At 47.4% G+C, this 141,834-nt stretch overlaps 4 protein-coding genes across 7 annotated transcripts in view; 1 reads left to right on the plus strand and 3 right to left on the minus strand.

Annotated features, from left to right (window-relative positions):
- The first annotated feature begins 19,432 nt into the window (after positions 1 to 19,432).
- RFC2 (replication factor C subunit 2) lies at positions 19,433 to 40,923 on the plus strand. Its single transcript, XM_068523860.1, has 11 exons — positions 19,433 to 19,570; positions 22,269 to 22,338; positions 24,493 to 24,534; positions 24,845 to 24,951; positions 28,532 to 28,633; positions 29,707 to 29,807; positions 36,432 to 36,589; positions 36,844 to 36,909; positions 37,679 to 37,759; positions 39,014 to 39,127; positions 40,500 to 40,923. Exons 1-11 carry the CDS (start codon positions 19,464 to 19,466, stop codon positions 40,608 to 40,610), a joined length of 1,059 nt encoding a protein of 352 aa, XP_068379961.1. The 5' UTR covers positions 19,433 to 19,463; the 3' UTR covers positions 40,611 to 40,923.
- Positions 40,924 to 42,227: 1,304 nt separating this feature from the next.
- LAT2 (linker for activation of T cells family member 2) lies at positions 42,228 to 58,184 on the minus strand. Of its 2 annotated transcripts, XM_068523799.1 has the most exons (13): positions 58,121 to 58,184; positions 53,314 to 53,439; positions 52,812 to 52,851; positions 48,838 to 48,881; positions 48,594 to 48,654; positions 48,329 to 48,366; positions 48,009 to 48,044; positions 47,898 to 47,928; positions 47,324 to 47,379; positions 46,183 to 46,245; positions 45,823 to 45,894; positions 45,245 to 45,365; positions 42,228 to 43,015 (listed from the first exon to the last, which is right to left on the minus strand). In XM_068523799.1, the coding sequence occupies exons 2-12, from the start codon at positions 53,408 to 53,410 to the stop codon at positions 45,262 to 45,264; spliced, it is 642 nt and encodes a 213-aa protein (XP_068379900.1). In that variant the 5' UTR covers positions 53,411 to 53,439; positions 58,121 to 58,184; the 3' UTR covers positions 42,228 to 43,015; positions 45,245 to 45,261. The 2 variants fall into 2 exon arrangements, 1 of the variants encoding a protein (XP_068379900.1); XR_011070239.1 differs by lacking the exon at positions 47,898 to 47,928.
- A 5,881-nt stretch (positions 58,185 to 64,065) lies between these two features.
- EIF4H (eukaryotic translation initiation factor 4H) lies at positions 64,066 to 90,388 on the minus strand. 3 transcript variants are annotated; one of them, XM_068565351.1, is made up of 7 exons: positions 90,229 to 90,380; positions 73,247 to 73,434; positions 71,100 to 71,164; positions 70,918 to 71,014; positions 70,541 to 70,600; positions 66,078 to 66,215; positions 64,066 to 65,989 (listed from the first exon to the last, which is right to left on the minus strand). In XM_068565351.1, the coding sequence occupies exons 1-7, from the start codon at positions 90,285 to 90,287 to the stop codon at positions 65,850 to 65,852; spliced, it is 747 nt and encodes a 248-aa protein (XP_068421452.1). In that variant the 5' UTR covers positions 90,288 to 90,380; the 3' UTR covers positions 64,066 to 65,849. The 3 variants fall into 3 exon arrangements, with proteins under 3 accessions (XP_068421452.1, XP_068421453.1, XP_068421454.1); XM_068565352.1 differs by lacking the exon at positions 70,541 to 70,600 and having other exon boundaries at positions 90,229 to 90,378; XM_068565353.1 differs by lacking the exons at positions 64,066 to 65,989; positions 66,078 to 66,215 and adding an exon at positions 66,598 to 66,704 and having other exon boundaries at positions 90,229 to 90,388.
- A 36,397-nt stretch (positions 90,389 to 126,785) lies between these two features.
- LIMK1 (LIM domain kinase 1) overlaps positions 126,786 to 141,834 on the minus strand; it is a 24,475-nt gene continuing 9,426 nt past the window's right edge. The window contains exons 5-16 of the mRNA XM_068524418.1: positions 140,583 to 140,789; positions 136,045 to 136,150; positions 135,795 to 135,961; positions 134,511 to 134,694; positions 133,573 to 133,659; positions 133,110 to 133,241; positions 131,756 to 131,815; positions 131,316 to 131,381; positions 130,781 to 130,937; positions 128,361 to 128,416; positions 127,982 to 128,139; positions 126,786 to 127,904 (exon numbers count right to left, since the gene is read on the minus strand). Of these exons, the coding sequence (XP_068380519.1) occupies positions 127,742 to 127,904; positions 127,982 to 128,139; positions 128,361 to 128,416; positions 130,781 to 130,937; positions 131,316 to 131,381; positions 131,756 to 131,815; positions 133,110 to 133,241; positions 133,573 to 133,659; positions 134,511 to 134,694; positions 135,795 to 135,961; positions 136,045 to 136,150; positions 140,583 to 140,789 (1,543 nt within the window). The 3' untranslated portion in view covers positions 126,786 to 127,741. The remainder of the gene's footprint in view (positions 127,905 to 127,981; positions 128,140 to 128,360; positions 128,417 to 130,780; positions 130,938 to 131,315; positions 131,382 to 131,755; positions 131,816 to 133,109; positions 133,242 to 133,572; positions 133,660 to 134,510; positions 134,695 to 135,794; positions 135,962 to 136,044; positions 136,151 to 140,582; positions 140,790 to 141,834) is intronic.

Below are 141,834 nucleotides of genomic sequence, written 5' to 3' on the forward strand. Positions count from 1 at the left end.
TTTTCTTAGACCAACCCACACACCCTTCCATCCTCCCCACCCTACCTTCTGGCACCCTCTGAGCTCTGGTGTCATTCCACCCCCAGTGTCTGTGAGCCAGATGTTTGGGGAGAAGCTAGGAGGTCATTTGTCCAACCCCTGTTGCTTTTCAGCAGGAAAGATAAAGTGCATTAGACAAAGCATCATTAGGAAAGCCACCAGCAGACTCCTTACGCTACAGCTCACCCCTGCAGCTTCATCATTCTTAAACTGTTCCCTCATCCCACAGATGTGGTCCAGGTGTGCATAACATACAACAGTTAGAGCTCATATTCAAACTGCTAGTGTCCCAGCAACAAAACCCCTTTTACTGTTTTTAAATACTTTCACCACTTTTCTGCCCAGTGTGTGGCTACAAAATTGCTTTGAAAAGATGCAGACACACTTTCTCAGTATAAAGTAATAAGAGCTCTGATGAAGTTGTGGGCAGAGTGCTTTGGGCCACATCTAATTCTCAATGCATGGAGTCAAGGGCAGCTTCCTGGAGGAGGTGACAGCCCAGATGTGTCTGGAAGGATAAGTGTGGTGGGCAGGTAGAGGGGGCAGCTCAAAAGCAATGTTGGGAGGAAACTTGAAGAGCTCAGCCCGCAGAGCACCAGGGAACTGGGACTGAGGTGAGGGTGGAGGGGCAGCCTCAGTCTCCTTGTCTGCAAAATGGGAATGACAGGCTCCACCTCCACCTGCATGGACAGACAGACAGACAGGGTTCAAAGCCTAAGTGCTCTGATGGAGTCATGGTCAGGGTGCTTGGGGCCACGTCTACCTCTCAGTTGCGGGGCTAAGAAGACAGGGAATTTAGGGCAGTGGGGCCGCGTCTGTAAAGCATTGCCACGCCTGTCTTTTCCTGTTGGTTGGGCAAGAAGAGGCAGACGCAGCAATGTTGGCTCAGAGTGGGCAGCTCTGATCAAGATTTAGCAGGGAAGAGAGGAGGAGGGGACCAAAATGAGCATTTTCTGTCTTTGGCAGGAGGGAGGGTGTCTGTGAATGTCATCAGTGAGCTGGTTCCTCTCCTCCTCCAGCCTGGAGAGCTGAAAGCAGCTCCTGCACAAACCCTCCATGGGGCTCTGAGAAAGACACCTAACAGTTTCCTGCCTCAGTTTCTCCACCACACACCGCTGCTCTTTCTTCTCACGGCCGAGCTCCCCCAGCCCTCGCCACAAGGGCCCAGGGCTGGTGCCAGTGCAGCGAGGAGCCCCGGTCCTGCAGCCCCTCCGACGTGCTCCTTTTTCTCTCTGCAACTCCATCCTCCCAGCCAGCGCCCTGAGCTGACGTGTCCAGAGGCCCCACAGCAAGTCAGAGGGGCTGTCAGAAATCAAGAGGGTATCATTTACCAAAGCCTCCCCAGAGTTATCCACCAAAGGGCTCCATCTATCAAATCAGGGGGTGCCCACCTGCCCACACCCAGCCTGCAGCTGCAGTCTCCCCAAGTTTCTTGTCCACAAGGATCTCTGTCTGAGGTCCAGTGTGTTGCTCAAGGCCACCCCTCCCTACTCTTGTGCCTGCCAGCTCCCCACAGGTGAGGGTGCATTGGAGACAGTTCACCAGCTGGGGACAGATCACCCTCTAGCCCCTTTGCCCCGGGTTTTGGATCAGCACACTGACCCTGGTCTCCTCCCTGGAGCCTAGTGGAAACACCGAGATCAGAGTCACAGCAAGGCCCCTAGACCAGGGTAGGGGTGAGGGGTGGAGGTGGGGCTGTCTCTAGATCAGGGTGGGAGTAGGGTGGAGGGTCTCTAGATAAGCGTGGAGGTGGGGTGGGAGCGTCTCTAGATCAGGGTGCAGATGGGCGGGTGTAAAACAAGAGAAAAAATATATTGGTCTCTGTCACCCAGCCCCTGGCACAGAGCTCCTAAAATTCTTGCAATTTCCTAAGTGATAAGAGCACCAGGACCATCTTTTGTGCTGTTATTTGGTATTTGACCCCCGGGTCCTGACACAGGGCTCCTGAAACCCTTGGAGTTTCCTGGGTGACAAGAGCATCTTCTGTTCTAATGAGCCAGCTCTGGGTGGGCTCCTGGATGGGGGGGCTGGTCACCGGAAAGAACAAACCATGATTAAAGGCTTAGAACTTTCAGCCCCACCCCCGTAATCCTCCAAGAAGGGGAGAGCGGCTGGAAATGGAGTTAATGATCGACGGTGCCTACATGATGAAGCCTCCATAAAAATCCCCGAAGTATGGGGTTCAGGGAGCTTCTGGGTGGGCGAAAACATCCACATGCCAGAAGGGTGATGCACCCAGCTCCATGAGGACAGAAGATTCTGCACTTGGGACCCCTCTGGACCTCGGCTATATGTATCTCTTCAACTGGCGGTCCATCTTTATCCTTTATCATATCCTCTATTATATAATAAACCAGTAAACATAAGTGTTTCCCTGAGTTCTGTGAGTAAATGACTGAACCCAAGGAGGGGTCGTGGGAACGTCCAATTTACAGCCAGTTGATCAAAAGCACAGGTGACAACCTGGACTTGTGACTGGCATCTCGGGGGGGTGGTGGGGGACAGTCTCATGGGGCTCAGCCCTTAACTTATGGGCCAGATGTTTGGGGAGAAGCTAGGAGTGCTAACTCCAGGTAGAGAGCGTCAGAATTGAGTTAAATTGTAGGACCCCGGGGAATTCCCTGGTGGTCCAGTGGTTAGGATTCTGCACTTTCACTGACGAGGGCCCAGGTTCAATCCCTGGTCAGGGAACTAAGATCCTGCAAGCCACGCGGTGCGGAAAAAAAAAAAAAAAATTCGCAGGACCCCCAGCTGGTGTAGCAGAGAAAATTGCTGGGTGTGGGGATCCCACACATCTGGTGTCAGGAGTGCAGTGAAGTATCGGGTGGGAATAAAGGAGACACATAGGGGGTTTTTCCTACAGTGGGGAGGGTGTAAGTCAGGGTGGGGCTGGGGGGTGGTCTTTAGATCAGGGTGGGGCTGTAATCTTGCGCTCTGCTCCCAACTCCCTGTGTGATTTGGGGGCAGAGTTCTTTTTTTTTTTAAAATAAATTTATTTATTTATTTATTTTTGGCTGCGTTGGGTCTTTGTTGCTGTGAGCCAGTTTTCTCTAGTTGCGGCGAGCGGGGGCTACTCTTCATTGCGGTGCGCGGGCTTCTCATCGAGGTGGCTTCTCTTGTTGCCGAGCACAGGCTCTAAGCGCGCAGGCTTCAGTAGTTGTGGCACACGGGCTCAGCAGTTGTGGCGCGCGGGCTCTAGAGCGCAGGCTCAGTAGTTGTGCCACGTGGGCTTAGTTGCTCCACCGCATGTGGGATCTTCCCGGACCAGGGCTCGAACCCGTGTCCCCTGAATTGGCAGACGGATTCTCAGTCACTGCGCCACCAGGGAAGACCGGGGTCAGATTTCTGCCCCCACCATCCTGGTTCTTGGTTCATAAGATGGGAATATGGGTGGGGAGGTGGGTGGTAAATTGCTTTTGGTTTTGATCATAAAATATCATGCATATAAAGCACATCTGTAGGCATGGCTTAAAGACAATACAAAGAACAACTATGTTAGTAACCCCTGGCTTAAGAAAGTAACATTCCCTGGACCTTTGAACCCCCTACACCCACCTCTCCAGCCCATCCCCTCCCCAAAGGTACCTGCTTTCTTGAATTTGGATTTTCTCCCATTGCTTTTCTTTTCTTTTTATGTATATGCCCCTCAAATGATGCTGTGTTCGTTGTTTTTGTTTGATCATTTGTTTGTTTTGCTGCTTTCAGCCTATATGTAAAAAGAACCATGTTGTAGGTATTCATCTGCGAGATTTCCCTCATGCAGCTCAAAACAGTGTTTGGGATCCGTCCACATGGATGAGGGTGGCCACTGTCCCCCAACACACTCACCTGTTCCCCGGCTGACGGACCGTTAGGTTGTTTCCAGTTTGGGGTCTTGTTTAGTTTTATTCTGGTTTTGCTCATTTGTCCCTGTCTCATGGCATGTGCAGTCAGGAGGGAAATTTACAAATTCTTGGAGGACGTGCGCCCTCACATTCATATGATGATGTCGGATTGTCTTCCCAATTGGTTGTACCAATTTACAACCTCAGAGCAGAATATAAGTTTCTTTTGTCTGGTATCCATGATGACATTTTGTATTGTCAGACCTTTTAGTTTTTGCTGTCTTGTAGTTGTAAAAGAAAAAACGGGGCTTCCCTGGTGGCGCAGTGGTTGAGAATCTGCCTGCCAATGCAGGGGACACGGGTTCGAGCCCTGGTCTGGGAAGATCCCACATGCCGCGGAGCAGCTGGGCCCGTGAGCCACAATTACTGAGCCTGCGCGTCTGGAGCTTGTGCTCCGCAACAAGAGAGGCCGCGATAATGAGAGGCCCGCGCACCGTAATGAAGTGTGGCCCCCACTTGCCGCAACTAGAGAAAGCCCTCGCACAGAAACGAAGACCCAACACAGCCATAAATAAATAAATAAATAAACCCAAAGTTAAAAAAAAAAAAAAGTTGTGCCATTTAAAAAAAAAAAAAAAGGAAAAACAAAACCAAAAATAAACACAAACAAACAAAAGCTGATTACAAGTGGGGTTGGGCATCTCTCAAAAGTTGGTGGACTGTGTGAGTCTCCTTTTCTGTGAAATAGTTATCCATGCAAATGTCCATTTTCTATGGGGTGGTTTGTCATTTCTCGTAATGATTTGTAGGATTATTTACACTATTCCTTTATCAGTTGGAAGAATTGTCAAAACCTCTGGTAGTTTGTGGCTTTTCATTTAACTCTGTTTATCATGTCTGTGAATGGATGGAAGTTTTAAATATGAATGTAGTCAAATTTATCATCTTTTTTCTTCATGGTTTAAGTCTCTGGGGACCTTCTTTAAATCAGAGATTTTCAATTTACTTTTTAGCAACACGCCGCTTTGTTCTACAGAAGCCACATATGGATCCCAACACAGAATGCCCATCCCCTTCCAGGGCCAGCTCTTTCTTTAAAGAAAATTTCTTGGGCAAACTATCATACACCAAAGACCTAATTGCCACGGAGAGTAGTAATGTTACATTTACTCAATAGTTTGTTAACACTTTTCAATAGTTAACAAAATAAACGTGTAACGCTCAGTGTCTAAATAAATGAATCTTTATAACAACAACAATAACAAAACTCAGAAAGGTAAAGATGAAAGGAATCAATGACACCACTGCAAACGCTGCCCAAGGTAGCCCAGGGCATGCTAGCCACCTGGCCACCTACACGCCAAGGTCAGGCTCCAGGATGACTCTCTTTTTCTGCCATTTTTATTTTTTTCCAGATAAAATTAAGTTAATTCACTTTACAAAATTATTCTTTGCTGTGCAAAGTCATTTCAGAAAGTTGGTAAGTAAGGACATTCTTCTGGAGATCTTGAGATGCAAAAAGCCCAGAGCAGGCCTCCAAAAGATGAAGAGCTTCCAGGAAGCAGGAGGGCAGGGGCAGTAAACAAAGCCTCTCCACTCAGATGGGCTTCTCAGACGTGAACGGCTGCATGTCGGGGTGTGGGGGGCTGCGAAACTGATCCCCTCCTTGCTGGCGGGTAGTGCCACCTCAGCCTGGGACCTGGGCTCCAGCGCCCCTAGCAGGGAGGTGAGGGACCCTGGCAGCCCCACCTGGTCTTCCCTTCCACCTGGCCCCTGTTCCAGCTGTCTGTTAAAATCTAAGTATGGCCATTTGTCCTCCAGTTGGATGGTTCAGCCCCCGGTGGTACTGAGGCAGGTGGGCTGGGGTGGAGAGGGCATCGCCCTGGTGCTGGGCCCACTTTTTGGCCTGGAGGCCCTAACTCAAGGAGCCTGGAACTGGGAAAGAATCCATGGATCCTGTTTCCCCTCCCACGGCTGCAGCCCGTTCTCTGGTATATTCCTTCCTTCTCCTTCCTACCATCTAACCGGATTGAGGCCACAAACACCTGGGGCCTCTCATCCTTGCTCCCTCCTTTTTGCCTCAGAGAGGAGATCAGATGACACCTCGGACCCAGGTCCCGGGCACTTCCTGGGAAAGGGGATACAGAGGCGGTCCAAGGCGTCTAGACAGAGGCTGCGGGCAGAGGGGTAGGAGGGGTGTCCGGGGAGCAACAGCCTCTCTTCAGATCCCGGTCCTGCCACTGACGGTGTGACCCTGGATGACGACCTTCACTGCTCCGTGCCTCAGTTTGCCTCTCTGGGAGAGCAAAATAAGACAGCGTTTTCTCCAGGGCTCTGCACACAGCGCCTGGCTCTGGCACGGCTGCAGGTCCTCTGGAGGGGGTAGTAATTATGCTCTCAAGGAGCAGGGGTGCCAGGGATTTGTACCAGCGGCCCAGGAACCCCAGTGGGAGAGAATGACTCCAGTGCATTGCAAGGGCCCACCCAACTCCAGCCAGCCAGGCTCTCCACACGCCCCCGAGGCTGATTCATCCCCCCACCAGCCCTGGTGTCTGCCCCCCCCCCACCACCACTCGCTCCGCACCTCCCCACGGCACTGCCTCCCCATCAGCTGGAGGGCTTCCGGTGCTCCTGCCTTTCCTGCTTCTCTCCCGCGCCTGGTGCTTCAGCTCAGATGTGGCCACCCCCTCCCTGACTCCCACCCTCGTGGGAGGGCAGATCCGGCCCAGGGCTGTTTGCAGACTCGAGCCCCTCTCCTCTCCTCTGAGCCCAGGGTGAAGCGCGCACAGCCTGGCCTCCGGCAGGACTAATTCTAGTAGATTCCCAGATGGTCCATTTAAGCCAGGAATGCTTGACTTCCTGTTTTGTTTTCCGTCAGCAGTTCTAAAGCAGAACTTTCTTTCCCACAAGTAGTATTTCCTCAGGTTACTAACATTGTCACCCCACTTTGAAAACGGGGGAAATTTGGGGGACTTTTTATTTGGATCCGAATTAAAATTAAGGCCGTCCAAGGAAGCAGTGAAGGTTTAAAGCTCAGATCTGGACCTGTGACCTGGGTTCAAACTCCACCCCCGCCTTGAGGCACTTGCTGGCTGCCTGGCTTTGGGCTAATTGATCAGGGATTTGTTCAGTTCTCTCCTGTATAAAAATAGGAAGAAGGATTTCTCTGCTACAGACTTGTAGAGATTAAATTAAACGTTGCAGGAAATAGCTTCGAGCAAAGAGCCTGGCGTAGGAAAGACATTCCTTGTCCAAAGAAACAAAACTTCTCCCGGACCCACTCCCAACTCAGGTTTTATAGAGAAGTCGGAACCGAGAAAAAGACCACGTGAGAGGTAAAAATTCCCGACAAGAAAGGCTGGAGAAGAAATTTTTTTAAAGAGAAGGTATCTGAAAGGCAAGGGAGAAAAATTGCTGAGGCTCAAAGAAGCAAGTCCAGGCACCAACCTGAATCCGTCTCTCTAATTAAGGAAGAATTTTGCGTCATTTTCCAGGAATTTCCACATCTTTGGAAGGAGCAAAGAATGTGAAATATCCAATCAACCTATAAGATCTCTATTACTCATGAGGAAGTTTCTATGGGTATTAAAAATATATGTATATATACTGCATATTGCCAAGTGAAAGAGCCAGTCTGAAAAGCCTACATACTGTATGATTCCAACTATATGACATTCTGGAAAAGGCAAAACCACTGCGAAAGCAAAAATATTAGTGGTTGCCTGGGACTGGGAGGGAGAGGAAGGGAGGAGGATTGAATAGGTGGAGGACAGGTGATTTTTAGGTGCTGAAACTATTCTGTTAGATACTGTAATCGTGAATACATGCATGACATTATGCCTTTGTCAAAATCCATAAAACTGATGAACATAAAGAGTGAACCTTGGGAATTCCCTGGTGGGTTCAGTGTTAGGACTCCAGGCTTTCACTGCCGAGGGCCTGGGTTTGATCCCTGGTCAGGGAACTAAGATCCCACAAGCTGTGCAGTGTGGTCAAAAAAAAAAAAAAATCAAAAACCAAAAACCAAACAAACAAAATAGAGTGAACCTTAATGTAAACTATGAGCTTTACATAATAATAATGTATCAACGTTGGTTCACTAATTATAATTAATGCACCACATTAATGCAAGATGTTAATAATAGGGGAAGCTGTGTGCCAGGGAATAGGGTATAGGGGAACTTCTCTGTATTATCTACTTAACTTTCTGTAAATCTAAAACTGTTCTGAAGAATACTGTATTAATTTAAATTTTTTGTACTTGCCGGAAGTGTGATGCAGTGGAAAGAACATCGGACCAGGTGACAGGGAACCGCTGCAGATTATCACCGATTCGTTGAATGGCCCTGAGCAAGCTCCTTGCCCTCTGAGCCTGTTTCCTCATCTTTAAAATGAGGGCTTTGGGCTAGATTATCTCTAAACACCCCCCTCTGGCTATAACATGCTCAGACTTTAGCATTTCTGAAGGATAAATAAGCGAAAGTCCTGAGTTTCTCAGGGAACAGCCTTATGAAAAAAGTTCCAGGGATGTGCCCTGCAAGTAGTTTAGTTCCAGGAAGCCTCAGATAGTATAGAAACAGCCAAATCTCCCGCCCCGGGTCACCTTGACCGGCCAATTCAAATTTCCTCCAAATACCACGCGGGAGGCGACAGCAACCGAAACGCTAAACTGCCCCTGGTCCCTACCAGCTGGCGGGGGTTTCTTCCCTCCTTGGCTCGGCCTGGAAACTCATGTTTTATTCATGAAAATTGAGGCCCTGAGAGGCCTCGGCATAAACAGGATGTAAATATTTGCGGGTGCTTGTGGAGAGGTGGTATTTGATCGGGGACTGTCCAAAGTGGGGACCTCCTGGACAATGCTTACTTGGGACCCGCCCACCTCCGTCTCCTTTATAGGTTGGGAGTGGGGGGCATGTGCAGGCTCCACCCCCCGACCTGAGACCGGGTTTGGGACTCCAGTGCCCTCCAAGTGAGTCGGGATGCCGCTTAACCTTACGGTGCATCCCGTTCCCCTAATCCCTGGGTCCCTTCATCCCCTCTTCCTCGGTGTGAGACAGGATTGGCTTTCTGGCACTCGCAGAAGTGCCTGGCCTCCTCTCCAGCCCCTCACCTGCCCTTCCTGCAGCTGGGCATCCTTTGTCTCAGCTACTTAAGAGTGTCCCTAACACCCGCCCCCCACCTCCCCCGCCATTCCCCAAACTGTACCTTCTCAGGATGCTGTCCCTTTGTTTTTTCCAATTGCTCCACCTGGTGCGAACTCACCTCTGTGAGCTTCAGCTGGTCTCTAAGACACCCCCTCCAGATGTTTGCATCCTTTCCTGGAACCCAGGGCATCCCATCTCTTTGGCTCCCCCAGGAGAATAGCTCCCTCTCAACTCTCAGGTCCTGGCCTGGGTCCTGATGCTTCCCCTCTAAATCTGGGTTCAGAGTCCTCCCCCCCACATCCATGGCCTGGGATTTCCCTTATTGTAGCACCTGCAATGCTGAGCTAAAGCTCTTCCTCATCCGTATCCCACACTCTGATAGGGCCCAGACTCATTGTTCCTGGTTCACTAAATAAATACTTGCTGAATAAATGAATGGATGGATGGATGGATGGATGAAGAGAACTCAATTACCACCTATGTCTGTGGCCATCTCTTCTTTTTTTAAAAAAATAAATTTATTTATTTATTATTTTGGCTGCATTGGGTCTTTGTTGCTGCACGTGGCTTTCTCTATTTGTGGCGAGTGGGGACAACTCTTCGTTGCGGTGCGTGGGCTTCTCATTGCGGTGGCTTCTCTTGTTGCAGAGCTCGGGCTCTAGGCGTGCGGGCTTCAGTAGCTGTGGCTCGTGGGCTCTAGAGCGCAGGCTCAGTAGTTGTGACGCACGGGCTTAGTTGCTCCACGGCACATGAGGTCTTCCCGCAGCAGGGCTCGAACCTGTGTCCCCTGCATTGGCAGGCAGATTCTTAACCACTGTGCCACCAGAGAAGTGCTGTGGCCATCTCTTCTTGCTACCACCCTCAGATGGAACCCTTCACTCCCACGCATCTGCTCCATGGATGTCAGACCCTACTCTTTTAGGGCCTTACACACACTGTGCACCAGCCTTTCTTGCTGTGTCTCCTCACCGCCTCACCCTTCAGCCTGTGTACTACACATCTCTGCACCCAGGACACTTCCTGGAGCATAAGAAGTTATAGTCTTGGTGGAATCAGGGTACAGAGGACTTTCGCAGTTACACCCTGCACCCAATGGCCTCAGGTATGAAGAAAACATTTCCACCTGTGAGACACATCCTTCATGGAACTGACGTCCTCTGGGCTTCCCAAGGAATGTGGCATGCTTGTGTGAGCATGAGTGGGCATGCTGGGACTAAGCTTTGTTTAAAATGTTCATGATGCCTTCTTCAGATGAGACCCATGCTTGGCTATTTCTGGGATTAGGGGAAACATAAAATATACCCCCCAAATTGGAGCACCAGCCAGCTAGACTGGACCAACATGAAGCATTCGCAGTGGATGTGGTATTGAAATGGTGGACATGACCTCACATTGAGAAATAATGTCCTGGGGAGACTGTTACTGAAAGAAATGTGAAACTGCTTAGATGAGGTTTTTTGAATGCAGTTAATCAACCCCTAACTGATCCTGTGAGGACACACAGTTTTCTTCAGTATAAGCCTTCTTTTTTTTTTTCCTATTAAAAAAATTTTTTGGGGGGCCAGGTGGCTTCTGGGATCTTAGTTCCCTGACCAGGGATTGAACCCGAGCCCTAGGCATTGAAAGCACAGAGTCCTAACCACTGGATCACCAGGGAATTCCCAGGACTTCTTAAGTGGGTTTCCTGATCTGGCAGTCCAAATACCCCATGCCACAGAGTACCCAACAGGAAGCAAAAAAAAAAAAAAAAAATACCCCACAGATCAGCCTAAAGAGCCTGCCCTGGCTCTCACGTTCCTGCTGGGAGAATCTCCCCACCCCTACTCACACTGCTTCCCCCTCATTTATTGACGCCTTAGCAGAGGTTCAGCCCAGCTGCATGCCCAGGCCCCCAGACCTACTGCATCAGAAGCTCTGGGGTGGGTCCAGGCCTCTGCATTTGTGTAAAACTCTCTAGGTGATTCTCTGCAGCCAGGCTTGAGCAAAAACATGCTGTCTCATTAATCATCCTCATACGTTAAAATGTAGTAATTTTAACATTACTGATAGGGACAGAGTAGGTGATTAAATAGTTAATCCCACTAGGGGATTATAAGTAAAGAAAAAAGTATGGGTGACCCTGTAAGTTAATGATCACTCAAGAAAGCAGGTTTGCTTAACCACAAAACCAAGCAGGCTTGCTTAGCAGCAAAACCATGCGACAGAAGCATGAGACATGCCCCCAAACAATAAACGGTGGAATGAGACCCACATCCTGCCCAGTGAGCTCAGTAAGTTAATGATTCCTAGAACATGCTTCTCGGTGCCCAAGAAAAACAAAAATATACGGAAAAGGTGACGTTATACTGAAACCTGAGATGATTTACCATGTTTTAGTATATGTTACTGCCTTTTGGCTCTTTTCCATTGCACCATGACAGTCCCGGCTTGACCACGTAGGGACAAAATAACTCCCCCACCTGACGTGGAGGAGGAGCTGATGATGGAAGCTTGATGTCTACTGAAGAATGAGGGAGAAGGTGGTCTTCTCCCCCTCCCCACTTTTCCTTTGATTATAAAACTATAGCCCACTAAGTTCTCAAGGTGCCACTCCCTTGCCCACCCGCTTGTATCTCTCACAAGTGTCTTATACTAATAAACTCTTTCCTTACTTGTCACTCTGCCTCTCGCTGAATTCTTTCTGCCCTGAGACAGAAGAACCTATGCTCTACTGAGTACTGAGACGCGTTCTGCCGGTTTCATTACTGGTGGAGAGATTCCTGAGAGCCTGCATTTCTAACCTGCTCCCAGCTGGTACCCATGCTGCTGGACCCTGGACCACACTTGACGTGGCAAGACTTTAGACAGAATAATTTTCATTTGAAATAAGATATTTCGGACACAAGTAGCTCACAGGTAACTCTTGTTGTAGAAGATTACAACGAAAAGAAGTCCATGAGAGAAAGAGTTCCTTCTCCGATTCACCAGCAGCCCCTCCACACCACTGCCCTCCCCAGAGGGAAACACAGCTAACATTGGTTGTTTCAGGCTGAGACACAGTTTCTTTTTAAATGCATTGGATTATGTTTTTCCTGTGAGTTTTTTTTTGGGGGGGCACATGGAGATCTTTCCATTTCAGCATACGTAAATGGCCTTCATTTTTAAGTGACTGTACAGCATGAATATACCATAATTTACCTACTCATTCAACTACAGATGGACATGTCTATCATTTTCTGTTTGTTTCCATTCTAAACTGTTGCAATGAGGGAATTCCCTGGCGGTCCAGTGGTTAGGACTCCACGCTCTCACTGCCAATGGCCCGGGTTCGATCCCTGGTCAGATAACTAAAATCCCATAAGCTGCTCAGTGCGGCCCCAAAAAACAAAACAAACCAAACAAAAAACCGCTGCAATGAATATCCTAGTGCGTATATCTTTGCGAATATGCGTATTTCCTTCAGACAAGTTTCTAGAAGCAAATTCTGGGTCCAAAAAATGTATAGTTCTAAAGCATCAGGACTTCCCTCGTGGCACAGTGGTTAAGAATCAGCCTACCAATGTAGGGGACATGGGTTGGATCCCTGGTCTGGGAAGATCCCACATGCCGTGGAGCCACTAAGCCCGTGCGCCACAACTACTGAGCCTGCACTCTAGAGCCCTAGAGCCACAACTACTGAGCCCGTGTGCCACAACTACTGAAGCCCACGTGCCTAGAGCCCGTGCTCTGCAGCAAGAGAAGCCACTGCAATGAGAAGCCCACGCACCGCAACGAAGAGTAGCCCCCGCTCGCCGCAACTAGAGAAAGCCCGCGCGCAGCAACGAAGACCCAACGCAGCCAAAAAAATAATAATAATAATAAAAATAGAAATAAAAAACAAAGCATCCCTAGAAACTGACACATTGCTCTCCAAAAGGGCCTTATAATTTGTACAGAACAGAAAAATGGACAAACAGACAAGTCACAGAAGAGGAAATGTCAAAGGTCAACACACATATTAAAAGGAGCTTATCAAGGAAATGAAAACTAGGGCGTTTTCTCCCAGTCCAGTGGTTAGGACTCCACGCTTCCACTGCAGGGGGCTGGGGGCACGGGTTGGATCCCTGGTGGGGGTACCCTGCATGCCTAGCGGCATGGCCAAAAAAAAAAGAAAACAAAATGAAAATTAAAACAGCAATTATACATACACATATGTTATCATTTACAGATAATATGTATATTACATGTACTATACGTGTGTGTGTGTGTGTGTGTGTGTGTGTGTATGTATATATATATATATATATATACATACACACACACACCAGATTGGCAAAAAAACAGAAGTACTCTCTCTCATCTCTCATTTGCATAATGTTAAAATGTAGTAATTTTAACATTATTGGTGGAGGGCTAGCCGGGACATAACTGAACGAACTTCATGTTCTGGTCCCCCATCCACTAGCGGATTGCGAGGTAGCCACACGGAGGCCAGGGCAGACAGACTGACTGAGAACAGGAAGGAGGGAGAGCTTGGATGAATAAACAAACAGAACAAAATGAGAAGTAAAAAATCCAAAGAGACTAACGATCCGGGCTGTCAAGTGTGAGGACAAGTGGTACAGCACACCCCGCAGCCTTGGGGTCAGCCCCCCATCACAGCACACAAGTCACGCAGCCTCTGTAGTGAAAACCCTAAGGCACCAGGAAACATTCATCCGCTTTTATTTTAAGGAGGCAAGGAAGTGTGTAAAGCAGTTTTCAAAATTTCCCGATTGTTAAAATGTAACGAAACAGTTAAAATGAAAAATTTACATACAGAGGGCACTGAACTGGAACCGCATTTTTGTAGACTAGCTGGTTCTCTGGGAGGGTTTTTAAAGGACTGTTACTCGGGATCTGCCTAAAGCAGGGTGGGCTCTCTGAAATCCCCAGTCCCACCCCCTCTAAAATGCCACCTTGTGAGGAAAAATGAAGGTCTTTTAAAAGGTGCATCTTAGGGTCCTGTGTAGGCATCTTCCCCCTGCCCCTCAAAACGGAGGTGTCTGGGGGCCTAGGACCCAAGATTTTCCGCTGAGAGGTGTAGACGTTTAAAAATCAGGCGTCCTCTGGACACTCTTGCTCAGGAGCACCGATTTAAACCTGAGCTGTGCTTCCTTTGAAGGCTGAGCTCACAGGTCATCTCCCCGTGGGGCCTGGGCCACTCCGGCCGCAAGTGCTCTCCAGGTGCGAGGACCTTCCGATCATGAACTTCTCGTTGGGCTTATTTTTGCATCTCCCACTGTGGTCAGAACAGTGCTCCCAGAACAGAGCTCACACAGGGCCGGTCTTCTGTGGACTGACCATGTGAGACTCACATCCTGGCTCAATAGCTAGGACTGTCCTGGAAAAATGGGCCACCTTCTCTGGGACGCCTGTGGAGAGAGCCGGCTGGAGGTCACTCCGTGACCTCGTTATCCGGAATGACAGGAGCAGGTCGCAAATTCAGAGACACCAGATTCAGGGAGAGACTCCAGGAGAGACAGAGACAGGCATGGAGGGAGGGCCTTTCAGGTGGCCAGTGCACCTCCTCTGCGGGCAGATTGACCTTAACCCCAGGCCATCAAGGCCCCCAGGATGCCACGATGTCCTCAGAGAGGCAGACTGAATCTCAGTGACCCTTGCTTCTCTCATCTGTACTAACAATAGTACTCAAGCATTGATTAGCACTTAACAAAAATTACCTCCTGGTACTGCGGTAGGAACTATGCTGGTACACGCTGCAGGATACAGTGACAACACCCAGGGGAAATGGGGGTTTTCTGGGGCCCTGAGACAACTTCTGCGCACTGAAATTTTATTTGCAAAGTTACTTAAGTTTTTTTTTTTTTAATTTTTGGCTGCGTTGGGTCTTCGTTGCTGTGAGCGGGCTTTCTCTAGTTGCGGAGAGTGGGGGCTACTCTTCATTGCAGTGTGTGGGCTTCTCATTGCTGTGGCTTGTCTTTGTTGCAGAGCACAGGCTCTAGGCGTGCAGGCTTCAGTAGTTGTGGCACACGGGCTCAGTAGTTGTGGCACACGGGCTTAGTAACTCCGCAGCATGTGGGATCTTCCCGGATCAGGAATAGAACCCGTGTCCCCTGCATTGGCAGGCAGATTCTTAACCACTGCGCCACCAGGGAAGCCCAAGGCAAAATTTTAACATCTGTCTTGGTGGTGAGTACATGAATGTGGATATTATTTTCAGTCTATTTGAAATGTTTTACAATTTAAAATTTAGAAATTGGGACTTCCCTGGCGGCCCAGTGGTTAAGACTCCACACTTCCACTGCAGGGGGTGCGGGTTCGATCCCTGGTCAGGGAACTAAGATCCTGCAAGCCGCTCAGTGCGGCCAAAAATAAAAAAGTATCATCATTAGAAATTAAAAGATCACAAAAAAACACAAACAATTCTGCACGCATTTCCTCCACATGCACGCTTGCCTCCCTCCAGACCACCCGAGGCATGGTAACCAGAGAGATCGAAACATAAACTGGGTCGTGCGGCTTTTACCCAGCCTCCCCCAGGGGCTCCCTGCTCTTGTCCTGCATGCTCTGGCCCCTGCAGGCCTCACCTCTCTCCAACCCCAACACCCGCTCATCCCAGATCCATCTGTCCGTCACTCATCCCTTCAGGACAAATGGAGCACCTACGTTGGGCCAGCACTACAGGCAATGGGGAGAAATGATGACCAGGACAGACAGAGTTCCTGTTCTTAACAAGCTGTCATTCTAGGAGGGGAAACAAACAATAAACAAGGCAATAAACCCAGATAATCGTGGGTAAGTGCAATAAAGAAATAAACAGAGTGAGAGGGAAGACAGTCATGGTAGAGAAGGAGGGGGTTAGGAGGTGCCTGCCAGGCAAAGCCAACAGAGATTCAGGGTTCAGATCTCAGGTTAAATGCCTCCTCCCCAGCAAAGCCCTTCCTGACCTCCCAGGTGAGGTGGTACCCTATGGCTGATATCCTAACAACTAGTCAGTGCTTCTTCTAACACATCGTAATCACAGCTAAGTAAACGTATGATTGGCTGCCTGGTGTCCCTTTCCCTCTCTACAAGCTCCTTAGCTTGCCCTGTTCTGAACTTGCCCTGAACTGAAGCTTGCCCTGTTCATACGTCCAGTGTCCATAACAGCGGCTGTAGGCTCTCAATCAATATTGTTAGACAGAAATCAAGAGTCAGGCTAAATGGTTTCCAGCTTCCAAATCCCGCACATCTAATCAGAGCAATTCCCGAGGACAAATCCTTATACTGTAGATATGTTTAGGATATATGCTTTTTCACTACATAATGAGCGTTAGTTTTTTTTTTGTTTTTGTTTTTGTTTCTTTTTTTGAACGTTAGTTCTAATATAGAAAATGCTAATGAGAATGTTAGAAAAACTCTACCGGTGATGGAATACTGCGGTGTCTGAGGGCAAACAATTATTTCAGTGATAGTATCACCATTAGCTAACATTCATAAGGAAATCCACTGGAAAACAACAAATGAATTTTTAAAACTTCAGTGTAAACAAAGCAAACGGCATCAAGTAGGTTCAACATTCTGGGCCAGTGGAGGCTACGAGTGGGTGGAAAGCTGGAATATCTGGCAGTCCTGGTCCTGAGATGCCACCAGATTTCCAACCCCACATCCTGCAATGTCACGTGAGAAGTGAGCTGTACTTCAATGGTCAAAGTCAAGGTGTCATCTTAGCCAGGACTTGTTGCCTGTCCCATTTGATAAATTTGACTGAAAGCTTCTGGCTTTAGGTAAAGGATTTTGTTTTCAATTTTATTTCCTTTCGACATCTTTCCTCTTTTCTCTAATTGCCCTCTTGTGATAAGAGTCTGGGAGCTTAGCTTATATGTGAATTCAATTTCCTGGGATTTCACAGATTTGTCGGGAGAGAAGTGGAAGATTTGCTTGGACTCCTCTTGACCTTTTACAAGAGCCTGTGGTTTCCCCAACACTCCTTGGTCCCCCCATGTGGCTGTTGGGTGGCCCTAGGGGAGTGGCTGGAGCTTTTAAGATCTAAGCTGTCTGGGCCCAAGTCCAACAAATCACAGAAGGCTCAGACTAGAAAAAAGAAAAAAATGTCCTGATGGTGCAGTTCTGCCTCAAAGGTCATCTCCTTCTGATTCTCCTGGTATTCCAAGCACACCAATGAACCCGGGGTCCTGGGAGCACCAACAAGCACCCTCTAGAGTGGGGTTTTTGGAGAACCAGGAAAGGGGAAAGAATTATACACCATTTTCTGCATTTACTGAAAATGTTTAGTTTCTAAACCGTGTATGTGGTGGGACATGTGTGTGTGAGTGACAGCTGACTCTAAGGAAAATGTGAATATTACCACATGGGAACAATCCCAAGGGAAAACCACAAAGAGACATTTCAAAAAAAGTTTATATTTCAAGAAAATTTGTATTTTCTCCTCCAGAGAAATAAAGGGCCTGTGAATAGTGACTCTAAAAATATACAGGGTGGCTCTGTTAGTTTAAAGGGGAATGGAAGAGATATAGCCAACTTCAAGTATTTTTTCCCAAATCATATAAAAGGGGAGAAGAAAAACACTGAGTTAGTTTTGAACCTGGAGACTTAAATAATTACCAGCATTAAAACAAACTGCTTCAGAATCTGAGTCATTTGAGGTTCCTGCCCAATTGGCAATAACTTGAAAAGAATGAGGAAGCACATGTTTTCTTCCCAAACCCATAGAACACAATTGTAAATTGTGCCCACTGCCTTGAACTTGCTAGCCTGGCTGCATAACTGGAAGAAGCAATTGGCAGACATCAATTCCATGCCGCTTATATACAAGGGAAGAAAATAGGAATCGAGGGGCAGGTCCCATGTCCTCAAGGAGCTAAATAAACACTCAGGTTGGAAAGATGAAGCACAGAATTTACACACGAAAAATGAATAGAACAGCAATACTGTCTTCCCCAATAGATTTCCATAATGGGCTGGGTTTCTTGAGGGAAAGAAAATTGAAAAATAAGGATAAAAAGAGAAAACAATTACTTGCAGTATAAATTCTGGAGCGCATATTTATTTGAAAGACCAATCAACTGCCTAGAAGAGACGTCTTCTCCCTGTAATATATACATATTTTAACTGATGATGGAAGGAAAACATTCATGGGGCTTTAATCAGTTCTCTGATGAAAGCAACCCAGTTCCTCGCAGCTGACCCAAGCTGTTCTGGAAACATGGATCCTTACTGTTTATTAAAGATACTCATATTGAACACTTACAGAGCACCAGGCCTTGTGCTAAGCAACAGGGTAGAGATGAAGAGGTCCCAGTCCTTACCTTCAATTCAGACTTTTGTTTTTGTTTTTGCTTTTGGCAGCTTGCAAGATCTTAGTTCCCTGACCAGGGATTGAACCTGGGCCCTCGGCAGTGAAATCACAGAATCCTAACCATTAAAGTCAGATTTCATCCCGAAATTATGATGCAATACGGTTAAGTGCAATAAAACAGAATTTTATATGAACTGTTTTGGCAACATGGTGGGTTGGCTCCACCACTTACAACCCAAATGACACTGGACAAATGAGCCATTCTCAAGCCTGTTTCTTCATCTGTAAAACGAGGATAATGTGAGTATCCACCTCGGGTCTAGTGCATAGCAGAGTACAGTAAATATAGTCACCATTCGTTATTTTTATTAGTTGTTATTATGATGTTAATTAGGCAATGGGAAGAAAGATTAGTTCAACAGGCAGAAAACCAGCCCAAAAGAATACTCAAAGCACTTGTGAATATGCAGTATCTATTTTTCTGGAATGAAACTGAGTCACATTTTACAGAGGGGCAGTTCCTCCTCCTCTGCAAAATGAGAGTAATTCCCATTTTGTAGCATTATGAGAATTTCCTGAAAATAAACGTCAAGTTCCAGGGTGCAGGAGCCCACCCAATGGGAGCTAGTGTTCAGCATGGGGACATTCTGAGCAATCGGGAAAAGTGGGCAAGGGTAGGTCCCAGACGTCGGCTCCGGCCTTCCGCCGTCCAGGACCGCTGGACATCAGTCCCTGTCCGTGTCCGCCGTCGGGTCCTGCGTTTGGGCGGAATGTCCACAGGCTCCGGCTTCTCCCTGCACCGGGCAGGATGCTCCCACCCTGCCAGGCCTGCCCGGCGTGCGGCCCCACCTCCGTGCAGCGGTTCCCCACGGGCCGCACAGAGAGGGCCACCCCGACAAATCTCACAAAGACGAAAACCAACGAACGTCCCTTCTTGGGGAGACCAGCCTTCTCGGAAGGCGATGCGGTCCGGTCTCGCCCTCCCCTCACTACCCAGACCGGACACCAGGTCTCCCATAGCAACTGCGGTCAATAGCAACTAGCGCCCCCGCCAGGCCAGTGCCCTCTGCGCAGGCGCAGAAAGGGGCGGGCAGAAGGCTTCCGCTCGCTCCCAGAGTCCCTCGGAAACAAGGGGCGGTGCCTGCGTGATGGCGTCATGGGGTGAGGTCTCGGGCGGCGGGAAGAGGCGGCGGGAGAATGGAGGCGCTGGAGAGCGGCGGTGGCAGTGGCGAGTGCGGGGCCCAGGACCCTGACCCGGCCCCCAGCAAGGCCCCCGGCAGCGCCGGCCAGTACGAGCTGCCGTGGTGAGCATCCAGGCCATCAACGATGGGTTCTCCGGACATGTGGGTGGGCGAGTGGCGGGCCGTGTGTCCCGGGGTAACCCAGGGGCGGGAGCTCATTTGGGGGTCACCTGAGCGGAGCAGGAGGCCCCGGGGTGGTGTCCAGTAGATTATTATTTGAAGAAGGCAAGGGATGTGGGTCGCTAAGCCCACCTGGGGTGGAGAGGGACCAGTCTGTACTCTGGAAGCGGGGTCTTGGTCAGAACAATGCTAATTGTGATAATAGCCGCCCGCTGCGACCACCCACTGGGCACCAGGCGCTGTGCCAGCCGCGACTCTGATGGTCGCTCGGCGGGAAGTGTCGGACGCAGATTCGGAATCGGGATGGTGTGAAGGCACCCGCCTGTTTTCCGTGGCTTGCTCACTTTAAACATCAGCATCCTGGGCAGCTGGGAGGAAAGGTGACGTGGGAAGTCACCTGCCAACTGGCGCAGGTGTAGGGCAGGCTCTCCACTCGGTTCCCACTCCCTGTGCGCACCTCTCGGAACTCTCCACTGGGCGTGGGAATGGTTTCCTCCCTGTCCGCTGCGTATTCCCATCCCTCCAGCCCACCCCTCTTCTTGGCGAGAGCAGATACCTAAACGAAGGGCAGTATAGCTTACTGGAATATCTACGCTGCGCTATCCAGTCCCCCCGCCACTAGCCACATGAGTCTGGTGCTAGTGCGAATTGAGATGGGCTCGTAAGTGTACGATACACACCGTATTTCAAGGACTTAGTTTTAAAAAAACTCATTAGTAATTTTTATATTGATTACATGTTGAAAATGATAATGTTTTGAATATATTAGGTTCTCTAAATTATATTAGTAAAATAACTTCACCCATTTTCTTTTTACCTTTTTAAATGTGACTACGAGAAAGTTTAAGATTACATATGTGGTTTGCATTATAATTTTCACACACGACCCTGTTTTAGATGCTTAAGATACTTCAGTGTGCAAAACAAATTCTGTTGTCACAGAGCTTACATTTGATAGAGAAAGACAAAGTAAAAAATAAACAAGTAGACATATAATATATTTGATGGTGACAGCTTCTGTGGAGTAAATCGCTATGGTGGTTAGGGAAGGCCTCTGATGAGATGATATTTGAGTAAAGACCTGAATTCAGGGAGGAAGCCATGTGGCCATGGAGGCAGAGAGAGCTTTCAGTCAGGGAGCAGCTGTGAAGGTCCTGAAGGAGGAGTATGTTTGCCTTGTTCAAAGTCTAGCTGAGAGGGGCTTCGCTGGTGGCACAGTGGTTAAGAATCCGCCTGCCAATACAGGGGGCACGGGTTCAAGCCCTGGTCCGGCCAATACAGGGGACACGGGTTCAAGCCCTGGTCCGGGAAGATCCCACATGCCGCGGAGCAACTAAGCCCGTGCGCCATGACTACTGAGCCTGCGCTTTAGGGCTCGCGAGCCACAACTACTGAGGCCGCGTGCCACAACTACTGAAGCCCGCACGCCTAGAGCCCGCGCTCTGCAACAAGAGAAGCCACCGCAATGCGAAGCCCATGGACCACAACGAAGAGTAGCCCCCACTCGCCGCAACTAGAGACAGCCCGTGCACAGCAATGAAGACCCAATGCAGCCAAAAATAAATAAATAAAATAAATTTATTAAAACAGAAGAAAATCTAGCTGAGATTTCAGCTCCAAACATTCCCAGGTGGCGATTCCTCCCTCCTCTGGGCTTCCACAGCCCGTGGTTTTTATAAGCAGTTTAGCATTGTAGTGGGATTTGCCAAGCTGTATCTCCCCTCTAGTGGGAAAGCCCTTGAGAGCAAGAACTATGTTTTGCTCATGTCTGCACCTTCTACCTTCCTCCCGTTGAGTGTGCTAACTCCTTACACACCGCTTGGCACCCGGAGGGGGCTGAGTATGAAGAATAAATGAGGAGGAACAAGAATGCTCCATCTGCTGACCTTGGAGGAGAGCTGTCTTTTTGTTTTCTGCAGTATGTGGCAAAAAAGCTTTGCACGCAGCTCCTTCTGGTGCAAAACCAGTACCTGGAGGGAGTACAAGCTAAGAGTAAACCAGGGAGTATAATAAAGGGCAGAGGAAGTCCTGATGGTCAAATCATTGCAGATCTACTTCCACTTCTATTCTCAGAGCCAGAGAAAGTCACTTTCTTTCATAGCATAGCTTGCTTAGTAGAAGAAGTATTGGTCTGAAAAGGCCACTAGGCTGTCCAGTCCACACAGCCTAATAGGATCACAGGATAGGCCTGCGGTTTCTGTCTAGTCAGCCGTGCTGGGCACCTGGCACAAGTCTGCAGACACTGGCAGGTAAGGGATGAGAAGGGGGCCCAGTTGCATCCATGTCTGTCAGAGCAAATGATGTCAGTGCCGCGTGCGCTGGACCTCTGTTGTGATGGGCAGACTGTGTGGCCACACAGTGTCACATTTCTCCAGATGGCCTGCTCTGGCCCTTCTCCAGCACCAGCAGGTGTTTCTCTGCTGTGGCGGGTTTGAAGTCTTTGGTGCACAATTCTCATGCGCTTGACTTTTCAAATGGCACTCGGGCATCTCTTTAAATTTAAAACCTGCAACCATTTGATGTATTTTTATTGAATGTGTATCATCTTCTGACAAAGCTCCCAGAATTGCCTTTTAGTGCTTTCTTTTAGGTAGCGTGAAAATAGCCGTGTCAACATCTTTATGCATTTTCTTAAAAACAGGGTTGAAAAATACAGGCCAGTAAAGCTGAATGAGATTGTCGGGAATGAAGACACTGTGAGCAGACTGGAGGTGAGTTTTTAAAAGAGGATCTTGCATCTCATTATTGTGACTTTGATAAGCTCGAGGCATTTGGAGGAAGACAGCCAAGACAGCAAGCTGGGGGCTGGCCACAAATCCAGAAGAATTAAGGGAATGGGAGACATTCAGTTTGGAGAGGAATCTAGAAGACAGGGTGGGTAACTTCAGAAGTTTGAAGGACTGGCTCATTGGAGAGGGCTTATCAGACTTGTTTTGTATTCTTCAAGAGCAGAGGTGGCAAACTTTGTCTGTAAAAGCCGCTGAATAGATATTTTAGGCTTTGCAAACCATATAAAGTCTTTGTCAGATATTCTGTGTATTTTTTTTTGGCCGTGCCGCGTGTGCAGCTCCTGGGATCTTAGTTCCCCGACCAGGGATCGAACCCACGGCCCCTGCAGTGGAAGCGCAGTCTTAACCACTGGACCCCCAGGGGAAGTCCCTTTGTTTATTTTTTAAACAACCCTTTAAAAATGCGAAAACCATTCTTAGCTAGGGAGCTTATAAAAACGGGTCTCAGGGTGGACCACCCCCACTCCCCCCACCTTTCTCTCCATCATAATTGCTAAGCGCGGCCTAAAGTGACTAAGTGACAAGGCAGCAGACTTCAGGATGACACGACCCGGGAGCAAGCAGAAACATTCAGCAGTAGAGCAAGCTTTGAATTCCCAGCCCTAGAGGTCTTTAGGCAGAATCTAGAAGCCCAGCTATTTGAGACATGACAGAGGCGGTCTCTGCAGTAACTGGGGCTTAGACTTCAATAGCTACCAAGGTTATTTATTTATTTTACAGACTTATTCATTTGGCAAATATTTGAATATCTTCTCTGGGCTAGTTACGATGTGGTTTTAGGAACTGTTGATAAAATGGTGAACAGACTAGACCTGAGCCCAGCTCTGCGTGGGATTTACAGTTGAACCGGGGCAGCATTAAAGTCGGCAGGCCATGTGATAAGCACTCTGCCAGGGGACATACAGGGGCTGTGGGTGCATGTGGGTTAGTTCAGGGAAGAGTTAACCTGCTTACAGAGTCCTAATTCCCAAATGGAAGAAGTGACACCAAAGCTAAGTGAGCGGGAGTCAGCCAGACTTGGGGGGTTGGGGGTGGAGAGAGGGGAGGAAGCAGGAACAGCATGTGCAAAGGCCCGGAGGTGAGAGAGAACATGGCTTATTCTACGGGGGGTGGGAATGCCGTCTGAGTGGAATACAGAGTAGCGCTTTCCCGACATAAATGGCATACGAATCGCCTGGGGATGTTGTCAAAAATGCAGGTTCTGATCTGGTAGTTCTGGAGTGGGGTCAGAGAGTCTGCATTTCTGACACGCTCCCAGGAGTTGCCGATGCTGCTGGTCTGTGGAGCCCACCAAGTAACGAGGCTGTAGAGCACGTGTACTGGGGGGTGGGAGGGGTGAGCTGGTGAGGTGGGCAGGGCCTCGCGAGCCAGGCTTAAGGGTTTGGGTCATCCAAGAGTTCCAGTCAGGTAAAAGTGTTTTCAGAGATGTGTATTTTAGAAAACTGGTTATGTTACCGTATGGGAAATGGATTGGAGTGGGGCAAGATTAGAGGCAAGGAGACCAGCCAATGGCCTGTTGAAAGCAATGCAGGCAAGAGGTAATGGGCTAAGAAGAATCTAAAAAAGAGTAGATATATGTATATGTATAACTGATTCACTTTGCTGTACACCTGAAACTAACACAACATTGTAAATCAACTATACTCCAATAAAAATTTAAAAAAATAATAATAATAATTTTTAAAAAAGAGGTCATGGGCTAAGAAAGTGGCAGTGGGCTGAAGAGAAGGACGTGGTCTCCAGATAAAGGAGAAAGAGGGGCCCAGCCTTTGTCATTGAGGGGCTGCATGGGGTGAGGGAGAAGGCCAGTCAAGGATGACGGTGACCTCCAGGTTCCTGGTGTGGGCAGGAGGGTTGATGCCGTTGACAGTCCACGGAAGGGGAAACATGGGGGGGCCTCAGGTTTATAGGGGAAAGTGTTGAATTCAGTTTTGAATGTGTTGACCTGAGTGTTCCACGGGGCATCCACATGGAACAGTTTGTAGCCATGTTTGCTACACGGGCCTGTGTGGTTGGGGAGACCTGGCTCCTCAAGTTTGCAGATGAACCAGTTTTAACAAGCATTTCTTCCTTCAGGTCTTTGCAAGAGAAGGGAATGTGCCCAATATCATCATTGCTGTGAGTACTGGGTCCTGGCCCTGTCGGACGTCTTGGGGTCTGGTTTTCGGCCCCTCTTAAGCGCTTTCTCATGTACAGAGCTTCCTCCTCAGAGAAGCCCATGATCACCAGAGCCCATACCATTCCCACCTCCCACTGGTCAGGCCTGCGGGTTGGTTGCTGTATTGATCTGGTGTGTGCTATGGGTTGGGGTAGGGTTGGGAGGGTTCTAGGCGGGGGGTGAGCGCAAACAGTGGTGAGCAGTAAATCGGGAGTTCTCGTTACGTTCATTCTGTTGGCTTGAAGCACTTACTGGAGATCTCATTCCTAGGGCCCCCCAGGAACCGGCAAAACTACCAGCATCCTGTGTTTGGCACGAGCCCTGCTGGGTCCGGCCTTCAAGGATGCCGTTTTGGAGCTCAATGCCTCAAATGACAGGTACACCTGGGAGTTAGGCCTGAAGGGTGGCGAGTGTTTTACATTTTGAGCTGTCATAGAAACAACCTTTTTTCAGGTCTCTGTAGCACTTATAGAGCTTGTTTTGCTGTTTGTGTTTTCCTTTAATCTTTCCAATGAAAGAGAATGGGGATTGCTGGCTTGTTGATGTGGCATCATAAGCATTTGACTTATTGGTTTAGTTTTTTTTTTTTTTAATGGAGATTTTAAAAATTACTTTTAATTGTGCTGAAATACACATCGCATAAAATTTACCATCTTGGGACTTCCCTGGCGGCGCAGTGGCTAAGAATCCGCCTGCCAATGCAGGGGACACGGGTTCAAGCCCTGGTCCGGGAAGATCCCACATGCCGCGGAGCAACTAAGCCCGTGCGCCACAACTACTCAGCCTGTGCTCTAGAGCCCAGGAGCCACAACTACTGAGCCCACGTGCCACAACTACTGAAGCCCGCGCGCCTAGAGCCCGTGCTCTGCAACAAGAGAAGCCACCGCAATGAGAAGCCTGCCTGCCGCAACGAAGAGTAGTCCCCGTTCATTGCAACTAGAGAAAGCCTGCATGCAGTGATGAAGACCCAACACAGCCAAAAATAAATAAATTAAATAAATAAATTTATTTAAAAAAAAAAATTTACCACCTTAACCATCTTTAAGTGTACAGTTCAGTGGCGTTGGCTACATTCACATTATTGTGCAACAGATCTCCAGAAATGTTTTCTTCTTCCCAAACGGAAACTCTATACCCATTAAACAACAACTCCCCATTCCCCTCCCCCAGCCCCTGGAACCCACCATGTGACTTTCTGTCTCTATGAATTGACTATTCTAGGAACCGCACACAAGTAGAATCATACAGCATTTGTGCTTTTGTGACTGGCTTATTTCACGCATATTTCAGGTTCCTCCATGTTGTAGCACGTGTCAGAATGTCCTTCCTTTTTCAGGCTGAGTGATATATACCACTATGTTTTGTTTATCCATTCAGCTGACAAGGGACACTTGCGCTGCTTTCATCTTTTGAATATTATGAACTGTGAATAATACTGCTATGAGCAGGGGTGCACACATATCTATTCGAGACCCCGCTTTCAATTCTTTCAGATATAGACTCAGAAATGGAATCACTGGATTATTTGGTAATTCTATGTTTCAATTTTTGAGGGACCACCGTACTGTTTTCCATAGTGGCTGCACCATTTTACATTCCCATCGACAGCACACAAGGGCTCCCTTTTCTTCACATCCTCACCAACTCTTGTTATTTTCTGTTGTTGTTAGTAACCATCCTAATGGAGGTGGGCTGCTGGTTTACTTTTTTTTTTTTAATTTATTTTTGGCTGCGTTGGGTCTTCGTTGCTACACGCCGGCTTTCTCTAGTCACATCGAGCGGAGGCTACTCTTCGTTGCGGTGCGTGGGCTTCTCACTGCGGTGGCTTCTCTTGTTGCAGAGCATGGGCTCTAGAGCGCAGGCTCAGTAGTTGTGGCGCACGGGCTTAGTTGCTCCGCGGCACATGGCATCTTCCCGGACCAGGGATCGAACCTGTGTCCCCTGCATTGGCAGGCGGATTCTTAACCACTGAGCCACGAGGGAAGTCCCTACTAATTTTATTATTTTTTTTAACATTAAATTTACCATCTTAACCTTTTTGTTTTTATTAATTAATTAGTTTATTTATTTATTTTCGGCCGCACAGCGCGGCTTGTGGGATCTTAGTGCCCCAACCAGGGATTGAACCCCCGCCCACGGCAGTGAGAGAGCCGAGTCCTAACCACTGGACTGCCAGGGAACTCCCCCAGTTTACTTTTTAGACATGGGATAGTAGAGGATTATGAAATGAGGACCTGTTGAACAAAATGTCTGCAAAGTCTGCCTTTGGTTATTCCCTGAGGACGTGGTTCTCTACTCTGCAGCGTTTTCCTGGTTTTGATGATGTACACAGACCTGAAACGGGCTCTGTCCTGTGAATGCAACTAACAGCTAGCTCCTCGGCTGCCATGAACACGCCTGCAGTCGAGCCGTTTTGTAAATGCCGATTCCAGATAGCAGATACCAACAGAAAACTTTGAAAACTTTGGTGGCTCTTAATTTTGTTGAAGAGAGAATGGCCCATAATCGCAAATATTTTCAATTTTAGATTTATTAGAGGGATCCATACAATGGCTTTTTTTGGTTCCTTTATCATCTGTTTCCTTCCAGGAACCTTATTATACACACCTACCTTCAGCTTTTGATCACTTACAAACTGTACCCTGTAAATGTGGGTGTTCGAATATCATCAAAGATGAACGAATACTGTCACATGTTCTTTTTTTTTTTTAATACAGTTATTTATTTATTTATTGGCTGTGTTGGGTCTTCGTTGCTGCTCTCAGGCTTTCTCTAGTTGCGGCGAGCGGGGGCTACTCTTCATTGTGGCACTCGGGCTTCTCATTGCAGTGGCTTCTCTTATGGAGCATGGGCTCTAGGCTCACAGGCTTCAGTAGTTGTGGCACGCAGGCTCAGTAGTTGTGGCTTGAGGGCTTAGTTGCTTCATGACATGTGGGATCTTCCCAGACCAGAGCTCGAACCTGTGTCCCCTGCATTGGCAGGCAGATTCTTAACCATTGTGCCACCAGGGAAGTTCTGTCACCTGTTCTTTTAGCAAAACAGGATGGTCCAAGTTCTTGTCCCAAGACATTGGGGAGCTAAGTTCTTCCTGTTGAGTGACTAACTGGGTGAAAATATGTTTAGTTTTTGTCCTTAGAAATATGTTCACGCCTTGATTCTTAAGTTTGAGAAAATTCATGGAGGATTTTGGCATCTGAAGACTTGTAGTCTGAAATTTTGTTTATGTGATCAATTTCACCATCATCATCAGAGTCTAGAATCCTGCTGTCTCTCTGCTTCATTTTCTGACTTGTCTAATAATGATGAAACATCTTCCGCTGTCATTTCTTTTCTCTGACATTATGGGTAGAAAATGAAAAATTTTGAATTTTCGGCTGTGGTCAGTGAAAGCTTTCAGATAGTGTATCTGAACTACTTTTGTATCTTCCAGAAAGATAATGTAGTACCTCACGAAACAATAAAAAACTGAAGGATGAGGCAGTAGTAACAGTTTTTCCGAATATTGCATCGATCTTCTAAGCATTTCCATCATTCTTTCATTTTATTATTTTAGTCTTTTTTAGCATAGTTGGGAATAATTGATGAGTAATGATGAAATAAGTACTAGGATGATGAAGTAGCAAACATTTTAAGATATAGGAAGTGTAAGATTACTGAGACCCCCAAAATGTATCTTAGATTATAAAGAGTCCAATGGACCTGTATGATAATTGCAAGATAAAATGAGTTTCATTCTGTTTTTAAAAAGTAAGTAAATGTTTTACTTTGTTCTTCTGAAGACCTCCAAGAAGGAATAAAAGTAATGAATGACAATCCTTATAAATAGTTAGATTGCCCAAAAAGATACTGAAAAGCTAAAGTTGGGTCCATGATGGTGTCCTGAGGGTTAAAAGTCCCCGTGAAGGTGAGTGAGTTGGTCTCAGAAGGTGACAATAATATTGTGGCTCATTGTTTCAGGGGCATTGACGTTGTGAGGAACAAAATCAAAATGTTTGCCCAACAGAAAGTCACCCTTCCCAAAGGGCGACACAAGATCATCATCCTGGATGAAGCAGACAGGTAGAGTGCTTTGCCAAGAATTTTTTACCTTGATCTCTAAGTCTTTTATCTGGCTGTATTAAATCAGGAGGAAAAGCTCTCACCTTTGCACTTCTGTGACAGATTTGCTTATTACATCTTGAAGAGAAATTTAATAGAGGCCTGAGCCTTAAACCTGATCTTAATTAAGTAACTTACAAACATTTGTCTAAGACAGTTAATGTGTTTGTTCCAGCATCACTTACATGCATAATTTAAATGATTTTTTTAAATTGTGGTGAAATATATCTAACAGAAAATTTACCATTTCAACCATTTTAATGTGTACCATTCAGCGGCATTTAGTACATTCACAATGTTGTGCAATCATTATCAGTATAAATGAAAAAATGTTAAGTGCCGTTTAGAAAAATAACAGTAATTCATGTTCTTTGAAGAAATTTTTAAAGATATGGGTAATTTCTTGCTTTATTTTATCTCCTGTTTTTCTACACTGTGCATTTTTACATAGTTGAGATGATAATTATAATTTTTGTATCCTGGTTTTGCCTTTTAACGTGAAGAGCAGAGTTCCATGTTATTATAATCTTGTTGTGAACATAGGTTTTAATTGCTGTATTCTGTTGCATTCTGTTCCATAGTGGGGATACACCTTAACCATTTTACTGTAACATTATTTACAGCAGTAATAGCCGCTAACATTTATCCAGCACGTATCTGTAAGCATTTGCATTATGCCAGGTGCTCTGCTACACACTTTACGTGTTATTGTTTTATTTAATTGTCATAACAACCCTCTGAGGTGGGCAGTAGCATTATCTCATTATAGGCGATGACACTGAGGCTCAGATAATTTGCCTAAAGGTCCCACAGGAGTGGATGAAGGAGCTTTGAGGTGAGCCCAGGCAGCCTGCCTGCAGGGCCTCTGCTCTGTCCGTGTGCAGCCTGTCTGCCTGAGACCCACACGGGGTCCCGGAGAGAGACTGAGCATGCCCAATCAGGAGTGTAGGCTTCCCAGGGTCCGTAGGAGGGGATTTGTGTCCCGTGGACCTTGGGTCCCAGCTGCAAACCGCCCCTTGTGTTTTTCTTCTCAGCATGACTGATGGAGCCCAGCAAGCCTTGAGGAGAACCATGGAAATCTACTCCAAAACGACCCGCTTCGCTCTTGCTTGTAATGCTTCGGATAAAATCATAGGTGAGGGTCGGCTCTGCATGGCTCGGGGTCCACGTGCCGTTCACGTTGGCTCTTTAGCCGCAGAAGAGAAGGGGCTTTTTGATCGCCTGCCGTGGCCTGAGCACTGTATAATCCGCTTTCTCATTTAATCTTATATAATTCTATGCGGAGGTATTATTAGCTCCACCTTAGATATGAAAAAAACATGGAGCTCAGAGAGGTTGAATAGTTTGCCCAAAGTCTCACAGCAAGCCGAAGAGCTGGGATTGGAACCCCAGGTCTGTCTGACTCTTGCATCACAGGCACACGTGATGTTTTGGTATCCTGTGCGCAGTGTCACGGTCATGGCCCCTGTGCAGACGTGCTCTTGCGCTTTCTGTGTGTCCGGAGCACTTGGCACACAGTGTGTCTGCACGCTGGGTTTTGTCATTACCAGGAGCTGCCTCCCCTGTGAAAGCTCACACGCTCATCTTCCTGACCTGGCGTTGGTCCTTCCAGCCCCCTCCCTCCCTCCCTCCTTCCTTCCCTCCCAGCAGTCTGTCCTCTTCCTCACCGCTTTGAGCCCTCCCGCCTCAGTGTCTCAACTTCCTGCCGGTTTCATGTCCTTCCCATTCTGATACAGACTGCGAGCACAGTCCAGCTTTTTTTCACTCTCTCTCTGACCATTTCTCACAGCTCTCTTGTCCCTCTGTCCTTGCCTCACATCCGCCCTGCTAACCCCCAGCCTGTGTAAGCTCAGCTGTCTGGCTCCTCCTTCTCCACCCAGACAAGTGTGGTACCAACCATGATGCCCCCCACAGAGTCATTGTCTCCAGCCCCAGTGGGCTCGTGTCCCTTGACCTTCCCCAGGTCATGAATCTGTTCCACAAACATCTACTCTGTTCTTAGTAGGTGTCAGGCACCGGGCTAGTGCAGAGCAGACAGAGTTTAACAAGAAACGTTCTCTACCTTCAAGACACCCACGGTGCAGTGGAGGAAACTGTGCTAAAAGGTCTTGATTTATGGCCGTGTATGTTGCTTGTCTCCTTACCAGTGGTAGGACCGGTCTGGGAGGGCAGGAGCCGTGTTATACTTAAAGAACTGCCCCCACCCCCCAGTGCATTTTTTTTTTAATTTAAATTTTTATTATAAATTTTACTGTAAAAGTGAAATGAACAATATCCTAGAAGTCAAAATGCTACCTACAGTTAATGGCAAGAGTAGGGAAACTACAGAGTCCAGGTTTTACCAAATAATGTTCAACTTTCCAGATCAGCAGCTTAACTGGAAACAACATGAACTTTGTAAGCAAACAGATTTCACATCAAATCCCTGCTCCCCTAACTAACAACTGAGTCAAACAAGGTAGCCGTGCTATCTTTTTTTTTTTTAAACATCTTTATTGGAGTATATAATTGCTTTACAATGTTGTGTTAGTTTCTGCTGTATAAGAGAGTGAATTGGCTATATGTATACATATATCCTCATATCCCCTCCCTCTTGCATCTCCCTCCCACCCTCTCTATCGCACCCCTCTAGGTGGTCACAAAGCACCGAGCTGATCTCCCTGTGCTATGCAGCTGCTTCCCACTAGCTGTCTATTTTACATTTGGTAGTGTATATATGTCAATGCTACTCTCTCACTTTGTCCCAGCTTCCCCTTCCCCTTCCCCACGTCCTCAAGTCCATTCTCTACGTCTGCGTCTTTATTCCTGTCCTGCCCCTAGGTTCATCAGAACCATTTTTTTTTTAGATTCCATATATATGTGTTAGCATACAGTATTTGTTTTTCTCTTTCTGACTTACTTCACTCTCTATGACAGACCCTAGGTCCATCCATCTCACTCCAAATAACTCAATTTCGTTTCTTTTTATGGTTGAGTAATATTCCATTGTATATATGTGCCACATCTTTATCCATTCATCTGTCAGTGGACACTTAGGTTGCTTCCATGTCCTGGCTATTGTAAATAGTGCTGCAGTGAACATTGCGGTACATGACTCTTTTTGAATTATGGTTTTCTCAGGGTATATGCCCAGTAGTGGGATTTCTGGGTCATATGGTCGTTCTATTTTTAGTTTTTTAAGGAACCTCCATACTGTTCTCCATAGTGGCTGTATCAATTTACATTCCCACCAACAGTGCAAGAGGATTCCCTTTTCTCCACACCCTCTCCGCGTTTATTGTTTGTAGATTTTTTGATGATGGCCATTCTGACCGGTGTGAGGTGATACCTCATTGTAGTTTTGATTTGCATTTCTCTAATGATTAGTGATGTTGAGCATCCTTTCATGTGTTTGTTGGCAATCTGTATATCTTCTTTGGAGAAATGTCTGTTTAGGTCTTCTGCCCCTTTTTGGATTGGGTTGTTTGTTTTTTTGATATTGAGCTGCATGAGCTGCTTGTATATTTTGGAGATTAATCCTTTGTCAGTTGCTTCGTTTGCAAATATTTTCTCCCAGTCTGAGGGTTGTCTTTTCATCTTGTTTGTGGTTTCCTTTGCTGTGCAAAAGCTTTTAAGTTTCATTAGGTCCCATTTGTTTAATTTTGTTTTTATTTTCATTTCTCTAGGAGGTGGGTCAAAAAGGATCTTGCTGTGATTTATGCCATAAAGTGTTCTGCCTATGTTTTCCTCTATGAGTTTTATAGTGTCTGGCCTCACGTTTAGGTCTTTAATCCATTTTGAGTTTATTTTTGTGTATGGTGTTAGGGAGTGTTCTAATTTCATTCTTTTACATGTCGCTGTCCAGTTTTCCCAGTGCCACTTATTGAAGAGGCTGTCTTTTCTCCATTGTATATTCTTGCCTCCTTTATCAAAGATAAGGTGACCATATGTGCATGGGTTTATCTCTGGGCTTTCTATCCTGTTCCATTGCTCTATATTTCTTTTTTTGTGACAGTACCATACTGTCTTGATTACTGTGGCTTTGTAGAATAGTCTGAAGTCCGGGAGCCTGATTCCTCCAGCTCCATTTTTCTTTCTCAAGGTTGCTTTGGCTATTTGAGGTCTTTTGTGTTTCCATACAAATTGTGAAATTTTTTGTTCTAGTTCTGTGAAAAATGCCATTGGTAGTTTGATAGGGATTGCATTGAATCTGTAGATTGCTTTGGGTAGTATAGTCATTTTCAGAATGTTGATTCTTCCAATCCAAGAACATGGTATATCTTTCCATCTGTTTGTATTATCATTTATTTCTTTCATCAGTGTCTTATAGTTTTCTGCATACAGGTCTTTTGTCTCCTTAGGTAGGTTCATTCCTAGGTATTTTATTCTTTTTGTTGCAGTGGTAAATGGGAGTGTCCTTAATTTCTCTTTCTGATTTTTCATCATTAGTGTGTAGGAATGCAAGAGATTTCTGTTCATTGATTTTGTATCCTGCTACTTTACCAAATTCATTGAGTAGCTCTAGTAGTTTTCTGGTAGCATCTTTAGGATCCTCTATGCATAGTATTATGTCATCTGCAAACAGTGACAGTTTTACTTCTTCTTTTCCAATTTGGATTCCTTTTATTTCTTTTTCTTCTCTGATTGCTGTGGCTAAAACTGCCAAAACTATGTAGAATGATAGTGGTGAGAGTGGGCAACCTTGTCTTGTTCCTGATCTTAGAGGAAATGGTTTCAGTTTTTCACCATTGAGAATGACGTTGGCTGTGGGTTTGTCATATATGGCCTTTATTATGTTGAGGTAGGTTCCCTCTATGCCTACTTTCTGGAGAGTTTTGATCATAAATCGGTGTTGAGTTTTGTCAGAAGCTTTTTCTTCATCTATTGAGATTATCATATGGTTTTTCAATTTGTTAGTATGGTGTATCACATTGATTGATTTGCATATATTGAAGAATCCTTGCATTCCTGAGATAAACCCCACTTGATCATGGTGTGTGATCCTTTTAATGTGCTGTTGGATTCTGTTTGCTCGTATTTTGTTGAGGATTTTTGCATCTATGGTCATCAGTGATATTGGCCCGTAGTTTTCTTTCTTTGTGACATCTTTGTCTGGTTTTGGTATCAGGGTGATGGTGGCCTCGTAGAATGAGTTTGGGAGTGTTCCTCCCTCTGCTGTATCTTGGAAGAGTTTGAGAAGGATGGGTGTTAGTTCTTCTCTAAGTGTTTGATAGAATTCGCCTGTGAAGCCGTCCCCCCAGTGCATTTTGCACAGGGCTCTGCGTGGATGAGTCTGTGTAGAGATTAGAAACTGCAGTTATTGGTGGAGAAAGGTCTGGCCCTCGCTTTTCATGAAATTAATTTTTCTGGTATATATAGATAGCATTCTGATTATTTTTTAATTTCTAAAGGGATATAAGAACCATGTAAACCAAATCTCTAAAGAAACGTATTGCTTAGCTTTAGAGGAAATGGTTCATGATCAAATCACTGCAGAGATGATTTTTGAAACTGTCAGTAACAACCTCACCTTAGCTCCTGGAGTTATACCAGTTAAGGGAGAGCCCTGCTTTCTTGGAGGAAGGCTATGCCTGCTTTATTCTGACGTGTATCTGAATTCGCAGCTTTTGGTACTTCTCCAAAGAGAAAAATCTATGAAAAATCTATGAGTTTGCATATTAATTGCTTTTAGATAAGAATTCCATTGTGGTTTTTCTGTTTTGTTTTGTTTGTTTGTTTGTCTGTTTTACTTTTTGGCCGCGCCAGGCCGCGTGGCACGTGGGATCCTAGTTCCCCGACCAGGAATCGAACCCACGCCCCCCTCTTTGGAAGTGCAGAGTCCTAACCACTGGACCACCAGGGAAGTCCCAAGGACTCCCGTTTCTAATTGGTCTTTCTCTTGTCTGTGCTGATAAGCCAAATATGTAAATAAGGTTCTGTCATGAATCTTCCAGATTTCAGATAAATTGAAATGAACTCTTAGGAAAGCTGTTCTTTGCAACGTCTCATCCATTGGACAGATGTCGAGCACAGTATTTTATGTGCACAGCATCTCCTCTGCCCAAGGCACAGTGGAGGCTACACCTGTATGAGGCTCTGTCCCTGCCCATCAGGGGCTCACGCAAGGCGGGGGGTGCGTCCCAAAGCCAGCAAGCCCTGAGCCATCTCAGGTCCTCCCTTGTCTGCTCACCACCGCAGCCAGCCCCTCACCAGAATCAGATCCAGGGTCATCCCACCTCCCCAGTGTCTTGAGCCCCTACCCCTCCTTCCCTCACTCTAGGTCTGGCCTCAGTTTCTCCCCTTCACTGGTGCAGTGTCCCTGCAGCTTCTCTGCACCTGAGTCACCAGCTGGCTGCCGGGGTCTTCTCGGCACAGGTCTGACCCTGCCACTCCCCCACTGAACCCTTCAGTGGTCCCTCATTGCCCACACAGCCACGCCCACCCCCATCCTAGCACACAGGAGCCCATTACCTGCAGCCTCATCTCCTTCTCCCCTGTGTGATGCGGCCGCACAGTGCCTCGCGGTTCCCCAAAGCCCCTGTGCCCTTTCATCACTCTTGCCTTTGAATGTGCTGTTCCTTTTGCCTTTCCGGCCTGGAAAGCTCGTCCCTAAAGGCCCAGCTCAGAACTCACCTCCACCGAGCTGATCGCTCTCTGGCTGGGCTCCTGGAGCCGTTCCTACGAACCTCTTCCATGGCCGCGTCCCAGGGTGTGGGAACTTCCCTGTTGATGTTCACTCCTCTATCCCGGCAAACCTGAGCTCTGAGGGGCCAGGGCCTGGTCGTGGTATTCGTCCGCTGCATCCCCGGGGGAGGTAACTGGTTTCCTTAATGCAAGTAAACTAACAGGAACATGTTCCTTGAAAGTGTATGTGAGAGCAAAGGAGGGGCGGTCACTTCAGTCTGGGGTGGTCTGGGCCGGCTCCACGATGAGGAGGGTGGGAGAAGAGCTTTTTCAATGACAGTTGTGATTTAAGTGGGAAGAAGCTGGGAAAGGACATCCTTGGTGGGAAGAGCTGCCAGGAGAGCACAGGTCGATTCTTCCATGGGAGGCACGCGGGCTTAGGAGAGGAGAGACGGGTGAGGTTTGCGGAAGATTTTATGTAGGAGGGTCAGAGGTGGTCTGTACTGTGACCTTGGTGGGCAGTTGAAGGGTTTGCCTGGGCAGGCAGAGGTGACGGATCAAAACATTTTGAGGAAGGCCAGTGGGGCAGCAGAGCAGGATGGATCAGCGAGAGACCCACTCGGGGCTTGGAGGTCATGGAGATGCTATTGCCGTAGTCTGAACTGAAGGTCAGGGATCGCCTCCAGAATTCGGCATTCATCCATCTGGTGGTTCTCATGTGCATCAGAATCGCCCGTGGAAGCTTAAAGAAGCCACGCAGGTGCCCTGTTCTCGCCCCAGACTGGCTGGGTCGTGACCTGCCCAGAAGGGCCCAGACTTACCTCATACATGGAGGTTCAAGAGCCCACCTGGGCCAGCACTCACTCTCCTGTGGGCTGTGGCACGTGGATGTCTCTATCCTGGAGGATCTTTTCCCCTTCTGGAAGCCCTGGCCAGCCAACGTCAGCCTGGGCAGTCCTAGCTGAGGCCACTATTGGTTGATATTTTGAAATTGAGCCCTGTTTGCCAAGTCCCTCTTGAGCACCGCGGGGCAGGGGTTGTGGTGCCAGCATGGCCGGGCCACGTGGATCGTGTGGCTGCTTCCGAGTAACTGAAGGACCAACGGGGTCACGCCGTGCTTTGCTGGGGAGCCCGACTCTCTTCCTGTCTCGTCCAGAGCCCATTCAGTCCCGGTGTGCAGTCCTCCGCTACACCAAGCTGACCGACGGCCAGATTCTTGCCAGGCTGCTGAACGTCATCGAGAAGGAGAAGGTGCAGTCCACGGACGATGGCCTGGAAGCCATCCTCTTCACCGCCCAGGGTGACATGAGGCAGGTGCGTGCGCCGCCGCTTGGGCGCTGGCCTCCCGGGCTTGCTGCATGCACCCCTCGTCTGGGGGGGGGCGGGTGGCGACTGCTGCCTGGCGATGAGCGTAGCCAGACTGGGGAACGTTGACCCGATACACTGGTGGGGCCTCGGGCCAGTGGGGAGCAGGCCTGCAAGTAGGGGGGTAAGCTCGGCTCCCAAGAGGGGACATGGGGCGGGCGGAGACTGAAAGTCACCCTGGCCTTGTTTCCGTTCCTCGGCAGGCACTGAACAACTTGCAGTCCACTTTCTCGGGATTCGGCTTCATCAACAGTGAGAATGTGTTCAAGGTAAAAGCTGGCGTGGGCATCACCGTCGACGGAGCGGAGCGTCGTTTACCTGCCGGGGCCAGCAGAGGAGGGCGGGTGGGCGGTGTTGGGAGAAGGGGCACAGCCTCGCCCCCGGGGAGCAGGGAGGGGAGCACGTCCTGCTCCCCCCGCCACCGCGGAGAGCAGGAGGGGCTGGGCTGCGGCACGGTGTGGGTGGCGGACGCGCCCCGCTGCTGCGGCAGGCCCGGGGCTTCCACGTGCGTCCCGTTTGGTCCTCACACATCCCTGCACGCAGATGTTCTCATCATTCTGGGGCTGAGGAAACAGGCCCGAGATCACGCTGAGGCTGGGGGCCGTGTCCAGGGCAAGCCCGTTCCTATTCCAGGTGGGAGATGGGCCCCAAAGACCTCCCAGTTCTTAAGTGGGTTCAGAGAGTCCACTGGGCAGGTGATCTTACCAGTGGTGCAAGACAGGTGACTCGTGGCTTTGAAGCTGCCCCTTGAGCGTACATTCCTTCTTGGCTCTTGTGAATTCATCTTGTGTGAGAAATCTGTAATGATGATGTCAGAGGCTTTTCCTCACCGCACTAGGTCGACACCGAAGTCCATTTGGTGACGACTCTGGTGGTGGGGGAGGCGTTCCCGAACCTGGTTCTGTTTGCTGGAGACTTCAATGTAAACAGCAAGGGGAGACGGTGGGTACCTAGGTTGCCCAGACGTGGGTCTGCCAGGGCTCCTCCTCGGATGGTCCCCCTCAGCCCCAGACCGGCCTCTCTTTTCTGTTTGGTCAGGTCTGTGACGAGCCGCACCCCTTGCTGGTGAAGGAAATGATCCAGCACTGTGTGAGCGCCAGTATCGACGAGGCCTACAAGGTGGGTCTCCTCCCCCTTTCCTGACTCGGGGGGAACCTCTCGCTTCTTGAGCCGGGCAGGGAGGGCGCTCCCTGTGCTGGGGACTTTGCGCCGCCTCATTCTTTTATTTTTTTTTATTGTTTTAAATTTAATTTTATTTTTTTAATCCACCTCATTCTTAACTGATGCTAGGAGTTGGGTACCCTCTACAGGTGAGAAAACTGGCTCAGAGGCTAAACTCATTGCTCTAAATCACACTGCTTAAAAGTAATAGACCTGGAATTCAAAGTCATGCCTTTCTACTCGAATTATATTCTCTGCAAGAGGAATGTGTCCTCCTAGGACATGAGGAAAGGACAGCCCAGTTCCTTGCTTTGTAGAGAAAAGCCATCTTTCTCTCTGTGGAGGGGAGCTGTTCCCCCTCTATCTTCCTGGAGAGCCTGGGAATGGGCATCCTGGGACCCAGGGCCTGGTCCTATGAGCAGATTCCAGTGGGCATCGTTGGGGTGTAGGTGACCCTCAAGTCCACATGGGGGGCACTGATGTGATCTGAGGCCATTGCTGTGATTGCAGCTGGTTTCCCTCCCCCTGCTGCCACCAAGCTAAGCTAGAAGCTGAGTGGGTTTAGGGCAGAGCTTGACCTCTCGTGAAACTGGCGTGCAAGGTGGGGAGACCCAGGCACGTGGCCTGAAGGGCGCTGTCAGATTTATGGACACGGGGCTTCCCCACCCGCTGCGTTTGCCCCGGGGAGCCAAGGACTCCAGACCCTGCAGTTGGGGTGGGGTGAGCGTTGGAAGTGGGGCCTGGGGTTGAGAAGGCAGGAGGCTGAGACCACAGCGGTCATCTCTGCCCCGGTCAGGATTTGTTCAGGCCTAATCGTGCCGGGGGTATGCATTAATAAGAGTGGCAGCTCAGAGAGCGTAGCAGACGCTCTGGGGTGCTTACTGGGACGATTAAAAAGGCTTTTTAAGAGCCTTGGATAAAGACGTTACAGGGTATGGTGGTAGACCGTCTTGCAGTATGGTTTAAAACATTTGCGATACTATCTCTCTGCCTGCTGGGAAGATCGATCACCCCACGTGACCTAAAGGGTGCGGCCCACCAGCAGGGCCGCTGCGTTGGGCCGATTCTCAGAAACACTCGTGCTGTCTCAGATGACCTGTCTGCTCCCAGCTGTGTGACGGGCCTGAGACTGGTGTGGGTTTGACCTCACTTCCCCCAGTATCCTTGTTGTTCACAGAGTTACACGGCCTCCGTGTGTTTTCTTTTGTCTAGATCCTCGCTCACCTGTGGCATCTTGGCTATTCCCCAGAAGACATCATTGGCAACATTTTTCGAGTGTGTAAAACCTTCCAAATGGCAGAATACTTGAAACTGGAGTTTATTAAGGTTAGTGAGAGTAGAGCAATGCTTCTCTCGTCAAGAATGTGGGCCACGCTGAGGTTCTGTTTTACTCACAGGCCAGGTGCCTGGAAGATGCTCTGTCAATGGCCGGTTGTCCTGGGGGCTGGGGGTTTGCTTAAGCCAGTCCTGCCAGGCAGTGACCTAGTGTTCCTTGGAATGACTCTCTTTATGAGAGAGGTATTTATTTGTTTGTTGTTTAAGTGAGATTAAGTGAGGTGTAATTTAAATAGAGTAAAATTCAGCCTCTTGGGTGCGTTCTGTTGACAAAAGCATTCAGTCTGGTGAACACCACTACAGTCAAGATATGAACAGCTCTGTAATCTCCCCAAATGTATGGGCCGCTCTGTAGTCAGCTCGTCCCCCTAGCACCTGGAAACCACTGATCTATTTTCTATTTGGGGGACAGAGTTTTCCAGAAGGTCATACAAGTGGAATCAAGCAGAACGTAACCTTTTAAGTCTGGCTGCTCTCACTTCACTTAATGCATTTTGGATTTGTTCACGTTGTTGCCTATGTCGGTGGGTCCTTCCTTTTCATTGCTGAGTCGTGTTCCCTTGTGTGGACGTCCCACTGTTGTTCACCAGTTGAAGGACATTTGAGTTTCCAGATTTTGGTGACAATAAATAGAACCGCTATAAACATTTGTGTACGTGAACTGGTGTGAACACGAGCCCCAGTTTTCATTTCTCTTGGGTAACTTCCCAGGAGTGAGATTCCTTGGTTGAATGGTAATCGAAGGGTTAACTTTATAGGAAACATCCAAACTTTTCCAAAGTGGCTATAGAATTTTGCCTTTGTATCAGCAATATGTGAGCATTCCAGACGATCCCCCTTCTGGTCAGCACTTGGAATGCTCAGTTGGTCTTTTTTAAGCCATTCTAATAGGTATATAGTAGTATCTCATTATGGCTTTAATTTGCATTTCCCAATAACTAATGATGTCGAGTACTTTTTCATGTGCTCATTTGACATCCATGATCTTCTTTGAGGAAGTGTCTAAGTCTACCCATTTTTAAATCGGGTTGTTTGTATTCTGATTACTGCGTTTTGAGAGTTCTTTATATATTCTGGTTGCAAGTCCTCTGTCAGATACGTGTGTTACAAATGTTTTCTCCCAGTCTGGCTTTTTTTTTTTTCTTTTTCTTTTTCATTTTCTTAGCAGTACCTGTCAAAGAAATATCAGCATCCTTTTAGGAAATAAATTGAACTTCTCAGAGTTCATTTTCCAGCTGGAGTTTGAGTTCACTGCATCAATTTTGAGCAAACCGTTCGCTTAGATGTTCAGATTTCAAAAACTAAACTTCCTCCCTCACTTATTAACCAGATTTAAATTTGATTTTTTTTTTTTTTTTTTCAGGAAATTGGATACACTCATATGAAAATAGCGGAAGGTGTGAACTCCCTTCTGCAGATGGCAGGGCTCCTGGCCAGGCTGTGTCAGAAGACAATGGCCCCGGTGGCCAGTTAGAGCAGAGAACTCATTCGCTGGGTTATGAGTCCTCGTCACTGAGAGGCAGGAGTCACAGCCTTCTGATTTGGAAAAAGTGCTGCCTTGGATGGCCCTGGAGTGCATCTTCCTGGCCGTCACCTTGCTTCCAGTACGTCTCCCCTGCTCCTGGAGCGTTTACCCTCAGCCTCAGACTCGTGGTGGGATGATAGCATGGAAAGGCCCCAGAGACCCTCCAGGGCCCAGCACCCGATCTGTGCACGTGTTGGCATTTTAGTAATAAAACCGTACAGCTTTGTCAGCAGAAAGGTGGCAGTGCAAGGCCGCAAGGAAAGCTGGCTTCCTGTCTCTGTGTATACGCCCCTAGCGTCCTACAGGTAGAAAGGTGATTTAGATAATAGACTGGACAGGCTAATCTCAATTTTTCTAGAAGCCTAGAGGACAATCCCACAGGGTGAGGCAGGGTTTGTTGTAATTTATCAGCTTCTCAGAACAGCCCGGGGCCCTGAGCCCTTCAGAAAGGACTTGGCAAGAATCACGGAGGAGGATGGTGCAGACAGGCATAGGGGACCCTCCCACCAGGTCGCCTTTTCTGTGCAAACGGGTGTACTCATTTACTTTAGACTTTCCCAGTGAATTTTGCATTAATTTGTAGAATTGCTTTTTCTTTTTTGGCAAGGTGTTGTTTTTTTCCATGTTTAAAAATTACGAAAAACATCAATTGTACATAAAACAGAGAATGATACAGTGACCTTCCACATACTCATCATCCATCTTAACAATTTTACCAACACGTGGCCAGTCTTGTTTCCTCTGTACCCTACCCCAGCACCAGCGTCCTACGCCACTCCCAGATTGTTCTGAAGCAAATCCCAGTCAGGGTTAGACACGTGTCCAGACCACGTTGTTGAACGGATACAGGAAAGGCTCCAAGGTCACTGGTTCTTTGCGGCTAGGGTTTTGATTAAGAGGGGGGAAAAGAAATTAAGGCCCTCAGAAACTGCAGGGTGAAGTTTTACAAAAATACTTTGGCATACCTTCTCAATCTTTTTTTTTTTTTTTTTTTCCTGGCGCACAGCTTTCGGGATCTTAGTTCCCCAACCAGGGATCTAACCCAGGCCCCTGCAGTGAACACGCCGAGTCCTAACCGCTGGACCACCAGGGGAATTCCCTACCTTCTCAATCTTATTTTTTGTCTGGAACCTTGGGATCCTTATGAGGCGAAGGGATGCTTGTGCCCGTCGTGCAAGTGAGACCCCAGCTTGCCACACTCAGCGACGGCGGGGCAGGACCCCCTCCCGCTGGAGCCTCACTGCAGCCCCACCACACCTGTGCCCAGGCCTAAGCTGTCCTGTCCACTTTGTGAGGCCAGGACTGCGGGGTGTGAAGGGACAGGTGGCCAACAGCTGTGTTCTAGATGTTTTTTTTCTTCTAATTTCCTAACTTGCAGCATTAACTTCGTCTCATAGAATCGTTGCAGCATCTGGAAAGAGGGTTGGACTCAGGGACCAAGTTCTTGTCCCCAGCCTTCTCTCTCTCTAGGCCTCAGGGTCCCTTTCTGTGAAACAAGAAGGCTGACTTTCATTGCCTTAGAAGGTTCTACGTGAAGCAGGGAAAGCAGACAGGAGAATCACTGCCCTTAAACTGGAACGGTTTATTGAGATGTTTCGGTTGGAGGAGGCATTTTGTTTCCCTGACTCTGGCTTCTCTGACTCAGAAGGTCCCTTGGGCCCCGTCCTTCCCATGAGATGGTCCTGTTTCTGCCCAATCAGCTGAGGCTCCAGGCCACTCCCACTCCGCCTGCCCCTTCCCCAGAACCGTGACGCACTCTGTCCACAGCAGACGCTCCTGCTGAAGGGTCACAAAGGTGGCCGTGGCCTCATCTCTGATTCAGTCAACGGAGGCCCAAAGAAAGGAGCGCCAGGGCTCTCCCTAACTCTGCTGAAGTTAAGTACATGTAATGCTTACAGGAGACAAGATAGACACAACCTCTACTCTGAAACGCAGAATATTAAATACGACTCCACCTATATAAATTAACTGTACAAGCTTATCCATCACACACAAAAATCCCAGCAACCAACATTAGTAAGCAATTTGGGATCAAAATCCAAAGCAAAAAAGGACACGAACACCCATGTAGTATGATGTTTTAAATGTGGTTAAGGGGCTGTGACTGCCCTGAGTCCTGGGCATCTGACCACAGCGGGAGCTGCCCTCGGCCCCAGGCTCCTGCCTTGCCCGTGGGAGCCGGTCAGAGGGCGGCTCCATGCATAACTGTCCTTTCCCGGGCTGGGTACCCCGTGGCCGGCTGGCTGGTGCTCAGGATGCATTGGTGCGCCTCCCAGGGGTAGCCGTAGGGGGTCTAGAAGTTGAGCAGCTCTGGAGAAGGGACCCTGGGGAGGCAGTGTATGGTTCCCTGGCTCCTTCAATGAAAAGGAAAAGTATTTGTTAAAGAGGAAAAGGTTTGCCTGGCCTGACGCTTTGTCCCCTCAGCCCCGGAGCAGCCGGCACGGGTCCGGGAGGATGGTCAGTGTCCAGTGAGCACAGAACCCGCCGTCAAGCAGCCTTAAGCATGTTTCTTATTCCAGGAGCGTCTGCGTTTTGTTTGAAATCCTGACTGCTCGGTTCTGGCCGAGGCCCGAGTTATTCTGACGTGCCTTGGGTGCAGGAACACCCTCTGCACAGCAGCTGGCGGCCTTCCCCCGCACGTGTCCTGGGACCAGTACCATTAAGCTGCGTCCTCTTCCTCTCCCCTGGAACCCAGAAGGGACCTGACGGGTACCGGGCCCTAACGCCACTCCGCCTTCCCCCTTGCCTGGCGGCCCTTCCGCCTGCTAGAATATAGGGATTGGGCCTCTGCAGTCTTGTCGGGCTGCTGTGGGCCCCAGCCTGTGGAGTTCAGTCCGTCCTGTGTGCGGGGTCCCGGGTGTAAATTCCAGCCAGCCGTAGCCGACCCAGACTCGAACCTCCCGTATCGTTTGTCAGCGTACAACATACTCTTAGTCTCTTTCGTCTGAAGAACCTGCACAACCTCTCCACTCCTGCCTCTCCCTGAATCCAGGCGCAGACCTCTAACTGCCCATTTCATACATCCTCCTGCACGGCATCTCCAACTTAACAGGCCCAGAAACAAACCGGCCTTGCCCACAAAACCCGCTCCGCCTGTAGCCTCCCTGATCTCAGTTGCTGGCAGCGATGCCCTCTCATTACTCAGGCAAAATCCTGCAGGCCTCCTCAAGTCCTCGCTGCACCGGGCAGCCGACACGCCGCGCATCAGTGAGCCCCATTGCTCCGCAAACACTCGCTGGATTCCTGCCTGAGCGCGCTGGTCTCCCCGCCTCCACCGCGTCCCCTGTATTCATGTCTCTACCGCCAGCGATCCTTTAGAAACCAGTCACTCTTCTGTTCCAGACCTTCCCCTGCCCCATCTCAGAAAAACCCAGGTGCTGGCCCTGCACGCCTCCAGCCGCTGCCCTCCGCCTCTGCCGACGCTCCCCCGTCACTCCGTCTGCCCACACACATCATCAGACGCAGATTCCTGCTGGGGGTCTTTGCCAGTCCCTCTGCCTGGGTGTCCTTCCTGTCTCCAGAGGGGCGACGAGGGGAGCTCGGAAAAGTTGCGCTGCCTCCCGGCTTAAATCATGGCACCGCCTCTCCCCGCCCCACGTTGCTCCCTGCCCCTTCCCACCCCTAACGTGCTAACGTGCTGCATTTCTCTCCTCTTCTCTTCCAGCTGGTTATCTGTTTTCTCTCTCCCACCAGAACGGAAGTTCTAAGCGGGCAGGGATTGTGTGTCTTCTGTTCATCCCTGTGTCCCCAGCCCCTAGGGCAGGACTCGCCCCTGGCAGGTGCCCTCTAGGTACTGGGTGAGTGAATGAACCACGGGCTCTGCCCGTTGGGCTTCAACTGCTGCCGCTGACCCTGCTGCTGGTTCTCAAATGCCCAGAGCGGCCGCCCACTGAGAGGGCTGCCCGTGTCCCCCAGATCGGGACTTTGGGCAGCCTTCTGGAGCCCTCGGGTCGACCTGCGCCCCGTGAGGCAGGGCCTGGGCTCCGACATCTGAGCGCTTGGGGGACCGTTCCCTCCTCCACTCACTCTAAGTGGGACCTCGGGCAGGTGGCTTGCCCGCTCTGAGCCTTGGGGGCGCCAAGAGATGGTGTGTGTGAGCGCTTGGCACCATCTCCTCCCGATCCCGCCCCGTCCCTGAGTCCAGCTGGTCCTGCTTTCCGTGCGGTGCCTTGTGTGTGTTGTCTAAGACACAGGTCCCAGTAGCTCCATGTTGCAAGCGAGGAAATGAGTCGAGGGAGGTTAAGTCTCTCGCCCAAGGTTGCAGAGGCCCACCCAGAGCCCCCCTCTCACCCCATGACTCACCAGCCTGCCCTGCCTGACACCCCCTGGGCCTGAGACTTGGTGTCCGCCGGGGATCTGTCACCTCCCCACACCAGCCACAGGAGTGGGGGCGGGGTGGGTAGGGACTGCCCGGGAGGCCCAGCACCCAGGGCGGCGTCCCAGCGCCCCGGGGAGCCACCCTGCTTCAGCATCCATGGGTGCTGCCCCACGGTCCCTGCTGTGGCTCCTCCAGCCCCAGCTCTCTGCTTCTCCCTTGCAGTGCAGCCCCTTAGGCCTGTGCGGCCCCCCACCCTGGACCGTACCTTCCTTCAGGGCTTCTCTAGGCTTTGGTGGCTGCCACGTCCCCGTTCACATAATCAGGCTCCCCGCTGTCCTCGTCTGGGCTTCCTACTGGGGAGGGAGGTGCTTCCCTCGGGACGGGCTCTGCGACCGCAGGCAGACGGTCAGAGGGTTCACACGCACATGCCCAGCCCTGTTCCCGCCACCACACAGCCCGCAGGAAAGGCTACACTGGATGGTGTGTCTGTCCCGTCCTCTCTGGGATTTGCCGGAGGTGTGTCCTGCCCGGGAGCAGGGCGAGTGCGAGGCCGTCCGTGCAGCTGGATGGGCAGCCGGCCAGGAGGACCCAACCTCAGGAGGCCATGGTGCTGCTGAGGGGGGTCCTGGCACAGCTCGAGCCTCTGCAGCCGCTGATGTGCCGGAAGCTTCGCTGTGGAATCAGCTGGACTGGCCGTAGGGGAGCCCACCCGGCCTTGCCCTCCCAGGCTAGATCCCCTAAGCTCCCCTCTCTCCCCCTCCCCTCGACTGTCTGTCCCAGGCCTGGCCCCTCTGAGCCCGCTGGAGGTGACCATTTGGGAGCACCGGGGCTCCGGCCACATACCCACGACTCTCCTGGACTCCCGCCACTGCCGGATGTATGCCGAGTTCTGGTAATCCTCAGACCCGTCGTCCCCTGCAGGGAGAACACCGGCAGAGGGGCTGGCAGAGGGGCAGCCAGCACGGCCAGTCCTTAGGCCAGAGAGGTGCCACGGCCACCCCTCCAGAGGGGCCGCCTGCGTCCTCGTGCTGGGCAGCCCCCTCGAGGGAGGGAGGGAGAGCCCAGGACCGATGGGGACTCCTCCCGGGACACAGGGTCTGATACTGGTGAACCGTGCAGCGGGGCCTTCAGAGCTCAGCGGGGCAGGCGGGGCTGGCCTAGGAGGCCTGCCTCCCTGCCCTGCTCCGGGGAGGGCAGCCTCACCTGATTCGGTTTTCTTTGGCTCACAGATGAGCACGTTCTCGTAGGAATTGGTGTCGTCATCGTCTGCCAGGGAGAGAGGAGAGGGCACAGGATGCTGCTGGGCCCTGCCCGACAGGCCTAGCCCTTCCTCTCTGCCTCTGTCTCATCAAGCCCCCAGCCCTCTGGGTCCCCCAGGGCCTCGAACATTCTCCCGGACAAGCTTCTTAATGGGCGCTAGCCTGGCTCCAGCAGCCTCCACCCTGGGCTCCTTCTCTGTCTTCCCCTGAATGCCCTGGGGAGGGGAGATTAGGGGGTGGGGCTGCAATCAGGCCCACGAGGGACAGTTGGAGAAGGGAGGCCCATCTCTGTGGGGCAAAGAGGGGCAGGGAGAGCCGCTGGGGGCCCAGGAGACAGGAACCCGCCTAACCCTTCAGGCAGTGGGGTGGGCCGAGGATCCTTTGTCCGGGGGCCTAGGCTGGTTGTGGCATATCAGAGCCTGGTACCCTGGCATTCCCCCCCACCCCCCAACGGGGAGGCTGAGCTCTAAACACCAGCCCACCCTGCGTCCATCTGTGTCGAAGAGGCTCTGAGAAGTGAGGGCTTCTCCCCAATTTAGAAACGCAGCGGGGAGAAAAGGACCCCCCCCTCACCCCAGCCCAGCCCGGGCAGAAGCCCAGCCCTGTGCGCCTCTCAGCAGGCACTGCCCACCCTCGGTTCTCAGTTTCTGTAGAGCAAAGGTGTTAGGAGCACCTTTGCTCTTAACAAAGGGTGCCAGCATCCTCGGAGCCTGCAGGGCTCAGCGTCTGTCAACAAGGCTGACCGGTCCAGGGCCTTCCTTCAAGGTCCCCTGTGTGCCCAGCCTTGAGAGGGGCCTGGATGACCAGGGGACCAGCCTGCCCCCTGCCCCTGCCCTCAGCTCCCCTTCTGGCTCCCCTACCCCTTCTTCCCACCCATCCCTTCCCTCCTCTGCAGCTTGGCTCCTGCCCACAGTGCCAGCCTCCCCCAGGTCCCCCCACCCAACCTCCTCCATCCATCTAAACCTAGGCCTAGCCTCCTCCGTTACATACTCCCTCCACCTCTGGCCCCGCCCCGGGGGTGTGACTTCCGAAGCTGCGCTCGCAGGCCACCTCCTCCCTCTCCCCTTCATCGCCTTTTGCCTCACCTTCCGGGGGCTTCTGGAACCGCCCACAATCGAAATAGTCTGTGGCGAAGGGGTGTCTGGCAAGAAAACAGACACAGCACCAACTGCTGGGCAGGCCCATGGTCGGGCCGGGAGCTTCGTGAGCGGGCAGCGAGGCCAGGGCTGCTCCGGCCGTCATTGCCCCTGGAGCCCGCGGGGGCCCTGCCAGGGTCTCCCCCGATCCTCCCACCCTGCTTCCCTGCACCCCTGAGCTGCCCTGGCTCCAGCCACCTCACCGTGTGGCCTTATGCAAGTTACCTCCTGCCCTGGGCCTCAGTTTGCCCAACTGTGAGACGAGGAGACGTCCTGGGGGCCCTTCCTCTCTGAGGGTCGGTGGAACTCGTCTCTGACCAGGTGGTGCAGGATGAGGGCCCCCCGACGGCCTCCCCCCACCCCCAAACAGAGCAGGGCTCCTGTCCTCAGTCCCCCCTCAAAGCTACGGTCATCTGAGGGAAACCCTGGGCCAGCGGGTTCCAGGGCAGGAGGCCTTTCTCACATAAGGAGGCTGTGGGCAGGGGGGCGAGGGGGCGGCCAGGGCCCGGAGAAGCCCGCTCACATGTAGGCTGCATCTGATCTGCATCTACTTCCTGCAGGAGGAGGCGAGAATCAGGCCTGAGCGCAGGCTGTATGCCCCACTGTGGCCCCCTCCTCCGCGGAGCCCACCTACCTTTGCTGAAGTTCTGGTACCTGGAGGATGAAGAATCTGGAAGAAAGGCCAGGCCCGTTGGCTCAATGCTGGTGGCCCAGCCCCCGCCCCCGCCCCCTCCCAGCTGTGACCACCGGAAGAAGCCCAGGTGTTTCCAATCTTCATGCCCTCACACCTGCTCTCCGTCCCCTCCCCCTGCTGGGCCCCGTCAGGCCTCCCAGCCCAGCTCACAGCGTCTCTCCTCTGGGAAGGCCTCCTGCTCAGTACCTGTCCCACCAGGTATTCACCTGTCTCGGTCCCACCTCGCCCCTGCCCCCACCCCTGTGTCCCAGGGCACTCACCCTCGAGGCTGGGGGAGAACTGCAGCAGCTTGTCCTTCCTGCACGGGAGTGGGGCAGGGGCTGAGGAGGGGCTGGGAGAAGGCCCTGGGGTTCCTGGGGGTCTGGAGGCCACAGTCCCACAGCCCCCTAGTAGGGCCCTCAGAATCAGAACTGGGGCTCTGAGGTCCGAGGAAGGAGCAAGGTCTCGGCCTGGGCTCAGCCAGGTGGGGACCCCGGGGCCTACCTCATCGCCTCCCGCGGGGCTGGGATAGGGGCTCCTTCCTACCTTGCTGATGCCGCGTTGGAGGCCGTGTCCACCAGGGGCCCTGGCCAGGCCTCCCTGACCACTGCAAAGGTTGACGGGGTGTTGGCTGGGCCCCCAGGCCAGCTGCCCAGCACAGCCCCCTCACCCCATCACCCCACTAGATCAGGCCTGGCCACAGCCTCAGAACAATGGGGACGAAAGGGACTTTGATGTGGACACTCCCAGTCCTGAGCCCAGCCCTGGACCCTTCTGTCTGGGGACTCACACGTGTAGGTCCGGGCCACGGCGAAGTTCTGCTGATTCTCTTCCCTGGAAACACATGGAGCTGTGATGAGCCAGGGCCTGGCCTCCCACAGCCCCAGGGACAGAGGGACAGGACAGACGGACAGGGAGGGACAGACCAGGGTGAGAGTGAGAAGGGGCTGCCAGCCCCCCAGGACTCTCTGATCCAGGGCTTCCTGATGCACCCCTTCTCTAGAGTGCTTCCCTGCCTGCCCACCACGTGCCCACGCTTCTCACATGGCCCTGGGCTGGAGCCAGCTGCCGGCCAGACATATGCCCCCACAGAGCCTCCCCAGGACCCCCGGAGATGCCCAGGAGAGTCTGTGGGCAGGGCTGGGGCAGCTGCTCAGGGACCTGGCAGTGACTTCAGCCAGGAGCAACAAAGAGGCTGCTCCCACCACCTGCCATCCCAGGAGTGTTCAACATTCCTGAGAGAGCACGGTCCTCTTGAGTTGTTCACACATGCCATTTACTCCCCAGTAACTGATGAGGCAACTTCAACGCTTAGCAGACACAGCCAGGTATCTAACCATCACCTTCTTCCTTTGAAACAGAACGCTGATTTTTTTTTTTTTTTTTTAAGATAAACCTGATTTTAAATTACTACTGATTTTTTTTTTTTAAAGATTTTTTTGATGTGGACCATTTTTAAATTTATTTATTTATTTATTTATGGCTGTGTTGGGTCTTCGTTTCTGTGCGAGGGCTTTCTCTAGTTGCGGCAAGCGGGGGCCACTCTTCATCGCGGTGCGCGGGCCTCTCACTATCGCGGCCTCCCTTGTTGCGGAGCACAGGCTCCAGACGCGCAGGCTCAGTAATTGTGGCTCACGGGCCCAGTTGCTCTGCGGCATGTGGGATCTTCCCAGACCAGGGCTCGAATTGGCAGGCAGATTCTCAACCACTGCGCCACCAGGGAAGCCCCAGAACGCTGATTTTTATTTAGACAGCCACATGCCCATCCAAAGGACTGTATTTCCCAATAAATGGGGCTACATCAAACTAAAAACCTTCTGCTCAACAAAAGGAAATCATCGACAAAACAAAAAGACAACCTACCGATTGGGAGAAAGTATTTGCAAATGATATATCCAATACGGGGTTAATATCCCTTGTAATATAATATATAATTAACTCAACTCAACAACAAAAAAACAACCTGATTAAAAAATGGGCAGAGGAACTGAATAGACACTTTTCCAACGAAGACATACAGATGGCCAACAGACACATGAAAAGCTGTTCAACATCGCTAATTACGAGGGAAATAAATGCAAATCAAAACCATGATGAAGTAACACCTCACACCTGTTAGAATGACTATTATCAAAAAGACAAGAAATAACAAGGGTTGGCGAGGATGTGGAGAAAAGGAAACCCTTGGGCACTGTTGAGGGGAATGTAAATTGGTGCAGCCACTATAAACACAGTATAGAGATTCCTCAAAAAACTTAGAGCCACCATATGAGCTAGCAATCCCACTTCTGGGTATTTATCTAAAGAATACAAAATAACTAATTTGAAAAGATATATGTACCGGTATGTTCATTGCAGCACTATTTACAATAGCCAAGACATGGAAACAACCTAAGTGCCCATCAACAGATGAATGGATAAAGAGGATGTGGTATATATACACATTGGAATACTATTCAGCCATAAAAAAGATGGAACCTTGCCATTTGTGACAACATGGATGGACCTTGAGGGAATTATGCTAAGTAAAGTAAGACAAACAGAGAAAGAAAAATTCTGTATGATTTCATTCATATGTGGAATATAAAAAACAAAGCAAAACAACCCCAAAATAAATGAACAAACCAAACAAAAACAAACACATAGATACAGAGAACGGAATAGTGGTTACCTGTGGTTACCAGGGGTGGGGGAGAGCAAAGTGGGTAAAGGGGATCAACTGCATGATGATAGATGGAAACTAAATTTTTGTTGTTGAGCTCAATGTAGGGTATACAGAAGTAGAAATATAATGTCGTACACATGAAACTTATATAATGTTATAAACCAATGTTACCTCAATTTTTAAAAAAAGGCTATATTTCCCAGCCTCCCTTGCATTTATGTGTGACCGTATAATTCTGGTTAATGAAATGCAAAGCCAAGGTTGTCGGGCTTTCAGGAAAACTCCTTTACGGAGGCACTGCTAACTGGGATGCCCCATTTCTGTCCTTCTCCTTCATTCTTACTACTGCCTGGAAGGCAGAGATGAGGGCTGGAGCTCTAGCTGCCATTTTAGACCATGAAATGCCCTCGGGAATGAAAGCCATTGCTAAGGATAGTGGATCAGATTAGCTAATCATTAAACCATTTTGGGTTCCTCCCCTGGACCAGAATGGTGACCTGCCCCAGCCTTCCAGCCTGGGGGGCTGGCAATCAGAGTGATCTGATTTAGGAATGATGCCCTAAATCCACAGAAGAGAGTCAGGCATGGCTTCCCAGAGGAAATGATGCAGGAGCCGGGCCTGGCACACACAGGCTGATAGGACTGAACCCAAGTGAGGTGGGGAGAGCCCAAGTCTCCCCTCCCACCTCCTCCCACTTAGGCCTAGTTTTCCCACCTCCCACGTGAGGAGGTTTAACTTGTGCCTCTGACTATCTTCAGTTCTAAGATTAATCAGGGGCCTGGAGTGGGCAGGGACTAAGGGAGGAGGGGAGAGGGAAGATACTGAGGAACTTGCCCTGGGGCAGGGGTGTGGGTGGGCACTAGGAGAGCCCAGCCCAGCCCTGGTGGAGGTTATGGGCTGGCGAGCCAGAGGACCAAAAGGCCCCAAAAGCTGGGAAGGTCCAGCCCCGGCCCCAGGAGTGGGCATGGACGGGAAAATTCTATTTTCAAATCTCACTGTGGTTTTTCAGTTGCAAAAGGAAATGAGAGAGGGTGTGTGTGTGTGAGTTTGTATGTGAGTGCCTGCCCAGGCGTGCAAGCAAGTGCCGTGCGTGTGAGAAGTGCACGCATGAGTGAGTGCTGGGGGAGCCTGTGGGTGCGAGTGGGCGTGCAGGCCTGTGCACGTGTGTGCACACAGGTCTCAGAGCCCTCCACCAGGCATTGTAAGGACACCACTGGCTGCTGCCCTCCTGCCTCGAGTTGTTCTTGGGTCGCCCCCCAATCTGCAGCGCCCAGCACTGCTGACCCTCCCAGGGCTCACAGAACGGCTAGCCTGTCCCCAAGGTGCCTGGAACTGCCTCCTGCCCAGGTCCTGCCACTCTGCCTGGGGTCAGTGGCCCCGTTTCATCTCACCACCACTGCCCTGCTTCCAGCTCTCCCGCGGCTCCCTTCGGCCCTTAGGACAAAGGCCAAGGCCTCTCTCCACAGTCAAGACTCTTCTTCCTCCGCATTCAGCTGATCTCTCTCAAGACACGCTCAAGCGACCACCACATCCCCAAGACAGTGTCCACCCGGCCCTACATCGGCAAATGCCCACACCATTCCCTCTCTCTCTGGATGTCTCCTTTCGCCTTCTTTCTCTCTTAAAATCCCTCCCGCCTCTGCCAGGAGGCCTTCCCTGGTCCCCCAAGTTTCACACCCATATCCTCCCCTGAGGTCCTTTAGTGTTTTCCAGGGGAGACTCAGACACAGCGCCCGGTCTCTGTCCCCCCCCCACTGCCCCGGGAGGGTGGGATTCCTCTGTCGACCTCCAGCACCGGCACAGTGCGCTCCCCAGGGCTGGGGTCACCGCGGGGATTTCTGGAGATGCTCCTGGGCTAGCTGGAGCGTGACATCCCCTCCTCCCAGAGCCCTTCCCGACCAGGCTGGGGCCGGGTCTGGACAGCCCCTGGGCACCCCCTCGCCCGCCCCTAACTGCTTAGAACCCACTAAAGCCCGGCACGGAGGAGGTGTGAATGAAGCGTGGGGGTGGGGCGTGGCGGTGCCTGAGGGGGTGCCCACATGGACACCCATGCCCAGGGCACACAGCGTCGCCGGGCTGGGGACACCGAGACACTCACCGGCTCCTCTGCTCATAGATTTTCTCGGACCTCTTTGCACCTGCAAGAACAGGACCAGATTAGCAAGCGTCCCGGGGCCTGGTGGGAACTGAGATCCGAGGCCCAACCATCTTGTCTCCCCTGTGCCCTGTGCAGGCCTCAGACCGGACGTGCGGGCTAAACCACCAATCACTGGGGGCCACCTGACACCGGCGGGGTTTGCTCACCATTTATTTAGGAACGCGGAGCGTGGAGAAGGCGGACGCAGGCAGCCCAGCCCCCCTCCCCACGCTTGTCCAGTGCAGTCCATCGGCCCCAGACACATGCCCTTGACCCAGCAGAACAGAAGCCCCCAGTGAGCCAGACCCATTGTCTTCAGAGGAGAAACCCAGGCCCCCGGGGTTCACTTCTGCCTCCTGAGGCTTATCTGACTGCCCCTGGCGACTGCAGCCAGGTCTGGGCCTGAGTGGCTCGCTGGGTATACCGCCCGCTCCTCCCTCGCACCCGCGACCCCAGCCTTTACCTGGGCGGGAGCAGCGCACACACAGGCCGGCCGCCGCCCCCAGCAGCAGCAGAAGCAGGGCCGCCCCCGGCCACAGCAGCTCCGTGTCCACGCTCATGTCCACTCCTGGCCACTCTTCCTGCAGGGCTGCAACGTGGGGGCACTGTGAGCCGGGGTGGAGGCTGCAGGGCCACGCCCTCCAGGAACACCAGGTTTCTGGCCCCCACTGTCCCCTGCCAACCCCACAGCTGAGTCCAGCATCACCTTCCCTCCCTGCTCTGGGACCAGGCGGGGACAGAACCAGCCCTGTTCCCCCATCTGACCCCCGACCCGCACCCTGGGCTCCCAGGGCCATCATCAACTCTTGGTAAGTGCTGGAAGGTTCTGGAGACCCGCCAGGCAGCACCACATGTATGTGCACACTCCCACACACGTCTTCGCTTAGTCCCCCCAACTGCCCTTTGAGGGAGAGGCTCGAGCCATTTCACAAACAGAAAAACGGAAGCCAGAGATCCCACAGCTGCTAAGGGGAAAAACAGGATTTGAACTCCAGCCTCCAGACGCTAACGCTGGCTCCGCCCACTGCATCCTGTTGCCTCCTGCCAACCCAGCTTTATTCCCCAAGCTCAGAGGCCATGGCCCCTTCTGCCCGGGAGCCCCTGGCAGCCCCCATCGACCCTAGTGTAGTTCTCCGCTCCCACCCATGGCCTCTGGGGAAGCTGGGGGTGGGATTTCCATTCCTAAAACACCCATCTGCCCAGATTCCTCCTGCCCTGGGCGCCAGAAGGAGGGAGGTCAGGAAGGCTTCTTGGAGGAGGTGGGCCTGAGACCAGGAGGGGAAGAAGGGCTCCTGGGCAGATGGACCTTGGCGGCTGGTGGTGGGATGTGCTGGGAGGTGGGGCTAAAAGGCTGCTTCTTGGTCAGTGGCCGGTCCCAGCCTCGGGGCCCCACTGTGACTGCCAGGCCTCAGCAAAGCCACAGGCACCCACACAGGAGGGCCTGGTGAGTACAGCCCTCTTGAGGGGCCCTCCAAGGAGAATCGTTACAACTATAAAGAGACTCAGCCCCCTTGCAAATGCCAGTGACAGAGCTGAGGGCAGCCGGGGGTCCTGAGGGGGCGGTGCCCCGTGGTGGGCACATGGAGCCCACGCTACTGAGTGTCCCCTTGGCGAACACCTGTTCCTCCGGCCTCGGCCACCTGGGAGGAGGCTTCTCCCCGCTTCCCAGCTGGGGAAGGCAAGGCTTGGGGAGACCTGAGCTTTGTGCTGCCCGCCTCCTGCTCCGGGCTCCCCAGAGGCCTGCACTGCACCCAGCCGTCCCCCTCACCACTCTGAGCTTCCTGAATCCCTGTGGCAAAGATGACAAGGAATCTCCGTGCAGGGCCGAGCCCCGGTCAGGGGCCCGTCATGAAGAAGTCACCTCTCCTTCCCCCAAACGCCAAGTGAGTCAGCGGAAACATGACCATTCCCAAACCTCATGACCCGGCGGCCTCCACACGAGGAGAGAGGATGACCTGGGCACCCCAGGAGGTTGTCCGAGGGGATCTATGAGCCTGGGCACTGCTCTCCCAGGCCGCATACCCTCCTCCCTCCCCCCGACCTCGTTCTGCCCCGGGGCTGCCTCCCTCCCGGGCCTCCAGCCAAGGCCCAAGTCCATCTCAGGCTGGTGAGGTTGGGAGCACCTGGCCTTGAAGGGGGGAAGCCTGCCTGTGCCTCAGGGTCTCTTGGCCTCAGTTTTCTCATCTATAAGACTGGGATCAGGGCTGCCCTGGTGGCGCAGTTGTTGAGAATCCGCCTGCCAATGCAGGGGACACGGGTTCGAGCCCTGGTCTGGGAAGATCCCACATGCCGCGGAGCAACTGGGCCCGTGAGCCACAACTACTGAGCCTGCGCGTCTGGAACCTGTGCTCCACAACAAGAGAGGCCGCGATAGCGAGAGGCCCGCGCACCGCGATGAAGAGTGGCCCCCGCTTGCTGCAACTAGAGAAAGCCCTCGCACAGAAACAAAGACCCAACACAGCCAAAAATAAATAAATAAATTAATTAATTTTAAAAAAAGACTGGGATCAACCCAGGGCCTTCCTCAAAGAGTCGTTGGGAGGACAAACACGTCCAGCCTGGATCACGGTTGGGGCTTCTGGAAGAGAAACTTGCTGAGGATCTTATTTCCAGCTGGCTGGTTTGGACAGTTCCCTTGAGCACCCACCCTTGACATCTTTGTCCTTTGGTCAAGACAGAGACTCTTTCTGCCCCAAAGGAGGTTCAGGCACAGACACATGGGAGGGTTGCACCCATGGGACAAGGGTCCAGCACTGGCCACCGCCGGGGTCTGCTTAAGACCCCAGGAGCAAGTCCACACTCTCAGCTTGGCATTCACGGCCCTGGGACCTGGGCTGCTGACCTCTGCTGCCCTCCCTCCCAGAGGCCCCGCCCATCAGAAAGCCCTCTTGCTTCCTGGCCCTGCTGTTTGGGACGAGCAGCACAGCACGCTCGGGATGCCCCCAGCCCTGGTCCATCTCCACCCACCTGGCACTGGGCGAGGGAAGGGAGGGAAGCAGGAGAACACAAATTCCGCCCCAGCTGTTGAAGCCCAGTGTCACCGGCCTTCGGTCACCCCTCTGTTAAACGAGGGAGAGAATGACACTCCACACTCAGGTTTGTCATCCGAGGCCCAGCACTGAGAGGACGCCTGTAAGGTGCTAGTGCCGGCTGGTGGGGCACGGTTGGCTGTGACCACTGTGACTTGCCATCATCACGGTCCCCGTGGGATGGGAAGAGACAGCCGCATCCTGTCGGGGCCAGAGCTGGCTGGACGGCCTGCACCGAGCAGTGTGGGTCAACCCTACCTGAAGCCCTCCCTGCCGGGTCCCCCAGACATGCAGGCCTGAGCACCCCCGTCTACTGCACCATGCAGGGCGTCGTGGTGGGACCCTGGGAGGGGCTGGGATCTGAAGGAGAGCAGCGCTGTTGCCCCAGCCCTTCGGTTGTCACGGACGCGGGTAGCATCACCTTGGAGATGCCAGCTCCTTTCTTCCAAGGGAGGAGAGAGAGGCCCAGAGAGGTGAGTAGTCTGCCTAAGGTCACACAGCTGACCAGTCACAGAACCAAGATCTACACCCAGGGCAGGCTGACTCCAAGGCCTACGCTCCTTTACGTAAATCCTTTCTTATATTACATTTTTAAGAATCACGCAATATTTTTTAAAAGAGAGGCTCATTTGAGGAAAACTCTGGGGCTGCCCCCCAGACTGAATCAATCTGTCCTTTCTCCTTGCTTTCCCAACCAGGCCTGAGAACAAGTGGGGCAGGGGAGGGGGGAGGGAGAGGAGCTGGGCCCCTGGCAGAGGCAGGCCCGGCAGCCCCAGGAGGGCCCCAAGGGGCCAGGCAGGGCTGAGTCTGGTGGGGAGGGGAGGGGAGGCCGCCACAGCCTGTGGCCTGCAGGCCAAAATAGCAGAAAGGGAAGTGGGCAGTTTTCATATGAACAAGTTTTGCAACAAGCCGATGGCGGAAAAGCTCTCAGGGCTGGGCTGAGCAAGCCTCTGCACCCAGCCTCTCACCCTGAAAGGCCCTTGGCAACCCTCCTGCCCAGGCTCCCAGCCCTCCTCATGTTGTACATGGGGAAACTGAGGCCCACCAGGGCCGAAGGTCAGGCTGCGGGGGTAGGGGTGGACCCAGAGGTCCCCGTCCGACTCCTGGGAAGGCTTATCCGCTGGGCTCTGCTCCGTTTTCCCAAATAACCTTGGCCTTCAGATGAGGCTGACCGAGAGGTCTCTAATGGAGCCTCTTAAAGCTCAGGCGGCTGGGGTAGGGACCCGGGCAGCCCTTGTTCCGGGCACAGGTGGGGGATGGTGAAGGTCAGGGCCACCCGTAGGCAGAGCAGGGCACCAAGAACACCCCAGGTCATTTGTAGAGACGTGGATGCATCTAGAGACTGTCATACAGAGCGAAGTAAGTCAGAAAGAGAAAAACAAATATCGTATATTAACGCATATATGCGGAACCTAGAAAAATGGTGCAGATGAACCGGTTTGCAGGGCAGAAATAGAGACACACATGTAGAGAACAAACGTATGGACACCAAGGGGGGAAAGTGGGGGGGGGGGTGGTGGTGGTGGGATGAATTGGGAGATTGGGATTGACGTGTATACACTGATATGTATAAAATGGATAACTAATAAGAACCTGCTGTATAAAAAATAAATAAAATAAAATTCAAAAAAAAACAAAAAAAGAGCACCCCAGGGCCTACAGTTTTTCAGACCCCCCAGCAGAGAGCTGGGCGAGCTGGTGGCCAGCCTGGGGGCTGGGTGGGGTGGCCGGGACAGCTTCTTCCTCCAGGCCAGGGGCAGGACCTGGGTCTGCTTGTCTGTAGCATCTCTCCCATCCTCCCACAGCCCTGGGGCAGGGTTGTTACAGCCCCGTTCTACAGATGAAGAAACCAAGGCTCACGGGTCTGGGCCTGGGGAGCTGCTGTCCTCGACCCTCACCGGACTCTGGAAGTGATGGGACCCGCCCTGGGGGGCTTCCCAGGGCTGTGCAGGCTGGGCCGGGGAAGGCGGGGCGGGAGAGGGGCCAGAGCCCCAGAAACAGCTGCCCCTCTAGTGCCACAGGGTCTGGGGCGAGGGCTTCCTAGCTGGGGGCGCCAGGACAGGGCTGGGGCCAAGGGAGGGGGTGCCGGGCATCCCGGCTTCTTCCCAGCCCACCCGGCGGGCAGCCAAGCGCTCCTGCTGGGCCAGCAGGGCCACTCCCAACCCCGTGGGGTGTCGGGGGGACAGCCTCAGGATCCCTGCCTTGGGGGCCAGGCTCCAGGCACCCCTGGAAAAGGCTTACCTGAGAGCGGGGGGCTCCTCACTGCGGCCACCTCATCCTGAGCCCACACACCTGCCTGATCCGATGCCAATGCCACAGACACTGGCAGGCAGGATGCAAGGCGGCGGGCTTCCTGTCAGCCACTGAATCATCCCTCATACATCCGCTGCTCTGCCGGACAGGCTCTGCTCTTGACAGAGGCAGAGAGAGAGACAAACAGAGACAGAGACAGAGAGACAGAGAGAGACACACAAACAGGCACAGAGAGAACAGAGAGACATGGACACACAAACACACACAAAATTCACACTGAATACACACACACAAACACATGTCTCACAAAGAGGAAGAGACACACACCGCGGGACAGGGACGAAGGGAACGAAATGGGGGAGCTCGCATACACACGCACGGGCAGAGAGAGAGTAGGAAGACACAGAGAGACACACTGAAAACACACACACACGCACATAGAAATACACGTCCACACTGAAAACACACACACACACAGATATATGTGCAGGGAGAGAATGAGAAACAGAGATACACACACACACACACACACACAAACATGGGACGTGGGTGGATGGGCACAGAGAGACATGCGCCAGGGCAGACATCACAAACGAACGGGCAGAGACAAAGACAGATGGACAGAGGAGTGGACAGTCCCTGGCATCAGAGGAAGGGACCAAGCTGAAGGACAGAAGGAAGGACAATCATGATTCCTCTGCCAGGCCTTGGAGCCTCCTCACACCCATTTTCCAGATGAGGCTCACAGAGGTGTGGAGCCAGCCTTGGGCAGGCTGGTTAGAGCTCGGCCCCCTCTCCCTCCACCTGCTGCCCTGGTGCCTGGGCCCTTCCCGCAGAGGTGAGGATGGCGCTAGAGAGACGGGTGCCCCGCACGCACGCAGCAAGTGTTCCCCAGTGCCTCCCGTTACTGGTCATTAAATAACTTGCCCAAGGCCGCTGAACTCTTAGTGGCGCCCCACCCGCTAGAGACCAGGAAGCCCACAGGGTTCACCCCAACCCCCATCTGTCTGGCATCTCAGAGCCTGGGCTCCCCAGCTCTGGGCCCCTCTCTGCTGGGACAAGGTTTTTCTTTCAGCCCCAGTCCAGGGTCCACAGGCTTCCCAGACCCGGCCAGGCGACAGTGGAAGTGCCGCCAGGAGGCCCAGATGGAACCAAAAGAGAAATGCAAGGGCTGGACGCCCGCTGCTGCCACCCTGCGGGGAAGGGTGGCTCAGGGACGGGAGCTTATGGGAGATCCCGTGGGCCCTGAGCATCAGGAGTAATCCTCATCCCCGCAGGTGGTGGCACCAGGACTAAAGCCACCTGACTCCCAAACCTGAGAATCACTGCTGCCTCCCTCATCCCACGTGGGGCAGTGCTACGTTTAAGTCCCACGGCAACTCTTGGAGGGAGACCTTACTTTTTCCTATACAGGTGAGTTGACTGAGGCTCAGAGGCTAAGCTGGATTTGAACCCAGACTCCAAAGCCTCCAAAGCCTGCTGTCTTTTCTCCACCCTTGAGCGCCTGCCCGGCTCCTCCTCACCCACTGGGACAAACAAGCCTGTGTTGGTTTCCATCCATCCCTGGACTACGTACCTGCCCAGGGTTTCCTGCCCGCAGACATGGACAGAAGCTCCAACATTTCCAGTGGGAATGGAAATCTGTTCTACATGCTGGCTTCTGTCGCGGCCTTAGCGATGGCAGATGCTGGAGCAGTGACCGCCAACCACCGGCAAAGTCTCAGGGCCCAGCTACAGTGGCACCTAGGAGCCCTCTTGCACACTCTCTGAGCCCATTTTCCATCTATAAAAACAGGGGCCTGTCAACCTAAAGACCCTTTTTGGACTTGAGTGGAAGGAGGATCCTGTCCCCTTTTGGGCAATTCTCAAATTCCTCCAAGTTCTATTTCATTTATAGACCAGTTATTTTTCAAAAACAAAACAAAACCAAAAACCCAAATTAGATATTTCGTGTCCGGTTGTGTAAATGCTAGTGCACTTGGGTTTTGTTTTGTGCTCGCGGCATGTGGAATCCTGGTTCCCTGACCAGGGATCAAACCTGCGCCCCCTGCCTTGGAAGGGTGGAGTCTTAACCACTGGACCACAAGGGAAGTCCCGGGGTTTTTTTTTGTTTGTTTTTTTGTTTTCAATTCAATGGTTGCTGGTATATTACATTTTTAAAAGTTGTGACAAAATATATATAACACAAAAGTTACCACTTTAGCCACTTTTGTGTGCAATTCAGTGGCATTAATTATTCACATTGTACAACCATCACCAGTCTATTTTCAAAGTTTTCATCACTCCAAACAGGCCTAATTGGCTTTTCAGCTCCCAGCTGAGTGTCAGTTGTGTACACATTTGTTACAGAAGCAAGATATGTAGGTAGTGATGCAGCAGTTCTAAGAACTCAACAACTCCAAGGCTGAGAATCTTCTGGGGTCATACATCCCTTAAAGGCTAGTGGGAAGTGAGGGATTTTCTTCAGAAAAATGCACCTTGAGAAGCGTACACAACATTCTGGAAGCCCCTGGAGCCCGTCTATAAAGCTGTCTGCCACCCTCAACTCTCAAGGTACAGACAAGCATCATTCCTGTCCCTTATCTCCAGCTATTTATGACATTTATCTTTGGTCATGACCTCACTACCCAACGGAACCTAGAATATCCCCCCATTGTTCTGCCTCCCCCCACCTACGTGACTTTTTTGTCATCTATGTGTATTTCTAAAGTGTCCTTTATGTGTAAAATTATCATGCTGTGTGGCTGTTATTTCTCTTGGGTACATACCTGGGAGGGGAACCGCTGGGCTAGAGTGTGGGAACATTCAATTTTCAGGTTAATGCTAATTTCAAATTAATTCCCACAGTGGCTGTACTCACAGTCTCATTTGTAACCTGTCGAGAGACCCACAAACTTGCCAGCAACTGGTTTGTCAGGCTTCTTGCCGTTTGCAGGGGTGTAAAATAGTATTTTCTTTGTAGTCTTGATTTACAACTCCTTGATTGCTAATGAGGCTGACCTGACCATTTTGGGGCCATATTTCCTCTCCTGTGAACTGCCTGTTCATGAGTTGCTTAGTTTTCTACTGAGTTTTTCTCTTACAGATCTGCAGGAAATCATCATATACCCTTCATGTATTTTTAGTCTGTAATACCTTCGTTTTATTTATATTTTGATACATTACTTTAAAAAAAATCTAGTGAGCATATTCTTAATTTCAATATAATGCATGTGAGAGACTTCTACCAATTCCGAGGAGTCTTGGTGCTATTTACAGAACCTCTGGGCTACCTGGAAAGCTTCTCTGATCTCCCTCCCTCCCAATCCCGTTTGGAAAGATAAGCTTCCGGGCCAGTAATTTTATTACCATTTACCTCGTCTCCCACGGTGAACGAAAGAACAGGTACAGGAAACAGATTTTTTCTAAGTGCCTGAACTGAAAACCAAAGAGCCTGCCGCTGCAAAGGAGTGCGTTTCTGTTTGTATATTTTAATATTTTACAGTTAGAGTGTGGTTACAGATGGGGGAAGAGATTAGTAGTAGGCTATAATTAAGTACATAGCTTTCATTATTTTGGCTTATTTTCATGACAAAAAACTGCAAAAGGAAAACTCTCAGATACTAGATGTGTTTATAAGCCTGTGAACCTCTCCCAAGTGAGAAAGTAACTCGAACACCTCAATGTTGTTAAAGACTGGCCAAGAAAAGGCAAAAGACAGAGCAAAGCTCCTCACCAATAAGGGCAGATGTGGCCAGGCCCAGGCCAGCTGTTCCTGGAAAGAAGCACAAGGGGCCCAGCCTGCCGTCCACACAGCCTCCCTTCAGGGGGACCTTTTAGGATGACTGACTACCCTACATGCCAGGCAAACTGTTTGGGGAGGGTGGGGAGAACCAGGAGACAGCCATCTGTGACATGCGCCACAGACTTCCGGTGCGCATGATCCTTCAGAAAGTTCAGGATGTGACTCATCTCCCTTCCCAATTTCCCTACAAGAACAGTGGTGAGAAATCCCACTGTGCAGACATCAAGGAGCAGCTGAACTGAAAACAGGCCACTGACCCCATCCTCCACGGGACCAAGTAGCCCCACAGACAGCACTGGGCCCCCTCAGGTCCTACTGAGGCTGTCATTCCAAAGAGTGAACCCTGTCAGGGTCCTAGTGACCCCGCATGACCTCAACAGCCATTTGGAATTTGAGAGGAGGACTGAGAGGAAGCAAAAGTGTATCTGAAGTATAACTCGTGAAGAGAGATTATAATAAAGTTGTTTAAAAAAAAAATCAGGCACAAGAATCTCTAGAGGCTGCACTGCACCATCTCATGACATAGCAAAGAAATGCTGTTTCTAACGCATCCCAAGCCAGAGTGGCTTTAACAAACTCAAGTGAATCAGTTTTTCTTCTTCTAGACTTATCTCTACCAAGTACCTTCCTTCACTGAGAAAACCAGGCTACTCCTAAGCAATCACGAATTGAAAGGGGATGCTAGGTAACAATTTCAACACCTTCTTTCCTCACCGGAACGTACGCCCATCCTGACTACTTCCCCCTTTCTGCCTCGAGCTCACTAAGACCTCCCTGAAGAAACAAGACATTTGAGTCATGATGGGAAACGCGGGCTTCTGGAAGCCTGCTGTGGAAACTTGTCCTCTCCCAGGACCTGGAGAAACAATCTGGCTTTGGACAAAATGGACTCTGAGGAAAGAACATTCTTAGAAACCTGAACCCCTTATTAAAAGGGCCTCACTTGGCACTCCACTAAAATGTTTCTCTGAAGCCAGTTCAAGAATAGCAGAGAGAAACCAGATGTCAACTATCTGTCTAAACCTATCTCTGGAACACTCACATAGGTGGTACAAATTTTTATGAAAATGACCCTATTTATTTAGGTGCTTATTTGGAGAAAGACATACCTTCCCGTCTCAGTTCAGTTACTTATGGATGAGACACAGGTACTAAAACACTTTCTGTGATGTCTTAATATTACAAAAGTATTACAGGCCAAGGGAAGAGGTGCTTGTGAGAAGCAACCACTGCACAGTTACAGCAACATCTGGGGGAGGCAGAAAGACAGCTGCAGTCTCATTTCAATCATAAGAAACCTCTGAATTACTGGGAGACCTAGGTGATCCTTCCAAGGGTCTGAACATTCCACAGGCCCTTAAAGGTGGTATCCAAAGAACCTTTGGAAAAAAGGCTCAGAGTTGGATTTCAAAGCCTCTGGCCACCAGCCCCAGGAAATCCCTCCACGAGACCAAGTTCCAACTCCTTAACTTTGGGCAGAGGTTTTCCAGCCTCAGGAATGCTCCCACTCTCCTTTTAAGGAACACCAGTCGGCATCAAGTCCTCTCCTCCAAGCCCTCTCGGCTGAGGAGCAGCTGCAGTAAACAGTCCCTCACGCACTTGGCCGGAACAGCACCCATCCTCCCCGCCTTGTTTCTCCAGATTAAGTTGCAGTCAGGCTCTGACCGCAAGGTAAGCAACTTCTGCACCCTCCCCACCAGCCTGGCCTCTCCCGCACGTAGCTCAAAGCCCTGCCCCTTGCCCACTGGGTCATAAAATCACCCAACTACACAGCAGCGCCTGCTCAAACACACGATCTGCTTGCCATGAAGTAGCACCCATCATGAACATGAGGAGCACCTAGGATTTCTTCTCAAACAAGCAGTTATTCTTAAAAGTTCCTTTACCCAACCAAAAACTATGACCACATCATGTAACATTTGTTAGAAAAATTAGTTTTGGGGGAAAAAAACAAAACAGGAAAAAAGTTGGCATCCCATCTCTGATCACCACTAGCTTTTAAAATAATTTCACAAATCTTGTAACTTCCAAAAGCAAGACGCTTCGCTCACTCCGCAGTACATTCCACTAAATTTGGACACCACTTTCCAAATTTAAAATTGTTAACTTCACAAGCAGCTAAAAAACAACTCAAAAATAAAGACAAGAATTAAATATTACGTAAGGTTTTCTTTTATTTAAAAGATCATTCACAAAATACCATATCCATAGATTTACTTTCTGTCATATAGCTGAACGTGTTAGGTGTTTGGAATTCCATTCTTACATTTAAAAGTCAACTGGATTGCCCAGAAGTTTAGATGAATTTGTTTTGTTCTTAATCTTTTCCACACTGAAGATGTAAGTAGGTCATCTGAAAGCATCAGGTTTGATTACAACCACATAATGCATGTCTTTCTTAAGGTAAGTATTGGTGTTACACAAATGGTTCTTATTTCAGAAGCAAAGATGACAGGTGGAAGGAAGGAAAGGAGGGAGAGTTCTGTAAATTGCTGAGACCTGGTGATAAAGTAAGAGAAGCCGAGGATGGCAGCTGGCGAGGAGCTACCTTCCAAGCACACTGCGTGGGCCAGCCTGCCCCCGGCCCTCCAGTCATGCTGGTGAGGGTCTCTCTTTTCCGGGGCTCTAGCTGACCCCAAACTGCTCCCAACTGGATGAAGTGGGACTCGGGTGCTAAAGAATTTGTTCACACAGAGGTGTTCAAGCTCAAAAGCTGCTGCCTAGCCTGGGTGAGTGCTGAACACTGTATGTGGGAGTGAACGTCCTAAAGCTGAGAACTAGTGACCTCAAGCCACCTACCAGTTATCTGACAGCTCTGCATAGTCAAATTCTCAATTCATCAAGTGAACGAGAGTAAAGTGCCAGATTCTAGGCCCATTCTTTCACTCTAAAATTAAGGGATGGTGGGAAGCGCAGTATCTCATTATTACTTGTATCAGGGAACAGATAAACACAGGGAGTGATGCAGAACACACGACAACAGGGGTTTGAGAGGAAGCAGCGTCCGCACTACGAAGTGAGCCCAGCACTGCGCTACCACCTGCAGTGCCCGAAGCACCTCTGCAGCCAGCAGAAAGGAAACTAGAGAGCAGTTCGCTATATCCAGCCACAGACGAGCCTCTAAAACGGCCGGTGAAAGAAGGGAACCGGTTTGGACACGGTGTTGGAAGAGCAATAATAAAGCATGTGAACACAGCAGTGTATTCAATTTATCTCCTATGTGCACACCCACCAGCAGTTCACATTATCCTTTTAGGTTTTGCTGTTTGAAATGTGAGCCTATTCTCCCATCTGGGGAGGGAGTAATGGAGTCAGAACGATCTATAAATAGTTACAGGAAGGAATTTGCAAAGATCAACAGATATTTTATCCTTGTTTTGAAAGCAAGGTGTCCCAAATTCTGTATGTTGATCACAGCTGAATAAAAACAAGATGCTATCCAATTTGTGACTTGTTTTTTTTCTTGGAAGCCACAGCAAAACAGAACTCAACATGCAGGTCGCTGAGAAAAATCAAAGGAAACGCCCAGTGTGGCTAAAGGAAAAACAGAAAAGCAAAGGAGAGAAATGAAGCAGCACTTCAATATAAAGAACTCCCGCATGGCAGCTGCCTTTGTCCCTCTAGAGAAACTCACATGCTGGAAGGAAAAAGGACAGAAGGAAAATAGGAAAGGAAAGGAGTGGCAGGAGGAAAAAAAAAAAAAAAAAAAAAGCACAAAACAGGCACTAGGTAGATACGGCAAAGCCAAGAATGTACTAAAAACCACTTGTTAACTGCTGACATGCACTCACAAGCTCTGTGTTTCCATTGTAAGAAAGGAGGACAAAGGTCAGGCGCAGGAATGGTAACTGCAGGACTGCCGGTCTGGGGGGCCAGCCAGGCTGTGGTCTCGCTCGAACTCCCCCCACATCCCATTCCCTCCCAACCGCAAGCTCATTCTTGCTCCTTGTGAACGACTTCCTCTCTGGGCCTGGCTCCCCCGAAGATAGCAGAGTTGGGGTTGGCTACTTGATTGAGGGGCGTTGCAACTGTTCGAGGTTTAAGCTGGAGCCGTGGTCTCTGTGCTCTTTCCTCTGGGGGAGGGAAACACAACATGGCTTACAAATGTGCCAAGAAGACACCCTCCAGAGCTCCACTTACACGTTCACATTATCGTCATACCTTCTGTTGGTTCTCTGAAATCCATATTGGACCCTCGAAGGGGAGGGCCATCTCTGAAACGACTTCCCATTGGGGGGCCTGTTCGCCGGTCACCTGGGCGACTCCCTCCCCTGCCTCCTAAGAAGTCATCCCTGAAGCCTGAAGGAGGAAGATGACACTGAATTATCTTTTGAACTACTGTCTCAAAGCTGATAACATAGCTTGTGTGAATTAAGTTTAATTTTAAATTCTTTAGTTTGTCCAGCATCAAAAGTGCATACAAAATGAGTCCAAACGTGAATCTGTTGGGTAATTTCAATGCTAACAGACTTCTAAAATAAAAAAAGAATCTTAGGAGAGAAAAATAAACGAGCTGTAAATTCTTAGCTTGCAGGAAAAGTCCATAATATTCTAATATGGCTTAAAACAAAAATGCTCAAAGCACATTTTATTGTTTTCTAATACAATCTATACAGTTATTAAAAAAGATAAACCTGAAATTTAGAAGTTACAATTTAGAACACAAAATCAAAAGAAAAAAGCTAGATATGAAGGCAAAATAAAAATACAAAGTCACCTCTGGGTGACATTCCCCATTTTTCTGTTTCTGCTGCGATTCGGGTGTGGATCATTCTAAAAGCAAAGCACCTGTGTGTAAAAAAAGCTGTGATCAGGCCCACTCCCTTCCCAGGGAGGGCGCCAGAGAGCAGGAACCGCAGACCCAACCCACACCTCCTCTGGCTGCAAAGGGTTTTTTTCCCCCATTCGTTTGTGCATCCGCTAAAATAATTACCAACAGAAGTAAACTGCATCTGATTTAGAATTAAAAGTAAGTTGCAATTTGGACTTCCCTGGTGGCGCAGTGGTTAAGAATCCACCTGCTAATGCAGGGGACATGGGTTCGAGCCCTGGTCCAGGAAGATCCCACATGCCGCGGAGCAACTAAGCCTGTGCGCCACAACTACAGAGCCTGCGCTCTAGAGCCCACGAGCCACAACTACTGAAGCCCGCGCGCCTAGAGCCCGTGCTCCGCAACAAGAGAAGCCACCGCAATGAGAAGCCCACGCACCGCAACGAAGAGTAGCCCCTGATCACTGCAACTAGAGAAAACCCACGCGCAGCAACAAAGACCCAATGCAGCCATAAATAAATAAATAAATAAATAAATAAATAAATTTATATTAAAAAAAGTAAGTTGCAATTCTCATCAGTGTGAAGAATATTTTAAGAACCGTAAGCCTTAGTTTTGTATTTAACTGAAAGTCATGGGGGGAGGTTAAGATAATTAACCTTTTAACAGTATAACCTATTTAACTTTCAGAAAAAATTTAAGAAATAAGACTGTAATTAAACAAATGAGCTTGCCCCCTCTGTTTAAGCTCCTGAAGGTGACTATTTTTACTCACTCCAAGGATAGTGCCATTGCTCAAAGCTTTGTAGGAACTTATCCTTGAAGAAGGATCCTGAGCTTGAGAAATATTCTTCTACTAAATAGCTGATCCCCATTATTCATAGATTTCACGTTTGCAAATTCGTCTACTCACCAAAATTTATTTGTAACCCTGAAATCAATACTTGGGGCCTTTTGCTGTCATTCAGACATGCACAGAGCAGTGAAACATCTGTCACCTGACACATACATTCTCAGCTGAGGTTGAACGAGCCAACACTCTGCCTTGTCTCAGCTCAAACAGTAAACAAGCGTCCTTTTCACAATCTATTTAGTGCCAGGCTTTCTGCTCTTTTGTGCTTTTTGTTAGTGATTTTGCGGTTAAAATAAAACAGCACCCAAACATCATGCTGAAGTGCTGTCTAGTACTGCTAAGTGCAAGGCTGGGATGTGCCTTGTTAGAGAAGCCTCATGCAGGCATGAGTTACAGTGCTGTTGGCCATGAGTTCATTGTTAATCAATCAACTATATATATTAAACAAGGCGTCTTTAAACACAAACACATAAAGCAAGGTTATGTATTGAATGGCTGACAGAAATATGACCAGAGGCTCACAGGAGCCTGTGTATTTCCTCTATGAGCGATGGCTCAGTATCCGCCAATTTGGTGTTTGCAGTGGCTTTAAAGAACCTAACTACTGTTGAATATGGAGAATCAACTATCTGCAATGGTGGGGTTTTTTTGTTCTTTAAGGGTAGCAAGGAATTTGTAAATTGATCAAGTTATCTGAAACTCAGTTCAGAGACTAAATCGAACAATTTCAATTTTAACAAAACAAGTAATGACAACAATTCTAAGAAGGTTTAGACCAACAGGAGCACTGCTTTGGGGGAAAACCCATTTTGGAAGCATATAATCAAGTATAAGTTTCTTTACAAAATCTTTTCTATCAACCAGAGAGGATACACCATTCATTAAACAGGCTTAATTAGTATTCAAACATTTAACCTGACATTTCCTCCAAACTAAACTGTGTGTACCTTTCCACGTTGATTATGAAAGTAAAGTTACTTCCCTTTTAATGAGATTAATTTTTGCTACCAGTGTTTAGCATAAAACAAATCAGCTCACACCCACACTGACAAGGCACATAAACACAACTGCTACTTTGTCCAGGTTCATGAGACAAAGTATAGTGGGGAAAAAAACCCCCCCAAAACCCAGTGTACATTAACATCAAGTGACCACCTCATTTCAAAACTCTTATGATATGAGCGATGAGAAGATTATGAGGGGGGAAAAAAAAGCAAGGTTTGACATTAACAATTATCTTTTCATCAAGTTTGATGACAGATTTCTAGGAGGCACACTATTCATGAAAATCTTCTGAGTTTTCTTTACGAAGTTTAGTTTAACACACTGCCTAGGGACTTCCCTGGTGGTCCAGTGGTTAAGACTTTGCGCTTCCACTGCAGGGGGGCGCAGGTTCGATCCCTAGTGGGTAACTAAGATCCTGCATGCTGCATGGCACGGCCAAAAAAAAAAAAAAGATAAAAAATAAATAAAAACACACTGCCTATTTCTGGTTGACAGGGACTGTCTTATCTGTTTTCTTCTTTGTATTTTTTTTTGTATTGCTTGAAAAAAAATTTTTTTTTTTACAATGAGAGTGTGTCATTTAAAAAAAGGCATTATTCTAAAGAGTAAAAAAGGTCTACCTATACAAATCATGTATATAGGCCGTACGTACCCCACCATGTGGGCACTGCTGGTTTTAGATTATCACCAAAACACTGTAGTTTACACTGGTTGGTGGCAAGGTAGTTTCTCTATGTTCACTGTATGTCTTGTTTCAGAGTAAAAAAAGCCCAAGCTAAGCCAGTAGTAGAAAGACATCAGTTTCTCTGGTAACCTCCAAAGCTGTGAGCTCACTGTGCTACTTCTCCGGTTCTAGGAGATGCAAAACTGGCAGACTGGAGAGCACCACTCGTCAAGTCACTAACTACTACACCCGAGGTGGCTTTGAGATGACATTTGTTGCATTTTTCAATCAGAGACCAGCTTATACATAAAATTACAGGTTTACTGGATTATACTGTACTTTTATGAATAAGCTCATTTCTGACTGGCTATAGGACTTTTAGGAATTAAATTATTCAACAGATATAAGCAGTAATCTGTTTAGCTAACGCAGTACTGGAATGAACTTTTAAAAAATGTCGACTCACAAGACCAGTTCCTCCCATACTTACCAGTTACTTTCTACTGATTTTTGTTTTGACTGGGGGGGGGGGGGGTGTTGGGGGGGCGGGCACTAATGATCTCATCTTATGTGGTGGCAAGTGCAGAGATAATCTCAAGTTTATAGGAAAGAAAACAGACTTGTTTTTCATTCTCTACCTTATGGTTACAATGGACATTTTTACCATGTATGAATTACCTTCATAATTAAAAAAAAAACAAGTAAAGAGATGAAGAAATGTTTAGGAGATCAACCCTTCAAAACCTGGCATGCAAAGTGACCTCTTGAGTCGACACAAGGAGGCACCCACTGGTATGCTTTGATGAGTTAAGAAAAGCAATGATAAAGTGGATTATGTCCACTTAAGGGATAGGGGCTCCACGCCCTTTAAGAAACAAAGAGGTCATCAGGACTACCTATTACCATCTAAGAGGGAGCCACCAGGAACCATTAGTATGAGGCTTTCTGTAAGCTTCTAGAACCTTCCGACTTCTAGAAAAAATAGTACTTCTATTCACGCCATACACACAAGCACCATCAAGGGGCTCCCCTGGGCTAAACCCTGAGAAAGACTCAGCATGAGACACAGGCACATATAAGAACAGTAGACTAAGAAAAGGTAACAAAATAAGGCGGATCAGTCCAACTTGCCCACGATGTGGAAGCTTTCAAGTCCTACCCCAAACACTGAGGTTCTAACAGAGGCTTATTGCATGCCTGGGTACCTTTTAGGAAAGTTTCATTTGTGAAAGGAACTAAAGTAGTCCGGCCAGGCGGGCTACTCACAAGAAATGTACAACAGCAGCAAGGCCACTGAAAAGGGTAAGTGGTGATACTTTAAATACTGATACCGGAATTGAAGTCATCCCGGGAATCCCATCCACCTCTAGATTCTTGAGAGCCACCCATTCCTGAGGATACACAAAAAAGATAAAGTTGAGGTCGTATCATTACCTTGCTGCACAAACATGGAAAAATTCATTGGGAAGACGTACAACTCATGTGATGGGAAGTTCAATGAAATTATAAGAGTTTTTGCTGCCAACAGGAAGGAAAAAAAACCCAGGCTTGCAGAAGCATCATCCATTCTTTCTAAGATTTTACACGTTTTTAAAAGCTCATAAACACCTATCAGACCTATGAGATAGAGTTCTTCTGGTAACCTTTAAGAGCTGTAATCAGTGGGCATATAGTAAGTTTTATGTTCAGTTGTAGAAGAACCAATCACCTCTGTCATCTGGTCCACCTTTCCTGAATCCAAAGCCGCCTTTATCTTGTTTTCTGCCTTCTGCAATGTCCACACGAAGTGACCGGTCACCCAAGAGCTAATAAGTGGAAAACACTGTGTAAGTACTGGCAAGAAAAAAATCTCAACTACTAACACCACAGAGAAAACCTGAATATACTTACTGCACCATCGTATGTCAAGGCTTCCTTAAGGGAATCCACTTCATCAAATTCTACATAGCAGAATCCTGTAAGAGATAACAAACCCCGATTTCCTCAAGGAATTCCGGGTTAAAGATAAGGTGGGATCCCTGTCTGTACCATTTCCCTACATCATAACTACCACTTCTGTTGCATCTAGATGGCAGGAGACTTGCAGAACCTGAAAGAGCATATTTTACTTTCTAATAAATAGAACTTGACTGGTATTCCTCCCTCTTATATTTTTTCCCCTCCTAATTATATTCTGTCAGAAAGTGCTAATCAAATAGGTACTGAAACAGTAGCTGTGTTTTTATAAAGCTTTATGTTTTAACCATAATATTAAAACCTTCCTTGGGTCACTGAAGAGCTTTTAGTTCTGACTTCTGAATGACTTTAATATAACCTAACAGGGGCTTTAAGACACAGACTTCAAATTCGATACCAAACACGCTTTGATGGAACAGGCTGAGGGTGCCATTACTTACTACTCAGGTAGGTGGTATAAAATTTGTTTTACAAAGTGAAAAAACATACCCTCGGAAAAAAAACAAAACAAAACAAAACAAAAAAAAAACATACCCTCGGCCACAAGCGTGTCCTCCTCAGGATGCTAATTAATTTAAGACAGCTGGCCTAGGTGCAGCATGCTTTATTGACAACTTGAGTCTCTAACGCTAGATTCTGACACAGGCCTGTAAGCAGAGGACACTCCAGACAGAAGAAACCACACCCTCTCTCTCACCTCCAACCTCTGAATAAGCTTTTCCTTCTACCTGCAACACTCTTGTCCATGCCCTTTCCTTGCCGTCTCGTTTAAATCTGGGTTAAACACCCTACCCCGTATGCTCACACCACACCCTGTATTACCACCCTCCCCATCCCCATTCTGTATGACGATTACACTTCACCTTCAAAGCCCACTAGACTGCAAGTGCTTCTAAAGCCTGGGTCCAAACTTTTCCTGTTCACCATTTGCTTACACAAAGAATGTACTGCTTGGCTGTAGAGTTCCCCGTCCTCCACCCCCAAACCCATACTCCACCTCCCCATCCATGCCTTTTGCCCTAAGTGGATTCAATGTTTAGAAGAACTGAGAAAACCACTTGCAAGTTCAAAGAGGCAACAAGAGCCTAGTCACTCCAGAGCTCCCACTCATCTCACACTCCAGCTGCCGAAACCAAAGATGCCCTTCTATGAGACAAACTCTGCTGCTACTGACTCAGCCCAAAGGCTGGCTTCACCCACACATTTTCCCCTTACATTTGAATTCCTAACGCTTCCTAGCAGCGGGACTTACTGCTCCAAGCTTAACTGATACATTTTTTTCCACTGTTCGATCACTTACTATAACAAGGCTCCAGGCTCTTAAGTCAGAAAGCTTTCAGAACAACAAAACTACGGAACCGCTCTGCTGAGCAGCACCCCTGCTTCTTCTACAGCCCCACAGCCTCTGTGTGCCTTTCATGGATGTACTTCTGGGTAAATAAAGCAAACCAAATGCCCTTGTATCTGGCATCATGCACTTCGATACAGGGCACATTTGCCTTCAGGAAGCCGTGGAAGTCGGACGATAATGCCCATTTGGTTCCTCATCCTTACTCCTCTGCTCAAGAACCCGAAAGACTAACCTACAGACACTAACTTTACCTGAAATTTGAGCCAATCATTTCGCTAAACACATGCTCTGAAGTCACAAATGTACAGTGACGAGTACTAGGTTACCTTTGGGACTTCATAATAAACTAATTACAGGAAAACTACTCCCTAAAAATGCATGAGTTGGCCAAGGTGATATGCACCTGAAAAGTCCTAAGTTTTATCTGTTCATTTCTTTCCTGGTAACTCCCTTTCTGGCAGAGACAGAATTGCTATATAGGTCAGGCAAACGCCAGATTTACTTGGGCATATGCCACATATTTCTACAAACTAGATTATGTATAAAACATCTTCCCCCCCAAATAGAACTGAAGGCCTATGCGTTGAAGCGCTAATAAATGTTTACTTCAACTACTTGGACTAGGCAAATGTTCGGAACACTTTCATTGAAAGACTTTCATAATTAGAGCCCTCTGGTTTAGACCCTCCTCCCCTTACAATAATGCACAGTAAAAATCCCCCAAACTCACCTTTAAATTTGTCTGTGTCTTTGTCTCTGACTAGCCGTACACTCCTTATGCTGAGATCCTTAAAGATAGCGTCTATGTCGCCCTGCACCGTATTAAAAGGTAGATTTCCTACATATGCTGTGTAGGGGGGCTCTGTGGGCAGCTCCTTCTGGCCACGGGAACCATGGCCACCAGCACTGCCACGGGACCTAGGAGGGGAAACAGACAGGATTCAACTCTGCCCATGTGTTCTTGCCCCAGAGGGCCAAGGAAAATGTCTCCCACTAAGCCACACCACCCAGGCGAAATAATCCTATATAATGTATACAGTAACATCTCCTTGAAATAATACAGTATTCCAAAATATTTATGAAAAACATGCCTATTTCTGGATGACAGAAATGTCCACAGAAACACAGAATCTATGTGAACGTACCTTTCCCTGGAGAATCGAATCCAAATATAACATCCTCCTACAGACAAGTGGTTCTCTCCTATTCACTAAGAATAGGAGAAAAGAACCTAAGCCAATGCCCTCCTTCATACCCAATAATACTAACACACACTGAAATGGAGTGTCCACTTATTACCCTGAAGTTGAAGTTTAACTCATTCACAATACAATTGTTTCTTGCTGATTATAGATAATAAGCTCTAATAAAAATTTTAGATTTTGTGCAGCAAGTACTATGCATTGTACATACTACTCTCCACTCCCCCATGCAGTACCTCATTGGGTCCTCACATACAAGGTGCATATTACTAATTCATTTAAACGTCAATGCCATTTCCTCAGCTAAGTCAAGAGATGTTTAGCTTGTCCACGGTTACCGAGCTTAAAAGTGGCAGGACCCTGAGACTCCACCGTATCATGGCTAATCTGCATAGGCCCTGGTTTAAATCCGAGCTCTACCACATACTTACTCCACCATATAACCTTGAGGAGTTACTCAATTTCTCTAAGCTTGATTTGGAAAACTGGGTTAATACTAAGATAGACCTTGAATTATTGAGAAATAACATATGGTGCGTCATACACTGCCTGTCACATAGTACACATGTGTAGAGTAACAATGACCACAATAACTGCCATCTAAGACCTGAGGTTTACAATGTTTTATAGATAATTTAAAAATAAATGGGACCGGCTTCCCTGGTGGTGGAGCGGTTGGGAATCCGTCTGCCAATTCAGGGGACATGGGTTCGAGCCCTGGTCTGGGAAGATCCCACATGCCACGGAACAACTAAGCCCGTGTGCCACAACTACTGAGCCTGTGCTCTAGAGCCTGCGAGTCACAACTATTGAGCCCATGTGCCGCAACTACTGAAGCCCGCACGCCTAGAGCCCATGCTCCACAACAAGAGAAGCCACCCCAAGGAGAAGACTGCGCACCGCAGTAAAGAGTAGCCCCCGCTTGCTGCAACTAGAGAAGGCCCATGAGCAGCAACGAAGACCCAACTCAGCCAAAATAAACAAACAAACAAACAAACGGGGCCACGGGACTTCCCCCTGGTGGTCCAGTGGTTAAGACTTCGCGCTCCCAACGCAGGGGGCCCAGGTTTGATCCCTGGTCAGGGAACTAGATCCCGCATAATGCAACTAAGAGCCTGCATGACGCAACTGAAGATCCCGCGTGCCGCAACTAAGACCCACTGCAGCCAAATAAATAAATATTTTAAAAACAAACAAAAAAATAAATGTGGCCATTATACATTTGTCAAAACCCATAGAACAGAATGGACAACACCAAGAGTGAACCCTAATGTTAACTATGGACACTGGGTGATAATGACATTGTCAATGTAGATTCACTGATTGGAACAAATGTACTACTCTGGTGCAGATGTTGACAGCAGGGGAAGCTGTGCCCCTGTGCATTTGTGAGGGCAGGGGGCATATGGGAACCCTATACTTTCTCATCAATTTTGCTCTGAACCTACATTGCTCTAATAGATAGTCTACTAAATTAATGAATGGGAAGGGGAGCTCTTCTTTACATCAATAAGGCTGTCAGCTAAAAAATGTAGGAGGAAATTAGAAAACCATGTAATTAGAAAACCACTACTCTGCAACCACCAATGTAGTAGTGACTGATTCAGGCAAGGCTCAAAGGATGCCAAGACACTGGTAAAATGAATCTGCCAGTCACTACTGTAACCAGATAACTGAACTTGGTACCACTAATAATGGGAGAAATTTAAATGTGCCTTCTATTTTGGCACAGATTCTTCAAATATGTAAAAGTCATGAAAGACAAAAAAGGCAGGGGAACTAACGAAATGATAACCAATGCTACATGTGATCTTTGGATCCTGGAACACACAGCCATAAAAGAAAAAGCAGATGGAGAAATCTGAATCTGGTGAGTATAAATATTATTGTTAGCATTAAATTTCTTAGGAGTGATTAATTGGTACTGAAGTTAGTAGGATGCCTCTGTTCTCAGGAGAGACAAAGTATTTAGGAGTGAAGCGTCAGGACAGTCATTTATTTTCAAAGGGTTCAGCATAAAGGACATGTGTGCATGCACGAATATATAAAGATAAAGCAAGTGTGAAACTTGTGACATCTACCAGTGTCCATTGTATTGCACTCTTTCAACTTTACTGAAGACTTGAAAAACTTCAAAATAAAATGTTTGCAGAACACAGGAGGAAAAAAATTTAAAAGGGGGAGGTGTTGTTTTTCTTTAAGAGACATTTAAAGCAAAAGAGTCTCCTCACGTCAGTCAAAAATATGCTTAAAGTCAACCTTCCTTTCTTTTGGCAGAATATATATTAATACCAGGTCTTCGAAAGTAACTTGATTTTTAAAATTCATATATTGCTAGAAATATCATGAAAGAAATTCCACATCTTGCCTGACACAAATTCCAGATATCTCAAATATTTGATAATAAATATCAATCTTTAAGACAACGCTTTTTTTTTTTTTTTAGAAGAACCAGGCTATGAAGTAATTCTTAGATGGCTAAAAATTTTAAGTTTAATTAACTCAGAACTGCTGCTTCCCAACAGAAAAATCCTGCATTCTGTCCTAATACCAGAAAAATAGGCTTACAAGTGAATGTGACTTATTTTGCATTTCAATAACCATAAAACTGGGACTTCCCTGGTGGCGCAGTGGTTAAGAATCCGCCTGCCAATGCAGGGGACTAGGGTTCGAGCCCTGGCCAGGGAAGATCCCACATGCTGCGGAGCAACTAAGCCGTGCGCCACAACTACTGAGCCTGCGTGCCACAACTACTGAAGCCCGCATGCCTAGAGCCCATGCTCTGCAACAAGAGGAACTACTGCAATGAAGAGTAGCCCCCGCTCGCCGCAACTAGAGAAAGCCCGCGCGCAGCAACGAAGACCCAATGCAGCCAAAAAAAAAACAAAAACAAAAACCATAAAAACCACCACCAACAAAAAAACCCCCATAAAACCTAAAATATTTTCAGTAAGATACTCTTTGGGACTGGGTACTGAACATATAAAATACAGTTTAAACACTTGGAAAACTGTCAAAACTGGGGACCAACTATAATTAAAAACTTTAAATTCATCTACTCAACATTTATTAAACATCTGGTGGAAAACAGCCCCTCGTCCTGGAGTAGCTTACACCTGAGTAGCACATATAAAACATAAATAACTGTAAATGCATACATGCATGTTTGTGTATATATTTACATAGATATGTAAAAAAGCAAAGGACTACAATGATTTTTTAAAAATTCAACATGAAGGTGAGGATGAAGAAATGATAAATTTGGCAGGTGTCTGTTTGATGAATCAAGAAAATGGAGGTAGGCAGGCTTGCTAAAAGGGCACATGAGAACTTCTGTGGGGTGCTGGACAGAGGACTGAAAAGATAGGGTCAACCGACCTCTGACTGAATACAGAAAGCCACGTAAGCAAGCCTTGATAAGGACCGCTGCCCAGGTTAATGCTACTGAGGGGGGCACTAGCAAGAATGCAGCAGGATGAGAAGCCAGCTCTGGCTTTGCAAAGATACAAGAATCCTGCTTCAGGCAAGCAGTACTTGAAGAGCTGGAGATGTGGAAAGAGCTAACCCAAGCCCGTCAACTTGCTCATTTCACCCTAGCCTCACAAAACTGCCAGTGGCTTAACACTCCAGATTTTTTCAAGGCTAACAGATGCAGTCCTAAATACTGCCCTACCTGATGTGGTCAGTTCTACAGGACTTGAGTGGTTTTTAGCTTTTCGTTGAGTAGTTCACTGAAGACATTACAATGCAGTGGGATTGGGGCCAGCCGGGTAGATATCAATTTATTCACTCTATGAAGAGTCTACAGTGTGCCAGCAACTTGAGAGACAAGGCTGAAGAAGACAAACCCCAGAGAATGCATATGGACATAATAAAACGATACATTCGGTCATCAACCAATCAAATAAAAAAGTCAAATATCAGAAATTCTTTGAGCTAAAATTCTTATGAGATACTTCTGACACTAATTTAAGTTTAGAGGGGACTATTATCTAAATAAGCTATGTTACATGAAAGCACTTTCTAAAACAGGTTAAAAACACAGAAGACCCACCTGGCACCTTACTTAGCTTGGTGTAGGACCTCTTCCAAATCACCTCTGTACCTCAGTTTTCTCATCTGTTACTTATAAATATTTCAAATTTCTGTGTTATAAAGGAGTTTGAAATTGACCATAAAAACACTTCAGAGACTGATTGCTTTATAAAAGTTTAATAACAATTCTAAAGTGTTATGGATAAATTAAACACGCTACAGGATACACTGCTCATACAGAAGGAGGTTGACTAACAAGCCATGGATGTAAAGCAGGCAACAGATGAGGCAAAGCTGCAGGCCTGGGCACACACCTCCCCCTCCCCACCACCCTGCAATTCAGAAAAGAGACCTGAAGGGCTGTGCTGCAAACGCCCAGGCCATATCGCTCCCACCGAGCAATAGGCTTGCCCGCTCATTACTGCTGCACATAGGGGCAGTCTATTGATTTAAAAAAAAAAATACGAAAGTTTTAAAGTAATAATTACATCCTCAGTCATTTAGGAAATCCAACTTTCAACTCCAGGTGTGACCAAAATCACACCTGGAGTTACAGACAAATCACGTTTCTTCACTCAAATCAACAAAGTATCTGAATGTCTATTAAATACATAGCACCATACTGAGGGCACAAACCTAAGACTTGTTCCTACCCTCAAGGAGCTGATAATTCAGCTAAGGGGGTCCAGGCATCTAGAAAGGAGAAATCACATCCCAAGTAAAAGACTGCAGAAAATTCAGGAGACAGTGACGAGCACTGTCTCTGCAGGGTGGAGCAAAAGGCACTTGGACTCTATTTTCCAGGCAGCAGACAAAACACTGAACTCTTAAGATGATAATGTGTGAATAAGCAAAGATATATAGGAGTGAGAGGAGACTGGAGGAAGGGCAACTATAAGAAAAAAGAAGAGAAGAGATTCTTAGGGCTGGGATTAGTCAGTAAGTGGATGAAACAAAATTAAGTGCTCAAGACTTGCTTCCAAAGTGTGAAAGATAATAAAAAATGAAGGCCACATGCTATTATTTCTGGACAACAATTTTACGAAGATTTCTAGGTGCATTAGAAACTATACAGAATTTAAGTACTGTTGCTGTCATTCTTAAAACTTTAAGACCAGTGCCAAGATACCATGACTATAGAGTATTAACCTCTCTTTGGTATTTGGAACATTAGGTGCTCTCCCTCTATTACTTCTAGGTGATAACTGAGTTAGTTTCATTAGGGCTGATCAACAACTTTGGTCTTTCATGTGCCACCCAGAAACGCTTATTAGCATATATCACGTGGCCTGAGGCACTATCCTAGATCCTACATAAAATCACAGTAAGACTGCCTTTATGAGAATAAAATGCAAGTAAGCAACAAAGACAAAATCCTCTGAGCATGCAGAAAGATCAAAATGTGTAACCTACTTGGTTTCTAGACAATAATCAAAAAAGGTTAGGCTCTCAAAAGCCAAGCCCTTATTTCATAAACACCATTTTACACTACCTATTAACATCTTACATTAGTAAGATACACTGGTTACAATCACAGAACCAATATCAATACATTACTAACTAATTCATTACTAACTAGTTCAGTTTATTCAGATTTTCTTAGCTTTCACCTGATGTCCTTTTCCTGTCACAGAATGCCATCCAAGATGCCACATTACATTTTAGTTGTAACTTAGGTTTTAAAAAACTAGCCCAATGGAACTTGGATTAAAGACCCTTCACTTCCAAGTAGATCTTCCTCTAAGTGTATGTATTTTCCAAGGCCTTCAACAATTAGCACTCAAAATTAAATCCCTTTATCTTGACAACTGTCGTTACTACAGGATGTGCATGAAAGCCTCTGAAAGTTTCTGGTAAACACTGGGGCTGGGGAGGGAGCAGTGTCTATGGTGAATTCTTCAATGAGCCTTATTTCAAGGAGCTCTTTTCTGCTGTGAATGGGATCTTAATAATTTAATCACATCTGTAAGATATAAAAAGCAATGCAGAGAAATGCAAAGTTGTTCTGAGGCAGGAACTCTTGTCTTGTTCACTGCTTTATCTCCAGAACGATTACAGTATCTGAGACTTAGGGTGGAAGGAATGAAGCCACAGGCCTACCAACTACTTTAGGGTTGCCAGTAACTTCTTCACCAATGTGGGTACTCTTATTTGGAAAAAAATTTAGATTATAAAAGAGGGTTACATGTATTCAGATGACATCCCCAATTACGTACTTAAGTATTTTTCAAAAAATTTTCAGGCTGTGTACAACAACAAGGAATACATTTTACATCACAACTTAATACATGCATACATTCCTGCATGTTAACTACACAAATTAATTTTTAAAAAGCTTGCCAACAGTACTAACTCATAGTATAATGCACACTATTCTCTATTCTATTTCACCTTAAAAGATGCTTACCAGGACCCACACTAAGTTGATTTCATCATCTCCCAACAGGACACAACAGGCAGTTTGAAAGCCTTGTTTTAGATGAATAGTGAACATGAAAGGGACTTCTGGTTTACATAGTCTTTTAGGGACCTTTTCTTACTGGGAAAAAGTATTTATCATAATGAACTAAAATTTTGGACTCCCACACATGAAAGGAAAGAAATGGGCTTAGTAATTTAATAACTTCATATGGGTGAAAAAGGTTACTCAATCCAAAAGTTCCAGATTTGGGACTTCCCTGGTGGTGCAATGGCTAAGAATCTGCCTGCCAACGCAGGGGACATGGGCTCGAGCCCTGGTCCAGGAAGATCCCACATGCCACAGAGCAACTAAGCCCGCAAGCCACAACTATTGAGCCCGTGAGCCACAACAAGAGAAGCCACCGCAATGAGAAGCCCACGCGCCGCAATGAAGAGTAGCCCCCACTTGCTGCAACTAGAGAAAGCCTGCCACAGTAACACAGACCCAAATGCAGCCAAAAAAAGTACCAGATTTTTCAGAGGAAATGAAATCTTAAATCTCAAGCTACTTATTGGTCCTCAGAAATACTGCCACAAAAAAAATCTGTCTTAAAGGTATGGTGTAAACTATTTCTATGGATTAGTTTTGAACTTTATAGGTTCTTTTCTTCCAAAATAGAAGACTTACTATTTGAGATTTGACATTCCACATACTACCAGCTCCATTTCATTCTACATGAAACCACATTTTCAGGCAATGTTGAATTTGATATGATCCACAAGTAACTTACAACTATACAATTTATTTTAAAACGTAAATTATTTTAGGTACCTACAAATTGCCGTAGATAGACCACCATTTAAAACCTAGAATTCAAAACCATTCAGTCAGAGCTAACAGTTCTCTTCATTTAATATTTGAAAAGTCATAAGAACCCAAGTAACCTGTACTAAAACACATACATGCATTAAAATAATACTTAATAATTGTTTAACGATATCAAATTTTAACTTGCTGCTACCTCACATGATAGGTATCAGAATTAAGTGTATTAAAAGTACCTTCAAAAAAGCCACACATCCTTTAAAAACAAACAGTCAAGAGACAAAAAGAGGAGGACCCTATCAATTAACAGATTTAGTAGACACAACAACCAAATAAATGTGCAAACGTTGTCTGGCCCTGATTTAAGTGAACCAGTTGTACATCAGAATTTATGAGATAATTATGAGAAATCAAAATATTTACTGGGCTACTGTTATATTGAGTTTTCAGATGTGATGATATTGTGGTCATATTTTTTTTTTTAAGTTTTTACTTTTGAAACTCATACTGAAGTACTTCCAGATGAAATGACAGTCACATCTAAGACTTGTTTTAAAATAATCCAGAAGTGTGTGGCAGGAGAGTAAAGCAAGGAGGTATAGATGAAATAGGAGTGGTCACTTAAAAAAACAGTGGGTAATAGGTACATGGGGCAGGTCGTTACACTAGACTCTGCTGTAAAATATTCATTTCCCTCCCCACAATGGGGAAGATAGATGAAACAGAAAAAGCAAAAATGTTTATAAAATTAAAACGGTGAAATAAATGGAGCCTTGCTTAATGGGTAGAGTTTCTGTTTGGAACGATGAAAAAGTTCTGGAAATGGTGATTACTGAATTGTAATCATTGTGAACTTTAGTACCACTGAATTGTACACTTAGAAATGGTTAAAATGGTAAATTGTGGCCGTGCCGCGTGGCATGCAGGATCATCTTAGTTCCCCGACCAGGGACGGAATCCGTGCCCTCTGCAGTGGAAGCCCAGGGTCTTAACCACTAGACCGCCAGGGAAGTCCTATAAAATGGTAAACGTTATGTTATGTATATTTTACCACAATAAGAAAAAAAAACTGAGTAATGGCTACATGGGGGTCTGATATATTAGTCTTGACTGCTTATGCATGAAAATATTCAGATTAATCTTTAAGTATGGGACTTCCCTGGTGGCGCAGTGGTTAAGAATCCGCCTGCCAATGCAGGAGACACGGGTTCGAGCCCTGGTCCGGGAAGACCCCACATGCTGCGGAGCAACTAAGCCCGTGCGCCACAACTACTCAGCCTGCGCTCTAGAGCCCACGAGCCGCAACTACCGAAGCCCGCGCATCTAGAGCCCGCGCTCCGCATCAAGAGAAGCCACTGCAATGAGAAGCCCGCGCACCGCAACGAAGAGTTGCCCCCGCTCACCGCAACTAGAGAAAGCCTGTGCGCAGCAACGAAGACCCAACGCAACCAAAAATAAAAATATAAAAAATAGTAAATACATTTATTAAAAAACTCTTTAAGTATTAGGTAAAATGAGCAAGTGGTAAATTCCAGCTCAATCTAGACCATACTGAGGTTCCTCCATTAACAGAAAATCAGTTAAAGTAACAATTCTTTGCATTTTCAGACGGCCTCTAAAAGAGCACCAAAATGTACTTCCTTTGGTTCTGGCTCTGCCCCCCCAGAGCCAAACCTTTCTGGCTGTAGTATCCCTGTTAAGTCAATGAGAGCAAACACCTACACCGATCATGCCATTGGCCTTCGCATGAATCAGGCCGGGGCACCAAACTGCACTATTACTCATGCATTTGCAGTATTAAAAAAAAAGGGGGCGGGGGGGGGTGGATTCCCTGGTGGTCCAGTGGTTAGCAGTCCACGCTGTCACCCAGGTTCGATCCCTGGTGGGGGAACTAAGATCCTACAAGCCTCGTGGCACAGCCAAAAAAAAAAAAGAAGCCACCTTTGGCAAAGAATGTTTTTAATAAAGTGGTAAAAATGATTAATTTTATTAAATACTGACCCACTTTTAAAATATTCCCTGTTACGAAATGGGAATGAAGCACTTCTGCTGCTTACAGAAGTACATGGTTATCTCCAGGAAAAGCACTCCTGCAAGTGAGTTACAAGCTGAACTAGCTATTCTTTTCATGGAACACCATTTTTACCTGAAAGAACTGACAAACTATGGTTCAGACTCGGATGCTACATAGACATTTTCTTGTAAATGAAATGAGTCTGCCACTTCAAGGAAAACTAACAGTACTATCTGCTGCGAATGACAAAACACAGGCTTTCAAGCAAAAACCAGAATTTTAGAAAACTTTTATCTATCAATATAAGCTTGACAGTCTCCCAATACCTGAAATTTTTCTGATGAAACTGATGGCGACATTAATGAACATGATTTTTTGACACTGTATAGTGAAATGCTTCAACATTTGGAAGATCTGCATAACTCAGTGAACTGGTATTTTCCAAATGACCAAAGTATCATGTTACAAAAAAAAAAATGTACACCTGGGCTTTCCTGGTGGCGCAGTGGTTAAGAATCTGCCTGCCAACGCAAGGGAAACAGGTTTGAGCCCTGGCCGGGGAAGATCCCACATGCTGCGGAGCAACTAAGCCCGTATGCCACAACTACTGAGCCTGCGCTCTACAGCCCGTGAGCCACAACTACTGAAGCCCACGTGCCACAACTACTGAAGCCTGCACGCCTAGAGCCCGTGCTCCGCAACAAGAGAAGCCACGACAATGAGAAGCCCGCGCACCACAACGAAGAGTAGCCCCTGCTCACCGCAACTAGAGAAAGCTTGCGCACAGCAACAAAGACCCAATACAGCAAAAAAAAAAAAGGCACAGCAAAAGATCCACTCAAAATATAAGATAGATCTATGGATTTTAATGTAAGAGTGTGGAAAGTTTATTGTTACAACTAACCTTTATGGAAATTACCACCTGTTTTGGTACAGTCACAAATAAGAGTATCTACAATTATCTGAAAAGGCTATTAAAATAGTCCTCCCACTTTCAACTACTTACCTATGTACGGCTGGATTTTCTTCATGTATGTCAACCAAACAACCTACCTCAAGAGTGAATACAGAAGCAGCTATGAGAAACGAGCTGTCTTCTACTCAGCCAGATATGCAAAAGGCTCCAGGGAACTCCCTGGCGGTCCAGTTGTTAGGACTCCTTGCTTTCACTGCCGAGGGCCCAGGTTCAGTTCCTAGTCAGGGGAACTAAGATCCCAGAAGCCGCGCGGTGCGGCCAAAAAAATAATAAAAGGGGTGGGGGGGGGCTCCAAAAATGCAACTGATTATTTCAATTAGAGAACAGTGTGCAGAGCGAGGGAGATCACCAGCTACATCTACCCTATACTGGAGTGCAATGAAGGTACTATGTTTTCAATAGAGTATCAACATACTGAAGCACATCCAGAGGGTCCTATCAAGAAAAACATTTTAAAAACCATCATATGGTTGGCAAACTTTAAAAAAACAAGGATGTTCAATTATTTAAAAAGACAACTTAGACATTAGAGCTGTTAAGTGCAGTCAAAATCAAGTGGTCACTTACTTCGTGCCCTGAGTGTGCAGGTCTAACCAGCTGCACAAATGATGAAAAGGCAAAGACGCATGCCATGGTCTTCTGCCCAACACTCTTTAGTTTCTAGCGGAAGCTGGAAACTGGAAGGTGGATCTGATCTAGGACTGACTCCCCTCATGCCCCCCCACCCCCCCAGCCAAACATTCTGCTATGTTCCAAGTTTCTGGGAAGACTTCTTGAATTTGTGTAAAGTCTTTCCAGAACACTAAGGTTAATTTCAAACAGAAATATAAATTTTAAAAGTATGCGAAAAAAATTTTTTTTTTAGAAATCTCAGAAGCATTTAAATATTCCAAGCATGGGGCTTCCCTGGTGGCTCAGTGGTTAAGAATCCGCCTGCCAATGCAGGGGACACGGGTTCAAGCCCTGGTCCGGGAAGATCCCACATGCCACGGAGCAACGAAGCCCGTGCGCCACAACTACTGAGCCTGCACTCTAGAGCCTGCGAGCCACAACTACGGGACGCCCGCGTGCCTAGAGCCCGTGCTCCGCAACAAGAGAAGCCGCCGCAATGAGAAGCCCACGCACCGCAACGAAGAGTAGCCCCCGCTCGCCACAACTAGAGAAAGCACGCACGCAGCAAGGAAGACCCAACGCAGCCAAAAATAAATAAAATAAAAATAAATAAATAAATAAATAAATATTCCAAGCATGAATTTTGTTACAAACCAATAATGTACAAGAATGAATCACTTGGTGGGACTTCCCTGGTGGTGCAGTGGTTAAGAATCCGCCTGCCAATGTAGGAGACACGCGTTCGAGGCCTGGTCCGGGAAGATCCCACATGCCACGGAGCAACTAAGCCCATGCGCCTGCACTCTAGAGCCCACGAGCCACAACTACTGAGCCGGAGTGCCACAACTACTAAAGCCCGTGCGCCTAGAGCCCATGCTCCGCAACAAGCTACCGCAATGAGAAGCCCGCACGCCGCAATGAAAGAGAAAGCCTGTGCGCAGCAACTAAGACCCAAAGCAGCCAATAAATAAATAAATTTAAAAAATGAATTACTTGGTACTAATTTACCATACTTATGGTATTACATTATAAATGCTTTATGCCTATAAAATGAACAGCTTTCCCTTTATTGGCTTTAGAAATATAGCCAGGAAAATAAAAACTCACTCCATCTAACCCTCAACAGAAATTTTCCCACTCTAGCTCCAAAGAAATTATTTTAAGAATTAAAAAATTATAAACTGGACTTCCCTCGTGGCGCAGTGGTTAAGAATCTGCCTGCCAATGCAGGGGACACAGGTTCGAGCCCTGGTCTGGGAAGATCCCACATGCCGCGGAGCAACTAAGCCCGTGCGCCACAACTACTGAGCCTGTGCTCTAGAGCCTGCAAGCCACAACTACTGAGTCTGCAAGCCACAACTACTGAACCCGCACGCCTAGAGCCTGTGCTCCGCAACGAGAAGCCCGTGCACCGCAACAAAGTGTAGCCCCTGCTCGCCGCAACTACAGAAAGCCCGTGCACAGCAATGAAGACCCAACGCAGCCAAAAACAAATAAATTTTAAAAAATTATAAATCTACAGCTACCAAATATTAAACATTTTTTATGTACCTGATACTGTGCTGCAGTTTAACATCTCATTTAATACTCCCAACAGCCCTATAGAGGAGTTTCTATCTTATATGCGGGGAAAGTGAGGCTCAGAGAGGTAAAGAAACTTGTCCAGATCATACTGCTAATACACAGCCAAGAGGACACTTAAGCTCTGGTCTGCCTGATTGTAAAGCCAGGGCTTCTGCCTGAACATCTGACATCTCAAAGATCTCTTGGTAAAACCAAGCATTGGTGGTAACAACACTTCTCAAAGAGGACAATGACTTGGAATCAAGCACTGGGAGACTGAGTGGAGAGAAGTATGACAATAAACCCAAACAACTTGACATTTGATAGGTAAACAGGATTTTAGACTATGCCTTTCAACACCTTTACAGATCCTGTTATAAGTGAAACTAGCTAGCTTTTATACACTTTCTTCCCCATTTTAAGGCTTAAAATATACTTAGAAATTTAGAGATGCCAAGCTTAAATCCTATAAGACTCAAAGATTAGAATTCTAAATCCCCTAACTGGAACCTAATAAAGAATATTTAACTTTGTAGCTTAATCAATTTTTAGCAGGTACCATTTCAGCAATATCAATTCTTGCTAATTCCAAGTTCCAATCTAATTCTCAGGATTGATGCTAGTTTTAGGTTAAGCACTCAAAAGGCCTTTTGCAGTTAAAAATGTAAAATCAGTGTTACTCTACACTTTATTGTCAATGGCAAATGAAAAATTGGAACCTCACAAAGATAATTTAGCAAAGAGCAAAACCAAATACATTCAAGATATGATACAATCAACTCCTAATAATTTGGAATTTTGTTTTGACTTGCTTTCTGAGCAACAATGCAGTCCCTGGTTCTCTCCTCTGCTGCAGGGGACATGCCTCTATAGGCTGGGGAAATAAAGCAGTTGTTCAGTATTGCTTCCTGACAACCATACTGGTTATTACACACAACTACAAAATAAACTTACGGGGAATGTATAATTATTAAAACCCAAGTTTTTGTTTTTGTTTTTTAATGAGAAGACCCTTCTTTTTTTAATTAATTAATTAATTTGTTTTTATTTATTTTATTTTTGGCTGCGTTGGGTCTTCGTTGCTGTACATGAGCTTTCTCTAGTTCTGGCGATCAGGGGCTACCTTCGTTGCAGTGCGCAGGCTTCTCATTGCGGTGGTTTCTCTTGTTGTGGAGCATGGGCTCTAGGCGCGTGGGCTTCAGTAGTTGTGGCACGCAGGCTCAGTAGTTGTGGCTCACGGGCTCTAGAGCGCCGGCTCAGTAGTTGTGGCACACGGGCTTAGCTGCTCCGCGGCATGTGGGATCTTCCCGGGCCAGGGCTCCAACCTGTGTCCCCTGCATTGGCAGGCAGATTCTTAACCACTGCAGGGAAGCCCCTTGACTCTATATTTCAAACCCGCCATTCCTTTCACCTGTGACCCAAGTTGCTTAGAGTTAAGACATCTTATCTAGCTAAGGTGTTTTAGACTAGAGAGCAGTTGCCTTACAAAAGTACCAAACAGGGACTTCCCTGGTGGCGCAGTGGTTAAGAATCCGCCTGCCAGTGCAGGGGACACGGGTTCGAGCCCTGGGCCGGGAAGATCCCACATGCCACAGAGCAACTAAGCCTGTGCACCACAACTACTGAGCCTGTGCTCCGGAGCCCACGAGCCACAAATACTGAGCCCACGTGCCACAACTACTGAAGTCCGCGCGCCTAGAGCCCATGCTCCGCAACAAAAGAAGCCACCGCTGTGAGAAGCCCACGCACCACCAACGAAGAGTAGCTCCCGCTCGCCGCAACCAGAGAAAGCCCGCGCGCAGCAACGAAGACCCAACGCAGCCAAAAATAAATTAATTAAATAAAATAAATTAAAAAAAAAAAGTACCAAACAAAGCAATACAAGACCAGCTTTCCATAGGTGGTAATCGTCTATAATGCTTAAGCTTCTATCTGAACATAAACAAACAGCACTGAGACGTGTACTGATGTGAACATAATTCAAAACTCAAAATTATCATTGAAGAGTACCTGGTCAACTATCCTATCACCTTGCTAAATTTCAAAGACTCCAATAACTGATAACTTCCGACCTGATGAAGATAAAATAACATTAACCATCTGGAATAGGAAAGCTTTGGCACAGATCGCACCACTACATGTCTAGTCCTCTGTGAAGTTTCCTGACTCACCTGTGACACCGCCTAAAAGAACACACAAATTCACCAACAGGTTTTTAAAACTACTTTTTGGCAATCTGAGCAGTATTTCCTATGTACTTTTCCATGAAGATGAAGTGGAAAATTCTGAGAAGGTAAGATGCAGAAGGTGCTTAATAGTAAAGGGACTTTTTATTAGGAAGCTTAGGAGATGTATCACGCCAGCTACTCTCATCTTATACGACTTTTTGGAGTACATCTGGGCAAATGGCTAACAGTGTCCTCGTCTTCTGATATTCTGATAAAATAAATGGCATCTTAAAACAGAATTTTACTTTTGATCAACTTCTATTGTTCAAGGCACTCCAACTGTCAAAATTTGATATCCACCTAAAGTCTAACTTGAACACCTCTAGTCACCAGAACAGCTGGTAAATTTGTCAAAAGGCAGAATTAAAAAATAATAATAAAAAATCCCCAGGCTCTGTATAATTGGACTAACACTGTAGTTCCAAACCAACTAAAATTCCTTGGAGCTGCCTTAATCTGAACTACTCTGTTTAAGAGTCTTCCTGGGTACTTCCAAATGCTTTTTGAAACTAGGAAAAGAAAAAAAATCCTAGTGATTAAATTTTGAGATGACTGAAGTACAAATTTGATGTCTAGAAACCTACCCCAAAGGCAATAACTTTACATGTAATCCAACATCTATTTCTTTTTTATTGGTAAATAAAGTATTCTTTGAAGTAACAGGTGGCTCCACCTCCCCCAACTTCCATGTCCCCAACTTTCATGAATGATGCTGGGTACACTCCGGCACCCAAACAAGCTTTTATTTGAGCCATTCCCAAACCAAGGTATTAAAAGATCATTCTTCACCAAACAAAGACACTTTTAGGATTGAAACCCAGGAGACTGGACACCTCAGTAGGTACTATTGTGGTGTTATCCTGGGAAAGTAATCCTTTCTGTAAATCACACAAAGGCCAAGTGTGCCCTTGACAAACGGCAAGATGTTTATAGCCTATCTTCTAAATTCTGTATGAGATAACTTGTGTCTACAAAGAAATAATCTAGGGCGGGTTCCTGGAATTAAACACCATAAGCTTTTTCTTCACTAGCCAGGGATCTTTCTTTTAAACAAGGTGTCTCAATTACATATAGTCTGTGTATGACCAGAATCAGAACGAAGTTAAATGCGATTCCTTCTCCAGGTCTGGAGAAACCAGGGAGAATAACATTTTCTGCCAGTAGGCACGTAGCACTTGTCAACAAGGCACTCTGATCTAAGAAAGGATAAATACAATGCTATGATGTGTATGTTCTGGTTGGTCTCCCCCGACCCCGGGGTGAATCGAACTATTCCAGGGCTCCAGCTACCAAATCCCAGCCTCACACCCGTAAAGGGATGGGAATCGCCCCTCTCTCGGCCTTCCGACCATACCAAGCCCGCTGGTCTCCTGGCGAAAGGGGCCAGGGGGCCTGCAGCGCAGGCTGACAACAGGAAGCCGCGGCCGGGACCGGGACTGGAGCGGGGCAGGCCGCGGCCCCCACCCCCGCGCTGCAGCACAGCCCCGCGCTGGCCCCGCCGTACTGGGAGATGGGGCTGGAAGCGGGAGCTCGTCCTGCCAGGCACTCGGCGCCGCTGCGGCCTGGCCCTACGGCCGAGGCAGAGGAAAGACACGTCGTAGGTGACGGGGTGGGGTGGCACAGAGAGGGATCTGTCCCGCGAGCAAGACCCGGGGAGCCTAACCGGTGCCGCACCCTCCCCGAGCGCGCCATTTCCAGACCCCAGTCCTCCCGGCGCCTCTATGAGGCCTCAGTCGGCCCAGCGGGGCCCCTACCGCTCGCCGCCCCAGCTGTGCGCGCGGGAAGGCCGCGGCCCAGGGGCCCCTGACTCCGCCCGCCTCCCGCGCCCGGCCGGGGCCCGCGCACGCCCGCCTCACCCTCTGCCGCCGCCGAAGCTGCTGTAGGCCCGATCGTCGTAGGTATCGAAGTCCGCCATTTGCCGTCTCCGCTCCGAGAGGAACCAGGGTGAGCACGGAAGGACCCCGCAATATAACTCCCCCCGCCCCGCCGCCGGGGCTGTCCGCCGCGCCGCCTGATTGCAAATCGCACTCACGCACGCTCGCGTGCGCGCACGTACGCCGCGCCGCGCCGCGCCCGCCGCGCCCGGTCTGGGCTGGCTGGCTTCTGGGAGCCCGGCGCGTTTTGCGGCCCACGTGGTGCGGCGGCGCGTTGGTTTGGCTCCTGCCCTGGCGCCCCGGCCCATTGTGTGCTAGCTCTGAGGCTTCACCCGCGGCCGCCTCCTGCCCCTGCCGCGCCCCACCCTTGAGCCTTGCCCTACCCGCCGAACCTCCGGTGGCTCCCTCCGCGCGCTGCGAAGGCCCCGCTCCGGGCTGGCCTTGGAATCTGCGCCGGGCCCGCGGTGTTTTCTGTCGCCTAGCTTCCGAACTCCAGACCTGGCGGGGATCCCAGAGGTCTCCTCCGCTTGGGCGGGGGGCGGGTCCCACTCCGACACCTACACGGCCAGGGGGTCGCTTGCTAACACCAAAGAAAGGGCTACCTCCCCCAGGACGGAGACCCCGCAGAGTTGAGCATTTGTTGAGAATGCACAGGGGCGGAAGGGCCTGGAAGGGTTAGATTGGGGTCAGGATCTGAGCGTGCGAGGCAATGGGGATGATCTTTTGAATCCTGCCTTCAAGGATCTACTTGCCGCCTGGGTATTGGTGGTGGGGAAGGGGTGTTGAGATTGGAGTATAGCTTGTCGTTGAACCTGCGAGCGAGTTGGTGCATCTTGCTTTTGGAAGAAAATTCTATCCTGACGTGAAGTCCATCTAGCAATAGCAAAGAATGGATATGCAATGAGAATTCATTACGCTGGTAATTCCTCCAGTTTGTGATTGAGATTGTGGTAATATTGGATGCTCCAAACCCTTCCGTGTCTAGGAAGAATTTAAAAGAACCTCATAGGATTTTTGCAACGTATGCCCAGTACTGTTATATTTAAGCATTTCTGCTACTTTATCCCAGTGCTGGCATTGACAGGGCAGCTATTAACTCAGTTTTTGCTTTTCTGTCTCTATCTTTGTAAGTATTGATAATAAAACCACTTTACTATCCACTAGACCCAAAGTAATCTGGGCCCTGCCTCTTACTAGTTGTGTGACCTCAAGCAAGTTACTTAACCTCTTTAACGTCTCAATTTTATCATCATTTTATCATAAGAGGAGGATATCACCCACCTCCTCAGATTGTAAAGATTAAATGAGAAGTTTTTTATTCCAAAGTCTCCCAGTCCAAAGTCACCTCAAGGTGAGATTCTGGAGGATAGGAACCCGTGTTGAGAGAGGTCTGTCATCTCCCACAGGGCCCTGCGTGAGGGAGAAGAGAGTGATTTATCATGAATGAAGTAAAAGGAGGGAAGACTAATAGGAAGGCGTATGTCTGGGGCTTTCCCAGCACCAGGACCATCCATGGGCCATCCCCTCCCACCAGGCTTAATGGCCTTTTCTCTACTTGGTCAACACCCGGGGCCAGTCTCAGGCCACACTCTTAAGACTTGCTATCCATAGGCCCTTTCCCCTTCTGTTGGTCTCTAGCACACAACCTATGTCCCACACAGGATCCAGAGGATTGAGACCAACCCTAGAAAGTTCCATAAATGTGCTGACTGCCTCCATGGCAAAGCTAGATGCCCAGCCTCTCCTGAGATTGTCCTCATGAGCTTTGATCCTAATTTGTTCCCTAACTCCGTCCCAAGAGTGGATATCCCAGCCTTTACCAGTTCCCTTTAATCCTGGGAGTTGGGGGTGCAACCTGCTAGAGGACCCAGCTCAGATGCCACTTTCTTTGAGATACCCATAGTGTAGTGAAGCTTGTGGGTTGCATTTCAAACTGCCTGTGTTTAAATCCTGGCCAACCCACTTAGCTACTAGCTGTGTGACCTCGAACAAATTGTTTAATCTGTCAATTCTTTGCCTATAAAAGAATGATAGTCCTTGTGATAACAGTTTTCAGTATTCAGCAGTTTTTAAGTTACGAAACGCTGATGCTTTGTTGGTGAAATGCTGTTAACCTATCTAAAAAAACCTCAAATATGAATCACTTTTATGTTGAGATTAAGATCAATGACTTAGTCAATTTATGTGAAAAGACATACTGATACTCTACAAATCTATGCAGATCTGGCCCTGCGTGAATCTCAGTAAGCATCTGTATTGAGCTACTGCAAAGCTTCTGTTACAAGCATGTGTTACTCTAGGTCAAAGGCTTTCCAAACAAGTGAATGTGAATATGAGAAAAGTTAAAAATGGAATCTCTATCTGTACATGATGAAAATAAAGAAGAAAAAGAGTACTGAATATGCTTTCTTTGTAACCAAAACTATAGCTTACTAGCACTACAACTGTGCAGACTTTGTGAAGTAACTCAAAAAACTGTTTAAAAAGATCTCAAATATATCAAATAAGCAGTGAAACCATTTGGAGAAGAAGGATGCTTCAACTCTGCCCCCTTGGTCCATTTTTCACAAAGCAGTCATAGTGTTTTTTCTAAACCCTAAATCAGGGCATGTCATTTTCTCTGCTCCAACCCTCCCATCTTCCTGGGTAGAAGCCAGTGCCCTTAACTATGGCCTAAAGGCCCTATTCTGTCCCCTCCCAGCCCCTCCTCCCTGTCTCTCCCGTCACTTGTCCGCCCAGCCACCCTGTTTTCTTTCCTCTTCCTCTAGCACCCTGATCACTTTACCACTTCAAGCCTTTGCTTTGCCTGTCCCCCTGATACCCACATGGCATGCACCTTTGCTTCCCTTGGGCTTCTGCTCAAAGGAGCCTTCCTAACTGCTCTGTTCAAAATAGCCACAGCCTCCAGTTTTCTCTTTCCTGCCCTGGTGGTTCTTTCTCCCAGCACTTGTCTCACCTGACTTCTTATCTATTTATTGTTTTCTTTTTTAAAGTCCATCTTCCCTGAGAGCAGGGAATTTGTTTTGCCGGCTGATGAAGTCTTGGCACCTAAAGCAGGGCCTGTCTCATAGAGGAAGTTCAATAAATACTGGTTGCTTCTATGAAAACTGGGAATCAGATGAAAATATTTGGAGTTTGATTAAAACCCTTTCTTCATCATCCCATTTCCTCCCATCCCTCAACTTGGGTAGCATTGCAAAGAGCTTCCTCAGCCACTGGTGCTCTGTGGACAAAAAGACCCTGTGATTCAACAATGGCACCATTCATGTGCTTCATTAGTAATATTTTTAATAGTTTTATTGAGATATAATTCACATACCATGCCATTCACCCATTTAAAGTGTATAATTCAGTGGTTTGTAGGATAATCACAGAATTGTGCAACCATCAACACTATCAATTCAGAACATTTTCAATACCCAGAAGAAACTCTGCTCCCCTTAGCCTGACTCCCCAACCCCCATATGCTCTCCCAAGAGTCAGAGACCAACTAATCTACTGTCTATAGAGTTGTCCATTCTGGACATTCCATGTAAATGGAATCATACAATATGTGATCCTTTGTGACTGGCTTCTTTCATTTAGCATAATATTTTCAAGGTTCATCCATGCAGTACTTCATTCCTTTTTATTGTGAAATAAAATTCCATTGTGTGGGTATGCCGTATTTTATTTAGCCATTCATCAGCTGATGGACATTTGTATTGTTTCCATTTGGGGTCAGTATGAATAATGCTGCTATGAATATTGTGTACAAGTTTTTGTGTGTCTCCCCTTCTCTTGGGTATACGCCTGCAAGTGAAAATGGTGGATCATATGGTTAAGTCTACGTTTAACTATTTGAGGAACTTGTGGACTGTTTTCCAAAGTGGCTGCACCATTTCACATTCTTACCAGCAGTATATAAGGGTTCTGACGTCTCCCCTTCCTCCCCAACACTTATCTTTTTGATTATGACCATCTTGTGGTTATGAAGTGGTATCTCATTGTTGTTTTGATTTGCATTTTCCTGATGGCTATCAACATCTTTTCATGTGCTTATTGGTCATTTATATATCTTATTTGGAGAAATGTGTAATCAGAGCCATTGTTTTTAAATTGAATTATTGGTCTTGTTATTATTGAGCTGTAAGAGTTCTTTATCTATTCTAGATACAAGACCCTTATCAGATATGATTTGCAAAAATGTTCTCCAGTTTTGTGGGGTTTTTTTTTCTCACTTTCATTATGGTGTTGTTTGAAACATTAAAATTTTTAATGATGTCCAATTTATCTATTTTTTTCTTTAGTTGTTTATGCTTTAAATGTCATATCTAAGAACCTGTTGCCTAAGCCAAGGAGTTTTCATTGGGCAGAATCTAGGCTGCTTCCAGGGTGGCTGATCCAGCCTCTTCTCCCCAGAGCTCCTGTTCAAACCCAGACCCAACTTCTTGTGGCCTGGGCCAAAAGTCAGAAACTGGGGGGGCCATAGACCAAATGTGATCCTCCTATGGAAGCCCCCCCCCCACTCCCCAAGTTCAGCCTTTCAAAGAATTGGAACATAATTCACATAAATGCCTTGATTTCTTGTTCACTTTCAAAAACTGGGAAGATCTGGTGACCCTGGGCCTTCATTTCTCCATGGTACCAGGCACTGGAGCTGAGCATGGACCCCCACCAAGCCAGCTGGGCCCCCAAGTCCTCCTGGCCTGCACACACTCACCACTCGCCATTGACTTAACCGTCAATCCCTTCATCTCTAAGGAATAGATATGATTATTGTTTGTATTTTACCATTTTATGAAATGTTATCGGACTGTACAATTCCTTTTGCACATGATTCCATTCCAAATTGTTCCTTACTTGTATTCGTGTGGACGTTTGTGAAACTAGTTCATTCTTTTTAGCACCTCTATGGTATTCCATTATGTGCCTAAACCTCAATTTATTTATTTTCCTATTAGGACCAATTGGTGGTTGGATATTAAATGACCCATTTAAAAAATGGTTATAGGTTTATTAGGGGTTTCTATTTCTTCTTGAATACATTTTGGTAAGTTATATTTTTAAGATAAATTATCTATTCCATCTAAAATTTCAAATTTAATGTCATAAAGTGGTTCACAGTACAGTCTCTGCTGTATCTATAATATGGCCCTTTTTCTTTCCAATAGTTTTTCTCCTCCCTCTCTCTCTCTTTCTTTCGTCAGAGGATTTATTAGACTTTTAAAAGAACCAGTTTTGGGTTTATGGGCTCTCTATCTTGTTTCTTTGTTCTCAATTTTATTGTTTCCTTTATTTTTTCTTTGGGGTTTTTCTATTTTGTTTTTTTCCCTCTAACTTCTTGAGTTGGATGCCCAGCTCACTGACTTTTGGTCTTTATTTCTAACATATACATTTAAGGTTAAAAAATTTCCCCTAAGTGTTATTATGTATTTTTATAGCCACATCCTACCCGTTTTGTTACATGGTATTTTCATTTCTTTGATCGGTAAAATACTCAGAAGTGTATTTTAAAATTCCAAATGTGCGTGGACTTGCGTATGTTTTCTCTTATTGATTCCTCATTTTATTGTCATCAGAGAAGATGGTATGTATGGTATTAAATTTTTGGTATTAAGGCTTATTTCTTTTTTAAAAAAATTTATTTATTTATTAATTTATTAATTTTTTGGCTGCGCTGGGTCTTCGTTGCTGTGTGCGGGCTTTCTCTGGTTGCGGCAAGCGGACGCTACTCTTCATTGCGGCGTGTGGGCTTCTCATTGTGGTGGCTTCTCTTGTTGCGGAGCACGGGCTCTAGGTGCGCGGGCTTCAGTAGTTGCAGCACGCGGGCTCCGTAGTTGTGGCTCACGGGCTCTAGAGCACAGGCTCAGTAGTTGTGGCACACGGGCTTAGTTGCTCCGCGGCATATGGGATCTTCCCGGACCAGGGCTTGAACCCGTGTCCCCTGCATTGGCAGGTGGATTCTTAACCACTGCGCCACCAGGGAAGTCCCAATTTTTCATCTTTAAAAGTTCTGTTTGATTCTTCTTAAAACCTGCCTCCTCTGTTTCCACCCCCATAATGTCTTATTCTTTAGAGTTCTGATTCCTAATATTTTTCCTTTAATCATTTATTATGTCATTTTATTGAATTATAACATACATCCGAAAAAGTACACAAATCATAGGTATGTACCTCACTAAAATTTTCAAAACTGAACAAACACATGTAACCAGCACTTGGGTCGGGACACAGAACATTCAGTACCCCCAGAAGCCTCTCTCATGCCCACTCCTTCCCCCCAAAGGCAACCACTCATCTTTAACAGACTTATTTTGTGTTCTCTGTCAGACCGTTGTTGTGTATTCTGGAGACTCTGGGCCTCTTATCGTCTATTTGTTGTGTCTTCTGACTTTCAATCCTCATGGATTGTTCCCCCAGGGATTCTGACATTTCTTACTATGAGCTCACCCTTAGGGTGGCGGGTTCTTTTATTTTTTTCCTCCAATAGAGCCTGCTGCAGCCTGGATCTTGGGAGCATGGCTTCAGAGCTTTTCCCTTTTTGCTTATCTCCCAGAAGTATCACCAGACTATGTTCAGTATTTATGTCATTGCTTAGAGTTGGGAGTTTCTGGACCATTCCTGTCCAGTAAATTGACATCCCAAACCATGCAATGCTGAGTTGGGAGTTTTGGATTCTCAGGCTGAAACAGACAGGCGTGCTTGTCACCTCCTTGTAGATGGCATTTTTTCTCAAGTTTGCCCTTTTGCTGAGAGTGCGGCTTTTCAAGGGTCCCCAGCTTTATACAGAGATCTCAGGACTTGCCGTGACCTTCAGTGTGCTCCCAAGGCTGTCTTCTGTCCCCACATGCGCTTAAGCACAAGCCCCTGCTTCTCACCCCATCCTTACCCCAGAAGCAGGGTGAGCTCATTAGCTGTCGTCTGTAGGGGTCAGTCCCCTCTTGTTTCTGGCATTTGGGATTTCTCCTTCTTTCCTGGGACCTCAGCTGAGCATTTGAAATAATTTCTGTTCTGTACACCTTGAGGAGGTATTGAGCATTTGAAAGGCAGCTCGTGTGGCTGTGGAACTGATTTTTAAATTTTATTTAATTTTAACCAATTGACATTGAGATTTAAATAGCCAAATGTGGCTGGTGGCTCCCATATTGGACAGTGCAGCCTTAGAAAGGAAGCAGGAGCTCACCACCTCCCCAGGCTCAGGTCAGACTAATCCCAGGACATGGACAACCTGCATTCCAGCCTTGGTCCACGTCTCTGAGGACCTTGATGGAGGTCACATGGGAAGCATGTGGGTTGGCCTGGATTCCATTCTGTGGATTTGGACCCATATGCACTTGATGAAAGAGCCAGTCAGCCTGGAGGACAGGCCCTAGGGGGTGCCTCAGGGGTCTGTATTAGGCCCCATCTATTTATTAGGGGTGTGACATAAAGTTGAGAAGGATCAGGGACACCTTAGGTGACAGGACCCTGGAAGACCTCTTTTGCCTCTTAAAAGCCTCAGCTTTCCTTCTCCATCCCCTCCCCACTCTTCCATTCTGTCCTCAGCCCTTTCCTGACCCCAGACTCTCCCTGGAGAGCTCTTCCTCCAGGGGCTCCAGCTCCCCTGGGTACCTCGATTACAGCCTCACACATCTTGGGATTCCCCAAACTCGTCCCGCTTTCCCAAGCCTGAAGGCCTTTGCCCACGCTAGCCATTCCCCCTTCCTCTCAGGCCCTCTCTATCACCCCCCACCCGCTTTCCTGACGGGCTCATTCTCTTTAAAAGCCAAAATCTCAAATGTCACCTCCCCTAGAAAGCCCGACGTCTATATTCCCCAAACACTCTAATATACGTATTCTATGTGTATATGTACACACATGTATAACATTTGTTTTTAAGAGTAAGCTTTATACGCATGACACACAAGATTCAAAATTCATCCAGGGCTTTAAGGTGAGAAGTCTGTCTCCCCCTCACTCTGGGCTTCGGGCCACCCAATTCCCTTTCCCAAAGACAACTGCTGTGCCTCAAGGCTGTGAACACCCTTCCTCAAGGGCTATGTGGACTTCACAGCGAGTGCCTGGAGGGCAGGATAATCCTGTTCTCTGCAGGCTCCCGTAGGGAACTACGGAAGGGTTTGATGCTTGGGTAAACCACGGCCATCTGAGGACAGGGACAGTAAAAGGAAATATAAAGGAGTTGTAATGAGGGGTCTGGGCCGAAACTCAAACTCATGGGCCCCTGGCACAAGAATGAATGACAGTGTAACTGCAAAATGCACCCACCAGCTTCCCCAGGGCACCAAGGGTGGGAGCTGGATTTGTTCCTGGGCAGTGCCTGATCCATAAACAGCACTATTAGGTATAACAAAACCTTGGAACACACCCAGAAGCCCAGCAACAGTAGAATAGATAAATAAATAGTCATGTCATTCAATGGAGCAGCTCACAAATGTGAGAATGAATCAGCTACAACTACACACGGTGTGGATGAATTTCACAGACATAATGTTGAATGAAAGAAGCCAGACACAAAAGAGAACATACTGAGTCTATTTATATAATAAAAGTCCAAAAGCAGGCAAAACTAAACTCCAGTGTTAGAAGTCAGGATAGCGGTTACTTTTGGGGTAGCACATGCTGCCATTGGGAGGCTGGAATCTGCCTCTTCATCTGGGTGCTGGTCTCTTGGGTGTATGAAAATTCATTGAGCTTTTCCCTTACGTTCACTTTTACATATGTATATTATACTTAAAAAAAGAAGTTACAGAAAAGGAATGAGAAACCTTTCCATGTACTGGAATGAAGTGATCTCTGAGATTCTGAGATGGAAAGAAAAACACAGAGGAGTACACGCCCATTAAAAACAAGTGTGTGCTGGGAAGAGCAGTAACCTCCATCTGCTGGGGAAGCCACAATATAATTGTGTGTGCCTCCTGAATTTCCTACCATGTGAATGTATTTCTTGTTCAAGAAAATGAATGAGTTTCAGATTAAGTTTTAACAAACATTATGGAGCCCCCGCCATAAGCCAGGCATTGTCTGGGCCACGCTTCCTGCAGTCCTTGTAAGGGCAGGCAGGTGGGCGCTGCTGTCCCCTCACCTGATCCTGAGAGGGCCAGCACTTGCCTGCAGGTACCCACAGCGTGAGTGACGGTGGCCGTGGGGCCTGGAATGGACCACCCCGCTCCTGTGATAGAGAATTTCAGAAGCATCTGGATCTCAGGTTACCCAGCTCTGTGGTTTTCACATGTGTTCTTTGGTGCCGTAGGGTTCTGGAGAAGGGCCACAGCGCAGACACCCCAGCTTTAAGCACCGTGATCCTATTCTGTATACTCAGTTCCGTGAAGCTATTGTTTGAAAAACAGCTCCATCGCTAAAAGTGGTTCGAAAACCCCTTTTCTAACCAAGCCCTTGCCCAGGGTTCTCAACAGCATCTTGGGTACACAGCTCTTTTTATGGGACCGTCCCACAAGTTGCAAGGCTCTCAGCGTCCACTGTCTATCAACAACATTTGCAGTCATTGTGACGACCAAAAGCGCCCCTTAAAGTATCCAGCGGGTGAGGGGGGTCTGGCGCTCTAACCAAAGCAGCAGACTCCTCACCAATGTACCTGATGGTCCACCAGCGCCTGCTGGGATGCCCCTGGCGATGAGGAGCTCACCACCTCACAAGGCAGCCCATGCCACATTCAGCAGCTCTGATGTCTGTACACAGCTCCCTTTTTCCCTGTAACGTCTACCAGTTCCAGACATCAGTCTAAACATGGAGACTTGGGACTTCCCTGGCAGTCCAGTGGTTAAGACTCTGTGTTTCCACTGAAGGGGGCATGGGTTTGGTCCCTGGTTGGGGAAGTAAGGTGCCACATGCCGTGCGCCACTGCCACAAAAACAACAACAACAACAACAGAACAGAAAGCCATGGAGACTAAATCAAACTCCTTTCCCCTATTTACACCGCATCACCCATGAGATGTTCCTGTCAAAATGTTTAACTAAGGCCAGTCAAGCCTTTATATTTAACCTCCCTCCCCATTTACAGGAAATAAAGGGGACAGAGGAACAAGTTAAATGACACCTCAAGGAAACAGGACAAATCCAGAAGGTGGGATTTATACAAGACGATTGGCCTGGGACAAAAAAATGTCAGGGACAAGAGGATTGGTGGGGGCACAAGAACAAAGACACACAACAGGCAAAGTTGCCCTAAAGCCTCAATTGAATCCTGATGTGACCAACAAAACAACAACGGCAACACAGCTGAAAAACGCTTAGCTGAGAAAACAGGGGAAACTGACTGTGGACTAGATATTAGATAATACTGGGAATTACTGTTAATTTTCTTGAGTCTGATAATGGTTTTGTGGTTTTGAAGAAAATGTGTTTTTAGGAGATGCGTGCTTAAGTATTTGATATATTCAGGAAGTGAAATGTAATGATATTTGCAAATTGATTTCAAATAGTTCAGCAAAACCAACCAACCAACCAGCTAACCCTATACATACATCAACAAATGTTAACAATTGTTGAATATAGGTAGTGGGCATAAGGGACTCATTAACTTATTATTTCTTAGCATTTGAAATGTATCATAATGAAAAGTTTGCAACAAAAAAAAGCGCCTTTCCTCCAAGACAGCTCTCATTCACTGAGACAGTGTTTTATACTCAGTGTACTCACTTTTGTGTATATGGTCCAGCACAATCATTCTTACGTAAACTAAATAGGACCAAAAGCCCAATTATAGGCAGAAAGGTTTGGGAAAGCAGGATGTGTATGGGAATTGTGAGACCGGTAAGCTGTGCTTCTCCAGGGGAGAAGGACTGGGGTGAGGCTGGAGGGTTGGCCTGGGTGGAGTGGGGAAGGGACTCGAATGCCAGGTTAAAGAGGCTGATTTCCTCTGCAGGAGGCTGGACAAACTGCTGAATGACAGCGTCAACTTTGAGTTTTAGCTGGGAGCAGTGAGGATGATTACAGACCGGAGAAAAGCCTTAATCTCAAGTGCCCTGAGGGGCAAGGCAGACTGGTTAGGGGTCTGTGATCATCAGGGAACAGCTGCCACTTGGGGACAGCTAATAGCCCCTCCAAGGGGACAGCATGCATTTGGGCCCCGCAAATTACTCAAGAGCAGCCAGAATTCTTTCCTTGTATGTGAAATCTTCTAGTTTATAGTGTTAGCTCATTGAAAAGCAGAAGCAAAGCAAACCACAGTAGGAGGCAGACAAAGCAAGTCTGAGGCCCTGATCAGGCTCAGGGGCCACCAACCCCGGACTAGAGGCTGCAGGTGAGTTAGGAGGTATGATAATCCAGAGGGCCATGCTGGTGACTGACCTCAGGTGATGGTGCAGAGGGAAGGTGGCAGGCAGAGGCCTGACTGCAGACATACCCAGAAGTGGATTCCATCCAGGAGACTTGGTCTAAACAGATTCGGAAAGAGGAGGGCAGAGTCCAGGGTGACTCCCAGGTGCCTGCATGGGTTGGATGGGTAAGGATGACACTCTGGAATTGGGATCACAGAAGGAGGGCAGGATGCTCGGGGAAAGGGGAGTCTGTGTCTGTGCACTTGGCCTTTGAAGAGCCTTTGGGTCTTCCTGCAATGGGCTGGTGACCTGGAGAGATGAGCTGGAGGCGCTGGTGTGGGCAGCCCTGCTGGAGGAGGAGTCCTCTGCAGAGAGTCAGAGTCAGGAAAGGGCTGGGGACAGATTGGAAGAGTGGGGAGGGGATGGAGAAGGAAAGCTGAGGTTTTAAGGGGCAAAAGAGGCGATCCAGGGTCCTGACTGTCACCTAAGGTGTCGTGATCCTTCTCAACTCTGTGTCACACCCCAAACACATAAATAGGTAGGGCCTAATACAGACCCCTGAGGCACCCCCTAGGGCCTGTCCTCCAGGCTGATTGGCCCATTCATCAAGCACATGAGGGTGAAAATCCACAGAATGGAATCCAGGCCAACTCACATGCTTCCCTCGTTACCTCCATCACAGTCCTCAGAGACCTGTACCAAGGCTGGAATACAGGTTATCCACCTTGATAGTAGTCTGACCTGAGCCTGACATGCCCGTGGGGTGGTGGTAAGCTCCTCCTTCCTGTTTTAGGGGAAGGGAAAATGATCTTTATCGAGCAGTTACTAACTAGTTTAATCACATATTGGACCTGCACGATGGGCATTATGCTGAACACAAGTATCAGTCAGTAAATCAGCCATGCATTCATGTATTCAGCCTATCTTTACCCGGTATCTCCTGTGGGCCATGAAACTGCATTAGGCACAGAAGTCTAAGACACCAGGAACTGAATCAGAACGCTAAGGAAGTGAGTTGTGTTGTTTTTCAAATTATACAGGAATGATCCCCACCGCCACCCCATTTCTGGTCCCAGCTCCACCCAAATTTTGGCAGACTCTCTAGGAGGTGGTATCAGAATTTTGGCAGGGGAAGAAGGACTATGAAACATGTTCTGAAAAATCTCCCCATATGTTTCTGATTTGTCAGCTAGGATAGCCAGAAAACTCTACTAGTAAAATTGTTTGAAATGTTTGATTAAATTAAAAATGATTTTAGATGCACAGCTGAGTTCCCACGGAAGAAAGAGAAACTCAGGAGTCCAGAGACAAAGAGGGGACTAAACAGCACAGATGACAGTTGATGAGTTGATAATGTGTCTTCCCTTAGGTGTCAGTGAGGGTCAATAACCAGGAGTGTCAGGAGATGAGGCCCTGCACTAGGGTTACAAGAAAAAAAATACAGAACAATACAGGATGCCTATATACATGTATATATATATACATGTATATAGACATCCTGTATTACGTGTGTGTGTGTATATATATATATATAATATAAAATATATACGTATAAGCAAGCATATATATATATATATATATTTTTTTTTTTTGGCTAAGTATGGCAGTTGGACCCACCTACAATGGAAATTGTACCCATTATTACAGTTAAAAAATGTCAAAGCCCTGAAACAGTTTTTCACATATGAGACTAAAATTTACAATTAGGACAATCAGAGCCCCTAGATCTTGAGATTATACAACAATAGCATGGAAGAGAACATAAAATTCAATGTTAGAAATCCAAACTCTAAGAAAACAAAGAATAAAACCCCCAGAATTTGACAAAGAAACAAAGTTTCTAAAAACAGAAAATGTAGTCACTGAAACAAACAGCACAATAAAGCCCTCAAGGGGTGGATTTAACAGCAGATTGAACACAGTAGAAGAGAGGATTAATGAACTGGGAAAGAGAGTTGAAGAAGCACAGAGAACTGAAATGGTGAAAAAGAAGTTTAGGAGACACAGATAATAGAATCAGAATATTCAACATATGTCTAATAGAGATTCCAGAAAGAGTATGAAAAGAATGAAGTAGAGATATTTGAAGATAAAATGACTAAGAATTTTCCAGAATTGTTGAGACACGATTCTCAAGAATTAAGAAACACTGTGAATACTAAATATAATTTAAAATAGGTCCAAATAGATTCCCATGGTAATAAAAAGCAGATAAAGTTTAAAAAAAAAAAAAAGATTTTATTTCTCACAGATCCTTTCTGAAAGAATTCCTAATGGATGTACTTCAGGAAGAAGAAATTTCTACTTAGAGCATTATAAGAAGCAGTGAAGAATGAGGAGGGGAAGTGACAGAGGGAAGTGACCTTGGCAAATCCTCTCCTCAGAAAAAGCAATGATAAAACTGGCAAAATTATCCAATACAACCATTTCAGTACTCTGGAAGGTAACTAAAGGCATACAACAAATTGAAAGGCATTTGTTCAAGAAAAACTGAACCTCAGTAATAACAGTGGGTCTGTCGCATTTTATCTCCAGGCTGCTTCCATTTCCCTTCCCCTACCCCCAATGCCAAGACATGGTAGCCATGAAAACTGGCAGCCTCAATTCTGCTGCTGGAGGAGCTGACCTGATTTGCAGCTCTGCAAAAAAGCTCATGGTGAGGGGCGATGTTGAAAATAATATCAATTGGTGGCAAACAATTGGGAAAGGCCACTGTCACAATTGCCTAAGGCTACAATGCTGCCTGGGGCAAGCAAGAGAGCAGTCAAAATTTTGAAAAGGAGATGTAGGGCACAAGATAGCCACAGGGGGCTTTGAGACGCTCTGACATATTCCTGGGGATCTAGAGGTGTGCACACAGTTGTGCATACAGTTGAGGACCCCCAGTCCAGATCCCTGGCTGAACATCAGGCCTTGTGCAAGCAGAAAGTAAAAACCAAGGCAGACTTGTAACCTGCCTGAACTTTGTGTGCCCCAGTCCACACACAGACCCACTTGGCAAAGGGCGGAAGGCACTGGCTCAAGGTGTTTAAGAAAAACTTCTGACCAACCACTGGCTGGCCACTAAGCTATGCTGACCCAGGGGTGATACCTAGGAAGTTAAGCTTAAAAGTAAAAACAAGATGAAACAATAACAACAACAACAACAAAACACCAAACCAGAATAAAACTGAACAGAGACTTTGGTGGCTGCACATTGTGGGGAAGACAAACTAGAAAGAATCAGTCCAGACAAGTCACTAAGTCAACCAACCAGCCAACCAGCAAACAACAACAACAATGACAGAATCAACAACAACAGTCCCTGGGAGATCAGGATCCAGAGTTACAATATATTCTCCAAAATATTCAGTTTTCAGTAAAAAATTATGAGGCAGACCTCATTTAATCCTCCCAACAGAGCTATTTCTAACTCACATTTGTGGAAAATGAGGCTCAGAGTGATAAAGTAGCTTGCTCCAAATCACACGGCTAGGACACGGCTGCACTGACACACAAAGTTTGGTCTGACTGACATGCAAAGGAACAGGAAAGTATAGCCCAAACACAGGGGGAAAAAGCAGTAATAAGAAACTGTCTGAAGGGGCCCAGACACTGGACTTAGTAGACAAAGACTTTAAATGAGCTATTACAAATACGTTCAAAGAACTAAAGAATAGATGTTTATTGAATTAAAGGAAAGTATGACAACTATTCGTCAAATAAAGAACATCAATAAAGAAATGGAAATGGCTTAAAAAGAACCAAATAGGAATTCTGGAGTTGAAAAGTACAGTAACTGAAATAAAAAATTCACTAGAGAGACTCAACAACAGGTTTGAGTTGACAGAAGAAGGCATTAGTAAATTTGAAGATAGGTCCATACAGATGATCCAGTTTGAAGACTAGACAGAAAATAGAATAAAGAAAAATTGTTGAGTGGAACGCTATCGAGTATATCAACATACATGTAATGGGAGTCCCAGAAGCAGGGCCAGCTATGTAATTTGTGGGTCCCAGTGCAAAATGAAAATGTGAGGACTTTTTCTTTATTCCATGAAAATGTGTTGACTTTTCATGGTGTTTTTTAATTTGCTATTTAATGTTGTGCACTTACAGGCTTGGAGATACTTGTGGGACTTGTAAATGTTATATGGAAACCTGCTGACACCCTGATTTTGGCCCAGTGACACTGATTTTCAGATTTCCAAAACAGTGAGAGAAAATATTTCTGTTGTTTTAAGCCACCAAGTTTGTGGCAATTTGTTATAGCAGCCATAGGAAACTAATACAAACACTAAATATCTGTAGGGACTTCCCTGGTGGTCCAGTGGTTAAGATGCCGCACTCCCAATGCAGGGGGCCCGGTTTCGATCCCTGGTCAGGGAACTAGATCCCACATGCCGCAACTAAAAGATCCCGAGTGCCGCAACTAAGACCCAGCGCAGCCAAATAAATAAATAAATAAATAAATTAATTAATTAATTAATATTAAAAAAATAAAAACTGTAGGATGTGGCTATAGGAGTTCAATGTACAACCATAAATACCTGTATTTAAAAATAAATTACACATAAAATAAGAAACAGCAAATAATCTCAGAAATGTAGAAAAAGAAAAATGGAGCAAATGCAAAGAAATTAGAAGGAAGGAAGGAACCTAAACCAGAGCAAAAATTAATGAACCATCAAACAAATAAATAATAAAGAAGATCTACATGAAATTTCTAAAAATCTTATATGTTCTGGTATAATGTTATAAGTCATAATTCTAGTTATTACTTTAAAATGTATATCTCAGAAATAACTAACAAAATAAAAAATAAAAAAAAATAAAGAAGATCTATAAAAAGAAACCTGTGGGAAAATTATCAAGAAAAGAGGCACAAATTAACATGTTCAGAAATGATAAAGAGGACAGAGAGATTTAAACTATTTATCATTTTCTAACAATAATTTCAAATCTTAAGTCAAATGGTGAGTTTTCTAGAAAAATGCAAGTTATCAAAACTGACTCAAGATGACATAGAAAATCATCAAAGTGTAAAACAAAAATGTTGCATACCATACAGTTTTACAAGAATCAAGTCATTAGCCACTGCAGTCGCTGACCTACAGCGCACCATGAAAGGAATTCAAGACCAAGAACAGGATGAGGCACTTTGTGCTTTGGGAAAACAGGCAGAACAGGCCCTTAGACAGTTAGCTATACTTCGGGAAACATTTTTATGAACCCAGATTCTTGCATCTTCCCATACTTAGAAAAGCACTAGAATCATTAACTGGGATATCTGTTCCTTGTGACTAGCAGTAACTTCCTACTGAGATGTATGCCTGATTGCATGTGCTCCTTAGCCAAAATCATATATATACTGGCTTCTCCCCCCACATCTTCAGAGCAGTTTCTCAGAGCTATCTGAGAGGCTGTCTCCTGGGCTATAGTCCTCAGCAAAACACTGAATAAAACTCAACTCACAGCTCTTAACGTTGTGTGTTTTTCTTTCAGTCAATGAAAGAAATTGAACGGTATGTTAAATCTTTTAAAAATGACAAGATTCACAGCGGCTTTATAGGTGACTTCTGCCAAACACTCAAGGAATTTCACAAGAGTGTAATACGTAGTCTTCTAGAGAATAGAAAAAGAAAAACAAAAAGAACAGTACCCAAATATTATATGAAGCTAGTATAAGCTCAATGCCAAAACAAAACAAGGATAACAGGGGAATGGAAACCTCGAGGACCATCTTCCTCTGAATTACAGGTGTAAGTATCATAAAAAAATCTTAGCCAATAAAATCCAACAGTATATACAAAAATGAACACATTATAGCAAAATTGGGTTTGTTCCAAGAACGCAAGGTTTTTAACATTAAAAAAAATTAATGTAGGGACTTCTCTGGTGGTCCAGTGGTTAAGCCTCTGCGCTTCCACTGCAGGGGGCATGGGTTTGATCTCTGGTCGGGGAACTAAGAGCCTGCATGCCGCGTGGTGTGGCCAAAATAAAATAAAATAAAATAATCTTAAAAAAATTAATGTAAGTTATCACATTGTCAGTTTTACAAAGAAAAACCATAAGCACCGCAATAGATGAATAGGAAATTTCCATACTTTTCAAAATCTATTCATGCTATAACCTCTTAGCAAATAATGAATAGCAGGGAACTTCTTTAACTGGATACAGAGTATTTACCAAAATCCTATAATAAAAATAATTTTCAAAAGAGAAATATTGAAAGTATCCTTTTAAAATTAGGAACAAGAAAAGCTTGCCCAATATCCACTTCTGTTCAACATTGTATATAGGTGGTAGTAGCCAGTACATCGAAACCAGAAAAATAATCTAAGGGTATTGGGCTTGAAATAGGTCATGTTGGTTCACAATTAAAAAAAAAAAACTATATATGTGATCATCTATCATTGAGGGTTTTCCTATCTATGGAAGAATTAACAATATTTGCAAAATTAATTTGTTATTGGCATGTTTGAGCTTCTTAAAGTAGAATTTTAAACCTTTTCATGAATGGTTTTGGGCCAACCTCAGAAGGAAACAGAGCCCATTTTACATACATGGGATTGCTTTGCTGTATTAACTCAGCAGCTTACAAGAAGGAATGCACTCTAAAAGAAGGAAAGTATATAATTTTAAAAGCCATATTAATCTGTATAAAACAGCTGGTTCTGCTATAAACTCTGATAAAAAGACTTAGTAATTTGATTTCATACTTAAATAGTATTTTTGTGGTGGGAATTATCGTTAAAGTGATATATGATTCCAACAAATACAACACAGTTTTATTGTATTACAAAGTACTGTATTGATTTGCCAAAATTTTGTAATTTGGAAAAGTAATTACCTTGTTTATATTTGTATTTCCAGAAGTCTTTATGATTTAGAAGGCTGTATTATAGGCTGATTATGTTAACTGAAATCTATTACCTACATTTCGCAGCACTCTAAGCTTAAACAGAACAGCTGTTCACATCTTTTAGCATTTTACATTTGCCTAATTTATAAAATTGCCGTGTGTCAAAAATCACACTTCTGTAATTGCTAGAGCATGATATATCAGATTATTTGAAAGTAATCACATTTTGAAGTAATTGTGAACACAGAACATTCTTTTTAAAAGGAGACAGGCATTATTTGACTTATCAACTACAGCATAATTCCTAGGTGCTTAACGCTTTTAATAATGTGGTGCCACAGCTGGGGAAAAACAACTGACTTAATCACTAGATGCACTGCAGTGGTTCTTAATTATGGGAAATCCTTATTTCTGATTCTGTATGTATGTGTGTGTGTGTGTGTGTATATATATATATTTATATATATATATATATATTTTTTTGCTGCACCATGTGGCATGTGGAATCTTAGTTCCCCAATCAAGGATCGAACCCGCCCCCCTGCAGTGGAAGTGTGGAGTCTTAACCACTGGACTGCCAGGCAAGTCCCTATTTCTGATTCTGAAGGCCAGGGGCTATCTGAAAAACAATACAGTAAGTGAATTTTGTTTCCTATTTCAGGGCATGTAATTGACAACCACTAAACAGTATTTCTGATATTGGCAATTGTTGCATACAGAGTAGTTTGCTAATAGGCAATTAGCTTTGCCTTTATTTATTTATATTTTTTAATAGTTTTTTTTAATTAAAAGTTTTTTAAAAAATTTATAAATTTATAAATTTATTTATTTTTGGCTGCGTTGGGTCTTAGTTGCTGCACGCAGGCTTTCTCTAGTTGTGGCGAGCGGGGGCTTCTCTTCATTGCTGTGCATGGGCTCTAAGCCCACGGGCTTCAGTAGTTATGGCACGCAGGCTCAGTAGTTGTGGTGCACGGGCTTAGTTGCTCCGCAGCATGTGGGATCTTCCCGGACAGGGATCGAACCTGTGTCTCCTGCATTGGAAGGCAGCTTCTTACGCACTGTGCCACCAGGGAAGCCCACTTTGCCTTTATTTTATAATGCTTAATGTAAGTGATCAACTTAAAGTTTCTTATAAAAGAGAAAGTTAATATATGCATGTAAACCACAGAAACAAGATACTAACTTATTTGAAAAATAGAGTTCTTTCTACTTAGAATATTGGTTACAAAACCCACGTGATCATCTCAATAGATGCAGAAGAAGCATTTGACAAAATTCAATACCCTGTCATGATAACACTCAACAAACTAAGAACAGAAGGAAACTTCCTCAGTCTGATAAAGGGCATAAACCCACAGCTTAACATCATACGTTAATGGTGAAAGATTGAAAGCTTTCTAAGATCAGGAACAAGACAAGGGTGTCTGCTCTTGCCACTTCTGTTCAACATTGTACTGGAGGTTCTAGGCAGGGCAATTAGGGAAGAAAGGCAGATAAAGGCATTCAGACTGGAAGGGAAAAATAAAAACTATCTTTATTTGCAGATGACATGATCTCGTGTATAGCAAATCCTGAGAAATCCACAAAAAATTAGTAGAGCTAATAAAAGAGTTCAGCAAGGAAACAAGATTAATGTACAAAAATCAATTGTATTTGCATTCACTAGCAATGAACAACCCAAAAAGAAATGAACAATTTCATTAAAAGAACAAAGTGCTTAGGAATAAATGTAACAAAAGAAGTGCACAATTTATACAATGAAAACTTCAAAACGTCATTGAAAGAAATTTAAGACCCAAATAAATGGAAAGACATGTTCATGGATTAGAAGAGTTAATATTGTTAAGATATCAGTACTCCAATACTCCTCAATTGATCTACAGATTCAAAGCAATCTCTATCAAAAACCCTAGCTAGGGGACTTCTCCGGTGGCGCAGTGGTTAAGAATCCACCTGCCAATGCAGGGGACACGTGTTCAAGCCCTGGTCTGGGAAGATCCCACATGCCACGGAGCAACTAAGCCCTCGAGCTACAACTACTGAGCCTGTGCTCTAGAGCCCAGGAGCCACAATTACTGAGCCCAAGTGCCGCAACTACTGAAGCCCGCGCGCCTAGAGCCCGTGCTCCACAACAAGAGAAGCCACTGCACTGAGAAGCCCGCGCACTGCGACCAAGAGTAGCCCCCACTTGCCGCAACTAGAGAAAGCCCGTGCACAGCAACGAAGACCTAAAGCAGCCAAAAAAAACCAAACAAACAGGAAACCCCCAAAAAACAACAACAAAAACCCCAAAACAAAAAACAAACAAAAAAAAACCCCCATACAAACAAAAACACCAAAACAAAAAAACCCTAGCTGGGTTTTTTTTTTTTTGCCCCAGAAACGGACAAGCTGTTCCTAAAATTCATATGGAAATGTAATGGACCCCAAATAGCCAAAACAATCTTGAAAAAGAAGAACAAAGTTGGAGGGCTGACATTTCCTGATTCCAAAGGTTACTACAAAGTAACAGAGATCAAGACCGTTGATACTGGCATAAAGATAAACATTAATCAATAGAATAGAATGGAAAGTTCAGAAATAAACCCATACGAATATGGTCAATCGATTTTTGACAAGAGTGCCAAGATCATTCAACGGGGGAAGAATAGTCTCTTCAACAAATGGTAGTGGGACAACTCACTATCCACATGCAAAAGAATGAAGCTGGACCCCTACCTCATGTCACATACAAAAATTAACTCAAATCATAAGTCTAAATGTAAGATCTGAAACTATAAAACTCTTGGCACTTTGAAAAACAGTTTGGCAGTTCTTCAAAAAGTTAAACATAGAGTTGCCATATCTGCCAGCAATCCACTCTTAGGTATACGCTGAAGAGAACTGAAAATGCATGTTCATACAAAAACTGGTAACAGATGTCCATAGCAGTATTATAATAGTCAAAAGGTGGAAACAATCCAAATGTCTATCAGCTCATGAATGGATAAACAAAATGCAGTACATGAATACAATGGAACATTATTCAGCCCTAAAGAGGAATGGATGAATCGTGCTACAAGATGGATGAACCTTGAAAACATTATTCTAAATGGAAGAAGCCAGACACAAAAGGCCACATGCTGTATGATTCTGGAATGTCAAGAATAGGAAAATCCACAGAAACGGAAAGTAGATTCGTGGTTTTCAGAGGCTGTGGAGAGGGGGAATGGGGAGTGTCTCCTAGTGTGGATGGGATTTCTTTTAGGGGTGATGAAATGTTCTGTGATTTGATTGTGCTGATGGTTGTAAATATAACTTTGTAAATACATTAAAAACCGCTTGAGGGACTTCCCTGGTGGCACAGTGGTTAAGAATCCGCCTGCCAATGCAGGGGACATGGGTTCGAGCCCTGGTCTGGGAAGATCCCACATGCCATGGAGCAACTAAGCCCGCGAGCCACAACTACTGAGCCCACATGCCACAACTACTGAAGCCTGTGCGCCTAGAGCCTGTGCTCCACAACAAGAGAAGCCACTGCAATGAGAAGCCCGCGCACTGCAACGAAGAGTAGCCCCCACTCGTCGCAACTAGAGAAAGCCCGCGTGCAGCAATGAAGACCCAACGCAGCCAAAAATAAATAAACAAACAAATAAAAATACCAATGGAATTAAAAAAAAACCATGATTCACTTAAAAAAATGCTTGATTATCTGTAGAAGGATGAATTTTATGTGAATTATATCTTAATGAAAAATACATGTATAAAATATTGTTTAGCTTAAGGTTTATTAGTCCATTTGTAAAAGCAGCTCAAATACATTAAGTATTTGATTTTTTTTGGAAACAGAAGATTGGTTTTACAACCAAAACAACTTTTTTTTTTTTTTAAAATTTTTGGTCGCACCTCGCAGCATGCGGGATCTTAGTTCCCCGACCAGGGATGGAACCCGTGCCCCCTGCAACAGGAGCATGGAGTCCTAACCACTGGACCGCCAGGGAAGTCCCCGAAACAACATTTTAACTAAACAAAATGTGGGTAACTATTTATATTTGGAAACAAGTTGGTTTGTAGAATATGTGTAAGGTAGATTTGTTCCTTAAAAAGTGTTATGTTCTAATTATCATTTATTTCTTAAAAACAGATAAATAGGTTGAACAACCTGACAAGCCTACAGCCCCTACTTCCTCGGGGAATTTCCTGGGTATGGGGTGATGGGATTGAGGCTACAAAGCAGAGAGAGTTGGCACAGTCTCATGGTGCTTAGATTCTAGGACACTACTAGAGTTAAGTATAAAAGTGAAGCCAAACTAACCAAGGCTACACTGCAACTCCTTCTGAATTCAATTCCTTTTTTTTCCTTTTTTTGGTCTCACCGCATGGCTTGCAGGATCTTTGTTCCCCGACCAGGGACTGAACCCAGCCTCCCTGCAGTGGAAGCGCGGAGTCCTAACTGCTGGATCACCAGGGAATTCCCCAATTTTTTATTTTAGATATTTTATTTTTAAGTTCTAGAACTTCAACTTGCTTCTTTTTCATAGTTTCCATTTCTCCACTAAGATTTCCTAATTCATCATGAAAAAATTTTCCTTTACTTAATTGGCATAATTATAATAGCTACTTTAAAATAAAATTCCATAGTGCTAATGTCAACATTTGGATTATTTTGGGATTGGCCTTGGATGATTGATTTTCTTTTCTGTTGAGATTGGTCACATTTTCCTATTGGTTTTATATTGAAGATTTTGGATTTTATCCTGAACCTTGTGAATATTATGTTGAAGAGATTCTAGACTCTTATTTATTTATTTATTTATTTATTTATGGCTGCATTGGGTCTTTGTTGCTGGGCGCGGGCTTTCTCTAGTTGCGGCGAGTGGGGGGCTACTCTTCGTTGCGATGCACGGGCTTCTAATTGTGGTGGCTTCTCTTGTTGTGGAGCACGGGCTCTAGGCGCGCGGGCTTCCATAGTTGTGGCTTGCGGGCTCTAGAGCACAGGCTCAGTAATTGTGGCTCATGGGCTTAGTTGCTCCGTGGCATGTGGGATCTTCCCGGACCAGGGCTCGAACCCATGTCCCCTGCATTGGCAGGCGGATTCTCAACCACTGCGCCACCAGGGAAGCCCCGGGAAGCCCCTCTAGATTCTTTTATATAACTGTGTTGATTTTTTAAAGGCAATTAATTGGGTGGACTCAAATTCAAGCTCTGTCTTCTGGGCAGCAGCTTAAATCTTCATTTGGTTCTTTTGGCTGCCTTGAATCTGCCCTTGCATACATGGTGTAGGGATCAGCCAGAGACTTTGGCAACTTATACCAGCATCCGAGACTCCCCTGGCCCTCTTCTTTCCATGAATCCTCTTTAGTTCCATCAGCTGTACTTGTCCCAAATACTGCCCTCTGGTTCTTCAAGCCAGAAAGATTACTTTTAGTTTGGACAGAGCACTTACTATATGACCCTGACTTTGTCTTGACCTCAGGCTAAAAGCTGTAAAAATGGGAAACTCATACTGTGCTAGTCCCTTCTTCCAATTTTCAACTCCCCTTCAGAATCTGCCTCTCTTCACACTCCAGTGCCTCCATGCTATTTACAAATATTTATCTAGTGTTTACAGTTATTATCTGTGGGAGGGTTGGGTTTGTTAGGGGTTTACTTGGCCATGCTGGAAGTGAAACCAAAATTTCCAACTTTGATGAAAAGCATTAACCCATAGATTAATAAAAACTTCATGAAACCCAAACTGGATAAACAGAAAGGAAATCACACCTAAGCAAACCAGAGTCAAGCTGCTAAAAACCAAAGGTAAAGAGAAAATCTCAGAAAGAGACAAAGAAAAAAGACATAACATACAAGGGAACAGTAAGAAAAATGGCTAACATCTAATCAGAAACACTGGAAACCAGAAGACAATAGAAAGGCATATGTAAAGGTTGAAAATGCAACTTGTCAGCTTAGAATTCTATACTCGTGAAAACAGCTCTGAAAAATGAAGGTAAAATAAATACCTTTTTTTTGATAAACAAAGTAGAGAGAATTTGTCTCTAGCAGACAGGCACTATGAAAATTGCAATAGGATGTTTGTCCATCAGAGAGGAAATGATACCAGATGGAAACTCAGATCTAAAGGGGGGGGAATGAGAAGCACCACAGATTGTAATTACGAAGGTAAAAATAAGAACTATTTTTTTCTTTTCTTAATTTATTCAAGAAAGTTGGTGGTTAAAGCAAAACAACGATAACAAAAATAACAATGCATTGTGAGGTTTATAGCATAGTAGAAGCAAAACATGTTACAATAAACACACAAAGGATGGGAAGAGATAAATGGAATTACATGGTTGAGAGGTCCCTATGCTATATGTGAAGTGATAAACATTAATTCAAGGTAAACTGAGTTAAGTGGAGGGTTAGTTTTATAATTTATAGAGCAATCAGTAAGACGTACTACAAAGAGGTGTAACTAAAAAGCCAAAGAAGGGACTTCCCTGGTGGTGCAGTGGTTAAGAATCCGCCTGCCAATGCAGAGGACACGGGTTCGAGCCCTGGTCCAGGAAGATCCCACATGCCGCGGAGCAACTAAGCCTGCGAGCCACAGCTACTGAGCCCGCACACCACAACCACTGAAACCTGAGTGCCTGGAGCCCACGCTCCACAACAAGAGAAGCCACTGCAATGAGAAGCCTGCACACCGCAACAAAGAGTAGCCCCTGCTCACCGCAACTAGAGAAAGCCCACACACATAACGAAGACCTAATGCAGCCAAAAAATAAATAAAAATTTAAAAAAATGAAAGCCAAAGAAGGAGATAAACTGGAATTCTAAAAAACAAAAAAACTCAAAAGAAGCCAGAAAGAGAAAAATACAGGAACAAAGAACAGATGGACAACTAGAAAATAAAAGCAATAATTACCAACAATATTAAATGTAAATGGACAAAACATTATCAAGGCAAAGTTTGAAAGACTGAATAACAAAACACGACCAAGTCATACGCTGTTTTCAAGAGACGCAGCTTAAATATAAATACATAGATAGGTTCAAAACAAAAGGATGCAAAAAGATATACCACGGAACCACTAACCATAAGAAAGGTGAAATGGCTACATTAATGTCAGAGATAAAGAAGGACATTTCCTAATGATAAACGGGTCAATTTTTCAAGAAGACATAGCAATCCTAAATGTGTAGGTACCTATTAATACAGCTTCCAAAAACAAGAAGCAGGGAAAGGATAGTTTTTTCAATAAATGGTGTTACGTAAACTTACTGTGTTAATCATTTCACAATGTATACATATATCAAATCATTATGTTGTACACCTGAAACTAATATAATATTATGTGCCAATTATATCTCAATTTTAAAAGAATTTTTAAATTTAAAAAACCCTAATGGTGCTAGAACAATTAGCTATATATAAATATCAATATATGCCCCGCAAAATGAACCTGATCACTAAGTTCACATTCTTTTTTTAAAAAATTAATGAATGAATTAATTAATTTTTGGCTGTGTTGGGTCTTTGTTGCTGTGTGCAGGCTTTCTGAAAAGGACTCTTTTTTTCCCTTTTCATCTGAAAAAGGACTTGAATGTAGAATATTTAAGAACCCTTAAAACTCAATAATATGAAGAACAAAACCGATAAGAAATGGCAAAAGCTGGGAATTCCCTGGCGGTCCTGTGGTTAGGACTCCGCACTTTCACTGCTGGGGGCATGGGTTCGATCCCTGGTCGGGGAACTAAGATCCCTCATGCTGCACGGCGTGGCCAAAACAAAACAAACAAAAGAAAGAAATGGCAAAAGCTTTGAACAGATACTTGACCAGATAAAGTACATGGATGGCAAATAAGCAAATGAGAAGATGCTCAAAATAACTGGTCACTAGAGAAATGCATGTTAAGCTCACAGTGAGATGCCAGTGGATACAATTAAAACGACTGATGGTATCTATTTCTGGCAAGGATGCAGAGAAACCAGAACTCTCAGACATTGTTGGTAGAAATGAACAATGGTGCGGCCACTGTGACAGTTTCTTATAAAGCTAAAGATATACTTACCACGTGACCCAGCAATTCCACTCCTGGGAATTTATTCAATGGAAATGAAGACGTTACGTCCTCACAATGACTGTATATAAATGTATAATATCCGAAACCCAGAAATAACCAAAATGTCCATTAACCGAAGAATATACAAACAAATTACAGTATATTCCTGCAATGGAATACAAAATGAGCAATAAAAAGAATAAAGTTCAACTATACTCAACAATACGGACACACCTGGAAGGAATTAGGTTGAACAAAAGAAGTCAGACATAATAGAGTACATGCTGTATGATTCCATTTATTTGAAGTTTAAGAACTGGAAAACGTGTCCTACATGATAGAAATCGTAACAGTGGTTGCCCATGGGGTGGGGGTGGGGGATTGATGGGAAAAGCCCCAAGGGAACTTTCTGGGGATATGAAAATGCTCTATTTCTTGATTGGGGTGGTGGCTACATGGGTGTAAGCTTTATTAAAATTCTTCAAATTGAGCACTTAAGATTTGTGCATCTCACTTGTGTGTAGATTTTACCTAAAAATTATCTTGGCAGTTCCTTTTCCCTACTTTATGTTTTAGGTTTATTAGGTCTCTTCTGTTTTTTGGTGCTAATTAATGGAATTCTGGGGAGTAGGTTTGAAAATGCTGCTAGTAAAGAAAATCTAAGAGAAGTATATGTTGTCTTGCCCTACAGCTGCAGAGATGCAGACCATCACTGAGGATCATAAAGCTATTTCCGGTAGAGCATTCACCAAAGTATCAGTTCTGCACTCCTATCTGATGTGAGTTTGCAAATGTATAATCTTCTTCTAGAAATGGTATTTGTTCGAATGAGTCTTTTTTATTTTTATTTTTAAAATTTATTTAATTTATTTATTATTTTTGCCTGTGTTGGGTCTTCGCTGCTGTGCGCGGGCTTTCTCTAGTTGCGGCAAGCGGGGTCTACTCTTCGTTGCAGTGCGTGGGCTTCTCATTGCGGTGGCTCCTCTTGTTGTGGAGCATGGGCTATAGGCACGCGGGCTTCAGTAGTTGTGGCACGTGGGCTCAGTAGTTGTGGCGCGTGGGCTTAGTTGCCCCGCAGCATATGGGATCATCCCGGACCAGGGTTCAAACCCATGTCACCCTGCATTGGCAGGTGGATTCTTAACCACTGCGCCACCAGGGAAGTCCCAAATGAGTCTTTTAAGACACTCAGACTTCAGGGTCTTTCACTATATCCTGTGAACTGTAACCAATAATCCCTGAAAGTCTACATTCTGGTTACCTTTTTCAAAAAACTTAATTAATTAATTTTTGGCTGCATTGGGTCTTCGTTGCTGCACGCCGGCTTTCTCTAGTTGCAGCAAGCGGGGGCTACTCTTCGTTGTGGTGCACAGGCTTCTCATTACGGTGGCCTTTCTTGTTGCGAAGCACGGGCTCTAGGCGCGCGGGCTTCAGTAGTTGTGGCACGTGTGCTCAGTAGTTGTGGCTCGTGGGTTCTAGAGCGCAGGCTCAGTAGTTGTGGCGCACGGGCTTAGCTGCTCCATTGAATGTGGGATCTTCCTGGACCAGGGCTCAAACCCGTGTCCCCTGCATTGGCAGGCGGATTCTTAACCACTGCGCCACCAGGGAGGTCCTCTGGTTATCTCATTTAACAATTTGTTGCACTTATAATGGTGTTTAAGTTGATGTATATGCTTTCTGAAATATATACATAACTAATCTTCCTTTTATTAAGTCAAGAAAGGATCATTGGCAATTTTTTCCTTTCCCTACCTGCAAAAATTTAATAAGACTCCAAACCTATTGGATTTCTTATTCAAACAGAGGGTTGCAGAGTCTGAGTCTTATTTAAACTTATTGGGCTAACCAGAAATAAACCGACCCACCTGCGGTCAATTAATCTTCAACAAAGGAGCCAAGAATATACTATGGAAAAAAGACAGTCACTTCAGCAAGTGGTGCTGGGAAAGTTGGACAGCCTCATGTAAATCAGTGAAGTTAGAACACTCCCTTACGCCATACACAAAAATAAATTCGAAATGGCTTAACGACTTAAATATAAGACATTACATCATAAAACTCCTAGAAGAGAACATAGGCAAAACATTCTCTGACATAAATCGTACCAATGTTTTTTTAGGTCAGTCTCCCAAAGCAACAGAGATAAAAGCAAAAATAAACAAATGGGACCTAATCAAACTTAAAAGCTCTTGTACAGCAAAGGAAACCATAAATAAAACAAAAAGACAACCTACAGACTGGGAGAAAATATTTGCAAATGATGTGACCAACAAGGGCTTAATTTCCAAAATATACAACAGCTCATACAACTCAACAACAACAAAAAACAGACAACCCAATCAAAAAATGGGCAGAAGACTTAAATAGACATTTCTCCAAAGAAGACATACAGATGGCCAACAGGCACATGAAAAGATGCTCAACATCGCTAACTGTTAGAGAAATGCAAATCAAAAGTACAATGAGGTACCACCTCACACTGGTCAGAATGGCCATCATTTTAAAAATTTAATAATAACAAATGCTGGAGAGGGTGTGGAAAAAAGGGAACCCTCCTACATTGTCGGTGGGAATGTAAATTGACGCAGCCACTATGGAAAACGGTATGGATGTTCCTCAAAAAACTAAAAATGGAGTTGCCGTATGATCCAGCAATCCCACTCCTGGGCATATATATGGACAAAACTATACTTCAAAAAGATAATGCATCTTTATATTCATAGCAGCACTATTCACAATAGCCAAGACATGGAAACAACCTAAATGTCCATCGACAGATGAATGGATAAAGAAGATGTGGTACATATATACAATGGAATACTACTCAGCCATAAAAAAGAATGAAAAAATGCCATTTGCAGCAACATGGATGAACCTAGAGATTATCATACTAAGTGAAGTAAGCCAGACAGAGAAAGACAAATACCATATGATATCACTTATATGTGGAACCTAAAATACGACACAAATGAACATATCTATGAAACAGGAACAGACTCACAGGCATAGAGAACAGACTTGTGGTTGCCAAGGGGGAGGGGGGTAGGTGAGGGATGGAGTGGGAGCTTGGGATTAGCAGATGCAAACTATTATATATAGAATGGATTAAACAACAAGGTCCTACTGTATAGCACAGGGAACTATATTCAATATCCTCTGATAAACCACAGTGGAAAAGAATATGAAAAAGAATGTATATACATGTATAACTGACTCACTTTACTCTACAGCAGAAATTAACACAACGCTGTAAATCAACTCTACTTCAGTAAAATAAATTAAAAAAAATAAATTTATCGGGCTAAGAGGTGGAAGCAGAAAGGCGTTGATGGACTGGTTTGATGGAGTGGTAAAGAGGTTAACATAGAAAAAGAGCAGATGTTGAATGATTTAATTACTGAAGGAATAATTTAGTTGCTCTTCCTGAGAGTAAGATGGCAGCTGGGAGTCCTAGATCTTACAAGCTCAATTATTCATTATTCTGTTCATTTATCCAGCAAATATTTCAACTCCACTCCAGTACCAAGTACTGTATCAATCAGGGACTAGTCAGGATAATGGAAACCAAACTTTATAACTTACCAGGACCTAGGAGCTCTACATTGTATCTTCATGTAGCTGGTGTTCAGAACCCTGAGGAAAGGGAGCCCTTGGGTGGTACCCAGACTACTGAGGAGGCTGTGTCATGTGGCTGGTACTCAGACCTGTGAAGAGAGAGCTATGGGCAGCCTGGGCTATGCCTGCTGCAAGTAGTTGGGGGCAGAAGTCAAGTGTTTGCTGTTGCTTGAGAAATACAGACAATCCCTGGAAAGCTGGAAGTCGTCCTTTTTCCTCTTTGTCCATCTTCCAAGGTCCCTTTAGTGATTCCCATTGTCAGAAGTTAGAAGGAAGCCAGGTGGCAAGAGAAGTAGACCTTAAAAGGTGGGACCATGAAATTGATTTGGTTACACCCCTGACCTTGAACTCAGTGCTGAGCACCTTGCCAATGTAAATGGGATTCTGATGTCCCCTGGCATAAAGAGACATCTCAGATAAACTGATTACCACTCGTGGTTGCTTGAGAAGTGCCCAGTGCCATGTGAAAACAAATAGCTAAGGAAAACTATAAGAATGGTGAGGTGGGCTGGCTACTTCTGACTGCACTGCAGAGTTACAGGAAGAAAGGGAATAGCTTAGGGCTTTTAATTCTCAGCTTAAGTCATGGTCAAAGAACCAGAGGGCTTTATGGTGGCTTTATTAGGTATCTGTTGCTGTGTAACAAATTCGTCTAGAAGTTAGTGTCTTAAAATATTAATAAACACTTATCTCTCAGTTTCTGATGGTCTGGAATTCAGGAGTGACTTATCTGGACAGTTCTGGCTCAGGGTCTCTGATAAGGTTGCAGTCAAGATATTGACTGGGACCACAGTCATCTGAAGGCTTTACTAGGGCTGGTGAATCCACTTCAAAGGTACTACTTCACATGGCTGTAAAGGTGGTACTTCTATAATATCTATTTTTCCTTTCAGTTCTAGGAATTTTTGCTTTATGTATTTCAAAACAATGTTTTTAGATGCATACACATTTCAGATAGTTATGTCTTCTTGGCTAGTTGATTCCTTTATTATTATGTCATTCTCTTTTTTAAAAAATTTATTTATTTATTTATTTATTTATTTTTGGCTGTGTTGGGTCTTCGTTTCTGTGCAAGGGCTTTCTCCAGTTGCGGCGAGCGGGGGCCACTCTTCATCGCGTTGGGCGGGCCTCTCACTGTCGCGGCCTCTCCCGTTGCGGAGCGCAGGCTCAGTAGTTGTGGCTCACGGGCCTAGCCGCTCCACGGCATGTGGGATCTTCCCGGACCGGGGCACGAACCCGTGTCCCCAGCATTGGCAGGCGGATTCCTAACCACTGCGCCACCAGGGAAGCCCTGTAATTCTCTCTTTATCCCTAATCATCTTCCCAGTTCTGAAGTCTACTTTGATTGATATTAATCTAATCTATCTCATCTAATCTAAATATAGCCAGTCCAGCTTTAAAAAAAATTAGTGTTTGTGTGGTGTATCGTTTCATCCTTTTACTTTATCTATATAATTACATTTCAAGTTGGTTTCTTGTAAGCAGCATATAAATTATTTTTTGAATCCAATCTGACAATCTCTTTTTTTTTTTTTTTTTGTAGAAACACTTTATATTCAATATATTATAGAATTCTTTGACTATTACATGGTTTGCAAATATTTTCTGTATGTTGCAAATATTTCTTCTGGCTTGCCATCTGCTTTGGTATGATTTTAAAGAAATTATTTAAAAAATTTACACAGAGTAAAATTAACTTCTTTTTCCACTTACAGTTCTAGGTGTTTTAACACATTTATAGATTCATATAACCACCACCACAATCATTGTATTTTACAGAGGAAGTGTTTTAATTTTGATGAAGTCTAATTTATCAACCTTTTTTTTTTTTTTTTGATTGTGCTTTTGGTGTCACATCTAAGAAATCTTTGTTTAACCCAAGTCATGCAGATTTTCTTCTTTGTTTTCATAAAAACATTTTATACTTTCACATTTTACATTTAGATCTATGATCCATTTAAAAAATATATTTATTTATTTATTTATTTGGCTGTGCTGGACCTCAGTTGCAGCACGTGGGATCTTCGTTGCTGCATGCGGGATCTTCATTGCGGCATGCGGGATCTTTACTTGCAGCATGTGAACGCTTAGTTGTGGCACGTGGGATCTAGTTCCCTGACCAGGGATTGAACCCCGGGCCCCTGGCATTGGGAGTGCAGAGTCTCAGCCACTGGACCACCAGGGAAGTCCCTCTATGATCCATTTTGAGTTAATTTTTCTATAGAGTTTGAGGTTTAGGTTGGGATCTTATTTATTTAGGATAGATGGATGTCTAATTTTTCCAACACCATTTGTTAGAAAGACTATCCTTTCTTCATTGAATTGCCTTTGCATCTTTGTCAAAAAGCAAATGGACTTCCCCAGTGGTGCAGTGGTTAAGAATCCGCCTGCCAGTGCAGGGGACACGGGTGCGATCCCTGGTCCGGGAAGATCTCACATGCCGCGGAGTAACTAAGCCCGTGTGCCACAACTACTGAAGCCCACGTGCCTAGAGCCTGTGCTCTGCAACAAGAGAAGCCACCGCAATGAGAAGCCTGCGCGCCACAATGAAGAGTAGCCCCCGCTCGCCAAAACTAGAGAAAGCCTGCGCACGGCAACAAAGACCCAACACAGACAAAAATAAAGAAATTAATTAATTTTTTTTAAAAAGCAATTGGCTATATACACGTGGGTCTATTTCCGGACTCTCTTCTGTTCCATTGGTGCACATGTCTATCCCTTCACCAATACCTGTCATGATTACTATAGTTCCCACAGGTCATGAAATTGGGTAGTGTGTGTCTTTCAACTTTTTCTTTTTTCAAAAGTACTTTAACTTTTCTAGTCCTTTTGCCATTGCATATAAATTTTAGACTCAGCTTGTCTATTTCTACAAAAAAAATGTTCTTGGGATTTTTATTGGAATTGTGTGAAATCAACAGATCAATTTGGGGAGAATTAACATCTTAACTGTATTGAGTAATCCAGTTCATGAGCACTATGTCTATTTATTTAGGTCCTCTTTGAGTTCTTTCTTCAGCATTTTACAGTTTTCAGCATACAGATCTTACACATATTTTGTTAGATCTGTAACTTTTAGATTAGATTTTGTTAGATCTATTTCCTTTCGGGAGGGACTGTTGTGAATGGTGCTTTAAAAATATTTTGGGATTCCCTGGCAGCCCAGTGGTTAGGACTCCATGCTTCCATTGCAGAGGGCACGGGTTCGATCCCTGGTTGGGGAACTAAGTTTCCGCAAGCCGCGTGCCTGGCCCAAAATAAATAAAAAAAAATATTTTGGTTTCCAATTGTGCATTGGTAGTATGTAGACTGATTTTTCAGGCTGACTTTGACCTTTTTATTTTCTGACTTCGCTGAATTTAGTTCTTAGGAGGGTGTTTGTTTGTTTGTTTTGGTAGATTTGTTAGTATTGTCTACCTAGACAATCATGTCTTCTGAAATAGTAACAGTTTTATTTCTTCCTTCCCAATCTGTACACATTTAATTTCTTGTCTGTTTCCTTCTCTTCCCGCAGTGACCAGGACTTCAGTTCAATGGTGAATAGGAGTGGTGAGGCTAGACCTCCTTGCCTTTTTTTCCTGATCTTAGGAAGAAAGCGTGCATTATTTTACCATTAAGTATATAGTGTGAGCTGTGTGTGTGTGTTTTTGTTTTTTTTTTTTTTTTTGTAGCTGCCTTCACTCAGCTTAAGGAAGTTACCTTCTATTTTTAGTTTGCTGAGATTTTTTTTTTTTTAAACCAGGAATGGATGTTGAATTTTTGTCAGACACCATCAACATCATTTGATATGATCTGGTCATATGATGGATTTCATTGACTGATGGATTAAAAATTGAGGTAATTCACATACCTTAAAATTCACCATTTTAAAATGTACAATTCAGTGGTTTTTAGCATGCTCACAGAGTTGTGCAACCATCACCACTGTCTAATTCCAGAACATTTTCTTCATCTCCCAAATAAACTCCATACCCATTAGCAATCACTCCCTATGCACCCTTCTTCCCCCAACTAATCTACTTTCTGTCTCTATGAATTTGCTTATTCTGGACATTTCATGTACACAGAATCATCAACATGTGACCTTTTCTGTCTGGCTTCTTTCTCTTAGCATAATGTTTTCAAGGTTCATCCATGGTGTAGCATGTATCAGTATTTCATTCCTTTTCATGGCTGAATAATATTCCATTGTATGTATAGACCAGTTTTTGTTTATCCATTCAGCAGGTGGTGGACATCTGGGTTATTCCCACTTTTTGGCTGTTATGAATAATGTTGCTATGAACCTTCATGTACAAGTTTCTGTGTGTACGTTTCCACTTCTCCTGTTTATATACCTGACAGTGGAATTGCTGGGTCAGAACTCTGTGTGTAACATTTTGAGGAAATGCCAGACTGTTTTGCACAGCGGCTGCACCATTTTATATTCCCATTAGCAGAGAATGAGGTTTCCAATTTCTCCATGTCCTCACCAACACTTTTTTTCTTTCTTTTTAAAAATTATGGGGACTTCCCTGGTGGCGCAGTGGTTGAGAATCCACCTGCCAATGCAGGAGACACGGGTTCAATCCCTGGTCCGGGAAGAGCCCACATGCCGCGGAGCAACTAAGCCCGTGCGCCACAACTACTGAGCCTGCGTTCTAGAGCCCACGCGCCCATAGCCTGTGCTCCACAACGAGAAGCCACCGTAATGAGAAGCCCCGCACACTGCAACAAAGAGTAGCCCCCGCTCTCTGCAACTAGAGAAAGCCCACGCACAGCAACACAGACCCAAAGCAGCCAAAAATAAATAAATAAATAAAATAAATAAATTTTAAAAAAATTACGGCCATCCTTGTGGGTGTTAAGTGGTATCTCACTGTGGTTTTCCATGGATTTACTTTTGAAATACTGAAACACTATTACATTCCTGGGATAAACCCTACTTGGTCATAGTATATTGTTCTTTTTAGATATTTCTAGAATGATAATGGTGTGTAATTTTCCGCTTCTTGTACTATTTCTGATTTTGGTATTAGGAAGAGAATGACACATCTGTGTACAAAGGATACTTGCGTCTTGTTAGGTGGAGGCATGAAGCTGTTAAGAGTTGTATGGAAATCAAATATGGTAGAAAGATGTGTATGGGTGATGAGTAGCCAAAGGGGTGGGTTGTGCTGCTTGCTTGTGGTACCTCAGCCTCAAGCCCACTTCACTTTCTGTTCTGTGATACAGTTGCTGGACCACTGAAAACTACATTTCCCAGACCCCCTTGCAACTGGATTCCTGTTGAGGTGGGCCTGCTAATAGGGACCAGCTGAGGGAGACTGGAATGTGAATGAGGAGGGACTTTCTTCTGCCCTCCAGTCCAGCAGGAGCAAATGTTTAGTTCTAGCACTATTTCTGCATCTACCTTCTGAGAAGTTCCAGCACCAACTGGAATCCAACCCTTCCCCCCCAAAAAATCAAAAATCCAAGCACTGGTCTCCTGGGGCTCCGCCCTCCCGTCTCTAGCCAGTGTCCAAGAAGACCCCAGTGATATCTCCTGGACCATATTTGTGGCCTTGTATAGACACTTCCCATGTCGAATCAGGGCTGGTCTGTGTGACCAGTGAAGTACGGTGGAAGTAACCCTGTGTGGCTTCTGAGAGCAGGTCCTAAAAGGCAGTGGAGCCTCTGCTTTGGTCTTTTGGGATACTCACCCTAGGGGATACTCACCCCTAGAGGATGCTGTAGGGACATTCAAGGAGCCCTATGGCGAGGCCCCTGACAGGGACTGAGGCTTCTCATCAACAGCCAGCATCAGTTTGCAGCCATGGGTGTGAGTCACATACAGAGGGCCCCTGGAAGTGGACCCTCTGGTCCCACTCAAGCCCTGAAATGTCTGTAGCCCCATGCAGTATCCGACCACAAACTTAGGAGAGACCCCAGGCCCAAAACACCAATGCAACCCTAGGAGAGAACCCAGACCAAAACCACCCACCCAAGCTGCTCCCATATCCTTGACAGAGCGGTTGTGAGCCATGAGTGATCACTGTTATTTCAAGCCACCAAATTTAAGGGGTGAAGTGTTACCCGACACCAGATAACTAAACTAACCTCCTCTTTCCTTAAATGCCCCAGCCAAGGGGTAGCAGCTGCTTCCTGCAGTTCATCAGAAATGGTTATCTCAGTATCCACTTTTCGCCCTTCCACTGTGTTTTCGCCACCTGTATAAACAATTCCCTGGATTAAATGACCTATATTTGAAATAACTAGGGTGGTTTCTGTTTTCCTGATTGGACCCTTTACATTTTAGAAAAAAAGCAAGCATGAAATAAGAGCAATCCATTCCCTAGTCTCTCTCACTCTTCCCCAATCCTTCCCCCACCCCCAAACCCAGCTCTGGAAAAGTCCTCACTTGTCCCAGCTGGGCCACCACCTCCATTCCCGCCCTCTATGCCCTCCGTCCACACCTCCATTCCCACACCTCCATTCCTGTCTTCCCACACGACTTCTAATCCAAAAAGTTCCTCTCTCCTCCTGTGTCCTCAGGGCCCCCAGACACACGTCACAAAGCGGGATCTGGTGGGGAGTACAGAATTTATTTTATTATTCTGAGTCTGGGTTTTGTTCCTTAGACGTCGTGATTCCTGGATGGAGGTGACTGTGTCCCACCTCCCTGAGTCATAGTTCCATGGGCCTGTTTCAATTGCTTTCCAGGTTCAAAGTGCACTGAGAAGGCTTCACAGTCTTAATACTTCCTAGATGCTCAACTGAGGCAAAGTGACAAAATGGCCCCCCCACCCCCGCCCGCCAAAAAAATAAAACCCCAAGCCCCCAGCAGCTGCTGCTGCTGCAGCCATATGAAAAAATAATACAAACTCTTCTTAAAAAATAGATTACACAGAAAGAACCCAGAGGACAGAGGGGCTTGGGGAGGGGCAGGGGCTGCTCTGGCCACTGGCAGGGAGCCTCGGGGAGAGGCCCGGGAGGGGTGCTGAGATGAACTTCAGGGGGCTGGGATGCTGGTGGACACGGCCTCGTCCACTCTGCCCAGCCTCCTTCTGCCGCTCCTCCCAGCAGCTCTGGCCCTGGGACCACGGCTCCCCTCTCCCTCCAGGGACCCTCCCTTCACCCTGAGGCCTGGTACCTGCTTCTCACTAAAGTGGCTTCAATAAAGAAACAAAAAGACCCAAAGCGAGGGAGGGCTGTTGCCCAGCCATGGGGACTTCCCCCCCATAGGAGACGACCTCTCTCTGCTTTGGGGGTTTGGATCATTATCAATACCTGACGCTACCTAGACACCCCCTGGGGGGGTGATGGGCCCCAGACTCCCTGTTTGGCTCCCGGGAATACACGTGACGAGCCACGGTCTGAGGCTGTCTGTCCTCTGGCCCAGCCTCGGAGGAGCTGCAGACGGGCAGAGTGTGCACAGGACAGCCGGGGCAGCGGGTGTGGGATAGGGTACCGGGTATGGGAGGGGGTACAGCTCACATGGGTCCTCCAGCTCATGCAAGGAGAAGCGTGAGGGGGCGGCCCCACCAAGACAGAGGTAAGGCAGGGCGAGGTGACGGTGTCTGTGCAGCCAGACCAGCTCTGGGGCCGGGGGCAGAGAAAGGGCAGGGGCCACGGCCCACAGGGTAGAAGGCAAGTTAGGGCCTGGCGCTGGGGAGGGGTCTGGGCGTCCGCTGCCCCGCTGAGGGTGCCACACCCGGCCACCGCATACAGAGGAATCTGGTGCAGGGTGGATTCTCCCGAGTCGGGGACAGGGGCAGCTGGGCGGGCCGGTCTCAGTCGGGGACCTCGGGGTGGGCAGGCAGTCCACTCTCGCCGCGCCGGTAGGTCTCCCAGAAGCCCCTGTCTAGCTGCTCCAGCTGTGAGCCCAGTGGCAGGTGGCCGGCCAAGTGCATGTGGAGGGTCTCCAGCCACTGCTCCAGCTTCACGAAAGAGGGCCTGGGGAGACAGGCGGGGGGACGGTGGGTTCGGGCTCTGCTGGGGACCACCCCACCCTAAGCCCCCACCCCACTCACCTCTTCTCGGGGTCCAGATCGCAGCAGCGCACAGTAATGGGGAAGAAGCTTGGGGGGCAGTTTGGGGGGCAGTAGCGGTCCAGGAAGCCTCGCACGTTGAGGCCAAAATCCATGGTGCGCGGCAGGTAGTCTGGGTCAGCTTTCACCCGCCCGATGATCTGTCCAGCACGAAGCCCAGCCGTTACCCGGGGCCCCTGGGACTGGGCATCGCCCAGGCGGGTTCGAGGGCAGGTCACACCGGGCCTGGCGCTCCCTGGACCACCACACCCCCCGGGGATGCCGGTTGCTGTGGGCAGCCCCGTTCCCAGAGCCTCCCTGGCCTGGGGCCCCTGCAGGCTTCAGCCTGCAGCCTGGGAGCATGAGCCCACCTGGGACCTACCTCACACAGGACGATTCCAAAGGAAAACACATCCACCTTCTCATCGTAGCTGCGGCCTGGATGAAGAGACCACTGTCAGCAGGTGCACGGGGCCAGGGATGCCAGCTGATGAGGGTGCCGGGCCAGGGACCCGCCCACTGCGGGGATACCCTGGCCAGCAGGTCAGGACAGGAGGCAGATGCTAGAAACCTCTGTAGGATCAGGCCTTAGGCTCTAACCCTATCCGAGCCCACCCAGTCTGAGCCAACCTGCTGGGGGGGGCAGTGGATGGGTAAAGGTGAAAGCCCTGGGCAAGGGGTTTCAGGCCCAGCTCGGTCACTAACCACCTATGTGACTCCGGGCAGGTCATGGACCTTGTGGTGACCCCGAAAGATAACTGTGTCAGACCCCTGGAACCTGTGAATGTTATTGGAAAAAGGGTCTTTGAAGTTACGATTAAGTTAAAGATCCTGAGATGAGACAGTCCTGGATTATCCGGAAAGGCCCTAAATGCCATCACAATTGTCCTTATAAGAGAGACTGAAAAGGAAAAGACACAGAGGAGGAGGCAGTCACATGAAGACAGAGGCAGAGATTGGACCGATGTGGCCACAAGTCCAGGAATGCCAGGATCAGAACCAAGCAGCAAGGAATGGATTCTCCCTTAAAATCCCCAGAGGGATCATGGCTCTACTGGATTTCAGACTTCTGGCTTCCAGAACTACAAAAGAATAAGTGTCTGTTGTTAAGCCACCCAGTTTGTGGCAATTTGTTACAGCAGCCTCAGGGACTGATACAGACTCTCTGAGCCTCAGTTGCCTCAGCTGTAAAATGGAAACAATACCCTCTCTCTAACGATGTTAAAAATAATCAGGACAGCCGCTCTCATTTATTGAATTCTGACTAGCTTACAAACCTTATCTAATTCTCACACTACTCCTTAAAGATAGAGACTATTAACCCCAATTTACAGGTTAAGTTATTGGGGGCTGGGTTATGTTAACTTTGGTCAGAGCTGGCGTTGAGATGACCCTGGCTCTGCAGCCCTGACCCTGTGTATTTGCATGTCCCCTGCCTGTGGAGAGGCTTTATAAGCCCCAGTCTGGGCACACATGGGACCACTACGTAACAGGCCTGAAAAAAAAAGAAATGGAGTGGGAGAAAGGGGATCTGTGGGAGGCTGAATAATGGCCCCGGAGATGTCCCCATCCTAATTCCTGGACCCTGTGAACACGTTGCCTTATACGGCACTTTGCAGGTGTGACTCAGTTAGGGATCTCGAGATGAGATTATCTTGGATCATTCAGCTGAGCCCTATGGGATCACAAAGGTCTTTATGAAGGAGGGCGGAGGGTCAGGGTCAGGGTCAGGGAAGGAGATGTGACAATGGACACAGATGTCAGAGAGAAGAGGCTACGTTGCTGGCCTTGCTGGAGGAGGGACCAGGAGCCAGGGAATGAGGCAGCCTCTAGAAACTGGAAAAGGAAAGGAAACAGATCCTCTCCCCTTGAGCCTCCAGAAGGAATGCAGCCCTGCTGACACCAGACTTCAGCTCAGTGAGCCTGATACTGGACTCCTGACCTCCAGAACTACAGGATAATTTGTGGGTTTTTTAAAATAAATTTATTTACTTATTTATTTTATTTTTGGCTGCACTGGGTCTTTTTTTTTTTTTTTTTTAAAGTCATGTTCCTTGCTTTTTTAAAAAAATTTATTTATTTATTTATTTTTGGCTGTGCTGGGCCTTCGTTTCTGTGCGAGGGCTTCCTCCAGCTGCGGCAAGTGGGGTCCACTCTTCATCGCGGTGCGCGGGCCTCTCACTGTCGCGGCCTCTCTTGTTGCGGAGCACAGGCTCCAGACGCGCAGGCTCAGCAATTGTGGCTCACGGGCCTAGTTGCTCCGCGGCATGTGGGATCCTCCCAGACCAGGGCTCGAACCCGTGTCCCCTGCATTGGCAGGCAGACTCTCAACCACTGCGCCACCAGGGAAGCCCTGCACTGGGTCTTTGTTGCTGCGCGCAGGCTTTCTCTAGTTGCGGCGAGCGGGGGCTACTCTTCGTTACAGTGCGCGGGCTTCTCATTTACGGTGGCTTCTCTTGCTGCGGAGCATGGGCTCTATAGGCGCGTGGGGTTCCGTAGCTGTGGCTCACGGGCTCAGTAGTTGTGGCGCACGGGCTTGGCTGCTCCGCGGCATGTGGGATCTTCCTGGACCAGGGCTCGAACCCATGTCCCCTGCATTGGCAGGCGGATTCCCAACCACTACGCCACCAGGGAAGCCCTAATTTGTGTTTTTTTAAGCCAAGTGTGTGACGACTGGTTGCAGCAGCACAAGGAAACCAACGACAGGACTCAAAGAGGGGGAGGGCGGGACCTCCGCCTCCTGCAGCTCCGCCTGGGACCGCGGGGCCCTGGGGGATGTGCCAGGCGGGGCTGCCGACTCACCGTGGATCATCTCGGGCGCCATCCAGTAGGGGTTGCCCACCACCGTGTAACGCTTCTTCCGGTCTGGCTTCTTGAGGCTACGCAGGCCCTCGGGCTGCGTCTTCTCGTCCACCATGAGCCGCGCCAGCCCGAAGTCGGCCACCACCACGTTCTTGTTCTGGGTGACCCGGAAGCAGAGCCACACTGAGACACGCCCCTGGCACCACCTGCCCACTCCCTCCTCGGCCTTCTGGGGACAGCCTGTGGTCCCTCCATCACTGCCCCTTAGACGCCGGGCTCCCTGGGCCCACTTGTCCCCCACTGAAGTACACCCCACCCCCAAAGCTTCTTTCAGGAAGCCTGCCCTGACCACCCCAGTCCACACACCCGGGCCCTCCTCCGGGCCCGCAGCCCCTGGTGCAGCCTGGTGTAGGCTGCGGCCACCCTGTGGGCCGCTCTCTGCGAAGGCCACGCTCACAGCAGACCCCCCGCCCCCGCACATCTAGCGGGGTGGTGGGCGGGGCTCCCGCTGCCCCCTCCCGGCCCGGCCGCTCACCTCACGAACCAGGCAGTTGTGGGAGTTCAGGTCCCGGTGGATGATGTTCATGGAGTGGAGGTAGGCCTGAGGGTGGGGGGCACGGGGGTCAGGGGGCAGCCGTGCTGAGGGCCCCCAGCCCCGCCCGGGTCGCCCCAAGGCTCCCACCTTCCCCCTTCCCACTGGATCCCCTCTGTCCTCTCTCAAAGCTTCCTGTGGCTTCCATTTCTAAACTCTTTGTGAAGTTTAGGTGAGCGCTGGAGAATGTGTTTTGTTTTTCGTTTTTTGCCGCACCGCGTGGCCTGTGGGCTCTCACTTCCCCGACCAGGGATGGAACCCGCGCCCCCCCGCAGTGGAAGCGCGGAGTCTTAACCACTGGACCGCCAGGGAAGTCCCGAGAATGCTATTATAAGTGGGGCCGGATCACCCAGCCCACACGCTCCCCGGCAGAGCCTACTCACCATCCCCGAAGCGATGTCCTTGGCAAAGCTCACCCTCTGACTCCACGGGTACTGGCTGTCCTGGAGGTGGGGAGAATGACCAGGCTGAGCCAACGGGGCCACAGTTGCAGGACATTGGGTGAGAGAGAGACAGGAAGGGGCGAGTGTCCTGTAGGGTCCGATGACGCACCCCCAACTCTCTTCTACACCCACAACTGTCCCTTTTTTTTTTTTTTTTTGCCACGTGGCTTGTGGGATCTTAGTTCCCCAACCAGGGATTGAACCTGCGGCCCCGGCAGTGAGAGTGCTGAGTCCTAACCACTGGACTGCCAGGGAAGTCCCTCACAACTGTCCCCTCTAAGGGGTGTGGGTGAATAATTCAAAACAATTTTCTAACAGAACTGGTTCCAAACAGTGACGGGGTGGGAGATACTCTTCTATAGTTCCTGACCCACCTCCTCTGAGAACAAAAACTCTCTCTTCTACAAAATCCCAGTTTTTCGAGTTTTTAAAAAACCTGAACCTGCTTTCATGGACCAGCAGAGACGGGCCTGGTGAGGTCGCCTGCAGAGAGCTGCGGTGAGTCACTCTGGAGAGCAGGGCTCTGGGCTCACATCATTTGGGGAAACACCCCATTCTCTCCCCCCATCTCCTTGGAGACCTCAAGTGGGAGAGCAAGGACATCAGAGCGTATTAAAGATCCAGGTGCAGCCAGGAAGCCTGCGCTGGTGCAGCCCAGCATTTCTAAGTTGCACTGGACCACAGAATCCCTCTAAGAAGTTACACCTGTCCAGAGCCCGCAGGGACCACACTCTGGTGACAGCAGGTAATCCAACCTGAGGGACTGAGGACTCAGCGGCGAGGGAAGGGAACAGGGTCTCCAGGTCTGAGGGTGATGCAGGGGTGGGTGAACGTCGGATCCCTGGGCACCGTCAGCATCCCGGGAGAGCTGGAAGCTCCCCTCCAAGCTTCTTTTTTAGAGGAGGACCGGTAATTTCATCCAAGCTCCTACAGCAAGTTCTGAATTTTATACATCATGGCAAGAAGTGACTTGGTTTTGCTGAGAAGCAAAACAAAGACCCTCTGGGAGAGGTAACCTATGGCAGGTGCGCGGGGTTAACCTGACAGCCTGTGCGTCCCCTCAGCGAAGCTGCCACCCTTCTCTGGGCCCCAGCTTCCCCCCCACCTTAGATGGAGTCAGTTGCTCCCTTATTCGATTCAGAATCAGGGTCTGGAGGGCCTTTGAGACCAGAAGCCGATCCCCAGTGAAGAGCCTGGGAGGAGACTGGGACCCACAGGGGAGCCGCTGGGCCCAGGGTCCTAGGGCAGGAGCGGCTGGGACGGGTCTCAGGCGGGGGCTCTGCCCGGCACTCACCATGCCCTTGATGAGGCCCCGGAGCGTGCCACCCTTGATGTACTCGGTGATGAAATTGAGCCTCTTGTCCTTGTAGAGCACCCCGATGAACTTGAGCACGTTGGGGTGCTCCAGGCATCGCATGACCTTCACCTGGTGGGGTGCAAACAGGCTGGGCCCATGTCTCCTTCTCCCCGTTTCCCACCAGAGGCCACCACGGACAGTTCCAAAGATGGAGAAGCCTGCAAGCCCCCGGGGTCACACCTGCCGGCTGCCGTGCTCTTTGCTTGGGCTGCTCCCTCCCCCAGGGACGTCCTTGCCCCTCTCGCCCTCCTGGCAGATAGTTTCTCTTCTTCCAACGTGGGCTTGAGCGTCACATCCTCCCGGAGCCCGGAGCCCTTTGCCACCCACCGCCTCTCAATTGCGAAGGGTGGGGCAGGTCCTAGGAGTCTGGTGCAGAGGGCGCAGCAGGCCCCTCACCCACCTCCTTGAGGAACGTCCGCTGGGTCTCCTCATCGAAGCGGATCAGCTCCTTCATCACCATCACCTCGCCTGTCTCCCGGTGTGTCACCTGCGTGGGGACGCCCAGGGGTTGAGACTCGGCACAGGCACATGCTCTGCTCTAGGCCCGCCCTGTAGGAGGCCCATCCCCACCCCAGGCAGATGGACAGACAGCTTCAAGCTCTTCGCAGACTTTTCATGGGATGCTCCCAGCCCCCGAGGGGGTGGGACTTAAGTCCTTTACAGGTGAGGAAACTGAGGCTCAAGAAGGTTTCCTACCAGGGCCCACGGTCACCCAGGTGGCAGGAAGGGGGGTGGCCAGGGCTTGGGTCCAGGACCGCCTGACCCAGAGGCCAGCTCTCTTTCCTCTGCTCTGCTGGGCTGTCTCCTGGAAGTCAGATGGTAGCTCTACCAGAGATTCTGACCAGGGACAGGGGCTGGGGCCTGTCTGCACACGTGGGCAACCTGGCTGGTGCCTTTTGTAATAACTCTGAACCTTCCAGTCTGGTCATAGCCAGGTGACATCAGAGCCAGGGAAGGGCTGGTGTCTTGCTGGGGGAGACTGTGAAGGGGGTGAGCAGCCCAGAGGCCAGGAGGGGGCTGGCACTGGGCTCAGTAAGGGGGCCTGGGGGAGGGAGCCTTCAGGGTCAGTCCGGGCTGCCCTCCCATCCCCCACCCCGAGGAGCCACTTTCCGACAACCTCCTCCACGCGGTCTCTCTATAATAAGTCCCCTCCCCCTACCTAGCTCAGGGAGGCCCTGGTGGAGGAGAGCTCTGGCCAGCGAGTCTGGAAGCCAGATACCCTTCCACTGGGGCTTCCTGGGGACACTGGTGGGAGGAGGGTGGAGGACCAACGGGTCACACACAGACTGCCCCCCCTGCTCCACCCACAGCCCCATCCCTGCCTGGCGTGCCCTGTACCTTGATGGCCTGGCCGAAGCAGCCCTTGCCCAGCACCTCCCCGTGGATGAGGTCCGAAGGCCGGAAGATGCGGTGCGGCCGGCAGACCACACGGAGGGACTCGGAGCGACCCAGGTCCTTGTGCTGGGAGGCCGGGGAGCCCAGCGAGCCGGCGCCCGGGGACCTGTCGATGCTGCAGCTCCTCCTGGGGGGACACACCCAGTGCCCGCTGCCACCAGGTGGGCACCTGGACAAGGCCCCCTTGGGGGTAGGCCAGGTCTTGGCCCTGCCCCCCTCCCCCTGCCTGCCACGCCCCATCGATGCCAGTCTATGTACAGTCACCTGTACAGCCAGAAAGGGCAGCACAGGACAGCTCTCCTGGGACAGTCATAATGCTCTTGCCCCATCCTGATGCCAGTACCCAGTGCCCTGTCTGGCTTGGACTTCCTGTTAAGGTAGGAATGTTTGCCCTTGGCCTTCTCTGCCTGGTGACCCTGGATCGGACGCTTTATCTCCCAGAATTTGAGTCCCAGGCCTTGGAGTGCAGAGGCAGACTACCTGCCCAGGATGCCCACAGGTGGCCTTGCAGGGTGGCCTGAGCTCCAGACAAATGCAGGGGAGGAGGAAACACATGCCTTCAATATCACTGTTTCTTAGCGTAAAGGCTGTCATCCCAGGTGTCCCCCTCAAAGCCTTGACCAGGAGTCCTGAGCAGACCCCCGCAGTGAGTGGCATGAGGACCAGGCTGCCTCTGGGCTTCTTCCTGGGGCAGCCCCCCCACCTCCCTTTAAGAGGGTACAGGGCACTTGGCCCCTCTGGCCTGGACCACCAAAACAGTCCCCCAGCTGTCTCTGGTCCTGGGCACCTCCCCCCAAAGGGGACCAGAGTGGTCTCTGTGAAACACATCACTGTGCTGCAACACCCTTCGGTGGTGCCCCGGGATGGGCAAAGCCCACAGACGCCATCCACGAGCTTCTGCCTCAGAGCCCACCACTCCCCAACACATCCGATGCCCCAGCATCCTGAGCTGCTGGCCAGCTGCTCCTCGAAGCCAGGGCGCTGGTCCACCCTGGAAGCGCTCTGTCATCCCCAGCTCGGGGTGCTACTTTCCCCGTTTGCCCCTTCGCATCCTCCTTCCTCTTTCTAGCCCCCTGCACCCCTTGCCGGCCTCCTTCTTTTTGCAGGGCTGACTCCCCCGTCAGACTGTGAGCTACCAGAGGGTAGGGACCAGGTCTCATCCCCCCTGAGGCCCAGCGTCAGTGAAAGTACCAAGATACAGTACATCAAGGTGCAGGGCTGACTTACAGGACAGGCTTCTGCCGGCCGGAGCTGCCCGCCTCCCCGCTGGGAGTGTGAACCGGGGAGACCAGGGGGCTGGACTCAGGCCCCAGCCCGTGGCTCAGTGTGTCATGGGGGTCATGCTCAAGAGTCAGCTGGAGCAGGCGGCTGGTTTCCTGGATCAGCAGATCAATCTGGGGAGAGCAGGAGTGTGGACAGGTGAGTCTCCCGGCTCTCAGGGGAGCAGCACCTCCAACCGCAGACCCAGGACCCATACCTCGTCCAAGGGCACATTCCGGATGGGCGTGCCATTGATTTCCAGGATCCGGTCTCCAACGTGGATGGAATTCTTCACATCCGGGCTCATGCAGCCCGGGTCCACTCTGTGGGCACAGAGCGGTGGTCAGACCCCTGCTCACCCCGCTAGGAAACCAAGGCCAAGGGGATCAGATCAGGAGCACTGGGGGCAAACCATTCTATCTTGTGTGATCGGCAGGTGGCAACTGGCGGGAACACCGAATTCTGGTTTGGTGGGAAGAGTTCTATACTAATTACAATGCTTGCCGTGGGTGTGGAACTGGAGAAAAGTGGCATGCCCCCCAGGTATTTGCCCCCCTGTACTAGATGCTCGGGGGCTCCTGTTCAACAGAGCGTCGTCTCTGCCATGGAGGACAGACCTCTCCTTCTACCTGGCTGGTACGTGTGGGGCAGACAAGTGTCAAAGAGTCCTAAGAGGGTCTGGACCCACTGCTTCCTACCTGACCCCCAAACTTGCCCTGCAAGATGAAGCTAAGGCTCCCACTCCTCTGGGACCGGCGGGAAGGAGCGAGCAGCCTGGGCTGAGCCACAGCTGCAGGGTGGAGATGGGGCTGGTGCCCTGGATCACTTGGCCATAAACTAACTCACAGAATGGCCAACTTGCCAAATTTACTTGCTTCTTTTAACTCCTTGGTGTTAACTATCTGATTGTCATTTTGTCTTCATGAAATCTTTTCAAAGAATGGTCACTGTGTCTCTGCCCTGAGATGGGGAAGGGCTGGGGGAGGGTGGGCAGGACAGAAAGGAGACTGAGAGCTTTAAGAAAAACAGATTGCTAGCAATTTTTCAATTATCGAAAGTATATTCTCACATGGGGGAGAAGTGCTTCCTTACACAGGGAAGTCAGGTAATAAATACAGCAGGAAGAACACAGTTAGAAAATCACCATTTTGTAGCCATCACAGAATTATCTGTGGATGCTGGAGTCAGTGAAAGGCTGTTGGGAACAGGATATTTACAGACTCATATCTCACAGACGACTCAAACTGGTTACATTGCAAAGGGGAAAAAAAATCCTTTACAGCAGAGACAGTGGACTGCACTTTGACCAAATAATCGAAGTTGACATCCCCAATAAAGGGAGCACTTCACTGACATCCTGTGTCTACCAGTAAGATGCACAGAGAAGGACACAGCATCAGTTACCTGGTTAAAATGCATGACTTAAACCTAAGGAAGAGGAACCCTCCGTCAAACCCAAATGGAGGGGCATGCTCCTTAACTGACTTGCACTCTTCACAAATGTCAAGGTCATAAAGGACAATGAAAAGTTGAGGAAGTGGCACAGATTAAAAGAGATTGAAGAGACATGAGGATTCAATGCAATGTGTGATCCTGGATTGGATCTTGGATCAAGGGGGAAACTGCCATAAAGGACAGTGTTGAGACAACTGGCAAAATTTGAATGTGGATTGTATACTGAATAAAAGTATCAATGTTAAATTTCCTAAATATCATAATTCCACTACAAGATACAAAGGATAATTATGTAAGGGAATGCCCTTGTTTTTAGGAGAAGGTCTGAAGTATGTGGGGGGAGGATGGGTCAATGGTGCCTACAACCTCCACTCAAATGATTTAGTAAAAAACAGCAATATGTACAGGTACGTGTGTGTATATACAAATAAGTATATATATGTATATACACACAAATATATACACAGAGGGAGAGACACACATACCTCAAGTGTGGCAGAAAGTTAAAATTGGTGAACTTAGGTAAAAGGTGTATAGGTATTCAATATACTTATTATTTTAGTAATTTTTCTATAAATTTGAAATTTTCAGGATTAAAAAAGTTAAAAAAATAGTGAATATATTTTCATGCATAAAGACTTCTTATGGATATAGCCTTAAAAATATATTCCTTAGGGAATTCCCTGGTGGTCCAGTGGTTAGGACTTGGTGCTTTCACTGCTGTGGCCCGGGTTCGATCCCTGGTCGGGGAACTAAGATGCCACAAGCTGCACAGCATGGCCAAAGGGGGGAAAAGAAGCAGGAAAGAATGCTCACCCAGTGAGGGAGGCAGGGAGGAGGTGCCATGAACCCTCTACTCCTAAAATTCTGCCTGGCTGTCAGGGGCCAGGTGGTCTGGGAGTTTCCCCATCTCTCTCACCAATCTGTCTGCTCACTTGTGTATGGAAGGCAGCTGCTGGCCTGGCTGATGCTCAAGATGGGGGTGGAGATGCGGAGTCAAGCCCAGCCTCCTCCTCCTCCCCCAGTACCATCTTCACTTCTCACCAGTGCTTAGGCATGGGGCCTGGTACCTGGCAGGTATGTGAGAAACGTTCACTGAATCCAAAGAAAGCTGGCACGTGGCTCCCACACCCAGACATGGGGAACGTTTAAAACTATTTCTCAAGGGTCCAAGAAGGCCCAGGAGAAATCTTAGAAGGCTCCAAGGTATCTGACTTCCTCGTCGTTCAGACAGAGACCCCAAAGCCCCGAGAACTGCTCAACGTCTCACAGCATGTTATCAACTGCGTCAGCCCCTTAACCTTCATTTCTTCTTACATCTCGGACCTTTTCTACAACCTTTAGAATTTTCTTTAGGGATGATCTGCTAGTATCAAATCCCATTTTGTCTGCCTTAACATATTTTTATTTCACCTTCATACTTGAAGGATATTTTCATCAAGTATAGAATTCTAGGTTTATGGTTCTTGTTTGCTGAGTGCATTGAATATATCATTTCACTATTTCTGGCTTTCATTGTTTCTGTTGAGAAATCAGCTGTCAGCCTGTTCTTTTTTTGCAGGAAATTTTTTTTTTAAAAATAAATTTATTTATTTATTTTTGGCTGCATTGGGTCTTCGTTGCTGCTACACGCAGGCTTTCTCTCTACTGCGGCGAGTCGGGGCTACTCTTCGTTGCAGTGCGCAGGCTTCTCACTGCAGTGGCTTCTCTTGTTGTGGAGCATGCGCTCTAGGCGCAAGAGCTTCAGTAGTTGTGGCACACGGGCTCAGTAGTTGTGGCTCGTGGGCTCTACAGCACAGGCTCAGTAGTTGTGGCACACAGGTTTAGTTGCTCCTCGGCATGTGGGATCTTCCCAGACCGGGGCTCGAACCCATGTCCCCTACATTGGCAGGTGGATTCTTAACCACTGAGCCACCAGGGAAGTCCTCCCTATGGCTACTTTTAAAGTCTTTTCTTTTGCCTTTGGTGTAGTAGTTTCACCAGGTGGGGTAATCCATGGGTGAATTTCTTTTTAGTTTTCCTGTTTGGGATTTACTGGGTTTGAGTCTGTGGATTGGTTTCTTTTATCAGCTCCGGGAAGTTCTCAGCCATCGTATCTTCAAATACTGCCTCTCTCTCATTCTCTCTTCTCCTGTGATTCTAGATGGATGATTAGATCTGCTCACTCTGTCCTCCGTACGTCTTAACCTCTCTTTCCCTATTTTCACCTTGTTGTGTTTCTGCTTCTCTCTTCAGCTGTTTAAAGCCCTCCTCTACTGCTAAACCCATCTTTCACTTCTAGGGGTTCTATTTGGTTCTTTTCCAAATTCATTTGCTCTTTACTCACTTTTTCCAAGGATCTCTTATTTTTTAAAACATATGGAGCATAATTATTTTATATTGTTTCTGATAATCCCACTATCTGCAGGTTTTGTAGGTCTGCTTCTGCCACCTGTTGTTTCTGCTGGTTCTTGCTCACAGTGCCTTGTTCTCTGTGATTTTTGACCGAACCGCTCACCTTCCTTGGGACGCTTATCTCGAGAAATTCTGTGAAGCCTGGACGTGGGTTCCTCCAGAAAGGATCTGCATCTGATTCTGTCAGAGCCTAGGGACATTACCCCTAGTGGAGAAGTACTTTAAACTTTTACAATTTTGCCTGGAGGTTTTCTGAACCACCCAGGCATGTGAACTTGGTTGGCAAATCCAAGTGTATGAATTCTCAGGGGAGATTCCTTCTCCCCTTCCATTTAGGTTCAAATCAGTTTATTTTCTAGTTCTGGGAGTTGGTTGCCCGGGGTGGCGGGGGGGCGCTGGTGGATGGTATGGTTTATTTCTTGTTCTTCCTCACCCTGAGAGCCCTTTGGGGGTTGCAGCTTTATGGGGTGGGGAGGCGTTCTCTTATTAGACTTACTTTCCTTGAGCAAGTCAGGTCTTTGAGAGGCTCAGCCATGAGAAGACTCGAAAACTGAAGCTTAATTCACCCAATTTAGATTTGCCCTTAAGGCATGGCTGCCTTCCGTGCTCTGCTGACACCCCTGGGCTCCTTCCTTCACTTATTCCTGACCTGGTTACTTCTCTTTCTTGTTGGGTCATGCAGGGATTAAAGAAAACATTTAAAATATTTTATCTAACATTTGTTATGTTTTTTTGGAGGAATGATTGGACCAGGCATCTGGTATACCAGGTTGTCAGAGCTGGGTTCCATCTGGGCCCATGTGCTCACCCATTCTCAGGACACCCCTGCCCCAGAGTCGGCCACCCACCTAGAGCATCCATGCCCACAGCTGCACCAGCTGCAGCCTCAGCAGGCCAGCCACTCACCCCTGGACGCGGACGGTGTGGGAGTGCTCTGTGCTGCAGCCTGGCGGGCCGTGAGGGGGGTCGATGGAGACCGAGAGGCCACGTTTGCCATGAGCTGAGGCTGGGATGGATACGAGGGTGACTGTGTGGGGCAGGTGGGAGCTGGGGGAATCAGGCAGGATCTGCTCAATGACGGGGGTCACCACAGTCTGGTAGTAGCAGTGTCCGCTGCAAGAGCCACAGGCGGTGGGGACCCAAAGAGCGGGAAGAAAAGTGCGTCAGGACAGTCACCAGCATCACCCCCACCCCGATCCCTCAGCCCCGGGCTCTCTTCTCCTCCCACCCTCCCCTTACTGCTCCCCAAGGGAAGAGGAGGATTTTGGCTGCCTGATGGGCTGGGAGCAGGAACTGGGCATGCTCAGCCCAGCCTTGCCCCTCTCCGGGGCTCATTCTGGGTTGTCTATGCTCCGTCAGCTGGCCAAGATGAGGCCTGGGGATAAATCCAGTTCAGCAGGAAGTCATTAAGAGCCCATTTGGGATCCTCAAAAGTCATGCTGCCCTCAAATCCAGCTTTAGCAGTGTTGCCATAATAAAGAGTTTGTCTGGTCTTTGTTCCTGGCTCCTGGGAAAGAGGCTCTAAATCCTTGGAACAGGAGTATCTTCCTTTTTCTTGAGCCCTTCAAGCCACACTTGAGCTAATGTTAATGAGATGACTCAGGCGGCGGGGAGGGTGGTGCTGGTCACCAGAAAGACTGACCACGTGATGAGAGGGCTGCGGCTCTGACCCAGCCTGACCTCGAGGAGACTGAGTTCAATCCCGTGCCCAGTGATTCAATCAATTATGCTACATAATGAAACCCCAATAAAAACTCTGGTGATGCCAGGGAGGACGGGTCACACGTCTTGATTCCACGGGTGGAATGCACGGAAGCTGTGCATTCGAGACCCTCCCGGACCTCGCCCTTTGTGTCTCTTCATCTGGCTGGTCCTGATTTGTAGCCTTTAGTAAAAAACTATAATTGTGAGTATAGTGCTCTCTTGAGCTCTGAGTCATTGAGCGAAGTATCAAAGCTGAGAGAGTTGTGGGAATCTCTGACTTTGCAGCCAATCGGTCAGAAATGCGAGCGGCCTGGGGACCCCCAAACTTGTGGCTGGTGTCTGAAGTCAGGGCGGTCTTGCTGGGGACAGGTCCTGAGCTCACAGGGTTGGTGCTAACTCTGAGGGCTGGTGCCAGAACTGCACAGCAGTGATGTCAGTAAGAAAGCTGATGTCT

The sequence above is a fragment of the Eschrichtius robustus genome, chromosome 16 (assembly GCF_028021215.1).
Source record: "Eschrichtius robustus isolate mEscRob2 chromosome 16, mEscRob2.pri, whole genome shotgun sequence".
NCBI lineage: Eukaryota > Metazoa > Chordata > Mammalia > Artiodactyla > Eschrichtiidae > Eschrichtius > Eschrichtius robustus.

Bases quoted from the DNA above. Each gene is read 5' to 3' on its own strand.
- RFC2 (XM_068523860.1), top strand. From the start codon at position 19,464: ATGGAGGCGCTGGAGAGCGGCGGTGGCAGTGGCGAGTGCGGGGCCCAG. The intron at 24,952-28,531 runs GTACACCTGGGA...TCATTGTTTCAG, and splicing joins CTCAATGCCTCAAATGACAG to GGGCATTGACGTTGTGAGGA. The intron at 37,760-39,013 runs GTGGGTCTCCTC...TCTTTTGTCTAG, and splicing joins GTATCGACGAGGCCTACAAG to ATCCTCGCTCACCTGTGGCA.
- EIF4H (XM_068565351.1), bottom strand. From the start codon at position 90,287: ATGGCGGACTTCGATACCTACGACGATCGGGCCTACAGCAGCTTCGGC. The intron at 73,435-90,228 runs GTGAGGCGGGCG...TTCCCCTCCTAG, and splicing joins AGCTTCGGCGGCGGCAGAGG to GTCCCGTGGCAGTGCTGGTG. The intron at 70,601-70,917 runs GTGATTGGTTCT...GTGTATCCTCAG, and splicing joins AGGTGGACCAGATGACAGAG to GAATGGGTGGCTCTCAAGAA.
- LAT2 (XM_068523799.1), bottom strand. From the start codon at position 53,410: ATGAGCGTGGACACGGAGCTGCTGTGGCCGGGGGCGGCCCTGCTTCTG. The intron at 48,045-48,328 runs GTGAGTGCCCTG...CCTTTCTTCCAG, and splicing joins GTTCTCCCCCAGCCTCGAGG to ATTCTTCATCCTCCAGGTAC. The intron at 47,929-48,008 runs GTAGGTGGGCTC...CTCCTCCTGCAG, and splicing joins GTACCAGAACTTCAGCAAAG to GAAGTAGATGCAGATCAGAT.